A 143,810-nucleotide genomic window follows, 5' to 3' on the forward strand; every position below is an offset into this window, starting at 1 on the left:
AGCTGTGTGACCTTGGGCCATCACTTAACCTCTCTGAGCCTCTATTTTATCATCTGAAAAACAGACATGAAAGGCCTTTTGTGAGGATCAAATGGGATCATGGATGTGAACACTCTGGTGAGGAGGGATACTGCTGCTGCTGTGTGTGTGTGATGTGGGTGCAGCATTTCAATGAAGACACAAAATGCCGACTTTTTTGTGGGAACAGACAAAATTTACCATTGATTCTCCTCTGAAGTACTCAAGGACTTTGCTCGAACAAGTGTCCCCTCCTCTTCCTGTATCATTAACCACCCCCCCAAAGAAGCACTGCTATATTCAAGCGTACTGTAATGTTTCCTCTCTGAAAACACCACAACCTTCTTGACCCAATATCTGCATCTACCCACCACCCCATTTCTGGAAATCAAGTTGTCTTTTCTGGCAGTCTACTTCCTCACCTCCTGTTGTCTCTTGAACACATTCCATTAAGGTTCACTCCCCACCAAGCCTCAGAATCCACATTTGCAGGGCTCAGTGCAAAGTGAAAATGTGAGGCCCCTTGTTCAAAAACGTGTTTGTTTCCTGGAGTTATCGTAACAAATTATCACAAACTGGGTGGCTTAAAATAACAGGAATTTAGTTTTTCACAGTTCTGGAGCCTAGAAGTCCAAAATCAAGGGGTCAGCAGTGGGGGTTCCTTCTGGAGGCTCTGAAAGAGAATCGGTCCTGTGCCTCTCTCCTAGCTTGCATCACTCCAATCCCTGTCTCCATTTTCACATCACCTTCTTTGTGTGTCTTTTCCCCTTCTTCTCTTAGTAGGACACCTGTCATTGGATTTAGGGCTCACCCTAATCCAATATGATCTCATCTCAAGATCTTTACCTTAATTACACCCGCAACAACCATTTTTCCAAATAAGGTCACATTTCAGGTGGACATATCTTTTGGGAGAGGGGCTATCATTCAACTCGCTACAAAAAGTTATGTAAGAATTTCAGGATAGTCACACAAGAGCGTTAGATCAGCGCAGGACCCAACTGAGAACAGGGCCCTGTCCGACTGCACAGGTTGCATGCCCATGAAATGGCAGCGTGCCAACGTCATCTGTGGCCCTCCCTTCCTGCTGTCAAATCCAAAACTGGTGAGTTTTGAGTCATCTTACTGGGCCTTTCAGGAACATATGTTGTAGTCAATCACTCCATCCTCCTGGCAACCCTTGCTTCCCTTGGCTTCTGGGACACCAAGCTCTCCTGGTTTTCCTTTGACCTCACTCACCAGTCAGTCAATCCTCAGTGCCTTTTACTGGCTTCTCCTCCCTCCATCCTCTAGAGTCTGGAGGTTGCAGAGCCATAGGGCTCAGGCCTTGGACTGCCTCTCTGTGCATTCACTCCTTGGAGGATCTCATCTAGTCTCAGGTCTTTAAATGCCCGCTCTGCACAGGCACTTGCTGCTCTGAACCCCACTCTGGGTTCCAGACAGACAGATCGAGCTGCCTCCTCCATAGTTCCCCTTAGAGGTCTAATAGGCCTCTCAAACTTAGCACGTGCAAACTGAAGTCTCCCTGAGCTTCCCCCCAGTCTCCTCCACATTTCTTGCTGGCATCTCCATCCTTCCAGTTGCTTGGGGGAAACCTTCTCGTCATCCCAATGCCTCACTTTCCTCTCACACCCCAACATCCAACATGTAGTCTCAGCAAACACTTCCTATCCCACTTAGAATGAAATTTCCACTCCTGCAGTGGCCCACGAGGCCCTATGTGATCGGGTCCTCCTTTACCTCACCCACCCCATCTCCTACTTCACCCCCCACCCCCTCGTGCTGCTCCTCTCCTCCCCCACCTGGCCTCCTTGTTCCTTGATCATGCCAAGCATGCTCCCACCTCAGGGCCTTTGCACCTGCAGTTCCTTCTGCCTGGCATGCTTTAATTGTGTTCCTTTGTTCTGTGTCGATCTCTCCAACTAGAGTGTAAGCTCCACGGGTTTAGGGACTTGGTTTTTTCACTGCCATCATCCCCACCACCTAGCTCAGTGTGTGGCACATATATATTAAGTCATAGAATGAATCAAACTGATCATGTTGCTCTCCCAGCTTAAAATCCTACAGTGCTCCATCACATCTCCGTGCCTTTGCCCACACTGTTCTCTCTACTTGAAAGGTACTTCCTCCTCCTAGTCAGCCTGGAAAACTCTTACATCCCTCAAGACCCGACCCAACTGTCATCACCTTTGTGAAGCTCCCATGTCCCAGGCAGAGTTAGCCAGTTGTTCCTCAGTGACCTGCAGCATCCTGTACACGCCTCAATTAATGCCTGACTTGCATGCAATTTGTCCATCTGTCTTCTCCAGTAAACTGTGAGCTTCGGAGGGCAGGCACTGTGTCTTCTTGTCTTGTATCCCCAGAGCCTAGTCTGGTGCCTGCACAGCCTTAAGTAAGTATTTGGTAGAGTCTGCTGACTGAATGAATAAAGGAACCGACAGATGAGGGAGGAAGGGAGTAGAAAGGAGGGAATGAGGGAACCATCTCTTTCCCTGTAGGTGTCCTCAGTGTGTCTGGGAGCCCCTTACTGGGAGAGTTCTCCTGCTCGCCAGACTAATCCTGACTCTCTGCCCACTCATCCAAACTTTCTAGAAGCAGGTGCTAAGCTCTCTTCCACAATAACTTAGTTTCCAAACCCCCAAATTAGGATCCACAATCTAACAAGTTTGATCATGTGTTTTAGAGACACAAGACTGAATTTTTGAAATCTATCACATGCAAGACCTATGGCTGCTCAGGTTTCTGTTCGGGTGAATGCAACCGGGAATCAGGGCTTATGGATCTAATACATATTTACTAGAGAATATTTAGAAAATATGCGTAAGTGCACAGAAAACCCATCCACAATCCTACATCTTAGATGCTAAAAATTGTTAATATTTTGACATAATTTTGTCTGGTGTGTATGTAGGCATCAATACACATGCACGTGTGTACATGAAGCATAATATATATCTGTAACTGCATATGTAAAATACATGAATCAAATCACTCTGTGCCTTTCATTTCATACCAGTGGCATCTTCATGTTGTAGCAAGCACCTACCCACTGTCTTAATTCCATGAGCGGCTGACAGTTGGCTGTCCACACCAGACACCCCAGGAGACCTGGCTCTGCCTAGGTCCCCCATGCTACCCCTATCCTCAAGCAGGACCTCTAGAAGTGCTAGGTGCCTGGAGGGCCAGGGCCAGGTGTGGGTAAATAGAGCCATGGTGGGCAGAACCAGGAGCTGGGGCAGCCCTCCCACCTATCCCCAGAGCCCTTCCTGTGAGGGCTGGGAGCAGACAGAGGACCAGTACTAGCTTTCCTGGGAGCTGAGACATGGGGATGGAGGGAGAAGACATTTTCACAGGGATGGAAACCGGGAGTCCTGCTTGGAGAATTCCAGCAGTGGGGGCTCTGCAGCCTGCACTGACTGTCGGAACCCTCCCCTTCAGCAGGGTCAGCTCTGTGTGGCTTTTTTCCTGAGGGAAAGATATGCCTGGCACACCACCCTCGTTGGTGTAAGAGACACCCTTATTTTCTCCTCTATATTAAAAAAGGCAAAAAACCAATAGCAAAAGTCAACCCCAATCATCCGTTTTCCTTGCCTTTCCCAAGGCAACACCTTTCCTAGAGAAAAATTACAGTAGTCCCCCCTTATCTGAGGTTCCAGTTTCTGCAGTTTCTATTACCTGCAGTCAACCATGGTCTGAAAATATTAAATGGAAAATTCCAGAAATAAACAATTCATAAGTTTTAAATTGTGCACTGTTCTGAGTAGCGTGATGAAATCTCCTGCAGTCTTGCTCCATCCCATCCTTTTTGTGTCATCCCTTTGTCCAGCTTGTCCACGCTGTGTACACTACCCGCACTGTAGTCACGTAGTAGTCGTCTGGGTTATCAGATCGACTGTCGTGGTATCGCAGTGCTGTGTTCAAGTCACCCTTACTTTACTTAATAAAGACCCCAAAGCACAAGGGGAGTGATGCTGCCAATTCGGATATGCCAAAGAGAAGCCGTAAGTGCTTTCTTTCAGTGAAAAGGTGAACGTTATCAACTTAATAAGGAAAGAAAACAAAAATCCTATGCTGAAGTTGCTAAGATCTACAGTAAGAACAAATCTTGTATCCATGAAATTGTGAAGACGGAAAAAGAAATTTGTGCTAGTTTTGCTGTCGCACCTCAAATATGCATGTATAGGAAAAAACATAGTATATATATATAGGGTTCAGTACTATCCGCGGTGTCAGTCGTCCACCGGGGGTCTTGGGACATATCCCCTGCAGGTAAGGGGGGACTACTGTATTGTAATAGAAAAGACGGTCAGTTTTTGTTTTATTTTGTTTTAATAAAGCGGAACCTGGAGGTAAGCACTTGGTGGGTCACAAGGGGGCAGCAAAGTGTTCCTACTCTTAGATGAAGGCAAGAAAGCCTTTCTAAAGATTTTATTTATTTTATTTTTCCCCCCAAAGCCCCAGTGGATAGTTGTGTGTCGTAGCTGCACATCCTTCTAGTTGCTGTATGTGGGACTCGGCCCCAGGATGAACGGAGAAGTGGTGCCTCGATGCGCACCCGGGATCCGAACCCGGGCCACCAGCATCGCAGCACGCGCACTTAACCACCAAGCCACAGGGCCGGCCCAAGAAAGCCTTTCAACACTGGCCAGTAAGGAGAATCAGTCTGAAGCCATATAGCAATAAAGGATCAGCCACTGAATTTGCAAACGACTGGCCATCATCCACTCCAGAGTCAATATTTGAAAAAGAAATAGAAGTTTAAATCTCAGCCCAGCCACTTAGTATATGCCCTTGTGCCAGCTGCAGTCTACTTGACCCTCAAATTCCTCATCCATAAACTAGGGATTCCTGCTTCCCAATATCACACCTTCCTTGTATGGTTGTCCTGATAATTGGGTGGGATAATTAAGGTAATAGGTAAAATGCTTGGCATGTGGTAAGTGTTCATATGTTAAATATTATTATTACTATATAAAGAATTGAGGGAACTGTTATTGAAGACCCGTAATGTGTCAGGCACTTTGAATCCTTCGAGCAATCAAGTGAGAAGTGATGAGAAGTAAAAGAGAGGTTGAATGACAGATGAGAGGTTGAATGACACGGCCAAGGCCACACGGCCAGTAGCAGGAATAGCAGCTACCGAGCAGCAAACTCTATGTGCCGGGCACTCGCTGTCCTAAGCACTTCATATGAATTATCTCACCTTTTAGAACAATCCTATGGAGTGGGTGCTGGTACTACTCCCAAATGACAGAAATGGAAACTGAGGCACAACAAGTAACTGGCCCAAAATAATACTGTGGAGTCTAAGCGTGGAGCTGAGATTAGAGCTGAGGCCGTCTAGCTCCTGAGCTTGAACTCTGACCTTCACGCCATCTGACATTGATGGGATTTAAGCTGAGGTCAAACCCCAGCTCTTTCCACAACACCCTCTGCTGCTTCTAAGCCAGCTTGTAGTCACCCCCTCTACTCAACCCACCACCAAGTTCTATTGCCATGGAACCTCTTCAGGTCTTCAAAATTTGTCCACTTCCCTCCGTCCCCACTGTCACCACTGTGCTCTTCTTTCTGATTGGAATCCTAGATGGTCGCCTAACTGGTTTCCCTGCTTCCACTGACCCTTGTCTAAAATACTTCAGTGGTTCCCTTCCTCTGAAAATCAAGGTCATAATTCTTGGCACAGCCTCTGAGGCCTGTGTAGTCTGGCTCTGCTTCCTCTCCAGCCCCATCACCTCTAAGCTCCTCCTTGTTTTTAGGACTCTAGTTTCCCCTGCATGCTTTCAGTTCCTCATGGAATACCCAGCTCCCTCCCACGACTGGGCCTTTTCACATCCTGTCCCCTTTTCTTGCAACAAGTCTTCCCTCCACTCTTTGCCTAGTGAACACCCACTCATGCCTTTGATCTCAGCTCAATGATCATTGCCTCAGAAAAGACCTGAGCATTCCTCATATTTTGTGTTGTCAGCTAATTCTCCTTCCTGGATCTGACTCTGGCTATAATTTTACATGTCTGTATGTGATTCTTGACTGTTGACCTCTCCTGGACTGTGAGCCCCATGAGGGCTGGGGTCGTGTCAGCTCTTCCCTCTGCTGTGACCCCAGTTCCGAGCACAGCTTTTGGATGAATATTTGTGGTATGAAAGAATGAAAATAAATCTTTTTCTTTTTTCTGAACCTCTACCATTGCGTCTACCACCTAGGATCCGGTGAACTATCCTGGCTACTTTGAGCTGTTTCTATCAAGAGGAAGAATTGAGTTGGTAAATAGAGTCACGTATGGGGTCAAGGACTAGATACCAGTTAAATGTGTGACCTCTCCCAGGATGTTTGCACTGGAGAAGTGGAAACAGGCACACTTTAGCCATGTTGGGAGATGAGAGCTATGCTGGAGATGGGGGAATCTTTCAGGTGTCATTCAAGTCGTACCCCAAGTCCCCAGTCTACCTTAACTAGGCGTAAGGCCAGAAGAGCCAGACTCATATTGACAACGAGTGGCTGGCGTGTCAAAGTAAATCCACCCGTGCTTTCAGGGACTCAGGCTGCTTCACGTTCCCTAGGTTATTTCTGTTTACTGAATGTTTATTGAGCACACACCGTGGGCCAGCCCCTGTGCTGGCTCTGGGGACACAGTGGTGACTAGGACTGACACGACCCCTGCCTTCTAGCAAGGGAGACAGATAAGCAGGGAATTATAGGGGAAAACGATGAGTCCCTGAGAGGTGTAAGCAGTGGGGCCCATGGGATCGCAGAGGAGGGACCCCTGACACAGCCTGGGGGTGAGGGAAGGTGCACTTGAACCTAGTCTTAAAGAACGAGGAGAATTTAACCAGGTAATTGGCAGTAGGGGACCATGAAGGAAGGGTTTTCAAAGCAGAAGGCACCACATGAGCAGAGGCACGGATGTGCGACCTACATGGAGTGTGGCGAAGCTGTGGGGAGTTCTGCTCTGCTGGCCGAGGTTGGCGGTGCCCGGAGAAGGCGCCGGCAGGTGAGGCGTGGGCCTATCACACAGGGGCTGGGGCGCCGTGGCAAGGCAGTGAGGAGGGTGGTGTGGGGTTTCCACAGAGGAGCGGCACCTTTGTGGTTTGGAAAGGTCTCTCGGCTGCTGTGTTGAGGATGGACTGCAGCTGGACATGCCCAGGGAGGGGCACCTCACTCAGACGTTGGGGACGGGGACAGATCGGAGGGTAGCAGTCACATGTCTGCGAGATTTTTGTCCTGGCTATAAAGCACAGTCACATACCCTGGCAATAAGGTCTATATTGATTACTATTGGATTTTTCTAGAAACTTACAGTATGCCGGGGAGATTAACTCAGAGCAATAAAGAAAACTCAGGCTTCGCCTGCCCCCAAGGAGCACCCCTACCTATCTGTCACAGGGCTGCCCTCTCCTTCCTGGCCAGAAATGCCCACAAGGAGGGAAGGAGTCTCCAGAAAGCAATTATTTGTTTTACATTGAATTTTTTTTTATTTTGGAAATGATTTCAAGCATACAGAAAAGCTGCAGGATTTGTATGTAGAATCCCCATATCACTCCAGTTTAAAAAGTCTCTGTTTCTCGGGGGCGCCCCTGGCCCTTTCTGAGCATGTCAGGCTGCATTCCTCTCAGCCGCATGGCCCTTGAGCGGTCAAGATAACATGCTAGACGAGGTGGACAGCAGCCAGCCCCACGTGATCGGTAAGGCAGTGTAAAGATGGAGGGCCTCAAGGGCAGGCCTAGGCCAGAAGGTGCAGCCCAGGGCTGAGGTGGCCCAAGATCCAACTGCGTTCCTTAGTTCGGAAACAGCCTGGTTGATGTCTCACCTGATGCACTGAGACACCTCCTCGGGGTTGATGGATACTCTCAGCCCGGCAGGGAGTCAGCCAGAGGCACCTCACAGAGATACCCAAGGGTCAGAGAGGGGTCACGTGTCCTCTAGAGGCCTCAGAGCCTGTCAGCTGAAATGCACGCCCTCCAGGCCTGGAACAGAGAAGGGGCGCCAATCCTCCCTGGCCCCCTATAGGGGTTAATGTAGGGTTTCAGAAACATCCTTGAATATGACCTGCACTAAGAAATACATTTTTCTTTACAGCCCAGTGCACACACACTCATACACACAGACACACGACGTTACGGTAAAAGTTTCAAGATGATACCCTGCTACATATAATATACTCTGATATTTTCTCTTCTCTTCTGTTTTATTAAAAAGAAAATGTTTGATTTCAAAAGCCTCTAGTGGGTTGCAACTTACAGTCTGAAACACACTGAATTAAGGCTCTCAGGTTGCAGGCAAGAGAAACTCACATGAGCTAGTGAAAAACACACGTTTGTTTATGGTGCTAGAGAGGTGAGAGGAGCAGTCACCTTTGGGAGAGATTGACTGAAGAGGTCAGGAGGCAGGCTTCTAGGGTGCCAGAAACGTCCTACGTCATGAATTGGATACATATACACGGGTGTATTGGTATATACATGTAAAAATATGTAAAGATTCATTGATCTATATGCTTAGGATGTGTGTACTTTATTGTAATGCCACAGGGATGTGCCCTGGAATTCAAGGACAAGAATGTATCTGGGTCTCAGGATGGGACTAGAGCCAGGGCAGCAATCTAGAATGAGCACTAGGAATACAGGACTGCGAATCCAGGGAGATTTGAAACTTTGCTCCGCTACTTAATAGCTGGGTGCTTTTGGGCAAGCAACTTAACCTTTCTGAACCTCACCTTTCTCACTTCACGATGGGGGTAATATATGTTAAGATGATGTGATGAGCTAATGGATAGAAAGCAGCTGCCTGGCACCTTGCACGTCATCCGTAGTAAGTAAATGGGGATTGCATAGACTATCAGTACTTTCCTCCTCTATTTCTCTACGTGCATCTGCCTCAGTATTCCCTCTGCAGACTGGCTATCTCTGAAAAACAGCACTCTTCAGCTCACAGTTCACATGGTACAGTTCCAGCCACTCTTGGGATGGACATTATATCTGACTGGGGAATGCTTCCCCTACTCTTGTGAAAGAGAAGGCATGTAAATCCGCCCTTCAATCAATATTAATTGGACATGCTAAATGAGAACCAGTAAGATTGCCTGAGCCCACACGGTGTAGAACAGAAGTTGGAGTGCTGGTAGGGACAAATTGTCTGTGCGATAGCCCTGTGTGGAGCTTAGACTGGCATTTATGGCAAGAGCCTGTGAGCGCCTCCTAGCGACGACTACTGGGACTTTGGAATGGAGAATTTCCATTTGAGGGGCGTTTATTGCCTTGCTTTTGGACATTAATTAAAGTTACCCAAAGGGGCCGGCCCTGTGGCGTAGTGGTTAAGTGCGTGCGCTCTGCTGCTGGTGGCCTGGGTTCGGATCCCGGGTGCGCACCGACACACCGCTTGTCAGGCCATGCTGTGGCAGCGTCCCATATAAAGTAGAGGAAGATGGGCACGGATGTTAGCCCAGGGCCAGTCTTCCTCAGCAAAAAGAGGAGGATTGGCATGGTTGTTAGCTCAGAGCTAATCTTCCCCCCCCACACAAAAAAAGCTACCCAAGTGACTGAAGGACTTAAAATGATCCTGAAGCCTGAAATACCCACAATGTCTTGAGTGGTGTCTGAGAGACGCTCTAATGTGCTGCCCAGAAGAATTCCATAATAAAATGGAAATGGTTTATCTAGGATCATGCTGCCTGGGGAATTCAAGGAGGAGATATTTTCTTTCCCTAAGACTGACTTTGGTACTGCATGAGGAGCTGCTGGGTCCTATTGTTACTTGGACAGTGTCCTACAAGCAGCTCTCAACAGACTGACAAAGAGCTGCTTGGCTTGTGGACTGCAGTGCCATGGTAAATGGACAACATCCTGCTTGGATGACCACCACTCTGAACGAAGATGGTAAAAACAAATCAGCTCAGTGGGCTGAATTGCATGCTTTTTTCCTAGCAGTGATGGAATAACCGAACAGTGGAAAAAGCCCCTGTGTTTGGCTTTTTACTGATTCATGGGCAGTGGCCAATGGCCTGGTCATATGGTCAGGCAGGAGGACAATGAAAATCTGGCCTATTAAAGGGATGCCCATATGGGGCATGGCCCTATGGAAATTTGAGGGATGCATTACAGTAGGGCATGTCAGTGCCCATCAGAAGAACCCCCTTTCAGGTTCAGAAGGTGATTGGATCCCCATGTGCTCGCTTGAAGGTGGTCATGTGGGCCCATGAGATGAGTGGCCATGGAGGGGTCTGCAGCAATGCAGAGATGGGCTGAATCTAGTCATCTACCCTCTGAGGCACAAAATGCTAATAAGAACTGTTCTGTCTGCCAGCGAGAGACAGAGACCACAGATGGCTATGTGGCAGATTCCCTGGTGGGAAGGCCCTGAACATAGCTGATAAGTAAGACTGGTGCTGGCAGCCCTGGGGGACTACAAATGGGTCTTGACAGGTATAGACACTGATTCTAGACTGGGCTTTGCTTACCTGGTGGTAGATGCAAATGCTCTGACTGCTATAAAAGAACTGGAACAGAAGATATTGCACCAATTTGGATGACTGACCGTCATTCCTTCAGACCACAAGACTCGCTTTGCAGCCTATAATGTCCAACAATGGGCAGAAAGTTATCCTCCTTAGACAGCCTGATAGAGAATTGGAATGGGCAATTAAAATAGTGGTTGTCTAAAATGGGAGATAAAAGCATGAAGGGCTGGCTTACATGTTTTCACGAGTGTGTGCTCGCACTCAACATGAACATGAGTGGGGCTAAAGGAGTGTCCCCACTGGATAGATTTCTTTGGTTTTCTGGTAGATCTCAGGAAGAGGAGGTGGGGAAGGATGCTGGTATGACTATGCAATTCCTGCCAAGGGAGGACGCTGGTATAATGACTATACTTTGTTTTCTTCTTCCCCACATCACCTCAACTTTTTCTTTTCCTACTTGATGCAGTGGTCCCAGGACCATGGCAGCAACTACAAGGGCTGGAAGCAGGGATGATTCCTAAGCAAGAAATTAACTACTTTTTTAACCTTTATGTCAGACAGAATTCCTAAGGGCCTGATAAGGCAGGATGTGCCTTCACTCCATCTGGCAAAATTGGGATTAACAGCAAATGCGGCTATGTTGCCTGGTGGTAAGGATAGCCCACTAGTTCTGCACCTGTGTCACCTCACCCTGTGTGAATAGGAGTGGACTGAGGGGAGGCATTTGCTAGACTAGTATTGCCACCTACAGTCTAGACCAGCACAGTGGCCAAACCTAATGTCCCTTCCAAAGCTGGAAGAGTTTGGCCATAAATCGACAGAAGGAAAAATAATAGCTGAGGGTAGGGGAATGAATAAATGGGTTATATAATGAGGGAAATCCAATATTACATTAACACCTCGAAAGAGGCGCAGAGCAAGAGATGATATTGTCTCTTAGCTCAGTTATACCAGATGCTTGAATGGATGAAGCCATATGTTTGCCGAGACCACCCCTGCTTTTGGAAGCTGACAGCATTGAATGGAAGCCTGCAAATCTGAGTGGCCTCGCCCTGGGAGACATTTTCACACAATATGATGATGGACTGGATAGTTATGAATGACTACATGAGGTTCTAGTAATGTGCCAGTATCCTTTGACTTGTGCATCGTTTTGCTGTAAGGAGTCCGTGGCCAGAGACCAGGGCGTGGGCTCTGAGGTAATAGAAAATATATATACTAGCCTTTGCCGCCGGTTCCTGGCACAGAGCTCCTGAAACCCTTGCAATTTCCTAAGTGATAAGAGCACGAGGAGCATCTTTTCTTCTAATATTTGGTCTTTGACCCTGTTCCTGACACAGGGCTCCCCAAACCCTTGTAATTACCTGGGTGATAGGAGTTTCTCTTGTTCTAATTGGGAGACTCTAGGTTGGCTCCTGGATGGCTGCTGGATGGGGACTGGTCACCAGAAAGACCAAGCCATGATTAGAAGCTTGACATTTTCAGCCCCACCTCCTATTCTCTTGAGAAGGGAGGACAGGGAATGGAGCTAATGATCAAAAATGCCTATGTGATGAAGCCTCCATAAAATCCCAAAAGCATGGGATTCAGAGAGCTTCCAGGTTGGTAAACAGTTGGAGGTGCAGAGAGAGTGGTGTGCCCGGAGAGAGCATGGAAGCTCTGTGCCCCTTCCCACATACCTTGCCCTGTACATCTCTTCCATCTGGATGTTCATCTGTATCCTTATCATATCCTTTAATAAACTGGTAAACGTTAAGTAAGTGTTTCTCGGAGTTCTATGAGCCGCTCTAGCAAATTAATTGAACCTGAGGTGGGGGTCGTGGGAATCTCTGAATTATAGACGATGGATCAGAAGCACAGGTGGCAACTTGGACTTGCGATTGGCATCTGAAGTGGAGGAGGGGGCAGTCTTGTGAGATTGAGTCCTTGACCTGTGAGATCTGACACTATCAGTGTCAGAATTGAGTTTAATTCTCAGTCACCCTGCTGGTGTCCGAGGATTGCTTGTTGCTGTGGGGAAGCCCCCGTCCCGCCACACACATTGGAATTGCTTCCAGAACCAAAATAATAGTTAATGAGGGTTTAAAGAAAACATACGTGGTGCCAGACTGTAAATACTGTTTTGCAGTATTTTTTCATTTAACAATATATCTTCGAGTTCACTCTGTGTCAATGCACATATAGACCTACATATAGAGAAAAGGCTTTAGAAGGACATATATCAAACAATGGTTACCTTTAGGGAGGAGATTAGGAGATGGCTAATGAAAGGGAATTTTTACTTTATTCTTGTTTTTGTTTTCTTTTTTGTAAGAATGGATTTGTGTATTATTTGTGCAATTAATAATAAATTTATATTTTAAGACTTGAACTCTAAAAGACTGACTTATTCAATGTTCCCGCTCTGTTGTCCATATATCATTTGCACTTGCTTTCATTCAATTAATTCTTCCACTCAGCTATCATTGAGCACCTACTATATGCATGGCATTGTGTTAGACGCTGAGGGTATATGAGAAATTTAAAGTATGATTCGGTTTCTGTTGATCGGGAGCTTTAAATCTGTGTAGGAGAATTGCAGGACAATCCCTCCCTCAAAGTAATAAAACTAGAACATGATGGATAAGATCAGACATTTAAAAAAAATACCTTAGGGACAAAATATTTTCCAGGCCCAAAGCAGGAAGAGTAAGAAATTGATTGTAGCTTAACAGAGAGTTATAAGCTAAAGAAAGGACGTGTCTGTTGGAAGGAGAGCAGTCAACATTAGACACCGAGAAACAGGAATTAGAGAGAAAAAGAGTTGGCAGGGCCCACCCCAGTGCTATGGAGTCTGAGAGCTTCCCTCAGCTTATTGAAACATCTGGGCCACTTGTCAGGTGTATGTCTGAGTCATCACGCCCCGCCCCCACCCCAGGAGTGGGACAGGGAGAGGGAGGGCCCCTACTGGGGTTCTGCAGCTAGAGAAGCCCAGCAAGAAGAGTCAAGGAGCAAGTCCAAACTGAAATCCATTAGGGAGAGGCTGCAAATTAAGCCTCAAGGAGACCAGGGGCAAATGCAAAAACAGAGGGTCAGATACCAGACCTCAAACGGATATGACTGCGGAGCTGAAAGTTACTATCAGCCAGAGACACGGTCCGGTGAGGCTGAGTGCACAAGCAGGGAGGGTCCAGCACAATGGGATCAAACAATCTTGGGCTGGATTCTTGGGGCGCTAGGTGTGTCAGGCTGTTTTAAAGGCAGTTTATTCAGGGAAGGAAGTTTATTACTGCAGCGGAGATGAATGTATCAGGCAATCATTGCTTGTAGTCTTTGTTTTTTTTTTTTTTTTTAAAGATTTTATTTATTTTATTTTTTCCCCCCAAAGCCCCAGTGGGTAGTTGTACGTCGTAGCTGCACATCCTTCTAGTTGCTGTATGTGGGACTCGGCCCCAGGATGAACGGAGAAGTGGTGCCTCGATGCACACCCGGGATCCGAACCCGGGCCACCAGCATCGCAGCGCGCGCACTTAACCATCAAGCCACGGGGCCGGCCCGCTTGTAGTCTTTGGACATTAAATCTATCCAGCTAAGTCCTTTGCTCTGGTTCTATGGTCACTAACCAACCTTCTGATTAAAACGTGGCCCCCCACATAGATCTGCCTACCGGGAGATAATGAGCTGGCTAGCCAGCATGACTCGTCCTTCTCTCTTGACCTCTATTTCTCATTGTAATGTTTTTTCAAAATGAAATCTATTTCATAATGTTCTCTTGTTACAAAAGTAATAGAAGCTAATTATAGAAAATATAAACAAGCAAAAAGAGAGTGTAAAGGTCACCCATAATCCCACAACCCAGAACAACTACTGCTAATACTTTCGTATTATTAGTTCAGATCCTTTTTATATGTATATTTATCTACAACACATATACATATGGTCATATGTGCATATTTACCTTGGTAATCTATCTTTATTTTTCTTTTTTTGATTTGAAACTTCTTCAATTATGCGAGTGATACATGAGTGCATTTTCATAAAAGATTTTAACACAACATAGAACTATATGGGGTAAACTTTGAAGCAACTCATAGTAAATAGCTTCATATTTATCCTTGCAGTTATTTTTCTATGCATTTAGATATCTATATTACATACTATTAAAATAGAAAACTTTGAGGCCAGCGCTGGTGGCCTAGTGGTTAATTTCAGTGCACTCCGCTTCAGTGGCCTAGGTTCAGTTCCTGGGCTCAGACCTATACTACTCATTGGCAGCCATGCTGTGGCAGTGACCCAAATACAAAATAGAGGAAGACTGGCATAGATGTCAGCTCAGGGTGAATCTTTCTGAGCAAAAAATTAAAATAAAATAAAAAATAAAAATAAAATAGAAAACCTAGGATCCTTCCACCATACTTTTTAGTAACTGCTTATTTTTACTAAAGAGTCTATTGTGAACATCTTATCATGTCAATAAACACAATTTACGTGATCTTTTTCTTAACTTTATTTTATTTTACTTTTTTCGTGAGGAAGATCAGCCCTGAGCTAACATCCAATGTCAATCTTCTTTTTTTTTTTTTTTTGCTGAGGAAGATTGGCCCTGGGGTAACATCCGTGCCCATCTTCTTCTACTTTATATGGGATGCTGCCACAGCATAGCTTGACAAGCAGTGCATCGGTGCGTGCCTGGGATCCAAATCCACAAACCCCGGGCCATCGCAGTGGAGCGCACGCACTTGACCGCTTGCACCACCGGGCCATCCCCTACGTGATCATTTTTAATGGCCATATGGTATTCCATTGTATGACTGCACCATGGTTTATTTGACTAATACCCTATTGTTGAACATTTAGGTTGTTTTCAACCTTCTCCTATTACAAACAGTACTTCCATAAACTTTTTCCTGTGTATACCATTATGCACATGAATGATTATTTTCTTGGAATAAGTTTTCATGGGTAGAATTGTGGGGTCCAACAGTGTGAACATTTGAAGGTCCAATTGCCCTCCACAAAGGACATAGCAATCTACACACCCAACACCCGGAGTATGAGAGTGCTCATTTTCCTCAACCCTTGCCCACGCTGGGTGTTTTCAATCTTTTTAACCTTTGCCAATCTATAGGCATAATAGGGTAGATCACTGTTGCTTTAATTAGCATTTAAAATTGTTCCTGAGGTTTATTAATTTATTTAACAAATATAATTCAGGACCTACTATGTGCCAAACACTGTACTAGGCACCAGATATGATGGTGAACAAAAATGGCCACAGACGTTGATCTTATGGAGCTTACAATCTAACGAAAGAGACATTAATCAAATGATACTATAAATAAAGATAAAACTGCAACTGTGATAAGGGTCATGAAGGAGAAGTACAAAGAGCTCTGAGAGCATAAAATAGGGGGCTTGGGAAGGCTTCCTGAGGAAGTGATGATTAAGCTGGTAACTGTAGGGAAAGTTGGAGTCACCAGGTGAAGCAGGGAAGGAAGCATTCTATAGAGGAAACAGCATGTGCAAAGATCCTGTGGTAGAAGGGAGCTTGGTGAGGCACTTGAAAGCAGTTCAGTGGACTCAGAACACAAAGAGTGAGGGACAGGTCAGAGGCAGGATATTCAGGCTGGTCAAGTGGGTTAAGGATTTTGGTCTTTATCCTCAGTGCAAAACGAAATCATTGAAGAGTTTAAAGCAGGAGGATGACATGAGGAGATATGCAGTAGGAAAAGATGACTGTGGCTCCAGGGTAAAGAGTAGATTGGCATGGAACATGAGTGGATGCAGGTAGACCATCCAAGAGGGCAATAGTTGAGATGAGTGATGATGGTGGCTTAGAGCAGTGGGGTAGTTTTGTAGATGGAGAGCAATGCACGGATACAAACTCTCGTAGTATCAGGACAGATACCAAAAATGAATCATCACCAAGTCCTGGCCTATCTCCATCTGGACTCTCTCTCTTTTTTTTTTAAGATTTTATTTATTTATTTTTCCCCCCCAAAGCCCCAGTAGATAGTTGTATGTCATAGCTGCACATCTTTCTAGTTGCTGTACATGGGACCCGGCCTCAGCATGGCTGGAGAAGCGGCACGTCGGTGCGCACCCGGGATCCGGATCCGAACCCGGGCCGCCAGTAGCAGAGCTCGCGCACTTAACCACTAGGCCACGGGGCCGGTCCCTGGACTCTCTCTTGAATCTGTTCCATAAACCCTGTTCCAGCTCAGGCCTCACCCTCTCCTGCCTGGACCATGTACCAGTCACTTCTGTGGCCTCCAGTCTTGCTGCCTCCAATTTCTTTTCTGCACCTGTAACCACAGAGACTTTTCTTAATAACGGCTTTATTGAACTATAATTCACATACCATACAATTCACCTTTTTAGAAGGTACAATTCAATGGCTTTTAGTATTTCATGGATATGTGCAACCATCATCACTATCTAATTTTGGAACATTTTCATCACCTCAAAAACAAGCCCCATAGAGCCAGCCCTGATGGCCTAGTGGTTCAAGTTTGGCACTCTCACAGCTTCAGCAGCCCAGGTTTGGTTCCTGGTCGTGGAACCACACCACCCGTCTGTCAGTTGCCGTGCTGTGGAGGCAGCTCACATAGAAGAACTAGAAGAACTTAACGACTGTGATATACAACCATGCGCTGGGGCTTTGGGGAGGAAAAAAAACAGGAAGATTGGCAACAGATGTTAGCTCAGGGCGAATCTTGCCCTGCAAAAAAAACCCAAACCTAACAAACAAACCCCATAGCTATTAGCAGTCACTTCCCATTCCCTCCCAACCTTCCCAGCTCTAGGCAAATACTAATCTACTCTCTGTCTCTATAGATTTCCCTATTCTGGACACTCCATAAAATTAGGATCATAAATATACAGTCTTTGGTGACTGACTTCTTTCACTTAACATCATGTTTTCAAGGTTAACCCATGTTGTAGCATGTATCAGAACTTTATTCCTTTTTATTGCAGAATAATATTCCGTTGTATGAATATATCACATTTTATTTATCCATTCATCCATTGATGGACATTTGGGTTGTTTCCACTTTTTGGCTGTTATGATTAATTCTGCTATGAGCATTCATGTATAAGTTTTTGGGTGGACACACACTTTCATTTCTCTTGGGTATATATCTAGGAATGGAATTGCTGGGTCATATTGGTAACTCTATGTTTAACATTTGAGGAACTACCAGACTGTTCCCCAAAGTGGCTGCACCCTTATACAGTACCACCAGCTGTGAACGAGGGTTTCAATTTCTCCACTTTCTTGCCAACACTTGTTATCATATGTCTTTTTGATTGTAGCCATCCTTGTAAGCGTGAAGTTGTATCTTGTGGTTTTAATTTGCATTTCTCTGAAGGCTGATGATGCTGAGCATCTTTTCATAGACTTATTGGCCACTTGTTATCTTCTTTGGAGTAATATCTATTCATATCTTTTGCCAATTTTAAAAATATTTTATTTATTTTGTTATTGAGACATAATTGACATATAACATTATATTAGTTTCAGGTACGCAATACAATAATTTGATATTTGTATATATGGTAGTCCCCCCTTATCCACGGTTTCACTTTCTTTGGTTTCAGTTACCCGTGGTCAACCATGGTCTGAAAATATTAAATAGAAAATTTTAGAAATAAACACTTCGTAAGCTTTATTTATTTATTTATTTTTAAATTTTATTTATTTATTTATTTTTCCCCCAAAGCCCCAGTGGATAGTTGTATGTCGTAGCTGCACATCCTTCCAGTTGCTGTATGTGGGACTTGGCCTCAGCATGGCCAGAGAAGCAGTGTGTTGGTGTGCGCCCGGGATCCGAACCGGGGCGCCAGCAGCAGAGCGCGCGCACTTAACCACTAAGCCACGGGGCCGGCCCACTTCATAAGTTTTAAATTGTGCTCCATTCTGAGTAGCGATGAAATCTTCCACTGTCCCACTCCTTCCCACCCGGGACATGAATCATCCCTTTGTCCAGCGTAGCCATGCTACATATGTCAGCCTCCTGTTAGTCACTTAGTAGCCGTCTTGGTTATTGGATCGACTGTCTCAGAATGGCAGTGCTTGTGTTCAAGTAACCCTTATTTTACTTAATAATCGCCCCAAAGTGCCATTAATTTCTTACTATGCTTAATTTATAAATTAAACTTTATCATAGGTATGTATGTATAGGAAAAAATGTAGTATATATAGGTTCGGTACTATCCGTGGTTTCAGGCATCCACTGGGCATCTTGGAATATATCCCTGGTAGATAAGGGGGGACTACTGTATAGTATGTGGTAGGGGTCCAACTACATTCCTTTGCATGTGATATCCAGTTATTCCAGCATAATTTGTTTTTTTATTTTTCCCCAGTTTTACTGAGATATAATTGACATACATCACTGTATAAGTTTTTTTTTTTTTTAAAGATTTTATTTATTTATTTTTCCCCCAAAGCCCCAGTACATAGTTGTCTGTCATAGCTGCACATCCTTCTAGTTGCTGTATGTGGGACGCGGCCTCAGCATGGCTGGAGGAGTGGTGCCTCGGTGCGCACCCGGGATCCGAACCCGGGCCGCCAGCAGCGAAGCGCACGCACTTAACGGCTAAGCCACGGGGCCGGCCACATCATTGTATAAGTTTAAGAGGTACAGCATAATGGTTTGACTTACATATATTGTGAAATGATTACCATAATAAGTTTAGTTAGCATCCATCATCTCGTATAGATAAAATGAAATGAAAAAGCAAAAAAAAAAGAAAAAAAATTTTTCCTTGTGATGAAAACTCTTAGAATTTACTCTCAACTTTCATATATATCATATAGCAGTGTTAACTGTAGTCATCATGTTGTACATTACATCCCTCGTACTTATTTATCTTATAACTGGAAGTTTTTTACCTTTTGACTACCTTCCTCCAATTCCCCTCCTGCCACACCCCACTTCTACTAACCGAGATACGTGGTTGATCTCTTTTTCTATGATTTTGGTTTTTTTTGGATTCCACATATAAGTGAGATCAAAAAGTATTTGTCTTTCTCCGTCTGACTTATTTCACTTAGCATAATGCCCTCAAGGTCCATCCATATTGTTGCAAATAGCAAGATTTCCTTGTTTTTTTACCAGCATCATTTGTTGAAAAGACTATTCTTTCCCCATTAAATTGTCTTGACACCCTTGCTGAAAATCAATTGACTGTAAATGAGACGATTTATTTCTGGACTCTCAAATCTATTCCATTGATCTATATTTCTATCCTTATACCAGGATCACACTGTCTTGATTACCGCAGCTTTGTACTAAGTTTTGAAATGTAGAAGTGTGAGTCTTCCAACTCTGCTTTCCTTTTCAAGACTATCCTGGCTATTCTGGGTCCTTTGAATTTTCATATGAATTTTAGGATCAGCTTATGGATTTCTGCAAAAAAAAAAAGGCAGCTGGGATTTTCATAGAGATTTTGTTGAATTTGTAGCTTAGTTTGGGGAGTATTGCCAACTTAACAATATTGTCTTCCAATCCATAAACATGGGATGTCTTTACATTTATTTAGGTCTTTTTAAATTTCTTACAACACTGTTTTGTAGTTTTCAGTGTATGTGTCCTGAATTTCTTTTGTTAATTTTATTTCTAATTCAAAGAACCAACTTTTTGTTTTTTTATTTTTCTCTATTGTTTTTCTGTTCTCTATTTCATTAATTTCCACTCTAATCTTTATTAATCCTTCCTTTGATGGCTTTGGGTTTAATTTGCTCTTCTTTTTATAGTTTCTTAAGGTGGAAGTTTACGTTATTGATTTGAGAGCTTTCTTCTCATTTAATGTAGATGTTTACAGCTATATGTTTCTCTCTAAGCACAGTTTTAGCTTTATCCCATAAGTTTTGGTATATTGTGCCATCATTTTTATTCATCTTAAAGCATTTTATAATTTCTCTTGTTACTACTTCTTTGACTAATGGTTATATATGAATGTGTTTTTTAATTTCTACATGTTTGTTTATTTCCCAAATATTTTCTGTTAATTATTTCTAATTTCACTCCATTGTGGTCAGAGAACATATTTTGTAATATTTCAATCCTTTAAAATTTATTGAGGTTTGTTTTATGGCCTAGCTTACGGGCTGCGCTGTAGAATGTTCCATGGTGACTTGAGAAGAATGTGTATTCTGCTATTGTTGGGTGGAATGTTCTACAGATATCTGTTAGGTCTAGTGAGTTTATAATGTTGTTCAAGCCTTATACTTCCTTTTTAAAATCTTTTCCCTATTCATTCTATCCATTTTAGGGGTTTGTTATTAGGTACACACAGAGACCCTTTTAATACCCAAATCTGATTTTGTCCTTCCTCTTTTTGGATCCTTTGACTTCTCAGCTACCACAGGCTAGAGAGAGCTCCTCAATATGGTACTCAAGGCAAAGATCTGGCAACTGGCAATTCCCAGTCTCCTCAAATTCTGACTTCCAGTCACAATGAATACCTTAGAGTTCCTTGAATACACAATGTTCTTTCTTCTTTCTGGTCTTTGCATGCACTAATTTTTTTGCCAAGACTGTCTCTAATTCAACTCCCCCATCCCCAGCTAACTCTTACTCATTCTTCCAGGCCTAGGAAGTCTTTCTAAACCCACGTCCAATTAACTTGTTGCTTTTCTGTGGTCTCTTAGTATCCTGTGCTTACTGACCCATGCTTACTACACAGCACTTCTCCTCTAAATAACAATTGGAAATTTGTCTGTCTCCCTCACCAGACTGGAAGCTCTCTGAGGGCAGGAAGAGATCTAGGTCATCTCTATTTCTCCAGCACCCATCATAGAGCTGGGCAAAAAGGAGAATGTCAAGTTTTATTGAGTAAAAAAACCAAACAAACATCCAGGCTCCACTAATCCACAAGCCAGTGAGTTTGTGACACTATTAAGTGAAAAGGCAAGAGAGGAGTTTGTATACACTGGTCATAGCTTTATAAAAACAGATGTGCAGGCTTCGAATATTTGAGAGATATTTACGAGGTGAAACGGATTGGTTTTGGCAACGGATTGACATGAGGGTTGAGGGAGAAGGACATGGCAAGGATGACTCTCATGATTCTGACCTGTGCGACAGGGTAAATGGTGGTGCCATTCTCTGAAAGGTGAAACGCCAGATAAAAATCAGGTTGAGGGTCAAGAGGGAGGAGGAGATGATGTGTTTGTTCTTAGATTTGTTGAGTTTGTTTTTTTTGAAATATCCAGGTGGAGATGCCAGATGAGCAGCTGGATACATGAGGCTGGAGCTCAGAGAAGGACTTTGGGCTGGAGATGCAAATATGTACTCTATTGGATATGATCCTCAACATTTTTTTGATAGCCAGCAGAATAGAATTTCATATGACTCTTTATTGTTGTGATCTTTGAAAAAAATTGAAGGCATAGGATTTAGAACTAAAACTCAGGGAAGGTGATCTTGCAAAGGTGACCAAATACACAGATTTCCAGTGGTCTAATTTGACTGAAGAATAGAACTTAGAGTACCTAGGAGAGTGAATGGACTGTATGTCCCTTATCCATTCAAGCGCGTCCTGGGAAAGGGGAAGGGGCTGTTTCTGCCTGCCTGACATTTTTAGCAAAAATAACCTAATTTCCTTAAAAACTAATACTTACAGCGTTTTCTATATACTAGTACTGTTCTAAGCATTTTACAAATTTAAACATATTTAATCTTTGTAACAACCCCATAACATAGGTACTCTTATTATCATTATCTGTATTTTACAGGGAAAGAAGACACTGAGGCACAAAGAGGTTTAGCATTTTGTCTAAGATCACATAGCTAGCAAGAAGCATAGTGAGATTTAAACCTAAGGAGTCTGGCTCCAGAGTCCATGCTTTTTTATGCCAACCCACATGAATTAGGAGGTTCCAACCAGCTCAAAGTGAGGACTTGGAAAAGTTCTAACCATGGAACAGTTCACTTGCTATACATGCAGCATCTGCTTTGAAAAGCAAGAAAGATTTAGACAATGTATTCAAGCCAAGAGAAATTTGGTGAGCCCAGCTGTCATTGCCTCATGCTTCATGCCATGAATTTTGCAAGTCCGGTTCACCACATGATATGATGGAGGAAGCAACAAAGATTATGAATTTTCTCTGTGCTCATGCCTGTAATCACAAGCAGTTTCTGAGCTATTTAGAAGAGATTGATTCCAAGTATGGAGATTTACTGAGCTGCCATCTCCAATCTTTTATTCTTTTTGGAATAAAAGAGTCCCCAAATCCAATTTTTTGGACCTCCAGTGATTCACAAGATTATATTTTCTTATGGATGTGACAAGACATCTGAGCACAATTGAACTTGAAATTGCAAGGGACAAACAAAAGCTCTGTTGATTTGTTCAAAGAAATGCAGACTCCAACTGGACATGTGGACTGGGCAGATGGTGACTGGAAACCACTCATTTTTCATTGCTGAGCTGTCTTGAGTTCAATGCATTCACAGATTTTGAAGAATGCTGCACTATATTCGGTGGAAAATAAGAATTCCCTTCCCTGGATGCAGGGGGAGGGGTGCAGAGGAGAGTTTAGATCACAGGTTCCTGAGAGCCCAGGACTGAAGGAGAGAGTCTCTTACGTTAGGCTCAACATGCAGAGTCAGGAATCTGCAAGCCAAAAAGGCCAGAGCAATAACAGCAGGGTCAGAGCCAACTTCCAGGCCTGGGCCATGCTTGGCAGGTGCCAGGCATGGCTGATTGTCCTGCATTTCATGTACCAGCCTTAATAGGGTGCAGAGAGCCCAGCCGAGGTTAAGACATGGTGATGGGATGGTCAGAAGAGGTTGATAGGTCTTGTTTTTTTCTGATATAACAGTTTCATTGAGATATAATTCACATACCACACAATTGTTCTGGTTCGTAGGTTTTGACGAGTACAGACAGTCCTTTATTTTCATAAACAAACAAAATATAATTTAAAAGACATTTTTATGATTTCCTTGGGAATACAGATATTAGGTTGTCATTTATTTATTTATACACTGCCTACGACTAAATTATCAAACCCACTTCTAGTGTGTGTCAACATTCAGCTCAGTGAACTGGATCCACCAAGAATTTTTCAGGTAAACAGTATTTCATCCTCTCAAGTTGGATGGCTAAGCTCTAGACAAGGTTAGGTCTTCCTGATGAAGCTGAAAGTGTGTTCTCTTTTTTAAAACCGCCAAATTTGAAGCCCCCATTGGGAGTCTGTCTCTGGAGTTAGCATGAGACAGGCCCAGACTGAATAGCTCCCACTGTTCCAGTTCATTTTGCTGAATGTCAGTATTCTACTTGGTGGCGCTCAAGGCGGACCACCCCAAAATACGCCAAAGTGGCATATTGATTATTTTGAATTAAAGCTATTTAAGAAACAACTGGTGCGAGAAGGACACTCTGACCCTTCTCTCTGTCACCCTGAAAGCAGGAACTAAATCTCCCGTGTAAAAGGTGCCCTCCCTGCACCAGGAGGTAGAGAGACATCCTTATCACCAGAAATAGGGAATTCAGGGCCGAGAAGGCTGTGTAAACTGACTCTGCTTAGTTTCTTCACTAATTAGTACCCAAGCCTAAGTATTTTTTGTCTTGTCGGTTCTTCACAAATTTATTGTTTCTTTGTCTAAAAGGTATATAAACAGCCTGCTTTGGTCACTTTTTGGGTCCCATATCTATGAGACCTCTGTATGTATGAAATTATATTTGTTTTTTTTTTCTCCTGTTACTCTGTCTTGTGTCCGTTTAATCATTAGACCAGCCAAAAGAAGCAAGAAGAGTAGAAGGAAATTTTCCCCTCCCTGACATACTCTTTTTATTGAATCAATCAAAATTGACCAATTACCAGTAATAGGCCTATAAACGTGCACTTTTGAGTGAATACAGTTGATTAAACTTTTTTTGGATGTTTTTGTATTACTGTCCCTAATATCCATATTGTTGAATAGCCAACAAGCCATATTTCAGTATTAGTATCAATTTATTCTGCCTGTATATATCTGCATCTTTTATCACGTGACCTACAATGGAAGAAATGTGAATGACCCGTCTTAAACAACATTTCCTAAAATTTCAGTTCTCTTGTCTAGATTTGTGATCAGAACTACCTGGCAGGTCATTTAAACCTGTAATCTCTGATAAGGGCTTAGAGAGCTAGTATTTTATCTCTATTGTTTATTGAGGGCTAATCCATTTATTCTGGAAACCAATAGAGGAGGTAGTTGGTAGATATTCAGTTAAAAAAGTTGAGGCTGGCCCGGTGGCATAGTGGTTAAGTCCTGCGTGCTCCACTTCAGCAGCCCAGGTTCAGATCCTGGTCAGGGACCTACACCACTTGTCAAGCCATGTTGTTGCGGTGACCCACAGACAAAATAAAGGAAGACTGGCATAGATGTTAGCTTAGGGCTAATCTTCCTCAAGCAAAAAGAGGAAGATTGGCAAAAGATGTTAGCTCAGAGCAAATCTTCCTCACCAAAAAAAAAAAAAGTTGAAAAGCTTGACCTCTGGTCTCACCTAAATGGAAGGTCATAAGACCTCTGGAAGTGAGCCATGAAACTACTTACAATGAAGCCCAGATCTTCCTCAGAAAGCAGCTTTGGCTATTTGCCAACATGTCAAAAAGCACTCCATGGAGTCCCTGAGTTCCACAATATGGAGCATGGCATTAACCAACAACCTGCCATGGTCATAGAAAAACCACAATACTATTCCAGCTCCACAAAGGCCATGTAGGCCCGCTTCAAAAAGTGGATGCGGGGCATATATCATATGAAAGCAAGCTTCAATAAAGGGTGTTTGTCCTTTCTGACAAGACCCCACCTGCACTTGAGGCATGGTTATTTCAGCCTTGCTTTTTTAGAAATCTCTTCAAAGTCCCCATACCCCATGTTTCTGCAGGAAGAACTAAAGGATCTTAATTCTGGAACCTATCCCCGCATATACACATACATGCTCACCCTCAGTTTTTGACTCCAGCTCAGGATGATGGACTCACGCCATTGGAATCCACCTCTGAGCCTTTATTGGCCATCTGGAATTTCTCAACCCATTTCTGGTTACTAGTGTTTTATTCTTAGACCTCATTCTGATAAGATGATCATTTCTTTTGTTGTGTTCACCCAACCAACTCCTACTTCCGTTCAGGACTCAACTTAGTTATTGCCACCTCTGGAAAGCCTTATTTAATTACCTGAATCTGCATTAGGTACTCATCCCCCGAGGATCCCAGAGCATCGCATTTTTCTCTTTATCACTCTGTATTGTAATATCTTGTATGTCTTTCCCTCCCTCCACTCCCACCTAGAATGTAAGTTTCATAATAGCACTTGTTCACTGCTGTATCCTTAGTGTTACATACAGTGCCCAGCAGTGCTCTGTAAACCTTTACCCACCCCTTTAAACCATGGCTGTATCCTTGACTTGATCCCTTAGCTGGAGATTGGCACTACGGAATGTGATCTTAGGTAACAAGACTTCCCCATGAGTTGGCTTGGTTGAATTAGCTACAAGTCAATATGCCCCCAGGTGACTGAACCTACTTTATAAAGTTATTTAATATTGATCGATTGAGTACAGAAAATAATTGCTAAAGTCAATGGTTACAATTTTATCTTAATTACTTCTAATAGGAGCAAAATATCACAACTGATTATCTTTTGAGGTCCTCTTGGCAGACTATGCTAAAGGTCCCTGAATGACTATTTGCCATGGTAGGGAGAACATCTGTCCAGGTAATTGAAATGTAGATTCAAATCATTGGAGTAAAAATTTAAAAAGAGGGGGACAGGCTCTTGGCAAGTGCCTTCTGTCCTACTATGATATTTGAAATAATTAATTGAAAAGATGAGGTTAGAGGTGTCACCTGGCCACTGAGAGGACCCACAAGATGGTAGTATCTTGGTGAATTTAATAAGATCCACAGTCTGTTCTTCACCTTTGCAATTTAAAACACCTCAGCCTCAGGAAAGCTAATACATGATGGCCAGATTCATGTTAATCACAGCAGAGTGCCAATTTACTAACTTACAAAGAAATGCAGAACACCAAGGGAAAAATCATAAAGGGAAATATTGATAGTTTTTTTTTTTTTGTGAGGAAGATCGGCCCTGAGCTAACATCCATGCTAATCCTCCTCTTTTTGCTGAGGAAGACCGGCTCTGAGCTAACATCTATTGCCAATCCTCCTCCTTTTTTCTCCCCAAAGCCCCAGTAGATAGTTGTATGTCATAGTTGCACATCCTTCTAGTTGCTGTATGTGGGATGCGGCCTCAGCATGGCCAGAGAAGCGGTGCGTCGGTGCGTGCCCGGGATCCGAACCCGGGCCACCAGTAGCGGAGCCAGTGCACTTAACTGCTAAGCCTCGGGCCTGGCCAACAATTCATGTTTTAAATTGCACACCATTCTGAGCAGCATGATGAAATCTTGCGCTGTCTCACTCTGTCTCACCCGGGATGTGAATCATCCCTTTGTCCAGCGTATCCACGCTGTATATGCTATCCGCCCATTTGACACTTAGCCATCTCAGTTATCAGTTCGACTGTCTCTGTATGGCAGTGCTTGTGTTCGAGTAACCCTATTTTACTTAATAATGGCCCCAAAACGCCATTAATCTCTTACTGTGCCTAATTTATAAATTAAACTTTATCATAGGTTATGATATCCAAGAAAAAAACAACAACCCTGATATGCAGCATTTGCTGATTTATTTCTGTGGTGTAAATATTCTTACCATGACTGATTTCAAGCTATGAATTTGAGGTCTCAAGCCCTGCAAATTGGTTCCGGCATACCACTGGCAGGAGAAAGAAGGATTGAAATGTTCAGTTATCAGCCAACTGTATTTTTTCTTTTATGAATTTCCTGTACATGTCCTTTGCCCTCTTTTATATTGAAACACTTTCCTTTTTCTTGTTAATTCATATGAGTTCTTTATATAGTGTGGATATTAATCCTTTGTCACTGATTTTATTTATGGACGATTTTTGTGTAAAGAAGTTAAAAATATTTGTACAATCAAAATCTATCAAGGGGCCGGCCCGGTGGCGCAAGCAGTTAAGTGCATGTGCTCCACTGCGGTGGCCCAGGGTTTTTTTCCTCACAAAAAAAAAAAACTTATGAATTGTTTATTTCTGGAATTTTCCATTTAATATTTTCAGACCACAGTTGACGGCAGGTAACTGAAACCACGGAAAGCAAAACCTTGGATAAAGGGGGACTACTGTACTCATTTCCCAATCATTCTTCAACACATTTAAGCCATTTTTTTCAGCACCATTACCCTGAAACAGCTCTTGCTGAGCTAAATGACCTCTGTGAACCCTAAATTCTATGGACAGTTCTCAAGTTCTTCTTCTTATTTCCCACCTCTAAATGTTGGTGTTTTCCAGGGATTAGCCTTGAGTCCTCTTCTCTTCTCTACTCTCTCCCTAAGTAATTTCATCCATTCCCATGGCTTTAAACACTACCTATACACTAATGACTTCTAGATTTATATCTCCAGTCCTGGCCTTTCCTCTGACCTCCAATTGTCTACTTGACATCTTCCCCTTCAATGTCTCAAAAACATCTCAAACTCAACATATTCCAAACTGGATCCAAGCACTTTCTCTCCCTTCCTCAAACCAGGGGTTCTCCAGTGTTCCTCATCTCAATAAAATGTACCACCATATAAGCCAGAAACTTAGGAGTCAACTTTGGCATCTCTGTCTTCCTCATCTCCCGCATCATCAAGTCTGGGCTGTCTTTACCTTCTAAATATCTCCCAAACAAGTTCTCTTCTCTCCGTCTCCACTTCCACCATCCTAGTGCAAGCCTCCATGATCTTTCACCTGGACTACTGCAATAGCCTCCTAACTGGTCTTCCTGCCTCCACTTTCTTCCCTTCACCCTTACACTCTCCACACTGAAGTCAAAGGAACTTTTCAAAACACTCTCCTATCTTAAGCCCCTCAGTGGCTTCCCATTGCTTAGGATTAAAAAAAACTCCTTACAATGGCCTAGGGCCCTGAATTATCTGGCTCTATGCCCATGTCTCCAGTCTCATTTCATACCACTCCCATCCCGCTCTGCTCCAGGCACACCAACTTTCTTTCTGTTTCTTGAACAGAGCCTTCACTTCAAATATCACTTCCTCCATGAAGCATCCTATACTGACATGCTAAACTAGGCCAAATCTGCATCCCTCCTCTGCGCCCCACCCCCGGGCCATTATAGGTTCTCAGGGCATGATAAATCTCTTGTTAATTGCTCTTATTACAGTTTTATTTTTGCATTTATGTGTGTGATTATTTGATCATTGTCTGTCACCCCTACTAGACCATAATCTCCATGAAGGCAAAGACCAAGTCTGTTTTTGCTCACCATTGATCTCCAGAACCTAGTCTAAGACTTGGCACACGGTAAGTACTCAATTAATATTTGTGGGATTAATGAATCACTTAGGGATCCTTTTTTTTTAATAATTTTATTTATTTATTTATTTTTCCCCCCAAAGCCCCAGTAGATAGTCCTATGTCATAGCTGCACATCCTTCTAGTTGCTGTATGTGGGACGTGGCCTCAGCACGGCTGGAGAAGTGGTGCGTCGGTGCGCGCCCAGGATCCGAACCCGGGCCGCCAGGAGCAGAGTGCGCACTTAACCGCTAAGCCACGGGGCAGGCCCCACTTAGTGATCCTTGTGTACAGAAAGTATATAAAATGAGACCAGCCAGTATTTCTCCTTTTGTTATGGCTTCCAGGATGCTAAGATTCCTATTGAAAGCTTAATCACAGCAATTATATCAAGCCACTAGAAATAGCATATTTGAATTCTTTCTTTTGATCTTGATGTTCTATTCCTAGTTCACTGACCCAGAAAATCTGCTTTGAAATAAGATGCTGGGTGTGTGTGTGTGTGTATATGCATGCACGTGAGCACACACGTACATGTGCACATGTGTATGGATACAAAGATAAATCAGTACCTAAAGGCAAGGTGTTGAGAGATACAAATGAAGACCTCGTCTTAATCAATGACTAATGGTGGTGAGGGTGAAGCCAGTATCTCACCAAGGTGTCATTATCATCGTTTTCCATCTCTGTCTTATTTCAATCCTTTCACAGCGCTTGTGGTTCATCTGTGGAGGACTGCAAGGTTACTGGGTAGAGACCTTGTTTCCCCAGATTCTGTACCACGTCTATGGGCTGTTGATTAACGTCATTCAACTCACAGAACTTATTGTGTTCTTTAAACTTTTTTATCTTGTGAAATGTCACACACATCCAGAAGAGTTCCGAAAGCATAAAGATACAGCAAAAATCAATGTTTATAAACTAAACTCCCATATGACCACCACCAGGTTAAGAAATAGAGCATGGGTATTTCTTGTCTATACTGCATGTTGGACACTGCCTTATGACACATTGATATATATATATTTTTTTTGTGTGAGGAAGATCAGCCCTGAGCCAACATACGTGCTAATCCTCCTCTTTTTGCTGAGGAAGACCGGCTCTGAGCTAACATCTATTGCCAATCCTCCTCCTTTCTTTTTTTTCCCCAAAGCCCCAGTAGATAGTTGTATGTCATAGTTGCACATCCTTCTAGTTGCTGTATGTGGGACGCGGCCTCAGCATGGCCGGAGAAGCGGTGCGTCAGTGCACGCCCAGGATCCGAACCCAGGCTGCCAGTAGCGGAGCGCGTGCATTTAACCGTTAAGCCACGGGGCCGGCCCGACACATTGATATTTACTACTTGACTTTTAGCGCATATATATCTAGTCTCCCGGGTGAGACAGTAACTTCTTTGAGAAGAGAAGCCATACCTTATATTTCTTTCTACCTCCCACAGCGCCAAGTACAGTGCCCTAGATATAGTAGGTGGGCGATGCATTTTACATGATTGTACATCTTAGATTAACTCTGTGACTGGGAAGACCACTGAGGACTAATTTTGGCAAACAAGAATTGTTTGAGGAAATACAAAATTGTATCATTTGTCTAAATCACAGTATACAAATCAGGGTATAAGGATAACTAGTATATCATGATGTGAGCAGTAAGCCGAGCTTTCTGCTGAGTTCTGGCTCTTGCCCAGTGTACAAAGCCAGTGTAGGACTATTGCAGTATGGTATATACTATATACCATATACACTATATACCATAATATACATATATATAATACATATATACTATACATATATACTATCACAGTCTAGTATATATGGTATCCCTGTCTCTAGTCTCTAGTCAATTGAATTATTGAACTCATTCAATCAGTTCTTCGTGTGGTGACTCAAGTGATCTGTGTAAACGTAGATGTCACTGTGTTGGGCCACTGCTCAATTACCATTCATGCAGTGGTTCTCCAGCTGTGATGTACCTCGGAACCACCTGGAAAGCCTGTTACAAACCCATACCTCTCCCATTCAAAGATTCTGATTCAGCAGGTCCGAGGTGCCTCTGCAGCTGTAAGAAGCACTACGGGTGATTTTGATGCAGCTGGTTCAGGTACCATCAACGAAGAAACACACCTTCAAAGACTCTTTATTCCCTACGGGTTGAAACTTCAGCACCCTTAGCATGGCATACAAGGCCCTTAATGAGTGGCCCCTTTTAATGCTGACTCTGTTCCCTCCATGCCGCTCTACTCCCATGTCACTGTCACCATCATTTCTCGCCTGAATTGCTACAACAGTGTTCTGACTTCCAAGTCTTAACTGCTTTAATGGCTCTCTGCTCCAATCTTTTCCCAAAGTTGGAGCCAGAGTGACCTTTCAAAATTGCAAATATATTCATATCACTCCCCTGCTCAAAACCCTTCAGTGGCTCCTCACCATCTAAGGGATGGTTTCTCCCACTGGTTCAGGTGGCCCAGCATCTGGATGTCATGGTGTTCTTTCCAGAATGCCGTGAAATAATTGATACATTAAATCGCACCATATGAAATAAAACACTTTTCAAAAGAACACTTCTGCTAGCAGAAAATATGTCTACATTATGTGTGTGCAATATAAAATCATAGCCACAAGCACAGATGTCCATGAAAAAATAAACTGTTGAATTAAGCATGATCAGTACTGGGATTGTCTGTTTAATATTCATTTGCTACTTGTTCATTCATTTTGTTGCTTGCTAGCAGATAAGCAGGAGCATCTGTCCAAGATTTAGGAAAAATTTATGGTTACAAAAAGTTAAAATAGATAAATTTCTATCTATTACCTGATTTTTTTCTTTCACTGTGAGCATCCTTCTTATTTGCACCTGGCATGGTTCCAGACTGAGCAGGCATTGTCCCTGGAGAGCACAGCTTGAGAACCCCTACTCTGGAGCAAAAAGTTCAAGCTCTTGGGCGACCTCATCTTCCAGCCTCATTTACAGCCACTGTCCCCTCCTCTACCACGCCCTCTGGCCAAGACTTGGAATTCCCTAAATGTTCTCTGTCCTTTTTTTATGTGATTTTACACATGCTGTTTTTCTACTGCCTGCCCGCTGCCCCCTTTGAGATGTCTTCTCTCACCTCTCTGGGTCTCTACCTCCCCAGTGTCTTGCTCCTGACTAATTATATCACTTATTACATTACTGGTTGTTTGTGGAGCTATCTGGCAACTGGCCTGGGATCACTCTCAGGTCATAGCATGGGTTCTTGTCATCCATTTTTTCTTGAGTCCTCTGGCACTTAGCACAGTGAGGGCTCAGCGCGTATTTGTGGAATGAATGAGCAAAATTGCAAAGGAGGCAAAGTTTATCTTTAAAATCTTCCAGCTCCCTACAGGGGTCCCCTCTCCACCTTTTTTGGCACTCCTTCTCAACGCTAGGCACTCCGTACCCTCATGCTGCCCACCGTAGAAAGGCACCAGGATCTGCCACTATTGCTAGAGCCCAGACTTCAAACATTTCCCTCCACATCCTACCAAACCTTATCAGTCCTGTGTCCCATCCCTCCAGGGCTAGATTTCAGATAAATAAGTGGTTCTCAAACTTTAGCATAATAGAATCCCCTGGAGGACTTGTTCAAACACAGATTGCTGGGCCCCAGTCCTCAGGGTTCTGATTCAGTCTGTCTGGGGTGGGTCCTCAGAATTTCCGTTCCCTTTTTTTTTGGGGGGGGGGGGAAGATCAGCCCTGAGCTAACATACATGTTAATCCTCCTCTTTTTGCTGAGGAAGACCGGCTCTGAGCTAACATCTATTGCCAATCCTCCTCCTTTTTTTTCCCCAAAGCCCCAGTAGATAGTTGTATGTCATAGCTGCACATCCTTCTAGGTGCTGTATGTGGGACGCGGCCTCAGCATGGCGGGAGAAGCAGTGCGTTGGTGCGCGCCCGGGATCCGAACCCAAACCGCCAGTAGCGGAGTGCACGAACTTAACCGCTAAGCCACAGGGCCGGCCCTTTTTTTTTTTTTTTTAATTTTATTTATTTATTTATTTATTTATTTGGTGAGGAAGAGCTGCCCTGAGCTAATATCCATGCCAATCCTCCTCTTTTTGCTGAGGAAGACTGGCCCTGGGCTAACATCCATGCCCATCTTCCTCCACTTTATATGGGGCGCTGCCACAGCATGGCCTGACAAGCAGTGCATCGGTGCTCGACTGGGATCCCAACCCAGGTCGCCAGCAGCGGAGCACGCCACTTAACCACTACGCCACTTAACCACTACGCCACGGGGCTGGCCCCTGAATTTGCGTTTCTAATAACTTCCCAGGTGATGCTGATGCTGCTAGACAAAGCCCACATTTTGAGAACCACGGGAACAAACTAATGTAAAACCAGGGCCAGCAGGTAATAATGCATAAAGGAATCCTTATTTATCTTGATTCAGCCCCTTACCTGAGTCTCTGAGTCTACCAGCACCGTCTGGATTTGGTCAATCTCACATCATTTTCCCTCCGCTTCTCCTTGTCCTCCTCTAACTTTCTGATTTTACTTTTCAGACTGTTCTCAGAGCTTCTCTACTTTAGACCAACTCTACCAGCCTTCTCTTTCTCCTTTCATGAAGCCGCGGTTTTAGGACAAAGCCCTTTCCTGAGCTCTTAGCTCCATTTCGCTGCCCTCTTCCCCCTCGCTGTCCCCCCTGCTCCCCCATCCAGTCTTAGCACCCCGTACCCCAGCAGTCAGAGTGACCTTTCTAAAGCTTGGCTCCAATGAGGGCCCACTCCTATCTAACAGGGGGAGCCATTTCCCTTCCCTGGGGAGTCTGGTTCCACAAAGAACATTAGCATGCTAATGACAGTCACCTGCTGGCCCTGGGAAGTCGCTGCTTGCTCCAGCTTCCTTAAGGACAGTGGAAACATTGACAACACCACATTTACGTGCTTCCGTTCATTCATTCACTCAACAAACATTGATTGAGCACCTGCCAGACACTGTACTGGGCCCAAGGAACCCTACCAGGACACATCAAAAATGAACACATGTTCACGGCAGTACCTGAGAGTCCACAACGCCTCTTCATGAAGGGGGTGTTTTTGCCCCACTCATCAACATGGGACAGACATTGAAGGAGAAACTGACCCCTTATGAAGCCTCTTGCCTCAACCCTCCCATCTGCCTTGTGCCGGGGCAGGTGACCCAGGACCAAAGGCTGGAAGACGCGAACCCAGTGAGTTTCCAAACCTGTTTGTTGAAATAAGCATTATAATCCACACCTCTCAGTTACTGGCCCGCTGCATTGAGTGAGGTAAGGTATGTAAAGCCCAGAACGTAGTGAGCTAAAACCTCTCTACACACACACAGACACACACACACAAACACAATGACACAATTACCAACACTCACACATTGACATGCACATACTGACACACACCCCAGCACACAATACTGGCATGCACACCTTTACATACATACCAACACACACCAAAAATACACACTGACACACACATTGACACAGATACGGACACACACTGAAACACACACATACTGGCAGACACACACCAGCAAATACAAATATAGGAGTAAACACATGCCAATACACAAACACATTGACACATACTGAAACACAGACACACACACTGACACATACAAATACACACCTACTCACACATCAACACCAACCCACACCCCGCGGAAACAGGGAGGCCCAGGCCTCAGGAGGGGCTGCAGCCGCAGGCGGCAGGTCTTGGAGGGACCCAGGGGTTGCAGGAGACTTGAATTACACACTTGGTTTCAGTCGGCGAGGTCCAGCGTGTTGGAGAGGGAGGCCTCTGCGAGGTTCTGAGGGTCCCTAGGGACAGGCGGGCCGAGTAGGGCACACTGGGTGGGGCCCCAAGGATTCTGCGCTCAAGTACCCCAGGCTCCAGGCGGAAATGTACAGAGCTTTGGTCAGTGCGGAGCGCTAAGCCGGGAGGGCAGCGCGCCGAGAGGCAGGCAGGATTCCCAGGGAGCCTCATAGTCTGCCAGCCCAGCTCCGCCAAGCCCTCCCCCGGCTCACCGACGCTCCGGGTATCTCAGCTCTGGCTTCTAAACGCGCGCCTCTGCTCCCGCCACAACACAAGCCCCATTTTCGGGTCAGAGCTAGTGACCTCCAGCCCTTCCCGGTCCACCAGCCCCAGGCTTTGCCAGGGAAGACTTGTCTCCCTCCCAGACACTCAGCCTGGAAGCGGCCAGTCACCTCTGACTCCCCGCCCCCATCCGGTCTGGGCCCAGCCTTACAGCGGTTCCTCATATACAGCCCTGGTCCCGCATGTTGCTGCCACCCCAATCCAGGGCCTGGCAACTCCCCCAGGCCCTGCGCCAGCGCCCTGGCGGGCCTCGGAGACAACAGCCGCCTCTCTTCCCTACCACCACCATCTGCCCTGCGGGCCTGAGCTGTCTGTCTACAGAACTCCACTATACTGGTTCCTGATTGTACCAGGCTCTTCCCTTTCAGCGCCTCCTGGGTCTCCAGCACAATGATGGACACACAGTGGGCACCCAGTACTTGGCTCTTCATGACGGTCCCTACTGCTACCCCCTCATTGTGTCTCTTCTTTCTTCTACCCGCCCCCCATCCAAATCCTCTGCCCTCTTGTACAGGAAACGCTTGATTGGGCGCTTCCCCGAACTAGGCACTGGGGATGCATTTTGCAGAGTCCTTGTTCTCAAGGTCCACACCACACATAAAGAGCTCCCTGAGACAGTAGAACATACATTGTGTCCACCCCATTTCTCTGCCCTCCCTCCTCCTCCCCAGGCCTGGGCCTCTGGGTTGAGTCCCTTCTCCCTCTCGCTCCCTGGTTCCTGTTTTTCTTCTTTCCTCTTTCCAGCCTCCCCCTCAGCCTCTCCCGCCTTGCGCTGCTGCAGGGCGTCTCCGACACCCCATCTCAGCCCTGTCGCGGGCCCAGCTTTCGCCCATAGGCCTGCCTCCCCCCGTGGTCCCGGGTTCCACTAGATGGTCTGGGGTCCCTCTCCAAGACCAGGGCACCTGCCCTTTTGAGGTGTGGAGTGGAGTATCCCGCCAGGTTTTGCCAGGGTTCACCAGTCACAGGGAGCCAGCAAGGGGCCACTCCTGGGAGAAGGGATGGGAGGCGTCTGGGCTGGAGAGGGGGAGAGGTGTCGAGGGCAAGGGAGAAGACCCGCGGCGGCACTTGGCCAGGAGGAAAAGGAAAGCAGGCGGACATAGGCGCTGCCTTCGGAGGTTCTCCCCTCTGCGCACCGCCAGCCGCCTAGTCCCCGGCTGACTGAAGGTTAAGGGGAAATCAGGGGGCGGGACAGAGCCACGGGAGAACGCTCCCCGTCACTCCCCACTGTCCCGCTCGACAGAGCTGGGGGCCTTCACCCCCAAGCCTCTACTCTGAGACTCCCCGGAGGTCCAGGCACTGGAAGGGGGTGGGTCGTCTGAGCCTCCACTCACACGCTGAGTATGTAGGGCTTGGTGGGGAGAGGAGGCATGGGGTTTGCCTGTACTAAGTACCCAACGGCAGTGAGCCGGGCCCCACCAAATTACAGCCCACAGCACTCGAGGATTGGAAATCCCAGGGCAGAAGGGGCGTCTTGTCTCAGGACCGCTGGCCTCGGACTCCCCGTGTCGCAGCTCAGTTGCGGGGCCGCAGTGCGGCTCCCCCCAACTGCCTCCTTTCTAAGCTCCACTGTGGAGCGGCAGGTGCTGCAGCTCCTCCCCTCCGGCCTCGGCCGCACTCCCGGGTCATGGGGGCGGGGGAGAGGTGTGGTGGAGCATTGAGACTCCAGCGGCGGGCGCTCCCATCCAAGCACCCTGAGATCTCGGTGGAGAGGAAGAGGGGGTACAGGAGGCGAGGAGGAGGGTGAGGAGGATTGCAGAGCTCAGCCGCCGAGCAGTGCGCGGGAGGGGGGACGGGTAGGGGCTCCCTTCCAGCCTCCAGGGTCTGGGGACTCAGGGATGTAAGGCGAGAGCAGGGGGGTGTGACAATTCAGCAGAGGTCGGGACGTACCACGGAGCCCAGTGGCGGGGGGGGGCAGAGGACGTGGTCATCAAGGGGAGCCCCCGCCCCCCTCCGCAAAGGCCTACGGCTGAGGTTGCAGGGAGAACTGGAACTGGGCTCACGGTAGGGGGAAGCGGTGCATTAAATCCTCCACCTCCCCATACCCCACTTCCGAGGGGGTGGGCAATAGAGGGGAGATTGGGGTTGGAGCAGCAGCGAGGGGGCCCCTCCCTTGCACCTCCCCCCACCGGACTTGGTCGCGCCCGAAGTGTAACACTTTCTCTTTGTCGGAGGAGCTCCGCTGTTTCCTGTGCTGTAGCTCCCGTTGCAGTGGCGCCCGTGGCAGCCCTGGCGGACGCAGGAGCGATGGCAGCGACCGATATAGCTCGCCAGGTGGTGAGTGCGGGGCTTGGGTGCCAGCGCCGGGGCCGGGGGCATGGGAAGGACCGAGGGGACCTGGCCGCCGCCACCGCCACTGCGAGGAGGGCAGTGGGCAGCATCCAGGAGCCAAGGCACAGGGAGACTTCTGTTCCCGGGGTCAGCAGCACAGTCCTCCAGACTGTCTCCGAGAACGGCGGTGGCGGGGGTGGGTGGGGGGCCTGGCGCAGGCAGCGGGCCGGCGGCTGAACTTGCATTGCCCAAGAGCTGCAGTAAGCGCCGCCGCCTCCCTCGCTGCAGCTGCGGTCCCGTCGCTGGGGCGTTGCCGAATGAATGGCCGCACGAGCCGCCGAGCCCTTCGGGTCCCCGGCACCCTGGCCTTGCTTCCTCAGACCGCGGGGCCGCGCCCCTGCGCACAGCTGCCCACCAGGACCCAGGCCTCCTCAGGAAGAGGGGCGCGGGGCTGGGGTTAGCCTGGGGCAGGAGGCGGGGAGGGGGGGCGGGGAGGTGGTTGGCTGGGATAGGGTTTCTCCATATGCATTACATATGTGACTGCGTCTGTGTGTGTATCACTGTGTGCGTGTGAGTGCACGCGCGCGCACTCGTGCCTCTCCGGGCTGGCGGCGGCGCCCGGCTTGTCTGTGACCCTAGATGAGCCCGCCTGTTTCTCTGAGTGTGCTCACCTCCACGGTGTGTGTCCATGTGTCCGGGCTCCTCTCTGTCTGCTTGTGCTGTGTGACTCTGGGTCCCATTTGTGCGTCTGTGTGGGGTGCAGTTAGCTGGCCTGTCGGTGGCTGGTTGCGTATTTTGGCATGTTTCTGAGCACCTGACCCGGGTTTTGCGGGCCTCTGGGGGTCCGTTTTGGGTGCGTGTTCAGTGTAGCTGGGCTTGTGTGCCAAACCTGTGGAGCTGGCTTCTTTCTATAAGGACTCAGGAAAATAAGTGTGAGGCTTGCAAAAGCGGTACCGTCTCTCTTTTTGTTGGCCACTGACTCTGGAAAAGAAAAATCTTCACTGAAAGAACTGAAGTTTTCCAGCCTGGGATGTGCAGGGAAATCGTATTGAAGTGACCTGAGGCTCCATGTTTGTTTTTTTAGATCAGAAGTTTGGTTGCAAAGGGAGGGGATGATTCCATTTGGGGGAACAACCTAGCCTTTCTATTCATCCATGACTATCTGGGATTTTAAGAAGCACACAATTACCAGCACTCTGAGATTAGGCGGGATAGTAAAGCAGAGGTAGGTCAAATCCCACGACATCAAATACCACTTGATGAAAATCTCTGAGCACCCCCCCCCCCGCCCCGCCCCACACACAATGTTTTTAAACCTTGTGGCTTACTTATTTAGGGAAATAGCCCGTGAAATGCAATTCCAGTGCAAAAAAAAAAAATAGCCCCTAGGTATATGGTGTAATTGAAATTGATTTGTTTTCAAAATCTGAATCCAGAATCTGGCAATATTTTCTCTACAGGATATGTATGAATTTATTCCACCCTCTTGTCCCTGTTTGGAAGGGCAGGGTGATTTCTTTGGAACCTCCCCCACCCCTGCAGACCCCAGCACGGAGCTCTTTATGCAGTCATGATGTGGAAGGGCCAAGAGTAGATAGGAGACAATGCTCTGATAATGGAATTTGAGAGAATTCTCTTCTCTCCAAGATTGACACTGTAATATTTATTGCTTTAGTGTTTTGAGGGTTCCCAGAGTGCTTTTCTGCTCCTCGTTACCTGCATTTTAGAGATGGCACGGCTTAAGTAGAGGAATTAGTCTCCTGATTACACTTGCTCCATCCTTAGTGACCAAAAAGGACGCTAATGATTTTTTTGTCAGCTAATTAATTTACATCGACCTGTCCATACTCTCTCACCAGTCCCCCTAGCCTGGATTAGGATTGCAACGTGAATATTGCAAAGGGGAACATTCCAGAAGGTTATCTTTCACCTCAGGCACAACTCTGGCAACCCAGAGATCCCCTTTGTTCTGCAGATGGAGGGGTGGGGGTGGTTTAGGGCCACTTGGTCTGCTTTGCATGGTTCTAGTTTGCTCTGGCTGGCCTTACCACACTCTATGATGAAGAACGTAATTGTACACCAGATTCTGAAGCTCAAAGAGCAGCCCAAGCTTGAGACCTTGTTATCGTGATAAATGGGTTTCTGGGAAAACTGACGTCACTCTCCATGCCCCCCCTTCCTCAGCCAGTGAAGCTCTTGTTTATGTGTCATTTGTCTCTCTGCTCTCCTTTGTGTCTGCAAGAAGTTGTAATTCACCAGAGGAAGATGGAATTAACTCAGGAGACCTTGGACGTCTGGTTGCTGTTTGTTTCTTCCAAGGAATGTGTATCCAGGGTTTGGGAGAGTACACCTAAGTGCGCCTAGCTTAGTTCTTTTTAATGAGCTCTGAGAGGTGCCATGGTGCAAGTAGTGCTCTGGTGTGTGTGTGTGTGGGGGGGTGTCCTTTTCAGAGTCAGCTGAGGGTCACTCTGGCTAGTAAGGTAACATCATTAGTGACTAAAACAGGCTTTAGAGTTGCTGGTTAGGACCCTTACTTGGGCATGCATGCAACTTGGAAGTTCAGCTCTTGTGTACATAATAAGATCCCATCCCATTTGAATGAACACCACAAAGATTCTGCAGGACAAAACTATTTCTCCATTGTGTCCATAGTGTTTATTTGGTTGATGGATAAGCATCTGGCACTATGGCTAGCCCTGGTCAACTATACAAAAAAAAAGTAGTAGACATAGTTTCTGGCTTTTAAGCTTACAGTCTAGTTGGAGAGACAAATTGTGGACACCAAAATAATTAGAGAACTGTAGAAGATTCTTGGTATGTTCTCACTCCCAACCCCTGCTTGTGAGGTGGCTTGGGTTGCTATTTATATATACTCTTAGAGGTTACATGACTTGTCCAAGTCAACCTAACAAGGCACAGTGCAGGCCCCAGAGGCTGCATCTCCTGGCTCTTGCATTGAGCTGTTTCTTGCATTTTGGGGTCCAGACTCTAAGAGCCGGCCCATGGTAAGAACTTCTCATTGATTCTGGCTTGAACCAACCCCATAATGTGGACAATGATGCTTTCCTCCAGTGGCAGCCAGGTCTTTCTCCCTAATGAAAGAGCTTGCAGGGGCTCACATTGTCCTAGCTGGGGTTGGCCTGGAGCAATTGTCCCAGGGCAACTGGCCACAGGTGGCTGCACTCTGGTATTGCTACCAAATGGCACTCACCCTTGATTATCCTTGAAGCTCCCTGCCTCAGCCATCTCCACCACCTCACACTAAAAGTAATATTATACCCTAAGCAGGGAGAGCAAAACCCCAATATTCACCCATACCTCTACTGGGATACAGCACTGAAGAAAACTTACAAGGGCCCAAATATTAAAAATTCTTGAATCAAAATCGAGGGTATATGGATCATCATTGTACTATTTTCCAACTTTTCTGTGTGTTGGAGACTTTTCCAAATAAAAAGTTGGAGGAAAAATGACAATGCCCCCCTTCAATTGCACACAGCCCCTTCCCTCAGGGAGTTCATAGTCTAGCAGTGGAGGCAGACACAAATAATGAGATAATTATCGTGTTAAGTGCTGCACCGGAGAGCTACTGCCTACTGTGAGAATTCATTATAAGGGGACCTAATCCAGCGGTGGATGGGGGCAGTGGGTGACAGGAAAGGCTTCCTGAGGGCTTCAAGGAGGAAAACGGTAGGTGTGAAGATGGGTGAGACCTCACTTCTGCTACTGGTCTGGGAACATTTCATTTGTTAATTCATGCACTTTTATTTTCATTCATTCCTTCAACATGTGTTTATTGGGCACCGGCTCTACCAGGCCCTGTGCCAGGTGCTGGGGATATAGTGGTGACCAAGGCACACAGACTCTACCCTCTCAGAGCTTCCACAGGAGAGGCAGGAATAAGCCTCTTCACATCCTAAATGTGAGTGTTAGCAGTGTTCTTGTTACAGAACTGCATTACAGCTGAGCAATTTGTCTGTAGGACATAATGAGATTTTGGTCTGTCCTAGTGTGCATAGCATTTACTTTGTGGAGTCTCTGCTGTAAATTTCCTATTAATTGCTGGCTTTGCTACCCAGCATGGCCCCTCCCTTCGTGTGCTGTGAGGGAGCGAACCCCGCGCATTTGCCTGAGCAAAACTAATTAGAAAGATAAGTCCCCTGGAAAAAGGTATTCCAAAACAAAATAAGGCTGATTCCTGGACTTGCCTGGGTTTCTGGATGATCAGAGCTGTGGCTTCACATTAGCGTGAACAATTGAGAAGGGCTTTTAGTTGCATGTACATTAAAACCACATTCAGGAAAGAAAGAGAGAGAGAAAAGAAAACGAAAGAAAAAGAATACCATGGATAAGTTTAACATGTTTCTTTCAATGATCTCAAAATGCTTCCATCTGTATGATTTCATTTTCCCCAACAGCTTCCTGGACACGTGTTATTGTTCTCTTCATTTTATGGGTACAGGGAGACCAAGTGACTTAGTCCAAAGTGTTATTGCTGGTCAGTGAATGAAACAATGAAACACCTACCACATGACACAGATTCATATTTTAAAAAAACTTTGGACCTTTCATGATGTTTCTAAGAAATATAAATGCTGCCCTGTCCCATCTCCCCCCCTTCCCACTGTCCCCCCCACAGCACACTCATGGGGGTCAGAGAAGAATATCCTTGGGTGCTTTGAAGACTCTGATATTAGAAAGATTCTCAGTTTAAATCCCAGATAGCACAGTCATGGGTTATGTGTGGGTTTTCTTTCTTTTTTTTTCCCATATTGCTTTAAATAAAAATCTTGGAGCCACCAGCCATGTAATGATGGATTATTTTAAGTAACAACTGGAGGAGGGGGCAGAATAAATTAGAAACACAGACCCTTCCTCCTCGGTTTGGCAGGAGGAGGCTTCTGCTGCCAGGATTTGGGATTTGAAACCGTGGGTTTCTCTGCTGCCTGCACAGAGGAAGGAGGCCACAGGCTCGGGAGAGTGAGAAATAATGTTGTCTTCTTCTTCAGTGTCTTCTCATTAGAGGCAGCCATCTGCTGAATTATGCAGCATGCTCTCGGCTGGCCCTGGAGTTGGGTCTTCCGTTGGCTGGCCCTGGAGTTGGGTCTTCCGTTCCACTCGCTTAAAGGTGACTGGGGAAAGGATTTGCAGGCCTTCTCAGGGACAGGGCTGGGGCTCAAGTATTTCCTGCCAGGGCCCTCTCTGACCCCTGATGAAGGCCCTGGGGTAACAGGAGCAGAACTCTGCTTTCACGGCCCTGATGAGGTGTGAGGTAGTGTTCCCTTTCCTTTCACAGCAGAGGCCCCCAGCTCTGAACACTGGCGCTGAGGCAGGAACTGGGTTTTTTCAGATCCCCTTTAAACGAGACCAGATGGAGGCAGAGGCAAATTCTGGCTCCCCAGAGGACAGTTGGGCATTCATCCAGAGGCCTGTGAGTAAACCTTTTTTCTTTTTTTAACAGATTGGAGATAACAATGGCCAGAACACCGAGAAAACTCTGTTTAAAGAGCCTGGCTTGAAGGGAAGCTGTCTGGCTTTTGTGGGAAAGTTGACCCATCTTGAGCAGGGGTCACCCCTGGCCTGAGGTGCAGATATTTTATCTAGAATCTGGCTTATTGGGTTAGGTAGCCCTGGGGCTCTTGAGCAGAGCTAGGCAGCTGACCAGGCTGAGGCTCAGACTGGAGTCAGAAAAGAGGGAAATGGGAGAGAGAAGCCCCTCCATGCCATCCACTGCCTCAGTTGCCTTCCATGGGCCAGAGCCCCCTTGGTGAGCCCACAGGCTTCTGGATGATGTTCTGTGACCCTTCTCCCTCCGACTAGCATCAAGGCACAAGCCTGATGTCCTGGAATTTTAGCAGCATAAAGAAATATATCTGCCACTTGAGTCAGCATTTCCATTTGTGAATGGCAGTCTACTTGACAGGGCCCAGGATGGGAGCACCCCTCTCGGCCACTAAATCACTCTGTGACTCGGGACAAGTCACTTCCTCTCTCTGAGTCTCTGTTTCCCCTTTTGTAAAATGAGCAGGTTAGATTAAGTGACCCCTAATGGCGTTTCCAGATCTTACTTTGTACGGGTCTTCTGTTTCCTTGTTCTCCAGCCTAATTTCTTTTAGGTCCTTGCCTGCTTCTGCTTCCGAATGAGGCAGCAGACTTGAACTCCACCCCTTCCCTGCTTTGAGTCCTCGAGCTGGGTGGGGAGAGTTGTAAAGAAGGCAAGTGTGTGCTTTTAGCTCAGCAGGTTCTCTGTGAGTAGAATAGAAACAACCCTTCAGATAGTGTCTGTCCGTGTAGGTGTATACAGCTATTGTCTTCCTATAAAAGTACATGACAGGGGCCGGCTCCGTGGCTTAGCGGTTAAGTGTGCGCGCTCTGATGCTGGCGGCCCGGGTTCGGATCCCGGGAGCGCCCCGAGGCACCACTTCTCCATCCAGCGTGAGGCCGAGTCCCACGTACAGCAACTAGAGGGATGTGAACCTATGACATACAACTATCTACTGGGGCTTTGGGGGGAAAAAACTGAATAAATAAAATCTTTAAAAAAAAAAAAAAAAAGTACATGACAGCTGAATTTTTGTCTACTGAATCTCATTTTAAATGCACTAGGAGAGCTGGCTATTTAATGGAATCCTGCTGTGAATCCTTTTATAGAATGAAAAGCCACTCTGGAATTGATCTGGTGTATTAAAATCCAGAGTTTCAGGTATTGGATTTGCCAAAAATGGGCATTCTCCCTGTATGGTGAGGATGGCGTCCTTTGTGCTTCCTTGGGGTTCCCTAAGCTGCTCCCCCACTGAAGGGCATTCCTGGGACCCCTTAGGGGTGCTGCCAGCTTTTGCAGGCTTTCTTTCTCCTTGGAAAGGCCCCCAAATTTCTCTCTCCCAGCTCAGGTCATTGCCGCTGCTATCAGTCTCCTCTTAGCCTGGCTTGATCTGCTCGAGGGAAAGCCCGATATTTGAAGTGTTCGGCACATTGGAGGTTTTTTTTTTTTTTTTAACCTCTGGGATCTAACTTATCAGTGCTTATGTGGTTCTTATGGCTGATAATACAGTGGCATCCACTCCCTTGACAACACTGGAAGCAGCAGATAGGGCCATCAGCCACCTGCTTCTTCCATCAAGACTCTGCTACATGTTTCAAGATATGTGATTTGAGTTCTGGTTCACATGAATCTTTATAGTAATAAGTTACACTGTATAATAATAAGTTATGTATATATAACAATAATAGTAATGTTATCAGGAGAATAATAGGGTTTAATTGTATTATCGGTAAAATAAATGTTTTATATATAGTAAAACTGCCTGAACGCTGAATACTTAACCGAATTTTCTGGTTATCTGTATGTAAAGCACCTTTTTGATTGTAGTTGAAGATTTTTCTAAAATATCTGAGGCCACTTTTCTGCCTAGGAGAGCATCATCACAGAATCTTTTTAAAAAATAACATTTTTATTCTGATTATAAAAGTGAAATATGCCTATTGTAGAAAATTTGGAAAACACAGAAAAGCAACAACACCTACAGCCCCTCCACCCAAAAGTAACCATTGTCACCATTTTGGTGTATATTCTTCCAAGCTTTTAAAAATGTATATATACTTTTTCCCGTGATTGGGATGATCCTGTATACACAGGGTTTTGTTTTGTTTCATTTTTTGCCGAACAGTTTTTGGTCATCATTTTCCTATGCCATTAAATATTCTTAGAAAATATTTTTATTAGCTGCTTACTATACCATCACGCATCATGGAACTATTGCTTGATTTTGATCGTCCTGAAGATGTGCAGCGTCTAGCAGAGATTGGTGCCTAGGGTTGAGGACGCAGATGGAGAGAGGGGAGGTGTGAGAGATCAGGCCCACCAGTAGGTGACCCATGAGGCTGCTGGAGAGACTCCTGTTTCAGTGTTTCTGCCCTTTCCCAGCTTCTACGTGAAAGGCCGGAGGAGAAAGTTTAGGGGAAGCCCAGTCATCAGTGACGAGTTCCAAACTTTTTGCTTTGGTCTCATCCTTCAGAATGACAGCTAACTTGGCCGCCCCAGTTTTAAACGGAGGCAGGAAATTCTGCATTGACACAATGCACCCTCAGTCCCTGGAGGCCTCAAATGCTGCTTGCTTAGTATACCACAAAGTTTGGAAGAGGGGCGGGAGGGAGCAGGGCACAGGAGTTGCCTACTTGGGTGCTTACGGGACTCTTTATTTTCAGAATAACAGCAATGGGAGAAAGATGCACAGCTGGAACCGCCATAACTGCGTTCTTCATAACATGAACCTTCGAATATTCAATTAAAAAACAAAACTGGTGTGTCCTCAGGGGAGGAGGCGGAAGAGAAAGAGAGTGGCGTTTCTGCCTGTGATATGAAATGTGGTATAACGTATTTCAAAACCGCAGGTGACTGCAGATGAGGAGAAAACAGGAAATGTAATTGGGGAGGAGAGTGGGGGCTCTCCCAATTCTCAGGAGTACTCTTTCGTTTTGCCTTCCTTTTAGCTCCTCTCAGACTCTCTGCATCCTAATTACCTCTGCTGCAAAGCTGAGCGAACACTCTCTTTTCTTGTATTAAAAATGTTTTTAAATTACACAGGTAATGAGTGAATACATTCATGTTGTAAAAGGATCAAACAATACATAAACATACTGACTACCCCCTGAGTAAGCCCCTATTTCCATTCCCTTCCCTTGAGGTCACCACAGTTCCTGGTTTGCTGGGTGTCTTTTCAGGCCCCTTTCTATGTGCTCACATGCATTTGTGTGCAAATACACATATAGAGGGCTTTTTTGCATATATGAGCTTATACCGTACTTATTGTTCTACAACTTCTTTTTTCTACATTATAGTAGGTCTTGGAAATATTCACTTCAGTACATATAGACCTACCACATTCTTCTGAATGGCTGCAGAATATTCCAGAATATGCATGTACCATAATTTAGTTAATATTTTCCTATTGTTGGACATATAGGTTTTTTCTAGTTTTTCAGTATTATAAACAATGCTGTAATGAATTTCCTGTACATAGTTCTTTGTACAGACAAGCAAGTTTCTGTAGAATAGAATCCAAGGGGAGGTTGCAGGGTTACGGGAGATGGGCTATTTAACATTTTAGTGACTGTGGTCTTTCTAGCATCTCAGTTCAAGCCTTGAATATGGCACCACCTGCTACTCAAGATGATAACTTGAGTTTTTAGTGTCAGATGTGCTGGGCACATTGTGAACATCCAAGGAATGTTTGATTAACTGCAATCAGAGTAATCAGGACTTCAATTAATCAGGCCACCTTAAAGAGAAAGAGGAAAGAGATAAGATATCAGAGGTTTAGTGAGGGAGGGGGGAAGAAACTTCCAGAGATTGTCCTGGGGTCAGTGTACATTCAGTCCAATGTCCTATACTTTTTACCTCCACAAAATTAGCTCTGAACAATGAGGACTGATATTCATAATAATGACCTTGACATCTTATAAAATTCATCAAAGCAAGAGTGAATGATGCTCCCTAGACAGGATTTCCTAAAGCAGGAACTATATATACAAATACATTTTTGAAGCTGTCTCAGGTACAAGCCTTAAGACAAAAACTTTGCTGCTTAAATCTTGGTTAGCAAGAAAAACACATTAACCAGATCCCATGTCCCCTGTCCCCAAACCCTCCAGTTAATTTAGGTGTATTGGACACTGGGTGAAAAGATACAGAAGAAGTAAGGATTCTGAAAGTCCAGTTCATCTAGATCAATGATTATTTCTCTGTAATTCTTCTTAATTTCAACCTTGGCTTCTGGTGATAGAAAACTATTGAGCCATCTCTTATTTTTGTGATTATTTCCCCCTCTTAGAAGAATCCTTTTCATCTTCCCATTCCTTACTTGTGGGCATTTCCTATATTCAATCTTTAGCTCTTTTCTCCCTGTACTGTCTCTTGGAGAACACATCCAGTTTCATACTTCTCACTCCTAGATATATATCCCAGTCCTGAATTCTCCTTGAGCCTACAATCCCATTTCGCTAAGTACTTATTGGATTTCTTCTCCTGGATATCTCACCATAAAATCAAAACTATCTTATTTTCCTTAACATATAAAATGCTTTTACAAATCCAGAAGAGAAAGACAAACACCTATTATGGGCAAAGACATGAATAGGCAACTCACATATATGTATGCATATACACAATACACATATATAGTTGAACAATAAAAAAATGTTCACCTTCAGTAACAAAATGCAGACTCAATAACGCAATGCTGTTTTCCAATGATTCAATTCACAATGGTTAAAAAGCCTCAGAAACTCAGTGTTGTTCTAAGTATGGAAAAACAGACACTCTTGCATAGTGGTGGTGGAAATAGACATCTGTACTGTTCTCTGTTGAATGATTTCTCAGTGTATACCAAAACCTTTCAAATGTGTGTGCCCTTGGACTTAGTGGGCTTCAATTTTAGGAATTCAACTTAAGGAAATAATCGGAGATACATGCAAACCTGTAAGAACAAGAATTATTGTTTATATTGTTGAAAACTTGGAAACACGCTAAATGTCTAGCAGTGGAAGATTGATTAAGAAACTATGGTAAATTCCTACAATGGAATGCTATGTGGCTAGTAAAAATAATGTTTTAGAAGTATACTTAATTACTCAAGAAAACATCCATGTTATATTAAACGTCATGTTATTGATTCAAATTATGAAAAGGAATATACAGGATTATCCCTATTTTGTAAGAAAAAAGGTATACAGACTGGAGGGAAATACATATAAATATTAACAGTGATTATCACTAATATTTTTCATTTTCTCCTTTATAATTTTCTGTATGTTATATCTACAGTGAACATTGATTACCTTTATAAAATAAAAAGTCTAATAAATGTAATTTCTTTTAGTAATAGTTGTTTAAAACCAGACTCCTCGACTTCTCCACTAAACAAGCACCCTTTCCCGGCTTCCCTCTTTCTGTCCATAGTGCCATCAGTCCAAGCTCCCAGGCTTAGAATCTCGCAGCCTTAGAGCTTTGATTGCTCCATCACTCCCTCTGCCCAATCACTCACTGAGCCTCGTCCCTTCTTTAGGAAGTCTCTCCAATTTGTTCCTCACTCCTGAGTCCCAAAACAGATCAGTTCACTTCAACCAGCATTTATTGTCACAGTGCCTGGATGTCACTCTGCGGGTTCAACGTTATTGGAGTCATCTCCTAATATGTCTTCCTGCCCCTACTCTCTCTTTCCTCCAGTCAATCAAGCACCCTACTTGTCTCATGGCCTTCCTTCCTGAAACACTCAAAATCCTCTCAAACCCCATTGCCTAGGGAATAAAGTCCATACTCTTTCTTCTGCTATTTAGGGCTCTTTACAGCACTGTGCTAGGTGGGAGGTAACAGTGGGCATATGGGAAATGCTTGGTAAGCCTTTGACAATGAAGTAGATCTTTAAGAATAAGGTGCAGAGTTCTCCCCACTGCCCTTCACTGTCTTCAGTTTGAAAATTTCCCTTCCTCTCCTCTAGGCACTTGGACCAGAGGCTTTGGAGCACTTGAAGTTTCATGGTGCTGAATTTGGAGACAGGAAGAGGCAGCCAGGGGAGATAAAATATGGCTCAGGAAACCTCAACTCTGTGTCCCTCCCAATTTCCGACGCCTGCTACGTAGGAGGCTCCACTGAGAAAGCATATTGGCTCTTAAATATCTGTCTCCTCTGCAGTGTTGAGGAACAGGAATGAACAGTGGGACACTTAATCTTTCTTTATTTGCTTTAATAAAAAGAAGGAGAAAGGGGGAAGGGGAAGCAGAAAGGGGTGAATGTAGAACAAGCCCTGGGTGATGTGGGTCATTCATGAAACCAAGCTGTCTTCAGGTGTCCCTCTGGGGCCCAGAATACGCCACCCCAGACTGAATGATGGCATATGGTTGTGTGTCAAGAATACTTCACTGGGAGTGTGTGGGGTGAGATGTGTGAGGGTAATGAACTTGCCAGACGGCAGTCACCAACATTAGCCCTGTCTCTCACCCTTGTAGGATCTGATGATACCAATGGGAGTGAGATTGCAAGCTGGGTGAAGTGGCTATCTGGGAACAGTTCTGACAGTGTCAGCCACTGAGATGCCCCCTCACCAACACAGTGCATCCCTCTCAGTGTGGAAGTATACCCTTATTATGGACCTAGTCTAAGAGTAGGTCCAGTCCAGCCTAAGAACTGTCTGGTAGCATAGCCTGGGGTGCTGGCGCAGGCCTCCTGGCACTAACCAGGCCCTTTTTAGATTGTTCTTGGCACCCTTCTGGTTACAGAAATCTTGGTGTAGTCCCATCCAACAGAAACTCTGACTGCTTACCTAGCCCATCCCTCTTGTCTAGCTTGGCTGTCTCCAGCTTTCCTGCTCCTCCCTTCTCCCCTCCCCCGTGGCCATTGGCTGTTAGCACGTTTCTTGAGTACGTGCAGGTCCCCTTTGTCCTTCCCCCTGGCTCCTTGGAACCCTGCCTCAGTTTGAGGTTCTCCCTGCTTTGTAAAACCATTAACAATAAGAAGCTTTGGGACTTGCAGGCGAAGCAAAGGTCCTCTGCTTTCCAGAGCTGTGAGTGGCTTGGCTGACCCCGGTGGAGACAAGGGAACCAGAGGAAGCATGCAGGGAGCTCTCTCTAGCTGGAGGGAGCCACAAGTGTTCCACGGCCTCATGTGTTCGTTTGGGGGTCTGTGTGGAAGGATAACCGCCAGTGCAGTAAGAACAGCAGCTAGTATTTGTGGAATGCTTGCCACATGCTAGGCACTGTGCTTGGTGCTTGGGGAGCATTATCCCATCTAATCCTCACACCAGTCCTACGAGGCAGTAACCAGTTCCCGATTTTACAGATGGGGAAATTTTGAGAAGTTAAGGAATTTTTCCGAGGTCAGAAGGTGGAGGAGGTGGGTCTCTAACTCAGAGCTGCTTGATTTCAAGGCCTAATCTCTTAACCTTTGTGCTGTGCCACCTTTGTAGGTCCCCAAAATGTCCTAGAGAGAGGAGTAATTGCTTTTCAAAGTTCCTTCATAATATTTACTGAACCCTTATGAATGTACCAGGCATTGTGCTAAGCTCGTTACATGTGTTAGCACATTTGAGCCTCCTGAGCACCTCTAAGATAGGTAATATTATCTCATATGACAGATGTGGGAGGAGACTAAGTCTCTGAGAGGTTACCCAGTGTGTAAGTGATTGAGTCAAGAGTTAACTCAAGTCTGTGAACCTCCGGTGCCAGCGTTCTCATCCCCTGACCCCGCCCGACCACCCCTCGTAAGCCCCCTGTGTGGTTTGCTCTGTCTGGAACCATGATGACATTCATTACGGAACTCTGAGCAAGAATCCATGATTTCTAAGCTGACGGGCCATTTTTGCTTTGGAGCATAGAGTAGCCAAGGGAAGAAATGACACACTGGGCCTGGGCGGGTGTTACTTCCTAGCATGGACAGCATTTGGATGGAGAAGTGAGACTCAGATTGCTTTTAAGCACATTTTCATTTTCTTCCCTGCCTCCCCCTCCAAATTAGGGTGAAGGTTGCCGAACTGTCCCCCTGGCTGGACATGTGGGGTTTGACAGCTTGCCCGACCAGCTGGTGAACAAGTCAGTCAGCCAGGGCTTCTGCTTCAACATCCTGTGCGTGGGTGAGTATTTCCATAGCAGGAAATTCTGTTACAGAATATGGATCCTTAATGACTGGATGTGGCTTTGCAGGTAATTAGGTTAAATAGTGTGTCATTCTGATCTATTTGCAAGAGTGTCCCCCCACCTCCCTTTTATCTCTCTGCTTGTTTTGTAAGCTGTGATTACATTTTTCCCTGGCCAGTCCAGAATATGGGGCCATACCTTGGGGGAAACTGAGCTGTATGACACCCAGTGGAAATTTTATAAGGGAGCTGGCTGGCTCAGCTACTGCTGTCGAGTTCCTTTTGACTGCAGAAAATAGGAGCCAGGACAGAATTGGGAGGGAGGTGATGGCTGGAGAAAGATGCCTGCCCACCAGCTGTGGGCAGTGGGTTGGGTCTGTCTGTTTCTTCTGCAGCTCTGCTATACTTGGTACAGTTTGAGCTCAAGTGCAGGGACCACACAGCTGTGTGCGAAGTTCTTTTATTCCTCTTAAGTATATCTCTGCCTGGACCTGTAGTCTCAAGTGTGAGAACCACATCTTAGTCACCTCTAATGTGATAATTATAGCAAAGTTCAATAATGTTTGTGAAATGAATGAATGAATTAACCCCACAGGAACCACTTATCATACATCTCAAACACTTCCCCAAATTAGCAATTTGGGTCCTTACTAGGCCTCTGTGAAGTGAGCACAGCAAGTAGCATTTGTAGCCTCATGGAACAGACGGAGACCCAGAGACTTGGGAGAATAAGGAACTTAGCTGAGGCAACACAGAGTGGCAGAGCCATGACGAGGACCCAGGTCTGGGTGACCCTTTGTCCCTGCCACTGCTTTTCTAACTGCTGCCAGCAACATCTCTTGAGAACACAAAAGCACTTTGGAAACTGTCAAGCACCAACCAAACAAATATGAGCAACAACAGTTCCTTGACATTCTTTAAGAATCTCTCCTTAGACCTTAAAGAAAAATCCAAAATTTGTCAACACGATCATAGCATATAATTTTCACTATGCAGTGAAGCCTACCTGCATATTTTCAGTGGCCTACTTCTAAAATTTAATGATTGTATAAATACCATTATTATGACCTTATTAAGTCAGTTTCATGCTGGCTGGAACACTCAAACACTTTTGCTAATTGCCTTTTCTTATTTTTGTATAGAGTGTATGGGGAACTCATTCATGTTGAGGATCTGAACCATGACTGAATTGGATATTTTTCTCTGGTCTAAAGTTCTGTCTTCTAAGAAAAGTCATTCGTTTTCTTGGAGTCTTTATTTTTTCTTCTCCTCCATCCCTAGCACTCTTTTCTAGATCATTTTCTGTAGGAGAAAAACTACACACTCAAGGCCAAGTAGAGAATAACAGAGCCACTTCTAAATATGGACTACAGGCAGTCAACTAGGCTCACTCACCAGCTAAATGACTCACTCCCACACACCAGCTTTGGAACCTATGAATTGAAAATATGTGCTTCACAGAACTACACATCATGGACCTTACAGTCCAGATCTAGGCTGTTAATTCTTCAAATGCCGAAAGTTTACTCATGGTCATGATGAGGTGCTATGAGGAGAGGGAGACAAAATAAATAGAAGCCATGGTGAGCGACATCAAGATCAAATGCTATCACATCCAATATTAGCACTGCCAAATCTCTCCAATCTTTGGCTGATGGCCAACTTATTTCACATAATATTTGATTACTGAAAAATTTCCACACAAACATGTTGGATTCCCTTGGCATTCTTCCCAGAGCTCCGTATGACCTGTACTGGCGTTGAGGAGATGAGAAATGAAATGACAGACCCATTCTAAGCAACCTTTCAACTAATAGGGTGGGCTAGTAAAGCTTTAGGAGGGAGGCCATGTAAATCAGATTGGCTCTGTGAGGGCGGAAGTGTAGGGTAATTGGATACGCAGACCACAGGCTCCGCTAGGGCCCAGAGGAAGAGGCAGCCAAGCTCAAGGCAAAGTGAGTGGGAGAAACAGTAAACTCTTATCTTTGAATTCCGACCCAGACCCAGGCATTGTATAACTAGGACTGCTTCAGCCTGCTTCAGCATGCACCTGCCAGGCTGGAATTGCTCAGAGCCCCGGGACAGACCTCTCAAGAGGGGAGGGGTAGGAAGGAAGGAGAACCTCTCACCCCCAAGGCGTCACCCCCTCTCTTTCTTCCCCCACTTGTCAAGTTTCAGGAAATGGCTGTCGTAATATCTCCTCTTTTAGCCCTGTTGGTGCAACCATTGGATGTACCAGCCCAGAGCAGTTTAGTTACACTCTCCATCCTTGATCCAAAAAAGCTTACAACTCATGCATCCTGCTCTCTGGCTGTGCTCACAACCTTGTCATTGCTCAGAGAACCCACAATTTGGGCCAAGGTCACGAGTGGCTTAGAGTGGCTCTAAGGCTGCAATCTCAGCCCAGCCATGGGGCTGGGTCCTCTCGCTGACTTAGAGAAGGGTCCATAGCTTGGCCGCTGGAGGTGATCTTCTCTCTCACAGGACTCTCAGTGACCACACTTTCATGCCTACCGCCTGTGCATAACTGTCAGGTTTGCTCCCTCAATGACTGTTATATAGCAATTCTGTTTGGGCATGGAATATGTTCTTTTCCGATAGGGCATTTTAAGTGTAAATTTATGGTAGCACTAACTTTGATTATTAACAGAGACCTAGGATATTTTTATCACAGTATTGTTTATCTTGGTGCTGGGCTGCTGATCACGGGCCCAGGCCCAGCAGAGTGAATACTCTATATGCATATGCGCATGTGTGCGTGTGTGCATGTGTTATGTTGGGATTAGGAGAGAGAATTTTTATGAATCCAGAGTCCAATTTGTATGTAAGAGTACCAATAAACAGCACCTACAATGATTATTTTTAGATGGCTAGGCACATGGGTGTGAGCATATTATGACTCCTCTCCAACAGATTCTCTAGGGTTGACAAGAATTACTGACTGGGATGAGGTTCCCCTCCCCCCATAAAAAACATCTACTAGTCCCTTAGCTTTGGAAATCACTAGGATCCCATGATCCTAGATATAGTACAGGAGACCTCAGAGGAACCACCAGAGCCAACAGTACAAATGTTCTGCTGGGAAAGAGCCCCAAAGAGACTCAGCCCTCTGAATGTGCCAGCAACAGTAATGCCTGTGAAGAGCACAAAGGGTCATAATGATAATATTTACTTTGAAGCTGCTCGGGATTCCAGGCTCAACTGGGCTCTGTTGAACTTGGAAAAAAAAACATACAAGAGAAGCTGGATTGAGGCTCGCTGAAGCAAGAGGGGCAGGGCAGCTAGCGTTCTATCAAGGTCAAGGGTCGATTGTTTCATCCTTCCATCTCTGGGAAAGGCAGCTGTCCACCTGTCTTAAGACAGGCTGCCAGCAGTGGTGTGCTGATCAGTGGCTCACAGTCCGCTCCCAGGAGAAAACTTGCCATGGTTTGTAGCATTTGCCGATTTCCATGGTGTCCTTACTTCCACCATAGCTGGTTTTCAGCTGCCAGCATGACGTCACTGCATGTGGGCTTGGGAAGAGCTGCAGGAAGCAGGGCGAGCCGGCTCCAGCACGCCACTGCTGGCCAGGCCTCTACAAGATCAGGAAGGAGAAGAGGGCAAGGTCAGAGAGCCAGACATGACCTTGTCCCTGTCCACAGGGTCCCTTGGTCAACTGGAGTTCCTGGCGAGTTTCCTTTCGGACACTTCCCTGTTGAACTCAGAGACGTTTCTCTTGGTTTATTCCAACATTTGGAGCTGGAAGAGACTTTAGCTCCATGTGAACAGAGATAGTGGCTGTCTTGTTCATTGTTGTATCCCTGGCCCCTAGAACTGTGCCTGGTTCCTATCAGAGGCTTTGTAAATAGTTGTTGAATGACTGAATGAACCAACAGATCACACCTATGGGATGCACAAGAGCATATTGGCTACAAGCATGGGCTCCAGTGTCAGACTGCCTGGATTCAAATGCTGGCTCTGCCACTTACTACTTTGTGACCCTGGATCAGTTACTTTGTCCACATTTGGTAGATGAGGAGGGTAAGGTGCAGAGAGGCTGAAGAGCTGGGGCAAATTCACACAGCTAGGAAGTGGCTTGGTTAACCCATCTGTAAATTAAGGACTAATAGTAGTTTCTACCTCATAGGCTTATTGTAGGGAAAAAAATAAAGAAATATGTATAGGGCTGGCCCCGTGGCTTGGCGGTTAAGTGCGTGCGCTCCGCTGCTGGCGGCCCGGGTTCGGATCCTGGGCGCGCACCGACGCACCGCTTCTCCGGCCATGCTGAGGCCGCATCCCACATACAGCAACTAGAAGGATGTGCAACTATGACATACAACTATCTACTGGGGCTTTGGGGAAAAAAAGGAGGAGGATTGGCAATAGATGTTAGCTCAGCGCCGGTCTTCCTCAGCAAAAAGAGGAGGATTAGCATGGATGTTAGCTCAGGGCTGATCTTCCTCATACACACACACAAAAATCTTCTTTAAAAAAAAAACAAAAAGAAAGAAATATGTATAAAGTATTTACAGTGGTGCCTGGCACATCATAAGTGCTCCAGAAGCGATAGCTATTATTGTTGCTCTAACCTTTTCTTTTTATGGAAAAGGAGACTGAGGCTCAGAGAGGGGAGAGGGCTCGCCTCAGGTCACACAGTCATTTAGTGATAACCTGGCTGAGACTCTGCATTTCATCACTTGCAAGGACTTAATTGTACAAGGTGCTAGAGGATGCTAATATTAACAGCATATGGGGAAAAGGACTAAGCTTTTCTTTATTACAGTGGTTTTTAACTCAGAGTAGAGAGGTCAACATCGGACTATCCCAGGGAGTGTAGTTTGAAAAAGTATATTTCATATTACGTGTTTTAAAATGAAATTCTTTTTTAAAAAACCTGGTGTTTCCAGAATACTATTTACATTAAGCAAAGTGAGATGAAATCCTCTTGGCTGATGGAGCTGACTTTAAAAGGGTTAAGAAACCCTGCTGTCCACTATGAGGAGGGAGGAGGAGAGAGAAATTGACCCCTCGGGACTCCTCAGGTTTCCTTCTGGAATCTAATTGCCGAGTCCCCCCCTTCCTGCAGGGGTGTGGAATCTGCTGACCTGATTCGAGTTAGGCCACATGTGTCCCCCCACCGCATAAATACTGGGCCCAAGGCAGCATGAGAGGAGACAGCATCCTAGGCTCAGGCTGGGTCTGTGCCAGCCATTGAGAGAGGGCCCCCCCAACTCCCAGGCTCCACATTGATGGAAAACTGGAACGGGAGCCCTCGATAGCCATGGGAGGAGCCCACTTGATTTTCTGCCCTCTTCTCATGTTGCATTTATCACGATTCCCTAGACACCCACGGGTTCTTTCCTTCCAGACGTTCATCATTGGGCATCTAATTTCCACAGCCCTTTTGTGCTGGCAGGCATGCATGTGGTCATTTTCCCTGCTGCTCCTCTCTGCTGCCCTGCCCTGCCCAGCCCTGCTGCCGGGCCTCCATTTCTCCAGCTGTGCAAACAGGGTGGGGCCCCTCAATCTGTAGTATTGCTCCTGAGCCCTCCGTGTGAGCCTCGTGCTAGGCCCTCTGGGGAGTACAGGAAGATGCCCCATCCCCTGATCTCTGAGGATTCTTAGGATCAGGGAGGCAGGGAGCTAGTTCTGGGTGCTGGGGAGACATGGCCTACCATACTCTAGGAGCTGTGGGGCATTCAACAAGGAGCTCATGGAATGGAAGAGGGGGCGGAGGTGGGAATGTACGCGGAAAATTCATTAGGCACATACAAAGACAGGCTAAAATGTAGCTCGAACCTCAGGGCCCAGTGGGAAGGCAAGTGAGGGTGAGGGAGCCACCCTTGTGTTCCCGCCTCAGAGGTGCTGGCCCTGTTTGCAGTCGAGCTGCACCCCCACCTTGGGCGAGGAGAGGGTGATACATTCCGTTGCTTGGCCAAGTCTGCCACCTCCCACGGCAAAGGCCCCACCTCACCAAATTTTTCTTGGCACCCAAATACTTCCTGTTCCTTTAGGGAGGAAAAAAGGGCCTCTTCTGGGAGAATCTTTGCTGCTAATTGGTACAGCAGACCCTGGCTGGAAACATGATCCATGTGAGGAACCATTTCTCTGCACCCTGGCAATCAAGCCCGTTAGTCAGACCTGGCTATGAAATTGGGCAGGGGGAGGAGTAGCCAGGCTGAGTTGAATGTTTTCCTTGTTCTCTCTCTCTCTCTCAGCAATCTCTCCATGCACAGAAAGTTCTCATCATAGACAGATATTTTAAAAATCACCTTCTGCATTCATAGCTCATTATTCAGGATAAAAGATGCATGGAAGATGCAAAGCCAGACACACCCAGAGGGTGGAGGGGAGACAGACCATTTGTAGTAATGTGTTCCGCAGCTCTAACCTTAGTCCTGGACGCCTTGCCTGATGTGTGCTGTCGGTCACAAAGGAGGGTTTGCCAGTCCAGGATTTGCCTAGTGCCAACCCACTCCCAACTGGGAAGACTTCTCAATGCTCACATCTCAAGGGTTGGGGGTGGGGAAGAAGAGGGGTGATGATAACGGAATAGCAGGGTAGCCTAGGTATTCAAAGGGCAGTCCAGGGTAATTAGCTACTGAATCTTCTATTCCTGGTATTTCTGAATCACTTGCGGTGGGGTGGGGACCGAATACAGTCTGGATCCATGGAGATTATAAGTGGCTATAGTGCCCAGCCCAGCTTGTGACCTCATATCAGATTCTTGCCTAACTCCCATGCCACCAATTTCCCTCCAATGTCCTCATTCCCTGAAGACTCCTTGGCTCCTGGCAGTGGCTTGCCATCCCTTGGGTGTCCCGAGAATAACCTCCAAAAACCTTCACCAGTCCACCACAGCCCTTCCCCCACTGCCTCCCTGGTGTCAAGGTCAAGACTTTTGAAATTCCTGTGGTTTAATTTATTAGTATCCTGCAGCCTGTTAGTTAAACAAACAAATGACTGGTTTGTTTGAAATTGAAGGGGAAGAATAATAATTTGTGGCCTGATAAATTCCCTCCTCATTAGCTAAAAATGGTCTCCCCACGGGGATACACATCCGGGCATCTGCAGAGCACTTTCTGGCAGGGAGTGAGGTGGGGACTGAAAGGAGAGGATATTTATTTGACAGAGGGCCTGCTGTCCCTTTCTTTTAAAATTTAAAATAGCCCTTTAGTTTTTATTACAAAAGCTATACATGTTCCTCATAGAAAACTTGGAAAACACAGGAAAGCATAAAGAAATAAATGAAAACCACACATAACCCCACCACCTAGCGATAACCAGAGATATTATATTTCCTCCCAGTCTTTTTCTAGGCATAACTCTACCTCTCCATCACCGCCTATAACATAGTTTCTTTTTCTGACTATAAAAGCAATGCATACTCAAGTAACACAAAAAATATGAAGAATTAAAGGAAAATTACCCCGACTCCACTATTCTGAGATGCCTACTGCTAATACATTGGTGCAGTTCCTTTCAGTCTTCTTCACTTAACTGAGATCAAACAGTCCATGGAGTTCTATATGCTCTTCACTTAGTGTTTTATCGTGTACATTTTCCCATGTCAATAAATATGCATCTGAAACATGATGTGTAATGGCTGCATGGTCATTGTATGAATGGACCATAATTTATCCTTGTACTTTTCAGGAGAGACAGGTTTGGGCAAGTCTACCCTCATGGACACCCTGTTCAACACCAAGTTCGAGGGGGAGCCAGCCACCCACACACAGCCGGGTGTCCAGCTCCGGTCCAGTACTTATGACCTCCAAGAGAGCAACGTGGGGCTGAAACTCACAATCGTTAGCACGGTGGGCTTTGGGGACCAGATCAACAAGGAGGACAGGTAAGAAAGGCAGTTGGGAGGGGAGGCTGGTGGGAGGCTACAGGGAGGAGCTCACCATGTGGGTCCTGCCTGGACCTCTTAGAATGGCTTGGGCAGGCAGCACGTACCTCACAAGCCCCGCCTCCACCCAGGGTCCCTGTCTACAGCAACTGTTCTGCTCCACATCCTTTGCCAAAAGAAGGGTGTCTTTCTGGTATACAAGGGTGAGGTCTCCTTTCCATTGAGCTCCTACCTTGTGCCAGGTACAGCTGTGCTCTGACAATCTGAAAAGGAATGACTTTATCTCTGCCCTTGAAGACCGGTTTTAAGCAAATAAGTTCCATCGAGTATGATATGCCCTGTAAAGGATAGGGCACAAGAGGTAAAGGACGAGTTACAATGAGAACATGAAGGAGAGAACAATCGGTTCCATGTGGGGAGGTCAGGGAGGCCTTGACAGTGGAGGTGCCCCCTGAGCAGCCCCTCGCAGGATGAACTATTTTGCCAGACAGACAAGGGAAGGGAGGGAAGGACATTCCAGGCAGGAGTAACTGCTGTCCAAAGGCAAAGAGATGTGGACAGTTATGGCATGTTCTAGGTAACTGCAGAGTGCTCTGTCTGGCTAGCCCAGAGGCAGAGTTACTGTGAAGCTAACAAAGCTTAAGCTTCAGGGCTCTCACTTGCACAGGCCCCTTCCAAGGCTGTGTAACTAATTTTTAGTTATAATATTGAATTATCTTTCTTGGAGGGCCTTCAAGTTGTATAAGCTTAAGGCCTCACAATACCTGGGTCTGCCCCTAGGCTAGTGCTTGGTGTGAGCTAGGGGAAAAGTAGGGAAGATGAGCCTGAAGAGGTAAGCAGGAGCCAGATCATGGAGGGATTGATAGAACATGCAGATGTGGAGTCACTGACAGGTTTTAAGAAGTAGACTGATGTAGTCAGATTGGCCTTTGAAGAAGGTACTTTGAGATAGTATGGAGGTAGGCTGGAGGATGGGAAGACCAATTAGGAGACTATAGGACAATTAGATTGAGGCCAGGTGTGGAGATAGGGAAGAGGAGACAGATTTGATAAATATTGAGCAGGTAGAATCAACAGGACTTGGTAGAGACTTGGTGTGGGGTTGTGAAGGCAAAAGAATACTCTAGAATGAGGCCCAGATTTCTGGCTTTGGAGAGTGGACAAATGGTGGTGGCATTCAGTAAGAGAGGTAATATAATAGAACCAGCTTTTAAAGGAATCAGCTCTGTTTTGGACATGTTGAGTTTGAGCTGTCTGTGGACCATTGAGAGAAATGATGAACTTCAGTGGTAGGCAGCTGAATATACAGGGTTACAGTCAGGAGAGGGTCTGGGCTGGAAATATAGATTTGGGTTACCAAGGTATAGGTGATATGTTCCCACTGTTGATATGTGTAAGATTACCCAGGGATCAGAGTCGAGCGAGATAAACACTGGGCTAAAGACAAAAACCTTGGGATGTTAAGTCAGCAGATGGAGGAAAGTCATCCTGAAAAGCAACTGAGCGGGACTAAGCAGAGAGGTAGGAGGAGAGACTGGGGGTTAGAGAATGGTATGTGAGTGGGGGGTAGGATGAGGCTCGGAGATGAGGATATAATGAGGGCTAGGGTTAGGGAGGGGGTGGGGTCAGGCGCCATCTGCATTTAACTAGAAGTCACATGGTTGTCACATGTGTGTGCTCATCTCAGAAAAGGCCATTCATCATTTTGAGCAGTGTCTGCTCATCCTTCGAGGATTCTCTTGCTTCTTAGATGAACTCCCATATTCTCCTATTTCTCCCTTGAAGTTACAACAGCCATTCTCATTTCCTTATAATGAATAAATATATTTAACTTCTTAATAATTGAACTGAATTCTGTTTTCCATTTGGAATTCCAGATGAAAGACACCTCTGCTTTTTAGTGGCTTGCTTATTGTGCTAATCTTGTTTGGTTGAGAATAAATTAGACCCTGGGGCAGGGGGTGTTTGGGTCACAATATGAGGGCTTAATCTCAGCTGCAGATTGCTTGGGATCTCCTCAATTAAATTTCTCCCAGTTCTTAGTAACATCCATTTAACATATCTAACATTGGAAAATGCCTTGGTAGTGATGGTTTGGGAGGACTGAACTGATACGGCCCCTTAGAGGCTAATCTACTTCCATTATATTTTTAATATCCTTACTGTTTTTCCTGATTATAAATATGATACATACTCATACAAAATCAAATAATACCAAGTCAAATAAGTAGAAATGAAAAGCCTCCCTGAAATTGGGCTGGGGAGCAGGGGTGGAGTAAGCTCCAGGGATCTGTAATAACAAGCAGTGTTTTCTCCATAGTGACAGGGCCATTTGGGCCCAGATATGTCAGTGCAGCTGCATTGAAACAGAGCATCAGAATGCCCTGCTCTACCCAGGGTGCATGTAAACTGGGAAGCGCGGCGACTAAGGCCAATTCCTGGGGAAAGCCACAATTTAAAAGATGCTGGAGCAAAAGTAACCCAAGAAGGAGACTGAGAAGGACGGGCTAGAAAGGGCCGTGCTTAGGAACGCAGGCTTCGGTCTCAGACAGACCTGGGTTCAGATCCCATCTTGCCACTTATTAGCCCAGGGATCTTGGATAAGTTGTTTTGTGTTGGTCTCAGCCTACCGATAACCCATGTTACGGCTGGACCTAACCAATGTTGCGGCTGGACCGGCCCTTGTGGTTCTTATTATGATTGCAAGATGCCCTCAGCAATAAACATTAGGGAACTTTGGGGAACAAAAGGTTTATTACTCACAGGTCCTGGAAAGCACATGGCTCACCTAGGGCCACGCAGTGAGGTCACGAATAAAGAAACAGAGAGAGCACATGGACCTGGGTTTCTGCTTTTATTGGGGTCAGGGTGATGGCCTAGAGGGAGATGGCCTAGGGTCTTGTGGGATCACTCTTTATTGGTGAATTTAAAACATAAGAGAGGGAATTTAAAGCACGGAAGGGAAAAAACTAGGGCCCAAAGGGTCAGTTATGGAAATCAACCAAGATTTCTAAAACAAAGGAGCCTGAGGGGAGGATGTGGCCAAGCTCTTTCTCTTTATGTGGCTGGCAATCGGTTTATTGGAGTTAGCCATCTTTGAAGTGGATGCCTCTGCAATCAAAGCTCAAATCCAGCACTTGGGTTTTGAAAAAGAAAAACCAAGTGCCAGGGCTTACACTACAACAAGACACTTAAATTCTCTATGCTTCAGTTTTCTTACCTGTAAAGTGAGGATGATGATAATACTAATATCTACCTGAGAGGGTTGTGGTGAGGCATACTTGACATGAGTGGCATATGAAATGCTTCAACAGTGCCTGGCTCAGAGTAACTAAGGAACAGAAAATATTATTATGATCATGACTTTTATTGGTAGAAGAATCAAGGGAGAGTTGTCTCATGTAGCATATGGGAGGGAATAAGTGGTGTCCAGGGAGATAAGAATTGAAAAATATCCATTGAGTTTGGCAACATGAGGTCATTAATAATGCACTTAGAAATAATAATTCCAGAGAAATTGTGGGTAGAAGCTGGACTGCCATGAGGGAGTGGGAGGTAAGTAAAGGCATCAGAATGGCAAAAAGAGCAATAGAACAGAAAATGAATTCAAGATCAAATTCATGTTTATATGGGAATTTAGCATATGTAAGTCAGCAAGGGAAAGAATGGACTATTCAAGAAAATGTGCTGGGAAAATAGGCCACCCATTAGGAAAAAATAAAATGAGACCCTCCCACACAAACATCATTCACAAAAATAGATTCCAGTTGGACTAAAAACAAATTCTAAAAATATAAGGAGAAAATATAGGAGAATATTTTTATAACTTGGGGGATAGAGAAGGCTTTTCTAGTCATGACACAAAATCCAAAAGTCATAGAAGAAAAGACTGGCAGATTTAACTTCATTAAAATAAAAAAAAACACTTTGTATATTGAAAGATACCATAAACAAAAACAAAAACAAACTACTGATGAGGAGAAAATATTTGCAACCTATATAACAGACAAAGGATTTTTCTAAAATGTAAAAAGAGCTTCTACAATTCAGTGAGAAATAGACAATTGACAGAAGAGGAAATATAAATGACCAATCAACATATGAAATGATGCTCATTCAACTTCACCAGTGATTAGGGAAATGCAAAATGAAACAATGAAATATATTTTTATCCATCAGATTCACAAAATAAAAGATAAAAAATATAATATCCACTAACACCAGGTAATTTCATTCATGTTGCTGGGAGTGTAAATTGATACAGATCTTTTAGAGGGCAAATTTGGCGGTATCTATTAAAATTTAAAATGTGGATACCTTATGATCCAGCAGTTCCACTTTTAGGTATATAGCCTAGAGAAACAATTACACATGTTCATGAAAAGCATACAGAAAGGATGTTCATTGCAACATTGGTTATGGAACAAAAACATTTTTTAAACAGCCTAAATTTCCACCACTAGAGCAACTAAATGAGCTATGGTATGGAATTGTATTTGGCAGCCTAAAAGAATGAGGTAGATCCACATGTATTTACATGGACATGTTGTTAAGTGCAAAAAAGTTGTAGAATGATACACAGATCACGATGCCATCTGTGTAAATCCGCCCCTTCCCAATCAAACAACAAACATTTCTTTTCCTGTCTATTTATGTATATAAATGCATAGAAAGAGGTCTGCGAGGAAAATCAACAGACTGAAAATTGTAGTTCCCGCTGAGAAGGGGAGAATAAGTACATGTATTGCTCGTGTAATTAAAAATAAATTTTTAAAAAGGGATGAAGTTTTAAAAAAGGAAGCAGATAAGGTGGGTCTAGACTGCTCACTTATAAAGCTTTTCTGAGCTGAGAAAAAAGATAAAACAGTGTCCAGAGGGAGGCAAGGAGGTCAGGTCAGGGGTGACTTTTTTTTTTTTTGGTGAAGAAGATCAGCCCTGAGCTAACATCTGTTGCCAATCCTCCTCTTTTTGCTTAGGAAGATTGGCTCTGAGCTAACATCTGTACCCATCTTCCTCTAATTTGTATGTGAGATGCCACCACAGCATGGCTTGATGAGTGGTGTGTTGGTCCACGCCCGGGATTCGAACCTGCAAACCCTGGGCCACCGAAGCGGAGCACGTGAACTTAACCACTATGCCACCAGGCTGTCCCCCATGGGTGACTTTTTTGAGGATGGGAGAGATGATGAGGGCTTGAACAGGAGTAGAAGGTTCAAGGACAGAGAGGAGAGGGCAGATTGAGAGAAAAAATCCACAAGTCTTAGTAATCAAATTGGTCTGGGGGATCTAGTTCAGTTTATAAAATACTAAATGTCTACTGTGTGCCAGGTACAGTGTGAAGTGCCAGGGATACTAAGAAATGAGGCACAGTCTTTATTTCAGGAGCCACAGTTTAGTGGAGGGGACAAATCCATATACAAATTCTACATAATGTGGTGAGTACAATAACAGAGGCATGTGGAGGGGGACTGTGGGAACAGGAAGAGTAGCAAGTGGCCAAGCTTGGTGGTGGGAGTATAGGGTGGAGGTTGCTGAAAGGGGAGAGGAGGTGATCAGGAATGGCTGAGCTAAGTCTTGAAGTCTTATAGGATGAGTACAAGTTAGCCAACTGGCATATAGTGGGTATTCAGTACACATTCGTTGAATGAATGAATGAATGAATGAATGATATATACATTGATGAGAAAAATAAAATAAAGAAAATACCTCTAAGTTTTCATTCTAAACGAAGAGTATCCATTGCACGTATTAACTAGGATGCTGGTGAGGGTAGAAAACAGTCTACAATGTGTTGAGGAGTGAATGAGAAGTAAAAAATAAATAGATAAGCGAGAAGATTATTCTTTCAACAAAATCTCCATGTACCCATTAAATATTTATTGAGCACCTATTTTATGCCAGGCCCTGTGGTAGGTGCAGAAGACAAACTTGACTGCTAAGGGAAGAAACGACATAGGGCAGTAGTTTGGGAGAAATGTGTGGTTGAGGAGGATTGGGTTGAGGAAAGTTCTTTTTTTGGGATGGAGGAAGACTTACACACATTTATAGGTTGAGGGGAAGGAGTCAGTAGGAGGTGAGAAGCTGATAGAAGAAGCAAGATTCTCAAAGAGCCTGAAAGGAATGAGATCAAGTGCCCAAGGGGTGATGGGCCTTGAACAGAATGGGGGACCCTTCATCCTCAGAGACTAGAGGGAAACAGAGAAGGGTTGGATCACTTTTAGAGCAGAGGGAGTGAGGCAGGAAGTTGGGATAGTGTGAGCCTGGTGGCCTCAATTTTGTTGGTAAAGTGGGAGGTAAGACAATCTTGTGAGAGTGAAGGGGTCATGAATAAGTTTTGGAGCCTGAGGAAAGTGGTGAAAGTTTCGAATGGTCAATGAAGGCAATGGGAAGGGAGGCAATCGAGGCCGATTAAAGGGATTGTCGTGCTGCTCTAAAGGCCCATATGAGGTTGGAGGCCATGAATTTGTAGTGGTGCCAAGACCCATAGTTTTGTGATTGCTTCTACCCAACTTCAGCAGCAGTGGTGTGTGAGCAGAGAAAGCAGATCTTGACATTTATTCAGCACAGCAGTTTTGCCAGGCAAGTAGGGTGGAAGGCAGGGGTGCAATGGAGATGAGCATATTGATGAAAGAGTAGTTCAGGTAGTCAATTATGGGGTTCAGCCTGGGCCAAGAAGATGAGGCCAGGAAGGGGCTGATATCCTGTGAGACAATAGAGAGGTCAAGGTACCAGAGGACTCTGTGAAGTGAAAGATTGGGTTTAGGAGGATTGAAGGCATAAGAGAGCTGGAAAGATGAGAGGTTGTGGTTGGATAGTGGGGTGTTAGAGTGAGGATGTCTTGGGTGAAGGTGGTCTGGCTAATGGTAAGATGTGTAGGGTGGTTGAAGTAGAGGGAGCTGAAGGTTGTGAGGTTGAGGCAATCAAAGAATCAAGAGGATGAAGGGTGATGGATTGTCCACAAGCACATTGTAGTCACTCAGAATGGGGAGAAAGATTGTGGGTCAGGTGCCACCAGAAGAGGATGGAATAGGTCTCAAATGAAGAAAGGGTTTTACATGGAGGTAGAGGAGTAATGTCTAGAAGTGGCACTGAGGAGCTACGTGAATTCCCACCCCACTGGTGCCAAGGTACACAGGGTGTGGGAGAATGAGAAGCCCACACTGGAGAGAGCTGCCAGGTAATGGTGTCCTCAGGGTTGTGGTGTCCTCAAGGGAGAATTAGGTTTCCATTAGGGTGAAGAGGTAGGCAAGTTCTACGAAGAGGAAGATGATATAGGCCAGCACCTCTCAAACTTTAATGCTGCGTACAAACCACTGAGGCTCTTGATAAAATGCAGATTCTGATCCTGTAGGTCTGGGTTGGAGACTGGAGATTCCGCATTTCTAAGAAGCTCTCAGGTGATGCTAGTGCTGCTCGTCAAAGGACTACACTCTGAGTGGCAAAGATGTAAGCAATTTTATCATGGTTCAGGGGTTTCCAAGGGCGTAGTGGAAATGTTTTTGAAGGAGGAGAGCTACAGGAGGATGAGCCCATGGAGGAGAGACCAGAATAGGGGTGAATGTAGAAGGAAGAAGAGGTGACTGTAAGGATGAGGAGGGAGTAAATTAGCTGTTGTCACTTTGGGTATTGTTCCAGTAGACCTGACCTTGTGGTATCTTGGCTTTAGTGCCTGAGATGGCTGTGTTCAAGTACAGTGTCTGTGATCAGGCCTTGTGGGCTTCCAGCAGGAGAGCCTCTGATGGCCGTGTTTGCACAGAGGACTGGCACATGGGAGAATAAGGAGACTAGGATGACCTCCAGGTGTCTAGGAAGTGTGATAGGAAGATGGTAATAACTGAGGCCATGGGAGTGAGTGAGGCGTAATGTGCACGGAATGTGTAGAATGACAAGAGAAGATGGTCCAGGATGGAACCTCAGAGACAAGCCAAGAATTTAAGGTAAGGCCAGTGAGAAAAAAGAGTTACAGAGGCAGGAGATAATGGTGGTAGTGAAGCCAGAGGACAGTGTTTCAAGAAGGCACTGGTTAACATTATCAAGAAAGAAGACAACTGAAAAGTGCTCATTGAGAGGTAAAATAATTATTTTTCTATAACATGACTGTTTAGGAAACCCAAGGTAATCAACTGGAAAACAATTCTAATGAATAATACTTCAGTAAGGTGGCCAGTTGCAAAATAAACATGCCAAAAGCCATAGACTTCTTATCAACCCACAATAACCAATTAGAAATCATTATGGGACAGAGGAGGCCATTCACAGTAGAAACCCCTTACTGTACCCTGCCCACAAGACTCTATGTGATCTATCCCCTGCTACTTCGCTTGCTTCATCTCTCTTTTTTTTTTTTTGTGAGGAAGATCAGCCCTGAGCTAACATCCATGCTAATCCTCCTCTTTTTGCTGAGGAAGACCAGCTCTGAGCTAATATCTATTGCCAATCTTCCTCCTTTTTTTTTCCCCCAAAGCCCCAGTAGATAGTTGTATGTCATAGTTGCACATCCTTCTAGTTGCTGTATGTGGGACGCGGCCTCAGCATGGCTGGAGAAGCGGTGCGTTGGTGCGCGCCTGGGATCTGAACCCAGGCTGCCGGCAGCGGAGTGCGTGCACTTAACCGCTAAGCCACGGGGCCGGCCCTGCTTGCTTCATCTCTTATTCTTGTTTTTATTGAGGTGAAATTAACATAACATAAAATTAATTATTTTAAAGTGAACAATTCAGCGGCATTTAATACACTCACAATGTTGTGCAAGCACCACCTCTGTCTAGTTCCAAAACATTCTCATCACCCCAAAAGGAAACACATTAAACAGTAACTTCCCATTCCCCTCTCCCTTCAGCCCCTGGTAAGCACTATGCTATTTTCTTTTGCTGTGACTTGACTATTCCAGGTACCTCACATAAGTGGAATCACACAATATTTGTCCTTTTGCGTTTGGTTTCACTTAGGGTGTTTTCAAGGTTCATCCACGTGGCAGTATGTATCCGACTTTTCTTCCTTTTAATGGCTGAGTAATATTCCACATTTTGTTTATCCAGTCATCAGTTGATGGACATTTGGGTTGTTGCCACCTTTTGGCAATTGTGAATAGTTCACTGTTCTTCCTTGATTCACTAACTCCCAGCTCCCCTGCCTTCCTCCTAGTTCTCAAACTTGTCAAGCTCATTTCTGCTTCAGGACCATTACATTTATTATTCCTCTGTCTGGAATTCTCTTCTCCCAGGTTCTTCATGACTATCATTCTCATCCTTGCAGCTCAAATGTCACATCTTTCGAGAAGCCTTCCCTGAGCACTGTATTTAAAGTAGCTGAACCCTCAGTCACTTTTTATCCCATTATCCTATTTTATTGTCTTCATAGTACATATCACTCTCTGAAATGAATAAGAAGTAGTATCTAGACCAGGGGTTGTATGTGCCTTTGGCCCCCTTAGAAATCTATTGAGGCCTACGGACTCATTCTCAGAATAACATTTTTAAATGCCTAAAATACACCAGTTAGACTAAAAATACAGTTACCGAAATATTTTAAAATTGTGATTTAGTAATCCATATCCTTCTCTATTAATTCCTAAAATAGTAACGTTTATATGCAGGTCTAATAACTATCATAATTTGGAAGTAGTGATAAGTATAAATGCTATTTTGAGATCTTTGCAACAACTGTAATAGGAAACAAAAATATTGGGGATTTCTGTTGGTTATGAAATCACAGGTACTGCTAAAACTACTGTAGATTGTTACCTCCATTTGTACCTGAAGAAACTGCTAAACTTCAGTTTAAGCTTAGTGAAAATGATGTGTTTTTTTCCTATCCAAGTTCATGGGTCCTATGAGTTCTATCCATAGATGCGTTGGAGGTCCATGGACCCCAGGTTAAGAACTCTTGCCCAGGAAAGTAAAATATAAACAGTAGTGACGAGGAGGGGGAGAGTATGCTGGAGCTGGGTTTTGTAGGAGATGGAATAGATCATAGCAAGTCAAGGAGTAATGAGCTAAGAAGAAAGCTGCCCTCTCTACCTCTCCATGGAACTTGGGTGTGAGAGATGTAGAAATTTCCAGTTGAGAAGGATATGAGGGAAACAGTGTCTTTGAGGGAGAATCAGGCATCACTTAGAGGAAGGTGGCATTTTGTGAGGAGGTTACCATGGGGGTACAGGATTTTGTTTACCATAGACTGGAATCCAGTGAACACAACAGAGTCGGGTGGGGGAGATGGCCACTGTGGGAAGATGAGCCATTGGGAGCAGGGGTGGAACCCTTACCATATTCCAGACACCATGCTGGATACTGAGGACACAGAGATGAAATAAGACAGAGATGACTCACCCATTTAGGATTAGTCTACACCAAATCCTGTAGGTTGATTGGCTGGTTTGGTTGTTCTGATGCATGCACCTCTTCAGAGACCCTAAGAGCCAGAGGCAGCAGCAGAAAGATAGGCCCAGGGTATCACTAGAGATTCAGGGGGGAAAAAAGAAGTAAAAATGCACTCTTTTCTTTTCTCCTTTGATTTCTTTGCAGAATAGAAAATAAAGTAAAAAAAGTTGGGGCTGGCCTGGTGGTGTAGTGGTTGAGTTTGTGCCCTCCACTTTGGCATCCCGGGGTTTGCAGGTTTGGATCCCAGGTGCAGACCTACACATCACTCGTCAAGCCATGCTGTGGCAGTGTCTCACATACAAAATAGAGGAAGATGGGCACAGACGTTAGCTCAGTGACAGTCTTCCTCACCAATAAAAAGAGGAAGATTGGCAACAGATGTTAGCTCAGGGCCAATGTTCCTCACCAAAAAAAAAAAAAAAAAGTTATGTAATGGAGGAAAAAATGAAGCAGTGCCTTGATTAGATAATTCAAATGAGCCAGTCATCCAAAAATTAATTAAATAAACCTAAGGGATGCATCGCCCTCCCTCACTCCTAATACTTCAGGAACCTTCTAAGGATCTGTGCAACCAAGAGATTATTTAACACTATTACCCTTCAGAACAATGTTTGGCTCAGAGGGATCAAGGAAGGACTATATTTTTAGATTTTTCTCTGGGGCTCCAGAGATACCCGGCACCTGGATCTCTCCTCTGTATGTAGCTCTCAGAATCTAGGATTCTGCGATTCTTTTTTATAAAGCTAGTCTCCCTTCTCTACTAGGGGGATCCTTCAAAAAGGGTCAGGTTGGGGGCTGCTGCAGGTGGGAGGCATTGGCTGGGCCCCGCTCCTCGTTTGATTGTGTTCCCTTCTGGTGGTGGTATCTGCAAACTCACTGCCCCTGGGCTGGATAATAAACCTCTTCTAGCTTGAAGGGAGGAAGCCCCGGATGGAGAGGCAGCAAACAGACAGGGAGATGAGAACAGAGGCAGGACTGAAGCTAAACTGACCTAGTTAGAGCAGAAAGAAGCTGCAGGGGTGGCAAGAATGGCCCGGAAGAAGTTTCCCAGGACAGGGAGGAGCAGAGGACTGACTCTTGTTTAAGACGCCCTGGCAAGACTTGGGGCTGCAAAGGGGAGCTGTGCCTGGAGACTCAGTGAACTGGGCTGTGTGTGTACATGTTTGGAGGGTGTGGGGGGAGTATTTTTTATCAAATTTTGCCTGAATACTTAGATTTTAAAGTTACAATCTTGGAGGAAATGAGAATGAGAAAAATATCTGGACCTTAGAGGAACCAACTGGGGAGCACCACTGAACCCAGCAAGACTGAGCAGAACCTGGAGTGTTCTGACGAGATTCCCCAGCGGTGGGTCAAGGAGAGATCTTGGCTACTACTGGGTTCCCAGCTCCCATAATAGGCACTGGAGGGAGACACAGGAAGCAAAGACATAGGCCCAGCCTGGAGGATAATCAGCCCATCCACAGGTGTTGCCAGTGGGCTCCACACTGCATTGGGACCCTATGGGGGATAAAGAAGTGCCCTTCATGGTCCCTGCCCTGCAGAAGGATGCAGTCTATTTGAGGGAACATTAATCCTTGTGAAGCAACAGTAAGCAATCCAATAGCATAACTATTTTTTATGCTCCTGGGGCACAGAAGAGATTTCTGGCATAATTGGAGAAGGCTATATGGAGGAGGTGGGCATTCCACTGGGCTCTGAGGTCTGGGAAGGCAGGATTGGGATGAGAAGAGAGAAATGGACATTCCAGAGTGAAGGTGCACTGATGGGCATAAGTTTGGCTCATGTGGGGACCAATGAGCGGAGACCTGAGGACCATGAGGTGGCCAGCCTGATGAGATTGGAGGCCCACTGACGGGAGATGGAGAAATCCAGCTGGATGGGGGAGAGTCAGATTACTGAGGGCATTTTAAACTTCGGAAAGGGACTGTATCAAAACCCCGGTTTTTGAAGCAGTCTGGCCCTTTCCCTACTCTCCCCTTTAGCTACAAGCCCATTGTGGAATTCATTGATGCCCAGTTCGAGGCCTACCTGCAGGAGGAGCTGAAGATCCGCAGGGTCCTGCACACCTACCATGACTCCCGCATCCACGCCTGTTTGTATTTCATCGCCCCCACGGGTCATTCCCTGAAGTCTCTGGACCTAGTGACGATGAAGAAGCTAGACAGTAAGGTACAGAGGCGAGGCGAGGGCGAGTGGGAGGCGGGCAGGCTGCTCTCACTCTTTCTGGTCTCGTGTGCAAAGCGGATGTCAGATTCCAGGAGAGGTTTCGTGGTATCCTCATCCTCTCCTTCATTCACTGTCGCTCCATAAAGATGTTGTTATTGATCTAGCACCTGCGTCGAATGCTTTGTTTTTCCAGCACTGGGCAGGGTTTTGCCCTGAGCTGTCTTTCTGCCCCGATCTCTCTTGGGAATAAGGGTGGATGCCAGCAAGATGGTGCCCAGGTCTAGGCACTCTGGCCCTGGCAAGGGAAAGGTGTCTTTTATTTGTTCCAGTATTGACTGGCCTGTACTAGAGTCAAACACATAAACTTGACTTTGAAAGTTCTTATTCTTATTATCAATAATAATTTTTATAATAGTAGCTAACATTTATTAAACTCTCATTATATGCCACCACTGTGCTAAGCACTTCATGGAGTATCTCATTGAATCCTCACAGCAACCCTGTAAGGCAAACACTGTCATTATCTCCCACTTTACAGATCAGAAAACTGAGGCTCTGAGAGGTTAAGTGACTTGCCCATTGTCATGTGGCTAGCTACTGGCAGAGGCTAGATTCGAGCTCAGATCTGTGGCACCATGTTGTATTGTTTCCATACCTGAGAAAGATGCCTGTGGGAATCAGGCATGTCCTGCTTTAAGAGAAACTGAAAAATGCAAGTCCAGATATAAATTAGACAATGATTCTTCACGTTAAAGGATTATTTGCTGTACCAAAGAATAGGCCACAGAATTCTTTTAAAAGCCCAATTACTAGTACATTTTTTCCCTAACATTACGTATGTGCCTGGCACTGTGATGAATACTTTCTATGCATTATTTTATTTCATCCTTCCAATAATCCAGTGTGGTGGACACTATCATTATTCCCATTTTACACATGAGGAAACTGAGGTACAGTCAAGTAGCTAGCTCAAGGTCAGGCAACTTGTCATGGATCTGGGATTTGGACTGAACTCTCTGTGACTCCAAGGTAGTTTATTTTACAAAAATCTAATTTATATGCAGTTATTTAGCAGCACATCCACTATAAACACTGAATTTCAGCTATAGTCAAAGTAGAAGCAGGTTTTCATTTTTCACAGCCCATGAGTGATGGGCTATTCTGGAAATGTCACCGTGCCCTGCGTGCCCTGTATAAGACAACAGGGAGCCATGCGGCTGGCAGCCTGGTGGGTGGGCTGAGTGGAGCAAGCAGGCTTTGGCATATGTTTTTAGTGTGCCGATGGGGACGTGGTGAAAAGTGACAAGGAGAATGGCCTCTGCCTGCTGTTCCACCTTGGCAAGGGCTTTGACCTCCACCTCCCAAAGACTTCAACAGAGGTGCCTCCAAGGTCCAGGCTTGATCTTTCTTTGACCTAGCACCTGAAGCTGAGACGTCTGCCTTTAGAGGCACTCTTAAGGCAAAGTGTGAAGGAGGCAGAATCTGTCTTCCAAGTCTGGAGCTCCTCTCAGGGCCCGAGCACCATCCCCGCCGCCCCTTGGAGTCTGCTGGCAGGAACGACTGTTCTCCGGGTGAACCTGAGCTTGGGTGTGCTCTGTCTCACTAAGGCCTGTGCCTTTCAAGTTTCTTTACCTTCCGGCAGTAAAAGCTTTGTCCCTTCTTGGAGGAATTTCAAGGATCAGGGTTCAGGTGGGTTGAACTTTGGGGTGGCCTTAGGCCTTTCTCCTGCTGTCTGAAATTGGGCATTCATGCCTGCTTTCTTTACGCAGAAATTAATCATGAGACTCAGGCAGTATAACTCTTTTTGCATAAGTCTCAGATCAAACTGGTAACTGAGAGGGTCTTATGCACCTAACTGGGTTGGTTCATCAGTGTTTGCTGCCAGAAAGGGGGCCAGGTATGCGTCTTCACTGAGCTCTGCCCTGTCTCCCCTCCCTGCCATCGCCCATGTGGGTCCTTGTCACACTGGCTGGGGCTAGCCGCCACTGGGGGGGGTTTGGACTGTGTACTGTTAGCAAGGAATGGCTGCCTCTCCCCTTGTCAAGCACAGATTCCCAACTGTCATCTTTCTGCTTTGAATCACCCGAGCAGTGACCTTGATATTAACATATCACACAGCTCATCAATTTGGATTTGAGCTGGTAGACAGCTCATGGTTAAGACTATGGATTTAGGAATAAGGCTAAACTTGGATCCAATTCTGCTACTGACCTGCTCTGTGGCCTTGGACAAGTTACTTAACCTCTCTATGCCCCAATTTCTCATTGGTAAAATAGTGGTAATAATACCTTCTGGGAGGGTTGTTGTCAGGATTAATTGTGTTAATCCAAGTAAAGCACCTTAGTTCAGTGCCAAGCACATAGTAAGCACTCATTGTTGTTTATTATATTGTTACTTAGTCACAGAGGTGGCCAGTCCTAGACCACTGGGTCGAGCTGCTCCCTCTGGCAGCTGGGGGAAGTCCTAGCTCGTGCTGCTGTCGGTTGCAGATTACCAATAATGATCGCACTTTGCTCTTCCCTCCCCTAGGTGAACATCATCCCCATCATTGCCAAATCCGATGCCATTTCTAAGAGTGAGCTAACAAAGTTTAAAATCAAAATCACCAGCGAGCTTGTCAGCAACGGGGTCCAGATTTACCAATTCCCTACAGATGATGAGTCGGTGGCAGAGATCAATGGAACCATGAATGTGAGTGGGAGCACAGGGGTTCAACTTTCTCACAATTTGCTCTTTATTATAATTATATTACAAAATAGCAGTCAAACATCACCATCCATCTTAGCATAGTCAACTCTTGATTATCTGAGTCTCATCTATTTGTGAGAAAGAATCCAGAACCAAAACAGCCCCTCTCTCTTAGCAGTGGCTGCTCCGAAGCCTCAGAGATGCAGAGATGAGTAGCCAGAGACTGAGGGAAGGAAAGGCTGACTCCAGGAAGAGTCTGGAGGAGGGGATTCAGACCTCTCCTTCCACCCTTCTCTTTGATGTTGCTCTCGTCTAGGCCAGGCAGCCCTGTGGGACTGCTGGAAAGGCAAACAGTCTGTCTCTGACCAAAACAGTCCTGTGACAATTGCAGAGAAAAAGTTGGCTGGCTTTGGAGCCTCAAGGATAATCTGTACTCCGATAATCAAGCCCTCTGCCCCTTGGAGGAGAAATGACATATAGCCTCCAATTTTTCTGGTGACTAGAGAAATGTTATTTTTACGTTTAAGGTTATACTTTGCTTTATTAAGTGTGAATGAATCAAAAAAACCAAAAAACCAACTTGCCGTCTTTCCTCTCCTCCCCCACATCCCCCTACTAGAGAAATGAGTAATGGAGAAGGCAGACAGTCAAACAACTCCTCATGCTTCTTTACAACGTGTTGATGCTGTTGCTGTGAAATCTTCAATGTTGTGATTTCAAGGAGACAGCTAATAGCTTTCAGAAAGCCTCTGCTTTGGGAACAGATTTCTTTTTTTTCTATTGAGAGACATCAGTTTTTCCTAATGACATAATGCCTGGGTATAGCCAAATTCAGGAAAGCCTTGTAATAAAAGCCGTTTTTAGAAACCTTTCCTGTTGCCGCTGCCCCCTAAGTTATCATTATAGCATCAGCTGCCACCTCCTATGAATTGGCCAACAAATTAGCATAGCGGGGCAGCAGGTATCGTCTCGCCTGACTTCCTGCCCATCAGTACACCCGAGATATGTTTGTTATTAGAAGTCCCTCATCATCTTTGACAAATCTGGCCCAAGAGTAAGGCTATGTGGATTGTGGTAGGTGGAGTTATATCCTCTGACTCGTTGTAAGCATGAAAAAAAAGATTAGTGCTTATCCTCTCCAGCAGTCAGGGCGTTTTGATGGAAACCAGGCTTAGTCATGATGAGAAAACCTGAAAGGGTGCCTAGCCTGCAGAAAAATGGGAGCCGAGAGAGGAGCGTTGTCTGGCCTCACTGGCACTGGTGTCTGGAAGCGCCTAGTCACCTCAGAACATTGGGCCCCATAGATACCTTCCCAACTCGATTCCCAAGTCACCAGGCAGCTTTCAGGCCTATGGTTTGCTTTGCTAAGAGTAAATATGGGCTTAGAGTTCTCAGCAATCCCAGGGTGTCACACAAAACTACATCCCACTACCTTGTGGATCAGGAGTGACAATCATCCTGGCCTCCTGCTCGAGCCTAGGACAGGCTCAGCCTCGAGGTTGGAAACTTCCTGTGCTATGAAGCAGCAGTTCTGAACCACGCCATTTTGGCTGTGAAGGGGTTCTGGGTCCTTTCTTACAAGAGTCCAAAGTTTGCCAGTGTTTCACTTTGAAAAACAAAATTTGAGTGGATTCGGGGTTATACCTATAAAACATCACTCGGTACTCATTCCCTGGCATTCCATCATGCGTTTTTGTTTTTTTTTTTTTTTTGGTGAGGAGATCAGCCCTGAGCTAACATCTGCCAATCCTCCTCTTTTTTTTGCTGAGGAAGACTGGCCCTGGGCTAACATCCGTGCCCATCTTCCTCCATTTTATATGGGATGCTGCCACAGCATGGCTTGCCAAGCAGTGCGTCGGTGCGCGCCCGGGATCAGAACCGGCGAACCCTGGGCCGCCGCAGTGGAGCGCGCGCACTTAACCACTTGCGCCACCGGCCTGGCCCCCATCATGCGTTTTTGAGTGGGAAAGAGGGAGGTGGCCTCACAGCTGTTGTGCCTGGAATTGGGCGTGCCAAGGGGAGGGAGGCATGCATGTGAATGCTATGTGATATGTATTGTGATGGGGGAAAAAGTGGGGAGTCGCTGCTATAAAATATACACACAGGATAGCTTTGCCTGCCTGCCACTGGGGCAACTGTGTCGAAAGTCCCCAGGGTCTTTGGACAAGCCGTGGTATACGAAGCTGCATCATCAGAGACCCAGGCTTGGGTGGTAGGAGGAATGGGTGCTGGCCTTTCAATTCTGGATTTGACTCCAGCCCCACAGCCTCAGCCACCCCAGCCGATTATCATGGGAACTGGATTGGAAGAAGTGGAAGAAGCCTCTTGCCTAAATGGAGAACACTGTACAGCCCTCCTGCTGCTCCCCACTAGGGATTTTCATGGTAGAAGATGATAGTATGAGGTTTCAGCCTCCCCCTTGGCTTATGGGTGGCTCTGAGAAACCTTATTTCAGATTGAGGGGGCAAGAGAAGGGAGGGAGAGGTCTTGTTGCATGCTCCCTCCAACCCATGCTCTGATAGCTCTCAGGGTTGTAGACTTTAATACTAAAAATTGCTCTGTTGTTCAAATTGAATGTTGGTCTTTGAATGGCTCAAACCATGGTCAGGGACTAGGGAATAGACCCAGTTACTTGACTCGGCTCACTTGGTTGGCCATCTTCGATGTCTTAAGTTTGGCTCCCACAAAGGCACTTGGGCCCAGTGACAGCACATGGTGACCAGTAGGGTCATAGGGAGACCCACAGGCACAGGCCCATCCCTTCTCCTGAGGCAGCAGTGCCATTTCCATTGTTTGCACATGCTTTTGTGGGAATCACCAAGGGTGGACTTGAGAGAGGATCAGGCAATTCTCTTTCCCAGTCTCCAGTAGGAGCCTGAAATGTGAGGAAGCCACGCCCAATCGAGATACTGTCAGACGAGGAATAAAGGGTCCTGACAGCCTCTATGTCACTGGGCTGAGGGGAACAGTTATCTAACCTCCCTAGTACAATGGATGTAGTGGAACCAGAACAGAATCATTCATGACAATTGGATTATCAAACACTTTAAAATGTACCAAGAGGAATTTAAGGTACACACTAGACTGTCAAGGTAGTGAATCTGGGAACAGACTCCCAAGAGGAAGCTTGAGACGATCTCTTGGAGTTTTCTGAGACTGCGACACCTGGCATCCATGAGCACCTCATCAGAGCTCTCCTGGGTGGGAAGTTCCACAGAATCCCCTTGGGAACCTGTCCATGTGTCAGCAGCAGCAGCACTGTCTTGCATTCATCACAGTCTCCTCCCTGGGCCACATATACAAAGTGTTACCCCTGGGAGTGTGGTTGGTTGGAGGGTTTACCTTCTCCCTGCTCTGCTCAACTCCATTCTGGTTGTCATAGCCATCAGTCTCTCAAGAGCAGCAGGAAGAGGGCCAGAGCCTGGCCCCATGATTTCCTGCCCTTCATGGTTGGCTTACTTCCAGCAGACGCCATTTACCCAGGAGGCAGAGCGCAGGCTGCCCTGGGGGGCTGGCAGCTACAGCGCTGCGTCCTCACTGCTCCCTGGGAAGATTTGGGCATGGAGTTAGAGACCTGGGCGACTCGTTCAACCTTTCTGTATGTCAATTTCCCCAAATCACGAATGGGGTTTATAATAACCGCCCTGTAAGGCTGTTGTGAGAATCAAATGAAACCCACCTGGGAGCACTGGGAAATGTTAGCCTTGCATATACTTATCAGAACAGACTTTGATGCCGGTTGCAAAGGAGTGTGCCGTGGGAGATCGCGGGAGCCCTCTGAAGCTGGCTTGGTGGGGCCTGTGTGTTTTAGAGCAGGGAGGGATAAAATGACAGCAGTTTAAGGAAGAGGGGAAGCAAGTGACCCTGTCATTCTAACTAACACTGTCTTTTGGAGATAAAAATAACAGACCCACGGGAATACTGATATTTTTTATGCCTTTATTCTCTTCTTGGGTTTTTTCCTCCTTTCCTCTTGAGTCCAGAGAAGTACTTCCCACTTCACACACCCTCCTCCTCCATCACTTTCAGCTGAGAGCCCAAGATGCGCGAGAAGGATATCACACGCTTTCTCTTTCTCACCTCCTCCCTCGGTCTAGCCCTCTGCCGTCGCTGCCCCTTGGCTCTTTCGTGTCATGGGGCCAAACTTTGGGATCTCTGTAGGAGGGGCAGCATCTTCCCAGAAAGTGTTTGGGGGTGGATTTGAGGCTCCCAACATGTCTTGAGTTCCTGAGTGGGAATGAATTGTGCCCAGATGACCTCCCTACAAAGCTGGCTGGCAGAGGTCAGAGATGCTCCAGCCCTTAGGCAGGATTCTCAGGACTTCAGTGCCCCACTAATGTCCCATGTGGCATATGCCCAATGACCCTCTTGATCGTTCTCCCAATAGGACCGATAAAACATTTCCCACCTCCACCCCTCGCCCCCTTCCATATCCATAATCTGCTCTTTCTCTCTTTCCTATGTCGCTATTTCAGGGATAGTCAGCGGAGTGGGAAGGAGTGGAGGGAATACGTGAGATGATACTCGGAGAGCAGCTGAGAGAGGGGGAAGAGAGAGCCACTTCAGCTGGATGGCCAAGCGCCTCGGGGGCTTAGTGGACCTCCTGGAGCTGAGCTCCTGATTAAGTCTTGTGTCTTTCCACTCTGAAGAACATTCTTGGGGTGCAGAGCTGGAAGGGAATGGAGAGGAAGGACTGGCTATGAGATCAGTGTGCAGATTAAACAAACAAAAAGCATTTGCAGTGGGTCTCCCAGACTTGAACTGCCTCCTATAATCTGGCCTTGCACAACCAGTTCACTCCAGGGTGTAGAGTGCTCACCTCATCTGCTGCTCAAACCTCCTAAATGGGAGTGGCAGGCCAGCAGGGGTGGGCTTTGAAGTCAGAGAGACCTGGATTCTACCCCTAGCTATGCCCCCTTACTACTGTGTGCCTGCTGGCAAGTCACTTGGTCCTTCTGGACCTCAGTGTCCTCTTCTATAAAATGGGGATGATGAGAATATCTACCTCATAGCATTGCTGTAAAGATTCAATGAGATGATGCAATGTCAAGCACCTGGTACATAGTACATAGAGCTGAACAAGCTGCTGCTGCTAATACCAGTTCTCCAGTTTCCAATACTGTTAGTACGATTGCTGCTACCTACTCTGTGAAGCCTGCTTTGACTTCCCACGAAGGTAGCTACTCCCTCCTCTGTGTTCCTCCAGCTCTCGAGTCTGTTCATAGCCTCGACCTTACTGTATTATTATTGTGGGCACGTCTTTCCTCTACCAGACTATGCACTCTCCACGAGCAGGCTCTGAGCTTCTTCAGCGTTGTATTCTTCTTTTTTTTTTTTGTGAGGAAGATCAGCCCTGAGCTAACATCCATGCTAATCCTCCTCTTTTTGCTGAGGAAGACCGGCTCTGAGCTAACATCTATTGCCAATCCTCCTCCTTTTTTCTCCCCAAAGCCCCAGTAGGTAGTTGTATGTCATAGCTGCACATCCTTCTAGCTGCTGTATGTGGGACGCGGCCTCAGCATGGCCGGAGAAGCGGTGCGTTGGTGCGCACCCAGGATCCGAACCCGGGCTGCAAGTAGCAGAGCGCGTGCGCTTAACCGCTAAGCCATGGGGCCGGCCCCATGTTGTATTCTTCTTAATGCCTAGCACAGAGTGGGAGCTCGGTAAATACCTACAGAATGGATGAATGAACAAATGGGTCAAAACATCTGCAATCAAGGCCTGTTTCTCCAAGCAGGCCAGTGGACTTTTTACTTGTCTGTGTAAAGCCCCCCCCCAGGATCACCTGGTTTGTCAACAATATTTCTTCAGTGGTTCCATTTGGTCAGTGGTCATCCAGCACTTATCACCTGGCCAGCTCCCTGCAGAACGGGGCACTGTGAGTGTTTCCCACGCCCCGCATTACCAACCAGGGGCAGCTGCTGCTTCTCTGACCCACAAAGCCTCCCTTGGCAGGCCTTGCTCCTCATCTTCCCTGCAAGCACCAGGCTCACACCTCCGTTTGCACTTTGCCTTTCTTTCCTCTACTATTCCCATGGCCCTGCCACTGCCATTCAAGGAGTGTTTATTAAGCACCTACTATATGCGGGACACTGGACCATGCGTTTGAGCCCTTGGCCATATCCTGCCTTTTATGGTTTCAGGTATGTAATTCAGCCTTTCTCCACAAGAGTAAGCTCCTAGAGGGTGAGGGAGTGTGTCTTCTGCTTCTTTTGTCTCCTTTACAGCACCTAAAATAGAACCCAGCACAGTAATGGGCATGTGGGTCAGTACTTGTGGACTTGACTTCTGGGCTCGAGAGTTCAGTGTGAGCTCTCTCTCCAGGGAAGGATGAGAACAAGGAGCGTACAGCTCAGTCAGCAGTGTGGTTTCAGCATGTACCCATCCTTGGGGCTCTCATACTCTGGGGCGGGGGAGGGCCAGTCATCCCAGCCTGCTCGGTTCTCCTTTACCCTCTCTATCCACACGTAGCACCCCCCATCCCACTCACCCACCTTCCAAAGGCTCCTCCCTCATCAACTGTGACTACTGAATAGCTGGCTAACCTGTGGATCTGCTTCTTATTCTGCTGAGTTTCTGCTTAGTCTGTTCCCTATGCATTCAGCCATGGCATTGTTACCTTCTATTGTGAATTTCTGAACAGCAGAAGCATGGACCAGGCGTCCTATCCCCACACAGCTCGGGAGCATAAGAAATGCCTCTTTCTTTTTTCCTCCTCAAAGCCCTAGTGCATGGTTGTATATCCTAGTTGTAAGTCATTCTAGTTCTTCTAAGTGAGCCACTGCCACAGCATGACAACTGACAGATGGGTGGTGTCATTCCACGACCAGGAACCGAACCCGGGCCGCTGAAGTGGTAAGCACCGATCTTTAACCACTAGGCCATCAGGGCTGGCTCAAGAAATGCCTCTTGGTGATGACGATAGTGAGGGACACTGTGGCGTGAGGGACCGAGGCCCCAGAGCTGAGCAGCAGTTGTATCATGGGACGCTCAGTGCCTTTCCCTGGAGTTCTGAGCTTTTGTTTGCCTTTGGTTTCAGGCCCACCTGCCGTTTGCTGTCATTGGCAGCACAGAAGAACTGAAGATAGGCAACAAGATGATGAAGGCACGACAGTATCCTTGGGGCACGGTGCAGGGTGAGTGAATCTCCAGGAGACAGGGAGAAGGGAGCCCCTTCTGCTCGTCTCTTTGCTTGGCTCCAGCCACTGTGTGACCAGTCCCTAACTTGTGCCCAGTCTACTCATTTGGCTTGGGCCTTGAACAGCCATAGGCATCGCCAGCAGGCAGACTCTGGCTCCATCCTGGGTTCTCTGCCATGAGCAGGCTCTTTGTCTCTAATGGAGAAAGCATTCCCAAAACAAAGCAAATGCACCCAGAGCAAGGTAGGAAGGAGTGTGCAAGAAAGCACGTGTACTTGCCCAAGTGCACCAGGAGACATACAAGAATGTTCACAGCAGTGTCGTTCATGGTAGCAAATAAGTGGAAACAACCCAGATATCCATTAAAAACAGATTGGATGAATTGCATAATGTCCATATAGTAGAATATTATGCAGTAGTGAAAATGAGTAGACTATAGTTACACCTCCATGAATGCATCTCAGAAACATAATGTTGGGCTAAATAAGTCATAGAAGAATGTATGCTGTATGATTCCATTTATACGAATCCCAAAAGTAGACAAAATTAAACAAGATATATATTTTTAAAAATTCATACCTAAGTGGTAAAACTATAAAGAAAAACAAAGGAGTGATAAACCCAAAAGTCAGGATAGTAGTGAAGTCTCATTGCAGGGAAGGAGGGGAATGAGATCAGGAAGGGACACAAAGGGACTTCTAAGGTATGGTAGTGTTTCACCTGGGTTGTGGATACATTGGTATTCTTTTTTTTTTTTAGTTCTTCAACTTGCGCGTATACATTTCATGCACTCTTTTGTATGTATGATTATTTTGCAATTTAAAAGCGTATTTAAAGATGTATATACACTCAGGAAAGTTCCTTTTGTGGTCTGCCTGACGGTGTTAAGTTACCCTCCATCTTGTCAGTTCAGTGGCTAAAACAAGGTGTAGGATGCTGCCATGGTTGGAAGAGGTGTCTGGTCCTCCGAGTCTCCAGCTATAAGCTAGGTCTCAGATTGCAGGGGTGCCGTGTGTGAGAGGGTGGCTGGTTCCCTGTAAACTCATTCCTGCCCCTGAGCAAACAACTGAAAGTGGGGGTGAAGTTGTCTACATCGCATCCAAAGGCCAGCATGTTTTAGAGCAGACCAGAGACCTTCCAGCAAGAGCTGGATTTTCCATAGGTAGGACAAGACTGTTATTAGAGCTGTGCTAGGTTTTGGTCTTCTCTGCCATTTGGGGCAGGGGATGCTCCACCAGGAACATTTGCAAGTAGTTTCTGGACCAACAGTCCCACCCGGGGAATGAATTTGTGGTCTGAGAGACAGCAACCTGAGGTGAAATGAGAAGCCAGAAGATATAGTTCCAATGACTTCCTCCAATATAGATCGCCCTGCACCTAACCAACAGAGGTGTTTTTGAACATTTTTCTTGTAAGTCGGGTTCACTGTTCTTTTAGGGTGAGGAAGAAGCTGCGTATTTTCTGGGCAGCCTGCAGGGGACTTGGAGTCACTCCTTCTGACTGACCACCAGGGATCACTGTCTGCAGATGGAGGAGGAGATGGTCCTGAGAAGCTGCCTGACTGATTTGATTTTTTTTTTTTTTTGCTGAGGAAAATTTGCCCTGAACTAACATCTGTGCCAATCTTCCTCTATTTTTTGGTATGTGAGCCGCCAGCACAGCATGGCTGCTAACACAGCAGTGTAGGTCCACGCCCGGGAGCCAAACCCAGGCCACTGAAGTGGAGCATGCTGAACTTAACCCACTAGGCCACTGGGGCTGCCCCTGACTGATTTGATTTTTAAAATCAGCTTATGTTCTATGACAGCAAGGAGCTTTATCCCAAAGGCAATGAGTCTTAAGCAGAGGGGTCATGTGAGCTGATTTGGGCTTCGGAAAGATTAGTCTGATGATCACAAGGCAGCCTGCTGCAACTGTGCCCCAGCTTGTCATTACAGGCCCCCTCCTTGCCCCAACTCCCATCTCCCAGACCCTGCAAGACAGAATCTGGGGTGACTGTGCCTATTCATCATCTCATACACCACTGTCCCCACATGGTCAGGCCAGACACACTCATTCCGACACAGTGGCGCCATGCCTGGAGACATGCGCCAGGGCACTGCTCACAGCCTTATGTTCCAACCAGAAGTCCACTTGGCTATGGTTTGGTCCACATCTCTGTCCTTCTTGGCCAGTGCCCCAAATGCAGACCTTTGCTGCACTCTTTTGAGGAGGGGGCTTGTTCACTCAGGCCAGAAAGTGGGGTCTACTTTGTCCTGGTCACCATTGCTGCTGTCAGGCCATTATCCACCTTCTAAAAAACACCTCCTTGGAAGCTTCTACCATCCAGATGGCCACACCTGTGGTCCATACCCCTCCTTGGACCACTGGATCTATTGATGTCCTGGTTCTTCCCCCTTATTCTTCGGAGACTTTGGCACCTGGCCATAGCCTTTGCCTCTCCTCTCTTTAGATTGCCTGGATTTGAATCCTAACTCTGCAACTTACTAACTACGTAACCTTGCCTCCCCTCATTGAGACCTTGCAAGGACTATTCCCTTATCTGTCTGATAAATTCCTATTCTTCCTTCAAGAGTCACCTAGGGGTTGCCTCTTTGGTGAAGCCTTCACTCTCCCAGGAGTTCTCAGGCCCCCTCTTCTGGGCTTTCATTGCACCTTGTCTATCTACCTCCATTTTGGTATTTTTTGCATTGTATTATATTTGTCTATTTGCATCTCTTCTTCCACTATACTGTAATCTCCTAAGGGCAAGACTCCATGACTTCGTTTCTAAATTCCCAATGCCTCATACAATACTGGGAACAGAGATTCTGCAAATATTTATTGGACAGGTGGCTGAATGTGATTTGCCGTTGTCCTAAATGTGGTGCAGAGCAAACATTCCCGTGAGTGTTTGATTGGTGAATTGAGGTTGAGGTGCTACTGAATGTCTTTCTAGATATTTTTTATGGTATTGCAGTTTTCCATTACTGTCATTCTTGTAACTTTTCATTTGCCTTTTCAGTAGAAAAGTGAATTAGGAGGCAAATTCGCAGGCTCTGTATACACAGATTGAAAGGCGATGTGGCTGTTAGACATTTCGTCTCTAATTTCATCCATTTCTACTTCTTCTGGCCTTCCTTTCAATATCCTTTCAATACCCCCAACCCCTGCTGTGCAGTTGAAAACGAGGCCCACTGTGACTTTGTGAAGCTGCGGGAGATGCTGATTCGGGTCAACATGGAGGATCTCCGGGAGCAGACCCACAGCCGGCACTATGAGCTGTACCGTCGCTGTAAGCTGGAGGAGATGGGCTTCAAGGACACCGACCCCGACAGCAAACCCTTCAGGTACCTCTCCCGCCAGCCCAGCCCAGCTCAGCTCAGTGCCCCCAAGGAGTGTGCAAGCCTTGCCCTGGAGAATTCACAGGGGAAGCGAGACATAGGTGCTGAGACCCAGAGCGGCAGGTCTAAGACACTTGCCAGTTCCGCCTGCCTGTCCCCTCTCTGCCTCTGCACACCTGCCAGTGGAGCTGTGGCAGGGCAGGCTTGGTAAGCACTGGGCCAGGGAGGAGGCCCAGAGGCCCAGTAAGGCCGATGGTCTCACGGCCACAAGCACACACATGGCAGCTGCCGTCAGCGGTGGCCCCTGAGCTGGGGCTGTGTTCCTCCCTGTGGCAGTTTGTGCCTGTCCTCTGCCCTCCTGGCTTCATCAGGCTCCTGCTGCTCTGGCAGGTTTCCAATCTGTTCTTTACCCTCCTCATTATCAAAACCAGGCAGGACCAGGTAGCAGTCATTGTACAGAGATTGATGAACTTGAGCCTCCTCGTCCACCGGCCTTAGTGCTTGCATTCAAGTGCATGGTTTGTTTTGACTACGATGTTAATAATCATTGACATACTTCTCAAATCAGAATCTAAGATGCTTTCAGAGAAGAAGAAGGTTTTTTTTTTTTAATTGATGTTTTAATAGTTTATAACATTGTGAAATTTTGGGTTGTACATTTTTGTTTGTCCATCACCATATACATGTTTCCCTTCACCCCTTGTGCCCAGCCCCTGCCCCCACTGCTCCTGGTAACCACAATACAGTTTTCTCTGTCCATGTGTTGGGTTATATTCCACATATGAGTGAGATCATACAGTGTTTGTCTTTCTCTTTCTGGCTTATTTCACTTAACATAGTACACTCCAGGCCCATGAATGTTGTTGCAAATGGGACGATTTTGTCTTTTTTATGGCTGAGTAGTATTCCATTGTATGTATATACCACATCTTCTTTATCCAATCATCAGTCGAGGGACACTTAGGTTGCTTCCACTTCTTGGCTATAGTGAATAATGCTGCAATGAACATAGGGGTGCATAAGCCTCTTTGGATTGTTGATTTCAGGTTCGTTGGATAGATTCCCAGTAGTGGGATAGCTGGATCATAGGGTATTTCTATTTTTAATTCTTTGAGGAATCTCCATACTGTTTTCCATAGAGGTTGCACCAGTTTGCATTCCCACTAGCTGTGTATGAGGGTTCCTGTTTCTCCACATCCTCTCCAAAATTTGTTGTTTCTTGTCTTGGTGATTATAGCCATTCTAACAGGCGTGAGGTGATATCTTAGTGTAGTTTTGATTTGCATTTCCCTGATGATTAGTGATGTTGAACATCTTTTCATGTGCCTATTGGCCATCTGTATATCTTCTTTGGAGAAGTGTCTGTTCATTTCTTCTGCCCATTTTTTGATCGGGTTGTTTGTTTTTTTGTTGTTCAGTTGTGTGAGTTCTTTATATATTATGGAGATTAACCCCTTGTCAGATATATGTTTTGCAAATATTTTCTCCCAGCTGGTGGGTTGTCTGTTCATCTTGATTCTGGTTTCGTTTGTCTTCTTGAAGCTCTTTAATCTGATAAAGTCCCACTTGCTTATTTTTTAGAAGAAGAAGGTTTTTGAAAGCAGTTTACTATACTGATAGGAGCGATATGCCAAGTATAAGTGTCTGATCTGTATGCATGATGTGTGACATAAGCCCACATTTTAAATCACCCTGTGGCGCCCTTTATTGCGGCTCCGTCTCCTTTCAGGAAATGTCAGGGCTCAATAAGCAAGTGAGGGGGATGCTTGTGGGCTAAGAAGGCTTTCAAATGGCCTCTGAGATCCCACAGCAACTGTTCATAGCAGAAAGCCAGCCTGTGGGCAGAGTTGACCAGTCCTTTGTGGATGCCAGGTTCCAGAGGGGCAGGCTCACTCCCCTTCACAGGCAGGCAGGGACAGGGGCCACTGGAGCTCCTGAGGCTGGAGGAGGGCGTGCTTGTCTTTCTGGTGGGCACTCCTTTAGCTTTCTCCTTCCCCTCCGACAGCTTTAATCTGCATCTGTGGAGGAAGAGGTCTGCCTCTACCTGTTCATCTAGTCCCCTCCCCTCCTCCTGCTCCATCCTGAAAACCTTGGTCCCGCGTCTTCACCCTCTGCACTCCTTCTCTGCTGGCTCCTTTACATGTTGCATGCAAACATTCTCATCCTCAAGAAACTCTCCCTTAACTGCTCCTCCTCGCCAGCCTCTGCCCTGTCCAGAAGTTTCGCTCTGATGGGAAGGAAAAAGAGTTGTTCTATATTTGCTGGCTTCTGCCACCACCACTCCAATGAAATGCCTCTCTCCAAGGTCAGCACTCACATACTCCTGGCCAATTGCCGTGTGGCCTCGGAGTCCTGTCCTTGTTGATCTCAATGTTTGATACTCCTCCCCGCTGCCTCCTTCCTGAAGTCTCTCTGCCTTTGGCTTTTCTGGCACTGGTCTGGCTGGTTTTAGTCCTCTCTCTCTTGCTACTCCTTCTCAGCCTCATTGGCAGGCTCATTTCCTTCAGCATACTCCTTTCAGTGTTGGTATGCCCCAGAGCTCCTTCCTAGGCCTCTGCTCCTTTTGCTCTCTATTCTCTTTGCGGCTGGTTCTTTCTACTCTCACAGCCCTAATACCACCTAGACATAGATGACTCCCAAGCTAAAATCTTACCTTTGACCTCCAAACCCATTGATCCAACTGCATACTGGATACTTGCACTCAGACCTCCCTAGAGGACGTACCTGAAACTCAAGCTGTCTAAGATTTAAGTCATCTTCTTCTCTCTTAAACACACTCTTTCTCCAGCGTTCCCTGTCACGGTTCATGGTACCACCATCTACCTGCTTACCCACGGCAAAAACTTGGCATCCTCTTCGATTCCTCCCACGTCCTGGGAGTTCTGCCTCCTTTTCTGTTCTCCCATTCCCCCCGGCCCCTCATGCCCTTAACATTAAGATTAAGACCGTGTCATTTCTTACTTGGCTTGTCTGTCCTTCATGCAAAAGCTAGAGTGGTCTTTCTCATTTTCAAACTGGATCAAGTCAGTCCTTCTGCTTAAAACCCTGCAGTGGATAAACGTCCAATCTAATTTGGCCTCCAACACCTACTGTCTCCTCCCAGACTCAGGCCCCTCATCTCCCACTGCTCCACAGCTTACACGACACTCTCCAGCCACGTCGGACTGTGCCTGCCTCCCCCAGCATGCTGTTCTTTCTCCACACATGCCTTTCCACCTGCTGCCCTCTTTGGAGCACAATTCCTCCTCCTCTTCACCAGGCTAACTCCTATTTCTTTAAAATTAAGTCCAGGCTGGGGGGAGGGAGACTTAGCCCAGGCATGTCCCAGTAGACTGTGACTTCCTTGATGGCCGGCACAGTGGCTGTTGGCTCTAGATGTTGAGTGACAAGCACAGCATCACTTAGTCCTGTGTCTAGCCCACGGTGGAGTCTAATCAAGTGTTTGTTGACATAGTTCATTGATGTGGTCAGTTTCAGAGCCAGGACCTGGCAGCATAGCGCAGTGGGAGGACCCAGATTAAGAGACAAGGGACCCAGCTTCTGGTCCCAGCTCTGCTGTAACTAGCCGGGTGGTCTTGAGCAAGTCACCTCACCTCTCTGGGCCTGTTTCTTCATCTGTAAAAAGAGGGTATAGAGGCAGATATTCTAAGCCACTCCCAGTTCCAAATATTTCTCCAGTTCACCAGGGCTGCCCCATCCCCTTCAAGCAGCCCTCACAGGGGTCACATGCCCTGCTGTCACATGCCAAGCCAGTTGCCCACAGCTTTGTGGTTCTGTTTTTGCATCTCTCCCAGAATTGGGGAAGTGGGGATGGGGGAACCCAGGGAGGATCACTGGGGCCAGTTTTCATCAAATAGGAGCCATTCTGGAGGCAGGGGAAGTAACCCGACCATGTTCGCAGTTTACAGGAAACATATGAGGCCAAAAGGAATGAGTTCCTAGGAGAGCTCCAGAAAAAAGAAGAGGAGATGAGACAGATGTTTGTCCAGAGAGTCAAAGAGAAAGAAGCTGAACTCAAAGAGGCAGAGAAAGAGGTAAATGTGAGCCTGGGTGCCAGGTGGGAAGGAAAAGGAGGCTGAACTTGGGCATGGCAGGGGCTTCCACCCCGAGAGCGCAGCCAGCCAGAGTCTTGCAGCCTCAAGGCAGGAATGGGGCACTGCATGTGAAGCCCTGCCTTGGCTGGCACAGAGAGGGCTTCCAGATCTGGGTCTTCTTGATCTCTCATTCCCCATGACCAAGATGTTTTCTCATTCTGTTACTTAATTCTCTAGATCTGCGCTGTCCCATTTGAAAGCCACTAGCCCATGTGATTATTTAAATTTAAATTAATTAAATTTAAATAAAATTTAAAACTCAGTTCCTCAGTTGCACTAGCCACATTTCATATACTCAATCCTCATGCGACTAGCGGCTTTCGCACACAGTGCATATTGGACAGCACAGATATAGAACATTTCCATCACCGAAGAAAGCTCTATTGGGCAGCACTGCTCAAGAGTCAAGACCTGACATACCCCCTCGAGGTCAGTTGCAGGCTGATTCTTTTCCATCTTCCTGGGAGATCAGGGGGACAGTTGATCACTTTCTTGGCTGTCCTATCCCATCCTACCTTCTGTGATGGTCACGGGGAAAGATGGTCCCAGGCAGTCCTGGGTACCTTGCTGAAACCTAAGCCAGTGACAGCTGGGGCATTTCCCCATTCACTTGGTTATTCTGTTCCATTTCATTTTATTCTTAAAGAAACATCCATGTGGCTCTAGCAAGTTTTTAAACTAAGGTTGGATGGTCTATCTGGGATTTTCATTACTTAAGCCAAGCCTAATTCAGTGCAGTTAGTCCTCTAACCATCGTCTTGGCTCCAAGGTACCCCTACCAATTCACCTACCGCTGCCCAATTAAGTGGCCTCAGCTATGGTTTGGTCATGTCAGCAACTGCTTCACCTCTCTGGGCTTTGAAACCCATAAGGAAGGGAAGCCCTTAATTACTTCCCCAGTCTCTTCCTCCTTCAGTCTGCTCTGACTCTCTAGGGTTTTCACCAAAGCCCGTAGCAAGGGTATTGATTTCACATCAGTTTTACTTCTCAAAAGAAAAGTGTCACCCAGGACTTTTAGGAGAGGTGAGGAGATCTCAAAGATGAATGAATGGAGAGCCAATGAAGCGAAGCCAGCTTAAAGCAACTGACCGGCAGAGCTCCCACCGCCTGCCCCAAGAGACTAGTGAAAGCTGGTTTACGCAGCCAGTCTGTCACCCACCACCCCTTACTAAGTGACAGTTCCACATACCTATAGGACCCGGAGATGTGACCTCCTTTATGGTGTGCCGCAAGGGCTGCAGAATCCTACATTCTCTCCTGAGTCCTCAAAAGAAAGTGAAATTATGCTTGGTCTGCTCTTACTATTCGGGCTAGTTTATCGAATTCTAGTTTGTCACCACCTACACCCCCTGCTCACTGATCCCTTATCACAATGGCATGCCAGAATATTCTTGCTGTTCTCCTTTGGGTCTCTGGCTCTATGCAGGGCTAGCTAAGCCTCCCCTTGGTCAAGGCTGAGGTCTCTGCACTCATTCCATTTTGTAGAATTCTTTTACTTCCTTACTTGTCCAATGACAAATATTTTCTCTGACCAGCTTTGGCATTGCTGCAGTTTGCTCTGTGATCCATGGTGAGCCTTCCTGATTGGAGGGGATAAGAAAAGGCAGGGGCTCCTTTCATATTGAGAAATTTCATTACAGAATCCTCTAAAGAATGGATTGACCTTGGGCAAATTCCATAACTTCTCTGACCTTCTGTTTCCTCAAAAAATGTGGATAATAATGGAACCTACCTCATAGGATTGTTGTGATGATTAAATGAGTTAATACCTATAAAGTGCTTATAAAAGTCAGTGCCTGGCCTATAATGAGGGCTCAATAAATGTTATACTATTATCTTTGATATTATTATGAACCATGTATAGTACCTCTTTTAAATAAAATGTTTGATGAAGCAGAATACGCGGTGCCCTGACCATATTCAGGAACAAAAATTTGGAAGTAAAATGGCAGGAGAAGAGAACTATCCAGAACATGGTCCCCATTGGTGCCATCATAGCCATCCCTGGCAGGAATGTCCCCTAAGGTCCTAGGGTCCTGCAGCATTGCAACTCTGGCAGTCGCCACTTGCCCTGGGAGCTGCTCACGGGGACATCTCCTAAACTCCTTGTGCTTCCCTGCCAGCTGCATGAGAAGTTTGACCGTCTGAAGAAACTACACCAGGACGAGAAGAAGAAGCTGGAGGATAAGAAGAAATCTCTAGATGATGAAGTGAACGCTTTCAAACAGAGAAAGACGGCGGCTGAGCTGCTCCAGTCCCAGGGCTCCCAGGCTGGAGGCTCACAGACTCTGAAAAGAGACAAAGAGAAGAAAAAGTAAGTGGTAGGCTGCTCTGGGGTGGCGGCTTCTTCTTCCTCCTGCTCATCTCCTCAGGGCGGGGCCTAGAGGCTGAGGGGGCTGAGGGCTGGTGACCAGAGGAGAGCTGTGGGCTGACAGACTCGTTTGGGTACCTATAACTGGTCTCAGCGTCCCTGTGGGACTTTGGATTCCCTGATTTGGGGGAGCCGAGAGTAGGGGAGGGGTGTGGTTCCAGAGGTCCAGCCCCTCTGTTCTGCTGCTTAGGAAAGTCCTGCAACCTCCAGGTAGGAGGAGAGGGAGGGAAAGGAGAGGGAAAGCAAAAGGAGTGTAAGAGGGTAGGAAGAAGAAGGGAGGAAACAACGAGAAGCTGCAGTTACAAGAAAGAGATTTGCCCTACAAAAAGAAGGGCAGATAGAGTAGTGGGACGAAGAGAGAGCCTTAGCGGAAGCCTCTGGGCACCCTCTTTCTCCTGGAGAGGCTGGAGCTGATCTGGATCACAGGCCTGCTTACTTGTCCGATATCTGGGGTGTTCACCTCTCTGTGCCTGTAGGCAAACCCTCACCCTGCCTCAGTTCTCCCTAGCTGCAGCCAACAGAGTTTAACTGCTGCTGCTGCAGGCTGCAGCCCAGTCCTGACCTCCTGCCCCTTTGCTGTCCCTCGCTCTTGGCTGCATAGTTGTTCCAGGCCTGGAGTGCTGTGAACTTGGTGGGCAGCCCTCAGATGCTAAAACAGTCAGCCCTCTGTATCCGCGGGTTCCGCATCTGCGGATTCAACAAACTGCGCATTCAATGAACTGTGGATCATGCGCAGTGGGTCGAATCCAAGGACGCCAGACCCCCGGATACGGAGTTCCGACTAAGGGACTTGAGCATCCCGGGATTTTGGATTTTGGTATCCGAAGGGGTAGGGGGTGGGACCTGAAACCAGTCCCTCTGCGGATGTGAAAGGACAACTGTATACTCCGTGTGCCCCATTCTCAACCTGGGGTTTACAATCCCTCTGTCTCCTCTGGTATTTGGTGAGGCACGATAGTGTGGCTCCTGGTTACCATGTGGGTCAATAACCCCGAACCAACCCCAGGCTTGCTTGTTGAAGTTACCCATTCCTCACCCCAGAACCAGAGCAGAGAAGAGCATTTCCGATGGGACCACACAATACCAGGAAAGCATCCCGTGGTCCCTTGTGCTCTCTAGTGGTTTGAGCAGCGTGACCCCAGGAGGCCTCAGACAGAGTGTTAGGCAATGTCCTTATTCAAGGGGCCTGAGGATCCAAAAGATGCCCATGGTCAATGCCTTCTGTTCTTAGCCACTTGTTCCTGGACTCAATTATTGGATATTTGTCGGAAGGAGGAAGCATCTTCCTTTCCTCTGTGCCTGGGTTATCACTTAGGAATAAAATAGTGACTTTTGTACAATATTTAAATATTTTATATTTGAAGGCACTCAGTTTTGCAATCCTATTATTCTTTATTCAAAAGTATAATTTGAACATTTTCACCAATTGGTCCAGAGATTGTTGTTACTGAATCATAACACTATAGTATGTCAAATTCATTGACTAATTAACTTTTTGGGGGATTACTTGATGGATAAAGTTCAACTAGCCAGAAAAAATGCCCGTTTGGACACACTGTATGCTAGCCAATCTGTCATGGTGTGTTAGTTGCACCAGCAGGAATGGATTCCTATTTTTAAGATCAGAAAAATCTAAATTTGTCTTCTAGCTCTAACCTGCTGCCTTCAGAGTCCTGTGGTATTTGTTAACTCAATCCCTGGGGTAGTTTCACAGCCTGCTTGAGATTCATTTGTTCAGAGCCCGCTGACACCAAACTATAAATATTCCCTATTCAGATGTTCAGTGGAATTTCCTCTCAGACCAGGCTTTCTCCTAGTTGCCTCAAATTAACTGATCCCCACTCCACCCCAGGCAGAAGACTCCATGTAAGGAGACACCTCTCTCCAGTCTCCAGGAATATTTGGGGTTGGCGATGGCACCCTTTTCCAGTTCTGAGATGGGTGAAGACCTTGCTGGACTATTATTGGCAATAAGGGCCTGACAAAATAGACTGTCCTCTTCCATACTTCCAGACGTATAAGTGGCCCTGGGCCTGGGCTTCTTATGTAATTCCATGAACGGTTGGCTAACTTCTGGAAAACCCGCCATTAGATCTGTGCCCCTCTGCTCCCATAGTGATGATGATGGTGGTGGGTTTTGAGGGTAGAAGTGGTGATAGTGGCATTTCATCTTAAGAGATGGTGATTGGATCTAATAGAGTCACATATTCAGAATTTCAATGGACTGACCTTAAAGAGGTTAGGGAGGAGTACCAGTGTTTTAGGGGTCCCTACCAGTCCACCTCCCCCTTTTCCCTCCCCATTCCTCCTAATCTCCTATGACCTCTAACTCTTCATTGTTTGTGTCAACTCATAATATTTGGTTTCTCCTCAAGCTCACTCCATCTTCATTAGCTCTTACTGTTTTACAGTTAACTCTGCTGTTTGCTGCATGCTGCATGAGACCCAGGGTCCTGGTAAGCTTTATTAACTCTAAATAGAACTGGCAGTGGCTTCTAGAACATAGCTCCCCAAATCCAGCCCCCCCCCAACACACATATCTAATCATAAAGAAGCTGCTTCATGGTCCCAGCTGGTTTCCTCTTGTGACTTACAATATTAAGAAATAGTCTGGTGTGATTTCAAGTGTACATGTGGAATGTTTGGCTGCCTGATTAAAAGGGGGGTGATTTTAGACTTTTGCTGCTAGAACAGCTGGGTAGCATAGGTAGGTCCTCTGATCAATAAATATTTGAGGTTTCAACTTTGGCCGTTTTTTTCTTAAAGAGCCTTTAGCATTACTTTCAAAATTAACTAAACTGTAGCAATGAGGGAAACTGTTGGGTTCACAAACCCTGTCCTGCAATGTCATGGTGAACATTGACCCCCAGGTTTGAGAATGTTCTGAGCCAATGGAAACTTGCTGCCCTGTTTCCCTCTGGTGGCTGTTTCTTATCCGACGGATTCAAGTCTCAAATTTCCTTTGGCTATGTAACCCCCTAAAACTGTAATAAAAGTGGGAGAAAACAAAGAGCTCTCAGATATAGAGAATTCCTTACATTTAATTCTACAAGTACCAGCTTCATGAATACCTTCGATAAGGAGGTAAGCAGGCAACCTTTGGTGAGATGGATTCCTGAGGGCTAGGCATTGTGTCTACAGAAGTGAATAAAGCAGCCCCTGGCATCACATAGTTTATAGGTTGATTACAGCAATAATTAAGCACCTTCTATTTATTCTGCTAGACTCAGGTGGTAAGTGGGAAAGGAACATAAATATTTTCAATTTAACATAATTAGGCTGATTAGTATTTTAAAAACTTTACCATAGAAACTTTCAAACAGGAACAAAAGGAGAGAGAGGATAACACAATGCAGCCCCGTGGACCCACAACCCAGCCCCCAAACAACTATCAACATATGGCCAACCCTGTTTCATCCATTACCCCAAACCTGCTGGATTATTGTAAAGCAAAACCCATATCATTTCATCAGTAAACACTTTAGCATGTATCTCGAGGAGATAATGACTGTTAAAAAAAATCCTAATCACGATGCCACCATTATCACACCTACAAAATTAACAATTCATTAACATAAAATTTCTAGTCAGTGTTCAGAATACCCCGGTTGTCTCATAAATGCCTTTTACATTTGGTTTATTTGGATCAGGGACTATAAAATATTGAGAAGACTTCTCCCCACTCACCAATGTAGTTTCTGATTTAAATGGAGAGCCTGCTGTTAGTCACCGAATTGATTGCTCCAGCTATCACACTGGGGACTTCGGGCAGCTGGCAAAACATCCTACTTTCAAGCAAATCCCAAAGAGAAAGTCTGCAGGGGCTCCTGAAACATAAGGCCCATGAAATTGGGCCAAAGGAAACAACCCTAAAAGAATAATGAAGTGATTTATTGTCTGGCTTAAAGGCAAGTCTTGGAGCCCCTGTTCGTTGAGTTGAATTAAACAGCAGATTTCCATTTAGGAAGACTGTGAATTCTGAGTGTCTGCCCACTGCTGTAGTCCCAGTGCCTGGCAAAGTGTCTGACACCTGTCAGAGCTCAGTTCATGTGCATTTTCTTTGTTCTCCCATTTTCAATGAGGAGAGCAAGAAAGATGTATCCTGGAAAGTTAGATTTCAGTTAATTCGGGTTTCAGTGCACGTGGGTTGGCACAATTTGGTTCAGGTTTCCCTGAGTAAATCATTGTTAGTGGCCGTTACTAAAATGAATTCTGGCAAAACTGCAATTAAAGCCGTACTTTACAAGTGAGAGGCAATTGGCAAACAGCGGGAACAGCCAACCTCAACCCTAAGTAGGTTGGGTTTTCCTGGCAGGCTTCTCCCCAGCAGACCACAAAAGCAGTTCCAAACCAAACAGAGGAGGGAGGCCTTGGCTCCCTGGGATCTGAAAGCAGCAAAGGCAGCCCATCCCCTCCCCAAAGCCCTCATTCCAGGGGTGGATCACAAAGGCCACCCCTCATTAACTAGAGTGCAGGCAGAGCCAGGCTTACTTCCTCACTGGTTTTGAAATTGCTCGAGGCACTACTGGCAGCTGTCTGCAGTTGGAGGAGAAATTCCTCTGTGACCCATACATAGTTGCAGATACTATATCTCAATGATTACTGGTCCCTTGACCCTTGGAGGGTGCACAGTATATGGCCAGTATACACATATCAAAATATATCAGCCTTCCCGTGAAGCCCAGAACATAGACCGGTACACTGTTGTTCAAGTCTCTTCCCCTAGGATGTAGACAAAGAATTAAATAAGAGGTGAGCATTTGTGTAACATTTTAATACGTTTCAAAGTATTTTTCCATACGATATCTCATTTTCACCTAACAACAGTCCTGTGAGGTAGACAAGGAAGGAATAATCTTCAGTTTACATGATGAGTAAATGGAAAAGGGGGTATTTAAGAGACTTACCAAGGATCACCCAGTGAGATGGCAGAACTGGGGCAAGAACGCAGAACTCCTAATTCCTGGTATAAATTGTTATTCACATGCTTGTGTGTATGTGTGTAGGTGTGTGGATGTATTCACTCGGAGGAAGTGGCTGTACAAACATACTCACATATGCATGTGCTTTTAATTATCCCTCCCAAATACCTAATGGTCTTTAATGAGATAAATATATTCTTCAGGTGAAAAGCGGGGGCTTAGATCCACAGGCAAGGAGTTCTCAGGGACACAGTGGCGTAATGGAAAGAGTCTTGATTAAACAGCCAAGGGATTCAGGTTCTGATCCTGGCTGTGACTCTTTCTTTGTGACCAGGGGCAAGTCAGCTGGCTTCTCCGCATTTCTTAGCCAAATGGGGATCGATAACTACTTGCCCTGTTCATGTCACAGGGATGAAGTTTCAGTGGGAGGAAGCTGAAAGTGCCATGTGTGCACAAACCAATAGTGGATTTCCATAGTTCAGGTTTTCAGGTAGCTGTGGCCTGGACCCTAGTGCAGAGCCCCGCAACCATCCCCAGACACTTCTCAAACAGACCTTGCTCCGGGGTACCAGTTAGCTGACTGGGACTGCTCCAAGGCTACCTGGGGTGAAACCTCAGCCTCCTCTGCTTTCCCTGTGGGACAAGGCAATCAGTGGCTGAGAGCCTAGTGCTCTATCCGGTGGCCTGAGGCTGCTTGAAGATTTACTGAAGGTATTCCTCCACAAGGTATCTGGGTTGGGGGCTGTTAGGAAGGATCTAGTAAGTACGAAAAGAGAAAAAGTGTTCTTGTGGCTGGTGATAATTATTTTGCTAGCTGATGCCACAACTGCTGCCACTCAGAGGTGTGTGTGGGCGAATGAGCGAGAAAGCATGTTCCCAGCAGCCAAAGCGATAAGACCTTAGACCATCTAACATAGCTATATTCGAATTTATCCATTAGTCATCACTACTTCAACAATTTTCTTCTAACATTTTTTTTTTTGGTACATTAATCCATCCATTCATTAACCCAACTTCTCTTTTCATTTTCAGTTTGGGCTTCCTGTAGACGCCCTTTTCCTGCGCAACAGAGCTGGGCCTCCCTTTCTCTAATTCCCCCTTAACACATGTGGGGGCACACAACCCGTGCCCTCCCATCTCTTCCTGCCAAGGTTTATAGAAGCCCGAGAGTCTGAGGATGGTGTCTGGCCTCTGCTCAAGAAGCCAGCAGCCACGTGGTTTGGAGATGCCTCGTGCATCCCAGTCCCCCTCCCAGCGGCCCCAGCCACCCCCGATCTTTGCCAGACTGTAACATGTTCAGGGCTCCCATCTGCTACTCGCCACCGCCAGCTACCCTGTTGGAGCCCTATTGCTGCTTGTTTCCCTGAGGCATTTGCATCCGCCCTGGCTGGGTCAGCGCCAGTCAGCAGGGCTTTCCCCGTTAGTCTCCTGCACCCCGGTCACTGGGCTTCCCTGCCCACACTCCCCCCGACAGGAGCCACAGCCTCTTCTCAGGGGGCTCCAAAACGAGACCTGTTGGTAACTTTTCTTCTGGCCTCTCAGCCCAGCCTTTTCCAGTTTTGATTCGCTCAAAGTAACTGCACTCAAGCTGTGTTAAAAATCCGGAATGAATTTATTTACACCAAGCCCTTCCCAGAAAACATGACGGCTGAAGAAAATAGCATAAATTTCCCCTTTTTATAATTCTGGGTACCCCACAGATGGGGAAGGGAGAATAAACCTGAATATTATTACCAGCCTAGTGTCTTGAATGATAGACTTATAGAAATCTGCGGTGTCTCAGCATCTCCTCTGTCATTTCCCTTTGGGCTCCACACCATCCCAGTAAGGCAGGGCCAACAGCAGGTATAATAACCCCATGTCGTAAACGGCCCCACTGAGCAGTCAAAGAATCCGTGCTTTGAGTTGTGCTCCGATGAGCCTTCCAGTCTATTTATTTGGTGAATGTGATGATGAGTTGTAATCTGTATTTTGCACGTGTCCCCCAATAAGAGGAGGTGAGACTATCAGCAGGAGAGGAGAAAAGAGGTCTTGTATCTTGAAAGGTCCCTACTTTTACCCCCAGTCTAAGGATTTGATATTTTAAAACTATTCCAGCCCTAATTTCTATAATGGGGCCCATCCAATAGTGGCTTTGGGAACCCCTTTGAAGTCGAGAGCTCTCCATTGTCAGGGCCACCAGGTGGGGTGGCCTTTGGTGTTTGGCCAGTGAGAGAGGGAGAGCTGGAGGTGACCTGGCAATGATCTGTGGCTAACACGCCGTTTCTCTGCCCTTCCTTTGCAGTAATCCATGGCTGTGTACTGAATAGTATTCCCCGCTACAGCTGGACTGGACTCCATTTAGCCTTTTAAGCCAAGGTTCTTATTTTAACTGACAGCTTTCCTTTGGGGGGCCTGGCCGCCGGGCCCCCGGCCCCCGCCACGTACTTCCACTTCAAGCCCCACTTCTTCTTTTGAGTTCTGCCTCCCAGTCCCACTGGCACTGACCATGACCTTCTTTTTTATTTTTTTGAGGGTTTTTTTGGTCACTTTCTTTCAAAACACACAAACAAGTCTATGCCAAATTTTCAGGCCTTTTTGAAGTATTGAGAATGGGGAGGGGGTTTCTCTCTTCAATAATAGATAATGATAGGAAGTGACAAGTAGCAAAAATGAAGAGCAGACATCTGCACACACTTGATCTTTTCTTGTTGGCAAAGCAAGAGCGCAGTTTGGCTGATCGGGATTGTTTGGGGAGTCGCTGACTGGTTAATGGCCAGAAGCGAGGATGGAGGTGATGCCGCCAAAGCATAAGCTAGTTTCTTGAGAAAATCCAAGTCTCAGAGTGGAGCATTTTAGGAGACCCTACCCTCGGAGCTTTCAAAAACAAACATGGCTACTCAGCCAGTAGCTCAGAAAGATGCTAAGTTGCGGCTGTCAAGTCTCCTTGAGGAAGGCATCTTATTTGCAGCTTTGACGCTTCTATGACCAGTTTCTCTGCTGCTTCCCAAGAATCCCCAACTTCGACAACCAACTGGTCTCCATCCCCACCCCCCAGTAATTATTTGCGTTACAAATAGGGCCCCCTCATTTGCATTTGTTTACAGATGAACTACTTGAGGCTTGAGGAGCTGTGAAAACTTCAAAAGAATGAGAGCCACCCAGCCTCTGAGAGACCTTCAGAGACCAGGCAGGAATTTTGTATTATGGGAGAAATTTGGTCTGTAAAACAGATATGACTCACTTTTTTCAGAAGAGGAAATTGAAGTCCAGAGAAATGAAGGGGCTTGCCAGAGCTCCCAGCGCTGTTTCATGGCAGAAGCCAGGCTAGATTCAGTGTCACCTACTCCCGATCCATTTCACAAATGGGTTCAGTCTGTTGATATATGTTCCTGGAGACAAGGTCTTTTGATGTTCGGAGGCAGTGAATAGTTAGTATTAGAGGGCCTTTGAGGATTTTTTTTCCCATAGAAAAATATCTGAGGATGGAGTGGGGAGGAGGGGGAAGCAGAAGACTCCAGGCCAGCTCCTGAACCGAGTGCTTCTGCTGACGCCAGGAGTCACCAGGCACCTGTTAGCTGGTCAGCTTTCCTGGAAGTCTGGAATGAGGCCCAGGCATACATCTGTGTAACAGTGTCCTAGAGGAGCCTTGTAATCAAGGAAGTTTGGTAAACAAAAATCTAAGCTGCGAGTGAACATGAGACCTTTCGAAAGTCCACCAAGGCTGTTAAAAGAATTAAGATGCTTATTCTATTGGGTAGCTTTTCTCACTGTAGACAGAAAGGTTTTTTCCTTCTTCAGTGAAAAGGCTTTTTAGTTAGTACAATTGTTACTATTTTTTAAAAATACTCTAAGTACTCTGTTTACTTCTGGTGAAACAAAACCAGTCATTAGAAATGGTCTGTGGTTTTATTTTCCCAGACTGGAATGGAATGGCTTTCCTGAGAAATCCCCACATGTACACACACACACACACACACACACACCCTCATTTCTCTTAAGCCAAGAAGTTTGCTTTTTCCAGCTGCAGTGCAGATCACTTTTGTTTTTGTTTTTTTGTCTTAATCATTTGGCATTCACATGTGGCTGTTAATATGTGCTTGTTTTTAATTAAAACAAGAAGCTTTAAACCAGTGTGTGGTGTTCTTAAAACCTTCTCCGCAGATTTCCCAGTGGTGATGGTTCGTCAGTGACCCTGTTTCTAACCTGTCTTCTCCAAGTATAGTCTGTGCTACCTCACACTGGCCACTCCCCTCACCCTGTCTTCCTTTGAATGTTCTTTTTCTTTGGCTAATTTCATGTTTTCTTTCTCTTTCTCTCTCCCTCTCCAGCTTTTTTTAATCTTGTCTTCAGCAGCTGCACTAAGTCTAAAGGAGAAGACTGCCATTATAGAAGAGTTAGGGTTCCATATTGTCTCAAACCAGAAACCAATCAATCCCCTCTCCCCCCAAACTGCGTGCACACACACACACACACACCCCACATACTCCACAAGTGTTCATGTGTCCCTGTGTCCAGGCAAGCAGCTCTCTCCCGACTTACATGGTATTTTAAATGGAAGTGTCTTGTCCTAACCTAACAAAGCAGGAAAAGAACCGTCAGAGCCGGAGAATGGACCAAATGTAACCTCAGAGAGACACTGCAGGACGACTCACCCAAGTGTAAGTGACTGGGGCAGGAGACCTCAGCTGTGGGTGTGGAAGTGCTGTTCACAAGTTTTCGTTTGAGTTTTCTGTTTTTCTTTTTAAACACCAATTCTCCGGTTCACTGGGTTGACCGTCTACAGCCACTATTCAACATTTCTGAATATGGAAGAGAAAGTCAAGCAACATTTGTATCTTCTTCAGCATTCACAGCCCTCCTGCAGAACCCCAGCAAGGGGGAAAATGGATCCACTAACACTCAGGTGGAGAAGGGAGAGACAGGAGGGAGTTTAACCTTAGTGAGAGCAAAATTACTCCATTCAAACTTCTGAGGCCAGTTGAGGTTTTGAGAGAGGTTTCTGCTCAACCTGGGATCTGGAGGGAGAGCTTTGATGTTGATAAATCTGCCTTGAATTCATTGGTTTAACTTGTGTCAAAATACCATGTGAGTGTGCCCATTCCCATATACCCCCACAACCATCACCATTCCACTGTCCAGTCTCTTGAGAGAGCCTCTTTGCATGTTTTCCAGAATCTGTATTTGTTTTTCCTTTCTTCTCCTTTGTTCTTTTTGCTCAAAGGTGTGACCAGTCATTGGCCCTCTGGGGCTTTCATTCTCCAGGAGAAACATCCCGAAACCAGCACTGTTTAGCTTGATACCTTTCTAATGTCCATGTCAATTTTCAATAAAATTCAAAGAAATGCTCAATGGCTGTGTGATCTGATCTTACATCATTTGGTGATGCCCACGGTTTGCCTTAGGAGGAGTGGGTGGCTGCCTTCCAAGTGGGTGACTTGAGGGGCTCGAGGAGGCACCATCAGCCCATATGCAATCTTCCTAGGTGGGCTACGGTGCCCTCCCCCTTCCTCCATCTGGGCCTGGAATTCCCACGGGGCTGGGTGGTGGGTGGACAGGAAGTCCTCTACTATTCCTCCATTAGCATGGATTTAACTGATCCGTTGAGCTCATTATCATCTAGGATAATAGTTGGAGGAACAGGAGTGCCAGATCCTACAGAACAAGATTTGGGTGAGTTTTAAATTCCGGAAGGAAAAGAACTCTGCTCTGCATCTCTTCTCTCATTTAATCCTGTGGTGTGAGCATCCCGAAAATTCATAGATATGACTGTTCTTTATGACTCGAAAATCATTCTATAGATAGCAAGTAGTATTTTGTGTCCTGGGTCTACCAGAAAGGGAAGTCTCCTGCCCCGTCCCCTCCTCCCCCCGCCCCTCCAGCATTAAAGTGGACAAGAGGGAGTGTGATCAGTTTTCATAATTATAGTTGTGGTCAAGGTGGGGTTTCCTTTCCTGGGTTTCATTTCCCGAATGGCCTGTTGCTGGAGACAGGCGAGTGGTCCGTATCCTCTAGGTACCGAGGCCTGAAGGCCTCTCAACAAGTCCCAGAGCAACAACACTGGCCTGCATCTGCGCAGCTCGCACACTAGGGGGCAGCCGAGAGACAAGCATCGCCTGTGACGTCACTGAGCAGCGGCAAGGGTGTGGAAAAGTACAGGCTGGGAAGCCAGACAGTCTTGCTAAGCGTGTGTGCTGTGGGGCAAGTTGTGTTAAAAACTTCTCTGTAAAAGGAGAATATCAGTGACTCCCTTGCAGGGTGATTGTGAAGGCTACATGAGCTAATATAAATTAAAGACCTGGGTGTTCAGCAAACGGTATTCCTTGTTAAGGATGGAGCTTCCCCTTTACTAGAAGTATCTTAGATTCCTCTAATCCGCGGTTTCTCAACTTTGGCACTATTGGCATTTGAGGCCAGATAATTCTTTGTTGTGGGGGCTGGCCTGTGCATTGTAGAATGTTTAGCAGCATCCCTACCCACTAGATGTCAGTAGCACACCGCCCTCGCAGTTGTGACAACCAAAAATGACTCGAGGCAGTGCCAAATGTCTCCTGAAGGGCAAAACGCCCCATGTTGAAAACCATTGCTCTAGGCCAGGGGTCAGCAAATTTTTTCTATAAAGGGACAGCTGGTAAATATTTTAGGCTTTGCGGGCCATATGGTCTCTGGAAACATTCAACTGTTACTATAGCACAAAAGAAGCCATACATAATATGTAAAAGGATGAGAGTGGTTGTGTGCCAATAAAACTTTATTTATGGACACTGAAATTTTAAATTCACATGTGAATTTCATTTTCACGTGTCTTGAATGATTATTCTTTTGATTTTTTTCAACCATTAAAAAAAGTAAAAACCATTCTTAGCATGAGGGTCATACAAATACAGGCTGTAGGACCAGATTTGGGCTGTGGGCCAAAGTTTGCTGACCCCACCGATGCATTTTGGTGCTGGTTGATTCATCATCGAGACTAAAGGTGTTAGAAGTGATTGGTGGATCAAAAGAAATCAGAAATGAAGACACGTGTCTGAAGTTTTAATGCAAGTTAGTGGGGCAAATGGGTTTGATTAAAATTTGAATACAGTTTTGCTAGAGCATAGATGGGGGCAGGGGCTGGCTGTGACTGGGGCATTGCTGAGCAGGTGAGAATGCCAACTGCTTCCAGGGAGAGAACTGGGCCTCTAATACCCTCAAAAATGCCAAACAGGGGCCGGCCTGGTGGCATAGTGGTTAGGTTCGGCACACTCCGCTTTGGCAGCCCAGGTTCACGGGTTCAGATCCCAGGCGCAGACCTATACCACCCGTCAAGCCATGCTGTGGCTGTGACCCACATACAAAATAGAGGAACACTGGCACAGATGTTAGCTCAGGGCCACTCTTCTTCAAGCAAAAAGAGGAAGATTGGCAACAGATGTTAGCTCAGGGCCAATCTTCCTCACCAAAAATTTTAAAAAAAGGGTAAGCAACCGGGGCTCCCATTGTAAGCACTGAGGTTAAGTGGTGTCCTCTCCTGTCTGAAATGTCCCCACTTGGGGAGATTCATCTTTTTGCTATGAGGACAGCTTTTTTGCAAGGACATTCTTTTAAAATGTGGGCACGCCTTGAAAGAGTTACACATTAGAACAGTAATACTTCACAGTGGTTTTGCCACCTGGACCTACCTTCCATCAGGGTCCATCCAGGTTGCGCACCACCTCTCAGCTTGTTTGGCTTGGGCTTTAGGAAGTCCCTGCCCTGGGCTCAATACCTATAAATAATTACATGCATATCTGTTATGTATAGGATTGCTAACAAACTCCTTATCTTGGTTTGGGGCTTAATTATGTTTCCTTAGTCAAATGATAAGGGTGTATTTAACACCTCTTGTGGGTTTGGCCCAGTGCCCTATGCTATGGGGGATACTACTGCATGAGATCTAGTTAGACACTGCTCTTGAGGAACTTACAGACTCGCCCTACCTTATCTACTCAACCATATCCTCCAATACTTCCTAATACCCCGTCTCCATTCCAGTCCATTCAGTCTCTGTGCAGGCCTCCCCGAGTTACACAAACTACTTGTTGACTTTGTCCGAAATATCCTCTACTGATTTAAGTCCTGCCTTCGAGGCTCACGCCCTACCTTCTCCTTGAAGCCTTTCTTGACCCCATCCACCTATCCTGACCTCTTCTCCACTTTTGAACTTCCTAGTTGAACTTTTATATTATTTTCTGCTTCCCATTTGAGGGACTTCCCTCCTCAAGAGATATAAAGCTTCCCAAAGGTAGTAACATCATTTACAGCCCTCCAGAGGGCCCAGGAAAGTGCTGGACACACAAGAAAAAGTGATTAAGAGGTAGCCAGATTGAGATTCTTCACCAGTGTAGGGAGCTATTGCACTTTTCAAACATTTAATTTTGAAATTGTTACAAGAATAGTACAAAGTATACCCACATACACTTGACCCAGATTCACCAATTGATAACATTTTGCCCCATTTGGGCCCTTTCTCTCTCTCTCTCTATATATATATGTATACATGTATATCTATATATACACATATATATACACACATATATACACGTCTATATACATGTATAATATATATCTAGATAGATATACATATATTTTCTAAACCATTTGATGGTAATTTACATGTATCATGGCCCTTTACCCCTAAATATTCCAGCGGGTATTTCCTAATAATAAGCATATTCCCTTACATAGCCACAGACAGTTGTCAACTTCTGTAAATTTAATATTGTTAGACTACTTTAATCTATTGGACAGTATGCTTTATAGCATTTTTTTCTTGCCATTTAAGATTTCGTCTAGGATCACCCATCGTGTCCTGTCTCTTTAGTCTCCTTTAATCTGGAATAGCCTTTCTTTGTCTTTTATGACTGATATTTTTGAAGTCCCATTTAAAAAACAGACTGTTTTCATTTTAGGTCAAGGTGTTACTCAATTTCTCCGCTACATAATTGCTGGGGTTTTTCTCTTCTTTGCTACTGGTAAACAATCTGTGGGGAGAAACTATAAGTCATGCAAATATCCTACTCCTCATCAAAAATTTCTCCCTAGATTTAACATCTATTTGTAATTCTTGCATGAACCAATCTACAAAATGATGATTTTCCAACTCCAGCAATCCCTTCATATTTGCCAGTCAGCACATGGTATTCTATTGTAAGCAAAGGCTATCCTTTCTCCCTCATTATTTCTTTATCTACTTAGTGTCCCTGTGGACTTATGGCTTCCTATTTTTTCTATGGTTCATTACTGTCCTTAATAATTTTGGTGCTCAAATTACCAATATTTGGCCACTGGGAGCTCCTAGCTATTGCTTTTAATCCATTAGTAAGGGCCGGCCCCATGGCTTAGCGGTTAAGTGCACGCGCTCCGCTGCTGGCTGCCCAGGTTCGGATCCCAGGCGCGCACCGACGCACCGCTTCTCCGGCCATGCTGAGGCCGTGTCCCACATACAGCAACTAGAAGGATGTGCAACTATGACATACAACTATCTACTGGGGCTTTGGGGGAAAAATTTTTTTTAATCCATTAGTAAACATTCCTCAAGAGGATGTTGTAGTGCAGACTAATCTGGTCAAGAACTTTCGGTGATCTAATTTCTGGGATAGTTTATGGGGGTGGTGCTTAGGCAGGCTCCAGGTTTTCCTCCTTTTATCACTCACTGACTCCCCATAAGAAAGGGCAGGGAAGGAAGATCAGAGCTGCCAGTGTGTGTGCGTGTGCGCGTGTGTGCGCATGCGCGTATGTAGTGTAAAGGCAGCGGCAGGAGCCTGTGTTAGAACAGAGAAAGATGATGGAGAGGAGGAGGATGGAGACTATAGGTTTCTGGATTGTTTTAGGATTACAATGGCTGCCTTGATCATCACTCCCTCCTAAACCTCTCTCCAACCATTATTCAGATAATCTACTTCTGCTTAGGGGTTTCAGTTCTCACTCACTGAGAAATCCTCTGTGGCTTGTGAGAAGGGAATGGGCTGAGATAGGTTGGCTGAAGGATTTTTCAATCAGAAGGATTACCAGGGAAAGAAGGTCATGGAGAATCATACAAATTTTAGTTTTGTTTTCTAGAGGTGAAACTCTTTATTCCATAGTGGGAATTACAAATGGAATCCAGTTATGGCTGTTACAGAGCAAATAGCCTCTAACATCAGTTTCATTGGCTTCCGTTTTGTAACCCAAGTTCAAAAGTCAGGTTGCAATTATTTGTTCCTATATGATGGGAAAGTTTTCATCCAAGCTGAGAGGAAGTAGTTTTTATTTTCTCAAATATTTTTCTAGGAAAGATGTGTATTGATTACAATGCTGATTTTCATGAAGGTTTGCAGCTTAGGCTGAAATCAATCCAACAGTAAAATAACAAATTAGCTTAAAATGTAGGCTCCAAGAAAATGAATTGCACAAGGTTGGGACAATGGGAAGAGACTTCATTGATTCAATCATTCGTTTAATTCAACAAACCTCTATGGAGTGCCTACAGGAGCCAGGTGTAGGTGCTAAAAGCAAGACAGATGTGTTCCTTGTTCTCATGGAGCTGACACTGGAGGGGTGGACAGTCAAACTGTAAAAAATGTTCAAAAGGTGATACATGCTGTGAAGAAAATAAATAAAACAGGGCAATACAATGGCTAATGACTGGGGGAGCACTGGATGAGGATTCAGGTGACCTAGATTCTAATCTCAGCTTTGCCAGGAACAGTCTCTACAGCCTTCAGCAAGTCACTTCACCTCTCCGGCCTTATTTTTCTCATTCATACATGATGACTTTATGATCTCTAAGCTTCCTTCCTAGTATCATGTTCTTTGATGTGATAGTTCAAAGACTGCCATTACTTCAATAAACATGAATGCCTAACACCTATAAAGTCAAAGACCAAGCACCCCCAGTGTCATGGGAGAGGCAGACATGGAAATAAATCATTACCAAACGGTGCAAAAAGTGCTGTAAACTTCTGATCTTCTCAGTCCAGTACACCCCTACACGTAAGATGTGTCATATAAAGAGAAATACATCATGAAAGAGTGAAATTACGGCAATTGGTCAAAGTCACCTCATGCAATGGTCCTGCTGCCAATGGGACATTGAGTTCTATGCAGAACTATTTCTACCCACCAAGATTGTAATCAGTTCTGGGACAACAGAGAAGACCCAGTTTCTTTTTCCTTTGTATTCCTACTATATTGAGCACATAGTAGGTGCCGTGGAAATTCCCGCTGACAGACACTCATTGATTAGCTACTTTTAATAGCACAGGTCGGCAGACAGGGATTGAGGGAACTGGCTGGAGCAGACCCACGGGTGGAGTGATACATTTGACTAAAGAGTGATTTAGCCATTTGCTGCTGTGCAGCTTTTAATCCTCTTTTGGGGGCCCCTTTTGTATTTTGTAATATTTTGCATGTTTCAAATTGATCGGCAAGAAATACAGAATTATTTGCAATCGTGATCAGAACTGTGTAAGCATGGTGTCTGTATTTGTCAGCAATCGGAATGGAGTATGGACGATAAAAGTGGTTGACTTGAGAAGTGGTGCTGTGGATGATGCCGTGGATGATTTTCTTTGCAAGTAATTCATTTTTCCTATGTTTTCACAATAAAATACAAAGCTAATGATGCACGACACACAGAGCTTTTGAAGCTATCCTCTGAAGAAAAGGCGCCTTGGAGAGCTGACATTTTTTTAAAAAGTGTAAAATCCATTCCAAACCTAAGTCCCTCCCAAAGGACACGGTCCCACCGTCGCACCGCTCAGAAACCCAGGGAAAAGCGTCAGGCGAGCCATTGCTGCCATCAATCATCTGAAGGCGCCTTCCAGGGATTTAAGGGACTCATGTTCCCGAACCTCAGAGAACCTTCCAAAATTCCCTTCCCGGAGTCCCCGCCCTCCGTTTGTCACCATAGTGCGTCAAAAGCCCAGAGTCGGCATTGGAGAGAAAAATGTAGGTCGCGCGAGATTCGGCGACGAGATTTCGAAGTTAGGAACAGCCGCGGCGCACGCGCACTGGCCTCACAACCCCGGGGCCGCACGCGGGTAGGTAGGCTAGAACCCAGAGGAGGGGGAGCAGAGCGTGCCGGTGGTGTCTTTTTTTTTTTCTCTCCCAGCGCAGTGTGTGGGTCTGCAGGTCGCTGGAGGTGCGGAGTGCGGGACCCGGCCTGGCCTCCCCGGCGCGCGTGTGACTGCGGCGGGCGCCCTCCTCCTGCTCCTCCACGAGTTGGAGGAGTGCAGCGGGCGTGCGCCCCGGCGTCGGGACCTGAGCTGGTGCTCGCCTTTGCCTTTTCACCGCTCGCCCCTCACGCACACACTCCCGTCCCCTGAGAGTTGGTCTCTGTGCCTTGGCGCGCCCCTCCTCACCCGGCCCCTCCCACCGACCCCGTTCCCGCTCGCTCCTGGTCGGTAGTTGGCTTCATCCCTGGGGTCCCTGCTTGGGGGCGGAGAAGATGGCTGGCGGACGTCTGCTGTTGGGGGGCGACTTCCTGTCGCCGCCGCCGCTGCCCCCCCTCCCGCCGCCGCCGCTGCCCCCCCTCCCGCCGCCCCCGCCCGAGCCAGTGCTGGAGCAGTGGCGCTATAGCCACGAAAGTGACTGGCAGTGGGCTCTGCGGCGCAGCTTCATCTGTCGGCACCTGCACAGCTATCCCGGGGCTGCCCTCGACCAGCTCCTCGCGCTCTCCGCCGCCTGGACCAACCACGTTTTCCTGGGCTGCAGGTGAGGAAGGCGTAAGGGTCGGGTTAGGGACCGGGGTAGGGGGTCGGTGATGGGGATAAGGATGGGGGCAGGATACGGGTGAGCGCTCAGAGGCTGGTGATGTGGAGATGTTGGAGGACACCAGAGGGCTCACTGTTGGCCTGGGGGGGCTCGCCGAGCGAGGTGGCAAGGGATGACATAACCGCAGGAAGGGTGCGGGGATCGCGGGAGCGGCCCCTCCAGCACCAGGGATGGAGATAAAGCAGCGCCTGGAAGAGGATTGTTGAGAGGTGGTCATTGTGGTGATGGTTTTGGAAGGCGTGGGAAATGACGAATAGCAGAACCTCGGACCTGCGTAGGACCTTACAAGGATGCGGTATCCGCAGAGAATATTCGACAGTCGGCGCTTCAAGAGTCTGCGAGGGGAGGGGAGGGGACCCTGTGGTTCTAATCCTAGTCTCCTCTTGACCACTCTCTCTTTCTATCCCCGTTAAATAAAACACCACCAGACTCCCCCAGCTGGGTTTTACTGTTTTCTCCTGGGGAGGCGGTTTGTATGAGGTCTCTTGGCAGCACGTTCCGCCTTGCATGTAGATTTGCGCATAATAGTGTCTGGACGCAAACAAAGAAATGGATATATCTACTGTAAAAGTGGATTGCTCTCTTCTCACCTTAAATGCGATCAGAAGGGTTAACATTTGGCCTCTGAGTGAGGTTTTAGGGGTGTGTGTGTATGTTTTTCCCCTCTTTCCTAGAACCTGGTGCACGTTCTGAACAGGCCTCTTTGAAAGCTTTTTCCATTCAATGGAGACTGCAGTATGGTTCCAACGCATTTTTTTTTAAACTGACTACTTGGCCTTCTGTCCTTCAGATCCCCCAAATTGGTCCTCTACTAGACTAATCATTCCTTTGATAGACTGAGAGGCTTCTTTTTTTGACACTCCTGCCTCACGGTGGATTTTTTATCAGGAAGAATGAGAAATTCTGGAAAATGATCAGATCAAATTCAGCCACTTCAGTTCCAGGAATGACTGTAACAGATACAGAAAAATAAGATTGTCCACTCCTACCCATAATTGTTGAACATAGCATCCAGTCTGATACTTTGCTTTGCTCTCATCACAAAATTTTTTCCTGTCTTCTCTAGATTAGTGTAATTTCTGCCTCCAGAGATAATGACTATTTCACTGGAGGAACTGGTTACAACTGGGGAAGCCTCAGTTATTAATCAAGTCAGAAAAATCTTATTGACCTTCACTTAACAATATTGTTCTTGCAGTTGAAAAGGTACCTTTACTATAATCATAAGTCTCCTTAATATCACAGAAGGCCATGGGGAATCTGAATCCTGAAGACAAGTCTTACTTGGGGGAGGAGAAGAACCATCTTTTGTGTTAATAAATCTTACCTTCCCACTAGAATGTAAGCTCCTTTGGGAAAAGGGTTCTTGCTTTCTTGTTCACACCTTTATCCTTAGTGCCTAGAAGAGAGCCCTCTGCATAATAGCCACTCAGTAAATATGTGTGGAGTGAACGCCTGAATATAGCTTTATAATGCACAACATATTTGTGTATCGCACTTAATACGACAAGCTTGGGAATTAGGTGGTATCTCATTTTTACAGCTAAATCAATGGAGGCCAAGAAGTTAAGCGGCTTTTCCAAGGTTCCACAGTTGGGGCTAGGACCCTGGTCTTCTGATGCTCTTTCCACTGACACACAGCTGCTATATTTGGGAAGGATGGACCAGGAATGAAAGCAAGTAACCGACACAAGCCACGTCATTATTGTATCTCAGGATTTCATTCCAAAACAGCAGCCTTGTACGTAACTAGGGCATTAAAAAACACAAAGCAATGGTGGTCATTGTTAAAAGCTCAAGCATCTAGGGCCTTTTGTGTGTGTGTGCACTCGTCCAAGCACATCTGGGTACAGTGTGTATATATATAGTCATCATGTTACGTTCTAGTTGTCAGTTCAGTCAGTACAAGAATTGCTGTAACGTTATCAAATAGTATAACTGAAAAGTAGTGTCTGCATTATATCTGAGAACTTAGATGCAGGAGAAAGAGAAGAGTCAATAAAGAATCTTGGAAGCTAGGGACCAAGTGCAGTCTTCCACTTTAGGCTGACTTTATGTTAGCTGTCATCTTCAGGTGGGTAAAATCTATTATTCCAGCACTTGTTAACATTGATGTTGGCAGAGCTGTTGTTCTCTGGTCTATTCTTCTGTGACAAAAGACCCTTCTTTTCTCTCATGGGAACTGCAGAATACATGGTGAAACAGGCCATTCTAAACTTAAATTGTTAATTTGTTGTTCAGGGTTCATTCCTTGACTTTTGGAACAGATCGTAAACAGTAGCAAGAAGGGAACTCTTTGCACTTGTTTCCACGCTAGCAGGACTTTCTGTGCTCTCTTTTAGTTGGGGCTGAGATAACAACTAGGTCAAGGACCTCTTTGAAAACTTCTTGATCATAAGACCAAGCCAGGAGGAGCTCAGATGTGCAGGGAGGCGAACCACGTCTCACTCCTTGTGGTGATATAGTGGTGATTTTCGCAGAACAAGTTTGAATATCTTCTTGACTCTGTAACAGTGGTTCTCAAACTTAAGTATCAGAATCACCTGTTAGGTTTGTTAAAACACAGATCGCTGGGCCCCACCCCCAGGATTTCTGATTCAGTAGGTCTGAGGTAGGACCCCAGAATTTGCATTTCTTTTTCTTTTTCTTTTTTGCTGAGGAAGATTGGCCCTGGGCTAACATCTGTGCCCATCTCCCTCTACTTTATATGCGGGACGCCTGCCACAGCATGGCTTGATAAATGGTGCATAGGTCCACTCCCGGGATCTGAACCTGCGAACCCTGGGCCGCTGAAGCGGAGTGCGTGAACTTAACCACTACACCACTTGGCCAGCCCCCAGAATTTGCATTTCTAACAAGTTCCCAAGTGGTACTGATGATCAGGTGATGCTGATCCAGGGACTACACTGTGAGAACCATTGCTTTATAGGATAAAATAAAGCAATGTTTTCCAGTCTGCTTTCTGATCATTTTTTCCCTCATAGTCTAGGCAACCAGGAAGCTCAAATAGCTGAAATTATTTCTCTTCACTTTTTATTTGTCTGTTTCTTAAAAGTAAACTACCTGTGAAGAATTTTTTTTCTACAGGCAATTTCCAAGATCTATCTTGTGGCTAGTGAAAAGTTAGTACAGTCTTCTAATCAACTGCATTCACAGCACTTACATAATTGTTCACATGAATGCCTAGGGAACTGTGCGATTTTTACTTAAAAATTGCAGCTAATGTATATATATTTAATAAAGCAGAATGTTTGGTTAACTGGAGCATTGAGTTTTCCAGTCATTCTTCATCAATAGGATTAGAAGCAGAATCCTGGCCCGTTGATCTTTGATGATAGTAATTAATTGGGAAAATATATCTAAAATGAAACCAGCTTTGCCACCATGATTATTCGCCTCTTCTCTTCGTTGTTGACGTGAGACTGGTGTTTGGAAGGTAGATGCCAGCTGGGCTCGCGTTGTGCAGCTACCTTTGCACACAGTGGGTAGAAAGCATCAGTCATCAGCTCCTGAAGTGGGAGTGGGAGCTTTTGGGAGATTTGTCAATAATCTGGTTGTATTTTATTCACTTACGATGTTAGGAGTCTTATGAATAGTTTTAAATAAATAATTTTATGCTTAGAAATCCTATCTTTGCTTAGTTTTCAAACCTCAGCTTTTTTATTTGGACCTAGTAGAGCAGTTTAATATATTTAAAAATTTTTTGAAAGCATCTATTACTGAATATTTATTAAATTTCAGGTGCCATTGTATATCATAAGTATGCACCTATTCGCACCTGTCTTTGTTCAAGAATGTGAGATTCATGAAGTCAGATGTCTTTGTCTATTAGAAATCATCTTTTTATATGCTGGGTATGGTGAGACAGTTGAATAGCATCCTGATTTCCAAAAGCTTGGTACATAACAGGCTACCTTTGAAAACCCTAAAGACCTGCTGGAGTTTTCTGGGTGTTTTTTTTTTTTTTTTAGTGAGGAAGATTGGCCCTCCAATCTTCCTCTTTTTGCTTGATGAAGATCGTTGCTGGGCTAATATCTGTGCCAATCTTCCTCTATTTTGTATGTGGGATGCTGCCACAGCATGGCTTGATGAGCGGCGTGTAGGTTTGCGCCCAGGATCCAAACCCGCGAACCCTGGGCTGCCGAAGCGGAGCACGCGAACCCAACCACTATGCCACCAGGCCGGCCCCTCTGGTTTTCTTTTTTAAGCATTTGCAACCAAATAGGTAAATTAACAGACTTAAATATATAATATGCATGCATCTTAAAAGTACTGTATTAGACTTGCGTTAATGATACTTTACAGCATGGTCTCTCCATAAGATAGAATACTGTATAGCCATTAAATCTCATGTGGTAATGACATGGAGAAAAAGCTTGTTATACAGTAAATTAGAAACCAAAAAAAAACCCCACCAGATTGCAAATCTACATAGATAATCTGATAGTGATTTTTTTTTTGGGGGGGGTGGTATGGAAAGCATAGAAAAAGGAATAAAAAGTAAACCCCAAAATGTTAAATGAAGTTATCATTGGTTGGGTTTGTGGGTGCTTTTCTTGGTGGATTCTCTCAAATTTCTGGAGTAAATCCACTGTGAAAAAGTACACTGTGGAAGACTGAGTAATGAAAGTTTTACTGCCTTGGCTTATTTCAAATTTGTGGAACCAGTTCTTTATCCCTGGATAGCTACTAGAGATTTTTAGAAATGGGAATGAAATCCTAGTGATCTTATTCAAGATTCTAGATTAATATTTGCATTGTTCTTTGAATAGTCAAGTGTTAGGCCCTATACGGTCTTTTCCATTATTGTTTGAGCTGGTTGGGCTTCTTCAGTATTATGACTTCCTAATAAAGGACTGAGAAGCTGACTGTGCTGGCAGCCTACTCAAATGTTTATTTTTATAGCCTATGGGTGATGTTGAATTTTGTGGCAGATGTAATGAACAGGGAACAGTAAGTAGGTATAATCATGACTAATGCTGGAAGAAACCTGAGAGAAAAGTGAGTATGAATGGAGTGAGCCCCAAATGCATCATTCATGCACACTGTATGTATGACATACATGCCATTTACAGATGTACACTATATTTGGAATCAGGCTGTAATTGAAGGTCTGGAGAATTTTGACTGGAATTTAAGGTGAGTGGCTTGGTTGTAGTACCAATTTTGGTAGCAAGAGTGGCATTACCAGTCTAAGATTTGTAGACTTCATCTCATTTTCATAATCTTTTGTTTTCATCTCATACCTTGGAAATTGGGCACCCAAATCTGAATGGAAGTGATATATAGAATGTATGATGTTTTAGGCTATGCTTTCTGATGTTTAGATAAGAGTAAATGAAAATAAAATTACTCTTGGCATTTAAATACTGGTGTGAGTGGCAGCAGTAGCAATTATCAGTGGGAAGTGCAGGTTACAACCAGGCTAGCTTCTGGTAATCTGGTAGTGAAGGCCACCATGCCTTGACTTCTCTGCTTTGTAAGGAAAGACATCTGATGGGTGTGGAACCTACTGTGCCCCAAAGGGAAAATATTACCCTCCTTCAAGTTCAGAACCTATTCATGTAAAGGTGTGATAGTTACTCATTTTCAGAACTTGCTTTCCATATGCCACCAGGAGTCTCTCTTTTGGTCATAGGCTGGGAACGGCTCTGGAGGTGGGAAGGGGGAGTAGATCCCCATGATAAAAACTTTACTTGTGCCCATATTTTTGGTTCTCTACAGTAAAATGATAGTCTGTCAAGCAGCCAATCTGCTTCATAAGGATCCCTTTTTAAAATTGTGTGTTTTAAAGCTTTTTATTATGGAAAAATCAAACACAAACAAAAGTAGACAAGTTTAATGAACACTCATGTACCCATCACTTGACTTCAGCAATTATCAACAGTGTGTTATGCTACCCTTCCCGTTTCATCTATGCTGCCCCCAGTCTTCTGTGGGAGATAGTTGGGAGTGTGTTAAAGAAGGTCTTGACTTCATTTCACCTGCGAATACTTCATTGTGTACCTGTGCCAGATAAAAAATTTTTAAAAACAGAGTCATAATACCTTTATTCACGTTCAACAAAATTAATAATTCCTTAAAACCATCCAGTGCCTAGTCCATGTTCCGTTTTCTCCATTTGTCTCAAAATGTCTTTTTACAGTTGATTTGTTTGATTCATTATGCAAACAAGGTCCACACGTATTTGATTGGTCTGTCTCCTTTAACCTATAACTGTTCCCCTCTCCTTTTATTTCCATGCTATTTATTCGATGAAGACATTGGGTTGTCACATAGTGCTTCCTTCGTTCTGGATTTGGCTGGCCGTATTCTTGTGGTGGTGGTGAACATGTTTCTGGGAGTTAGGGACTCGATTAGGTTCAGGTTCAATTATTTGGAGGGCAAGGATACTTGATAGATAGTGCTTTGTATCTCCTGTATGACATCAGGGTGCGCATGTCTACTCGTCCCATTTTTAGTGATAATAAGATTATAAAGTTCTCAGTCAACTTTTTTTAAGAGAAATTTTTATTGAGATAATTGTAGATTCACATGCAGTTGTAGGAAATAATACAAAGAGATGCCCTGTGCTCTTTACCCAGTTCCCCCATGATAACATTTTGCAAAATTATTGTATAATGTCACAGCCAGGATAATGACATTGTTACAATCCACTGGTTATTTTCAGATTCCCCTCGGTTTTACTAGCAGTCACTAGTTGTGTGTATGTGTATTTAGTTCTGTACAATTTATCACATGTGTAGGTTTGTGTATCCACTACTACAGTCAAGATATTGAACAGTTTCAATACCACAAGGATCCTTCATGTTGTCTTTTTAAAACCACATCCATTTCCCTCCCACTCATACACAATATTGCACGTATCAATAGTTTATTCTTTTTTGTTGCTGAGTAGTGTTCCGTGGTGTGTGTGTACCAGGGTTTACCCATTCACCTGTTGAAGGACATCTGGGCTGATTGCAGTTTGGGGCTGTTACAAAGAAAGCTTCTGTGAACATTCATATACAGGTTTTTGTGTGAACGTAAGTTTTCATTTTTCTGAGATAAATGTCCAAAAGTACAGTTGCCTAGTCATGTGGTAACTGCATGTTTAATTTTATAAGAAACTTCCAAGTTGTTTTCCAGAGTGGCCATACCATTTTACATTCCCATGAGCAGTGTATGAGTGATCCAGTTTCTTCACATCCTCGCCAGTATTTGGTGGTGTCACTGTCTTGTACTTTAGCCATTCTGAGAGTGTGTAGTGATATCTCATTGTGGTTTTAAATTGCATTTCTCTGGTGGCTAGTGACGTTGAACATCTTTTCATGTGCTTATTTGCAATCTGTGTGTCTTCTTTGGTGAAATGTTCTGTTCATGTCTTTTGTTCATTTCTTAATATATTTTTTTACTATTGTGTTTTGGGAGATCTTTATACTAGATACTAGTTTTTTGTCAAGTGTGTGGTTTGTGAATATTTCTCCCAGTTCGTAGCTTATCTTTTCATCCTCTTCACAGAGTCTTTTGAGAGCAAAAGTTTTTAATTTTGATGAAGTCCATTTTATCATTTTTTTTTCATAGATCATGCTTTTGGTGTCAAAGTATAAAAATTGTCTGCCTAGCCCTAGATCCTGAAGATTTTCTCCTGTGTTTTTTGTAAAAGTTTTATAGTTTTACATTTTACATTTATGTCCGTCTTGCATTTCGAATAAAGTTTTGTATGAGGTAAGAGGTTTAGGTTAAGGTTTTGTTTGTTGCCTATGGATGCCCACTTGCTCCTCAACAAATGCACCATTTGTTGAAAAAGGCTGTCCTTCCTCCATTGAATTGCTTTTGCAGCTCTGTCAACAATCAGTTGAGCATGTTTGTGTGGGTCTATTTCTGGGTTCTTCCCCATCGACTTTTCACCTGATAGGCTTAGCAGCCATTGATGCTCATATATTATTTTATTATGGGTTGCAGAATGGTCGTAGTCTATCATTCCTTCATTTATTAGCTGGAATGCTTCTGTAAAAGAGATTTTCCTCATCAGCTTTTTAGTTGCTCTCAGGTACAATCTGTACAGGAAAATACCAGATAAATGCTTGCTTTCTTCTTTTACTATTACCTGTTTTTGGAATAATGTCTCCCTACCATCCTCCAAAGGTGACCAATAATGAGTTTGTAAGTATCGTTATAAACTAATGGATTTTTAACGTATCTGATGTGTCTCAATCAACTGTGGTTATTGTTCTTATTGGTACTCAAGTTGGCTTACTTTGCTGGTAGGAGTCTATTCACATTGGCTTCTGAGTCCATTTGACACAACCCCTGAAGTCTTTGACAGCTTCCTTGTTTCCAGGCACAAGAAGATCTCCCAGGTTCATCTTATACATTTCCTGCCCCAGACTTGGAATCAGCCATTTCTCTAAGGACTCTGATTGCTTTTCGCAGGAAATGATGGAGACCACAGTCTGGTTGTTAACAACCCAGCAGCTCTTAACACTCTTAGTATTTCTATAAATATATAAATGTAATTATTTACATATAATATACATATGTAATAGAGGAAAGTATATCATGAGTTTATACAGATACTTTCAATTCAAATTAAAGTCTTCACTTAAATTTCTTGATTTTGTGTTTTTATGTCTTCTAATGACAGTAACATAATTACTCATTTGATAGGTAAGTATCTTAGGGCAGATTCTTCAGTTTTATAGCCAACATACTCTGTTGATAAAGTCCTATGGGAGCAATTATAAGATTGGCTCATTTAGAAGCTTTTTTAAAAACTGCATTCTTATCTGTTTTAACTGTAGATTATATTAATTTTAAATAGGTACAGCCCACGCTTGATGGAAAAAATTCTCCAAATGGCTGAAGGTATTGATATTGGGGAAATGCCTTCATATGATCTGATGCTGTCCAAACCTCCCAAAGGTCAGAAACGCCACCTCTCAACATGTGATGGTGAGTATACTTATTTCTGGAAGGTGGGATTGGAAGAAACAATATGGCTTTTTTTTAATGATATGAGTGTGGTATATGATTTTAAATAACATTGGTAATGTTTGGTCTTACCTTTTAGTTATGTACAGTTTTTTTTTTGATAATTTTATTTATTTATGTTCCCCCCCAAAGCCCCAGTAGATAGTTGTATGACACAGCTGTACATCCCTCTAGTTGCTGTATGTGGGACGCGGCCTCAGCATGGCTGGAGAAGCGGTGCGTTGGTGTGTGCCTGGGATCCGAACCCAGGCTGCCAGCAGCGGACCGCGTGCACTTAACCTAACCATGGCTAAGCCATGGGGCCGGCCCTGTACAGTTTGTTTTTTTGAGGATGATAAATAGACCTGAAAACTAAGAATACTGCAGTCACACTATAATGCTATCCTTGAAGTCCATGCCATGGAACCTCCCTCTAAATAGAACAACCTTATACTCTGATCATTTGAGCATCTAAATAACTAAATCCTCTTGGGTGGGTCCAAGATAGACCAGCTTTCTACTGACCAGCGTTATAGGAAGGAAGCTCTAGTGTCTAGTATAGCCTTAACAGAGAGTTCTTCCATAGCTTTAAGTTTGATATCCTCCATAAATCATTAGTTTCCAGGTGTTGTTTGTTCTAGAAATAAAATATAGCAAACACCCTTTTGTGCAGAATAGGTCAGAGCTAACATTTTGAAGTTGAAAACCTTTGGGATCTTTTGGTGATTATTTTTATTTTATTTTTAGTCACAACTATGTATAGCACCGGCACAGAGTCACTCACCTCTGATACAAAAGAGAGCAACTTTGTAAATGCCTCTGGTTATCATCTCTGTTGCATTAGAGCCATCTGTTCCAATTGCAATCCTTAAGAAGGGAGCTTTTCAGCGCCGGTGGTAAGAGATTGTACTGGAACAACCTCGTACTCAGTACGCTTCACCTGTGCTTTATAACTCATTAGATGCAAAAGCATCTACCAGTCATGAGTGGTGGTGACCTGCATACTTGAATCAATGGCATATTTTCTATCAAGTCTCTTTCCTTTCACGTGGAAGGATAGAGAGCATCCTGCCTTATGCTGGAATCTTACATTGATATCGAGTCCCTTCACCTAAATGACCTGAAGTTTTTGTGAGTGGGAAGTATCTTGTACCAACAATGCAGCTCGAAAATAATATGGTTGGTACTATTTTCCTGCCTGGTTCTTTTGAAATATTCCCTTTTTAATGAATTGTAAATTTCACTCATTCTATAGGTCAAAATCCTCCTAAAAAGCAAGCCGGTTCCAAATTCCATGCGAGACCTCGATTTGAGCCTGTACATTTTGTAGCTAGTAGTTCAAAAGATGAAAGACAGGAAGATCCTTATGGCCCTCAAACAAAAGAGGTAAATGAACAAACAAATTTTGCCAGCATGCCAAGAGACATCTACCAAGATTATACTCAAGACTCTTTCAGTGTACAAGATGGGAATTCTCAATATTGTGATTCATCAGGATTTATTTTCACAAAAGACCAGCCTGTAACAGCCAACATGTACTTTGACAGTGGGAACCCTGCCCCAAGCAGCACATCACAGCAGGCAAACTCTCAGTCAGCTCCTGAGCCTCCACCATCACAGACATTTCCTGAATCAGTGGTAGCAGAGAAGCAGTATTTTATTGAAAAATTAACAGCGACTATCTGGAAGAACCTTTCTAATCCAGAGATGACTTCTGGATCTGATAAAATTAATTATACATATATGTTAACTCGTTGTATTCAGGCATGTAAGACAAATCCTGAGTATATATACGCTCCTTTAAAAGAAATTCCTCCTGCTGACATCCCCAAAAATAAAAAACTTCTAACAGATGGTTACGCTTGTGAAGTTAGATGCCAAAATATCTACTTAACTACAGGTTATGCTGGCAGCAAGAATGGGTCCAGGGATCGAGCTACTGAGCTAGCTGTAAAACTCTTGCAGAAACGTATTGAAGTTAGGGTCGTCCGACGGAAATTCAAGCACACAATTGGAGAGGACCTTGTGGTGTGTCAGATTGGCATCCCTTCGTATGAATTTCCTCCAGCTCTGAAGCCACCAGAAGAGCTGGTGGTGCTGGCTAAAGATGCTTCCGGGCAGCCAATTTTCAATGCTTCCGCCAAACACTGGACCAATTTTGTTCTTACGGAAAACGCAAACGATGCAATTGGTATCCTTAACAATTCTGCCTCATACAACAAAATGTCGGTTGAATACAAATATGAGATGATGCCAAATCGCACATGGCGTTGTCGAGTGTTTTTGCAAGATCACTGCTTAGCTGAAGGTTATGGAACCAAAAAAACAAGTAAACATGCAGCTGCTGATGAGGCTTTGAAAATCCTTCAAAAAACACAACCCACTTACCCATCTGTCAAAAGTTCACAATGCCAAACAGGCTCTTCACCCAGGGGATCTGGAAAGAAGAAAGATATAAAGGATCTTGTAGTTTATGAGAATTCTTCAAATCCTGTGTGCACGCTGAACGACACAGCTCAGTTTAACCGAATGACAGTTGAATACGTCTATGAAAGAATGACGGGCCTCCGATGGAAATGCAAGGTGATTCTAGAGAGTGAAGTAATTGCAGAAGCAGTTGGGGTGAAGAAAACTGTCAAATATGAAGCTGCTGGAGAAGCTGTGAAAACCCTCAAAAAGACCCAGCCGACTGTCATTAACAACTTAAAGAAAGGAGCTATTGAAGATGTGATTTCAAGAAATGAAATTCAAGGCCGCTCAGCAGAGGAGGCGTACAAGCAACAAATCAAAGAAGATAACATAGGAAATCAGCTGCTGAGAAAGATGGGTTGGACGGGTGGTGGTTTAGGTAAATCTGGCGAGGGTATTCGGGAGCCAATCTCCGTCAAAGAGCAACATAAGCGGGAAGGGCTTGGTCTTGATGTAGAGAGGGTAAATAAAATTGCCAAGAGAGATATTGAACAGATTATCAGAAACTACGCCCGCTCTGAGAGCCACACGGATTTGACTTTCTCTACAGAGCTGACTAATGATGAGCGGAAACAAATACATCAGATTGCCCAGAAGTATGGTCTTAAGAGTAAGTCTCATGGGGTAGGCCATGATAGGTACCTGGTGGTGGGTAGAAAAAGACGGAAGGAAGACCTACTAGATCAGCTCAAACAGGAAGGCCAAGTGGGGCATTATGAGCTTGTGATGCCTCAAGCAAATTGAGGTCTTACTAATTTATTTTGTAAACACCTAATGAGACCGATTTGTGAATTCATGAAATGCTACATGTTCTGGTTGCAGAGTATATTCATTCTTAAGATGTTTCACCTTGTTCATTTCATATAGTGCTTTATTAGATATTGGAACCTGAAGAATTCTGTCTACTTGTATTAGCTTAATCCAGCAGATGATATTGTGCAGTTACTGTTTGTGTCTTTGATATTGCTGTGTCCTTTGAATTTTAGTGGTTTGTACAAAGCAAGAACACATATCCCAATGGAATTTCACCCTGAGAAAGAAATTCCCATTTTAAAGGGCATAGCACAGCAATCTGCAACAATATATAAAGTTGACATTGACTACAATAAAACTACAGTCTTAATTCTAGACTTACTGAAAATGTCAGATCATTTTGTATTACCTATTTTCATCTTTGTGTGGAGCCAGTTATAGAATGTTTAACAGTAAATTGTGCTGTACGTGTAAATGTCCTTACCAACTAAATGATGTAAAACTTTCTTAAAGTAATTTTAGTGTTCATTTATTTATAACTTCTACCATGTGGTTTCCAGAATATTGGAAGTGATTTACTGTATCTTGTGATATGCGTTTTAACAAATCCTAGTCTTCATGCTGAGAGAGCACTACTTGAGAGAGCAATTGAAAAGTTTCAAAACCTTTGATTTAATCTGAAGAAAGGAAGCTGGACCCATTTGTTCTTGGTGCCTTGCAGAGAGGCTCACAGCAACTCTCCGTTATAACTTTCACACGGTTTGGATGTCCAGCACATCCAAGACGGCCACGGGTGTGGTAGAGCTTGGTAAAAGACTGAAGATACATTGGTGCTTTGATGAAAAGGTCAGTTTGCTGGTCCCTCTCTCAAAAAGCTTATTAGGCCCCAAAAGCCAACTTTGTAACATATTTAAAACTGCTATTTTCGCTTATTTCTGGAATGTAAAAAAAAAATGTATAAAAAGAATTAGTGTATGCTTCCTGAATAAAAAGGAGCCAAAGTTGATCAAAATTGTGGTGTGCTTATTTATGGGCACCAGCCTAGTAGTGACACTTTGGGTCTCTGGAGAGGGGAACTTAGTGTTTGCACAAAATATTTCAACACCAGAGCACACATGGGTGAGCATAATGACTTAGCAGATAGGAACAGCTGATCAGTCACCCATCTCGTTTTTCCCATGGACCAACATACTGGCTGCAATGAAATCTCAGGCTGTTTACTTTTACATGATTTTGGTTTTTTTGCTCAGATAAATCAAGTATTAATATTCACAGTATTAATATTCAGAGATTAATATTAATAGTTAAACACCTCTAATGAAATCTTTAGAATTAGGTTGTTTACAGTGTCTTAAACCATTTAGCACCACACTTCATGTAATTGGCCCACAATGAACTGTAATTTCCTTTCCCCTCTTTTTTATATTTTACCTTAAGAAGCTGTCCATTGTAGTGAAATTTTAAAAATTTAAAGGGATTAACTTTTATACCTTGGTCTCTGTGACTTTTAGTCACCTACAGTGATTAACACAATGTATGGTATTTGCTTTCCGCTAACCATCTTTCTTCCTAGAGTGTATGGCCTTTCCTAATGTTGGTTGGAAGAGAAACGAGGTGTGCATTTTATTTTGGTACTTAATGTTTTAACAGTGGCAAAGAGAACTAAGCCAAAATGTTTCTAGATTTTATAGGATTGATTTTTTTTGGCCTACAAGGCTCATGCCAACCTTGAGAAGCTATGGTTCAATTAGTGAGTTAGAAAAGCCAGCCTTTGATTCTCTTGAGTAAAAGTGGCTTTGGGGATTCAGGAGTACGAAAACTCACTTCTCCCTTTACATTTCTTTCCTCTTCCCCAAATGCTTTTTTTGGGGGGAAAATGTAGGGGAATGTTACATATAAATCTTGTTCAGATAAGTTCAACAGAACAGAATATTAATGTAGTTATAGTGAAGGCTCCCAGATAATTGGGCCAAGTATATACCAATTTGGTTCCTGGATTTGAGCGTCCCGATTTCCTGACTTTTTAGATCAGCTTTGGTATTGATGTGGAATTAGGGTGAAGTGACTTAAGTCTGCTCAGTAATAAAATATGTTGAGAAATGGGTTTGGCAAGAATGAGCTGCTGACCACCTTGCTGTTTTATTTTGTCCTCTTTTTGTTCCTGTATTTTCCCTTTCTTTGAAATAGTCATTTTTGACTCAGTAACCTTGCTATAAAAGCTGCACAGGTACATGAGCAGTCTCAAGTTTTATTTGAATTACTTAAACACGTTAGACTGAGGAACTGACTCTGCTTTCAGTTACATATGTAGCATTGAGTCTCACAGATCTACTTTTTAGATTTTTTCCCTCCCCTTTGGTTGCAAAATGAATGGAAATTTCATGCATTCTCTTGGGATTCTTTTTTTAGTAGTGTACAATGCATTCACTTTGATGTGAGTAACCTCTGAAGCTGGAGATGGGTCCTAAATAAAGGACTCTAATTGCAACTTTGGTTCTTCATCATGCCCCCTTCCCCACATCAGCAGGTGCAGAACTGAAGACTCAAGTTCAAATCTGACTGCCATTTGAAAAGGGACCTCGCAAATCTGTTTTAGTTAACTTTATAATTATTATTGTTATTATATGCAGGCAGCCTGTGCCATTTGTAAAGAAAAAAAACTAAAGAAAAGGCAAATTAGCATTAAACATTTGAATGAATGGTTTGTGGTGCCTTTGACGTGGGTGTGATGCTTTGGGAGGTCAGCCTGTTGACTGTTGTAAGGTTTTAAAAGGATTATCCCATGAAAGAGATTGGGAATAGTGTTTCTCAGGAGGTGTACAAAAGAAAAAATTATTAAATCACATTCCTGATCTCACCTTAAACTTTTTCAAGTATGATTAGTAGTGTCAATATTTAAGGAACTCAGCCACAGTAGGATGAAAAAGTTAATGTAAAACTCATCTACCAGATAAAGACCAATTGAATGTGGTTCTACTTTGAAGCAGAAATGGACTTGAGGGAAAATATTAAGCACGTGCGTTGAAGGATGTTGCTCCTAGGTCAAACAAACCAATTAATGTGGTCAGTGTCGAATGAACTCCCCCACACTGAGACTCCTTTAAGTGCCATGTCTTAAAGGATGGCAGGTACATACACCATAAGGACTTAGTTTAATTTCACTTAGCCCCCAAACAAGTAAAGAGATGCGAGTTTCCACAAAGTCACTGTCCTTGTCTCTTTAAAGTGAGATAGGTTGCTCCTCAGAAAAAAGCAGAGTATTGTTTAAACAAGATAAGATTGAGGATACCTAGACTCCCAAACTTTACATGGGACTTAAAATACCATCTTTCAGTAGTTTGGTGCTGTCTGTTTTTAAGCTAGGGCTTTAAGAGATGGAATTTCTGGATCAACAAGTTAGATCTTGGTCTCTGAGGGTGCTGGTAAATATGCAGGTTTCTCTATTCTCCCTCCTTACCACAATTTCATTCCCTTGACTGACCATAATATATGCTGAAGTAACTTTGTTTTACTTAATAGTTTTACATTCTGTTAAAATGTTTTAAAAAAAAAGCATTAACTCTTATGACTGAAGAGGAAAAAAAGGTCTTCTCCAACAGTATCTACTCTTCTCTTTTCCCTCTCCCAGAATCTGTATTTTTGCTTTTACCACAATGTTTAAGGGGGAAAACAAGTAGATATGAAATTCTAGTAAGTTAATACTAAAAGTTCATACTGAGCTAAAATATAATTATACCTTGACTACAAAATTTTAAGGTTATTTTTATTTACAAGTTTTGAAAAATGTACATTTTTTTACATGGGTTACTTGTGCAAAGTTAGATTTAGAAGAGTGATAAATGCACAAAAGGTGACAATGGAACATTAGACAAAACATTTACAAGCCTTGTCCCACACTGCTACTTAAAGGTACTGTCTATCTAACAGTATAAATATCCAAAGAAAGATTGCAAACGTTGACTGTAAGGTTCTTATAATACTGCAAGTGAAGAAGAAACTAAAGCATGCAGCAGTAACTCAGGATTTGAGTGGAAAATAGTTTACCACAGATATGCTCCCTTTTTTGGGTTAATTAAAACTCTAAAAAACAATGGGGGTTATAAGGTTGTTTATCTAGGGTAGCACTGTTCCCTTAAAAAGATTAAAGGATCTCCAACCTTCCCTAGCTTAAAAACTAATGATTGTTTCCATTCCTCTGCTCCCACACCTCTTTAAAAAGTAAAAACCCAGAAGACTTCAGTATTCTGAAACAGCCTGGGTGTGTCCAGTGACTCTTGCAAGGAGAGGAGGTGTCAGTTACTACAACTGCTGCCCTCCTTTGGCTGAGTCCTGTAACAGTCTCCTTCCTACCAGTAAAAACCGTCTTGTAATTCATATTGGTTAGATCTTAGTATCATTAGCATTTTTAGCTTCCATTGCTCTTCCAAAATGTTTATATGGATTTGTTTCCCTCTTTTCTATAGGCGATATTCCAAACATTCACTTCTCAATCCAACACAAGTGAAGGACCAGCCAGGATAAAACACTTCAGCAATCATTTTGTTAAAAATAACATCCTGGTCATCAAGCTATGCATAAGCACCACTTGCATAACAATTCATTTTAAAAGCTCAGTGTGAAGTACAGTAACACAATACTGCCCTAAAACTGGAGATGAGATACAACAGAAAAGGAATTAAGCATTAGTAATTTTTGCACGTAACCCAGGTACAGTACATTTGATCTCATAGAGGGTGTCCTCTGATGTTCAAGGAGAGGGGAGAAGGGGTAGGAAAAGCTTGGCAAGGGAAGATGGAAACAGCACAACAGCTATTTTGCTTTTAATAAAGTAAATGTAATGACACTGAGGAATAGGAAGGAGACAAACACATCAGTATATATTTTTCTTATGATCAGCCTCTTCGTTTGCTGCACCCGGGTCAACAATCTCGCCAGCTCTGTTCTACTATCGCAGAAACACGTTTTTCATATTCCCGCTTGTTCTCCTGGTACAGCTGAGCAGCCTGGCTGTTTGCTGGACTATTGGGATTGGGTTCATCCAATAGAGACTATAGAAACAATTTGTAAAAGGTCAGTTCCTCAAGGCAAAAAATATTTATATTCAAAACACTCAATTGAATTGTCCTAAGTACCAGCTAAATTTGCTCTCTTGGCATACTAAGCTAGAGTTTCTTTAATCTGCTAGTGGCTAGGCAAATACATATGTTTTCTGGTGGCTTGGGTCTTAATAACCTACCTTTTACCTTAAGTTATGACTTTCAAAAACAATTCAATTGCTAATGTAAACATATCAATGGCCATAGTTAGTCACATTAAGGAAAATTCACCTGTATGGATGTTAAAATGGAAGACACATCATAGGTTGGACTCCAACGGTTCTGAAGTATGTCCAGACATATACTACCATCTGCATAGACTAAGAGCAAAGAAGTAGGCATGTTAAACATGATATAACCAGTAAGATGTTAACATCATAGTCAAGAATACCTTGCTTTTGAGGTTTAAGAAGATTCCTAAGCTGCTTCTCAGTTACCTCCCTAAAAAGAAGAGTCATAATCATTACTAGTGAAATAATCAAGATGATCAGAGAATGTCAAATGTAATTGGTATAAAACTGGAAGATACTTAGTGCTCGTTCTTCTGAAAAGACTGACCTATTATCCAGGAAATTATACACATTTTCTTTCTTTTTTTAAAAGATTTTTTATTTATTTGTTTTATTTCCCCCCAAAGCCCCAGTAGATAGTTGTATGTCATAGCTGCACATCCTTCTAGTTGCTGTATGTGAGACGCGGCCTCAGCATCGCTGGAGAAGTGGTGCGTCGGTGCGCGCCCGGGATCCGAACCCCGGCCGCCAGCAGCGGAGCACACGCACTTAGCTGCTAAGCCACGGGGCCGGCCCAATATACACATTTTCTAACAGAGTCCCTAGCCATCCATAGACTTGTGGGAAATTCATTCCACCAAATTTGTAAACTATATCTCCTATCTGAAATAACAAAAGATAGCTCAGAGCTCACAGGTTTCATTTTGACATGAAGATAAAAATATTCAATACACTGGAAAATGCTTTATTAACCTGAATAAAAGGCAAGCTGTTCTAGGCTTACTATTAGAAAATAAGGCAAAATGTAAGTTAGAATCACCTGTGGCGCTTTTCCAATACACTGTATACTTGGCCCTCAACCACAGAATCTGACATTCAGTAGGTCTGGAGTGGGGCCAGGGCATCTATATTTTTTAAATGTTCCATAGTAATTCTGATCTGCCTCCAAAGTTGAAAACTATTGTTCTAAACGCTAGTGAAAGTAATTACAACACAAGACTACCCCAATCTGGCCTAACATTAAAAGGAAAGAAACTTCAAGAGCATCCTTATTTTTGTTTAATAAGTAAATGATAAAAATCATCAAAAGCAGGAGGCTCTCAGACTCCAAGCAAAGGGCTACCTTCACTGCTTCAGTTCCAGGACTAAAGATCAAGACAGCAATAGACTACCAAGAACAAGTTCAGTTTTCAGGAAACAACAAATACTCAGGTACTGCAGACAAATAGGAAATGTGGAATACCTCTGTAATACAAAGTGTAGTCGTTTAAAATACTGTATTAAAAGTGATACTTGCCATTTGGATGAAACATCTTGGAGACAAATCTAACCGTAGGTGGTTTATTTGGATATTCTTCAGTGAATTCTATTGTCAGCTTAAATGTTCCTGTAGTTAGAAAGAAAGGTTTAAGAAAATGTATTTATCACTTGTTCAGTAGTACTTTGTTTTGAATGCTACGTGACTTTTTTCGAGTATTAAATGAAATAATGTAAAGATATAAGGTAGAGAGACCAGGTAAGAGATACATCTCCAGGAACTGCTCTAAAAATGGACAGAATTGTAAGAACCACCACCCAAAGGTGATTTGTTTTTTGTTTTACCATTATTCTGCCTCAAACTTAAACACAGCCATCTTAAACTCAAAATTACTGCCTGCAGGATAACTTTAGCCACTGTACATTTTGAAGACATTCTTAAAATGACAAGAAACTAGAGCCAAAATTTGGCCTTCTTCCTTTAGAAGACTGAAAGACCTTAAAGGCCTATTTTAACCAGCTGCCATCTTAAACTCTCCAGTGCTTTTTAAATGGACTAGAAAAATGAGAGTACAAAGGTTCAAAAATCAACGCCAGAAATACAAATCAATAATCAAATTATTTTTAAAATAGAAGGGAATAAGTATAAAAGTGTTCAATGGTTCCTTTTCATGTAAAAGTGACTCCGTAATGAAAACATAATTGAATATAAGCCAGAAAAAATTTCATAGTCCCTCTCAAAAACCCTTAAGTATGACTCACAAGGTACTTCACTATAAAATCAACTCAATTATTCACACTAATGGAAGGAATTAATGCCAGAAATAATTTAAAAATCACATTAGATTGCATTCATGTCTCCAGCAAATTTATCTTTTTAATTGATGTTTGTTTAGACTACTATTGAAATGAATTTATTTTTCTTGAATATGTGTCAACTAAGGTACTGGGAGACTGTAAAGCATGCTAGGTTATAGACTTAGCTATAAGGAATGGACAAACTGGATCTTATTCAAGAATGGTAGGATGATGTGATTTGGGGAGATTATTTCCTTCAAAATGTTATTTTTAATTGAGTTTCATAAATTCAAGAAAACAATTGGGCAACTGTTTTTTTCCTGACTGAAATCTCCTCAAGTAAACTTAAGGAATCAGTTACTAACTGGTATAAGGGGATGCATGTTCCACTACATTACTCTCGTCCATTTAAACTACTTATTCTAATACAATAGACCACCCTTCAGACAGAGTATAATTTGTTACTGATTCCTTCAGAGTTAACAATTTATTTCCCCCTTGCTTCCATTAATAGGTTTATCACCGCTTAAGACAAACAGAGAAGACTACAATCATTCTACAGCTAGATCTGTTACATCTAACAATACCAAAAAGTGTGTTTCCTACCAGTGAGCTCACAGGAAACAATTTGCTAACAAAGTTGCCCTTGGTATTAACATGTGTCCCAAAGTTTCAGAATAATTTAAAATGCAACATATAGAGACATATTCCCCAAACTATTGTTACTCCCTAAACTCCGAAAGCCAGATCTGAAGATACCAGGTATTATAACTAAGGAGAAAAAGTAAACTGTTTGGGAATGGACAAACATGCTCGAGTCCATCAAAACACACTCCACCTTCATCACCACCTGGTCATAAATCTCCCTCTTTTTGAGGAAGAAAGCACAGTTCTTCCTTTTCAGTACTACTGATATTATAATATGCCAGAAAAAGTGGGAATGAGTGTTAGTTCAAAACTTTGAGCTTCCTCAGCTATCTCAAGTGTAAACACACTTGGCTCAATGTTGAAATCTGATTAAATTATAGGGAAGAGATTTATCATCAAGGAACTGTGCTAAAATTGGGCAGACGTAATAGCACACAGAGATTCTAGGTACTTTAAATTAAAACCGTCATTAAATATGATCCCTAAAGGGGGTAAAGCCACACATAAGGCAGGCCTAAGTGGGGGCAGGGGAGCACAGCGGGGGCGAGCACGGGCTCTGCAGTCAGATCGAGCTGGGCTCACATCCTTGCTTTGCTCTTTACTAGTTGTGAAACCTCAGGGAAGCTGCTCCACTTGACTAAACCTCAAGTTCCTTATCTGTAAAATGGGGTTAACAATAGTACCCATCGCATAACAATGTTGTGAGGTTGTGACACAAAATAAGTCCTCCATAAATATTTTAGCTACAATAATTCTAAAGTTTCACATCTCTAGACCCAGCTGATGGAGGCAAAACCAAAAATCCAAACTCCACTATCAGTAAGAAACATGCAATTAATGAATTCAAATATTAAATAGTACTTTCAGATCTACATCAAACACTCACAGTCAAATGCAAGTTGGGTACACATGTTGGTGGCTCACAAAACCCTTGATTGAGCTTTCTGCCTAATACTTGCCCAGAAGTTCAACAAGGTGGTTACCTAGCTACCAAAGAAGTTAATCAAGTCTTTTAAAACAGCTCATTTAATGTCTTGAGAAGTGAAACAACCTGCCTATGTCTACATGAATGTAAATTAGGACTTACCCAAATCTTATTCAAAGTACACATTTAAGAGGGGGTATTTCATACTTTTAGCTACATTCAACAATCAGAACCTCTTTAGTATAACCCTCAATGCACTTTCTGAGATCCAAAACAAATGTTAAGGAAATTTAAAATCCTAGAATTAATATTACGCAATTGAGACTAGAGCTTATCCTCTGAATATTTAAAAGACTAGGCTTTAAGATAACTGAAAACTTAAGGCTCCCCAGTGTTGTGCACAACCTGTACTGATTTTGTTCATCTTCCTGAGGTGGCCAAAACATTGTAAAGAAAGTGTCAATTAATCTGTCTATATATAGGGACCAGGAAAATTACACAAATGTGTTCAATGGCTGGTGTATGGCAATAGGGAGTGATATGGTTGAACCACAGAGTCTATGTTCTGCTTAAAGACATTCACAAATTCAAATTTTTGAAAATATGTTGGCAAAGAAAACATCTGTAGGTGTTTTCTTCCATTTGGTCACCAGTTTGTGACCCCTGAGGAGAAAGCAAAGTACATGTACTTAAAAATTTTTTTTGGATGCTGAAAATTCTGATTTTTAAGACAATACCCAAATACTCTTCATCATAGGATTTATTTACCTTAAGAACACCTTGAGTGGATTTTAAGGGATTTATTTTTAAAAAGACACCAAATTCTTAAGAATACACCTATTATGAAAGCAAATACTAGTATCTTACTGTGTCTATTAACAATTTTTAGATGATGTGCTGGAGAATACTTTATTCCATAGCCTTTGTATTCAACATACATACCAATCCCCCCAATGGTAGTGTAAGCTCTTGGGAACAGATTCCTCTTACTTCAAGTGTGTGAAGTTAAAATACCTTTAAGAGTTCCTTTTCTTAAGATTTCATCTTTTTAACTAGGGCCTGGCTGTTCCAGAAGCTTTCATGACAAATGGTTTACAAGGAAGCAGCCAAAGTACTTTTGAGGCTGTTGATATATATAATACACTGGAAACAGCAAAATTAACTATGCCACTTATCCCTAAATCAGTGTTTTCCAGTAAATTCCCTAACTGTAAATAAGAGGTATTTTCAAATGGTCAAAAATATTATTTTTTAGCCACGGTGAGTGTTCTAGACACCCGAGGAAGCATCTATGGATAGCAGACTGCTCAACTGTGAAGCAGAAAAGGGTACTCTCATTTAGCCTGAATAATTCCCTTTCAGTAATGCCAGGATGGAGATACACATCATCAGAAATAGAGCCAGTAATGTCAAGGGGGAAGGTCCAGGTAGATAACGGATTCCATAAGTACCTTTTCAATTCATACCACTTAAAACAACAGAAGCACTCTTCAAATATTTAGGTAGCCAACCCCCAGCAACGTGATGTACTATTAATAAAGCTGTGTCCAGCATAAGGCAGTCTAAGAAAAATCAGGAGGAGAAAAAGAAGCCAATGAAAACAAAGCCTGCTAAAGCTAAAGCAAATACACAGTTAATCTGCACAGAAAGCTCAGGTATGAAGAACTAGCACCAATCTAGGCAGAGAAAATTAAGTCTAGCTAGCTCTTGCTATGGATCAGTTCAAATGATTTACTGCACCAAAGTGGTATGTCTTTAGAATCACTCTCTCCTGCTGTCATTTCTTTGTATGGCAGCACTGAAGAGCGGTGATATTTACTCAGGGGCTGAAGGTAGAGAGAAAGCTAAAAGTATTTAGGTGACTGTCTACAGTCTCCCAAGGAAATCTGAGTATTTGAGACAAATTGCAGAATTGGCTGATATTAACCTACCTCACAACATCTTGTGGACTGGTAGCATCAAAAAGCAATCCGACTCAGCAACATATGTACTTGGTAGTTTGCAGAAATGTTTTTGTTCCCTCCTTCAAACTGAGTTATGTGTGTGTGTGTGTGTGTGTGTGTGTATCAAGTATTATGTGACCAAAGGAAGATAAGTCATTGAGAAAAAAAATAACAGAAAGATCCTTTTCTTTTTTTAAATACTTCAGATATTAAAGATGTCAATCAGTAGTTCAAATACTTTTAATCATCTTTTAAATGTATTAAACTTTCAAAGCCAATTAACTATACACACACACACACAAAACTGAATGCACATAGACTATATCAGTGTCAATTTCCTGGTTGTGATATTGTAGTACAGTCATTCAAGATGTTACCAAAGGAGGGGGGAGTGGGTGAAGGGTATACAGGGTTTCTCTGCATTATTATTATTATTTATTATAAGTGCACATGAATCTATAATTACCTCAAAATAGAAAGTTTTAAAAAATCCTTAAAAATCAATGAACATGTGTGTTTTTAAAAGTTAAATCTAAATTCATTAAAAATCACATACTGAGGTACATGTAGTAGCTTCAAGTAGGTTGGACACTGGTCAAGAGAGTACATTAAGGCTATCCTCAATTCTGAAGCTTCTTTGAGACTACTGACCGTAAAGTCTTGATAAACACACCCACCAAATCATTTAAAAACAAGAAACAATATTATACTCAAACTGGGCAGTAAAGGTGCCATTAAAGACCATCTTAGAGCAGCGAGTCTGACAGGCATTCAATGCCACATTGCAGAAACCAGATAGTTGTGCACAAGGGATTCTTGCATCCATTCCACATCCAACAAACACACATTAAGCACCTGCTGAACACAGTCCCTGCCCTTGTGGTAGAATTCTGAACCAGATGGTCTCTGGGGTCTCTAAGTCTATCAGCAAGTGGTTGGGTTGATACTAACTCAGTATCTCGATGGGGGGCTGAATTAAGCAGGATCACAGCTCAAACCCCAAAAACCCTTAACATCGGTGCTATGATGCGCCTTTTAAAACGTGACTGCCTTACCCAGATTTTTTTTTAAAAAGAAGCAAGCAAGAAAAAGGGTGCAGTTCTAGTCAAGCGGACAATCGCCAGAACAACCTGCCATATATTGGATACCACTCAAGCCTTTAGTAGGCTGAGGCTAGCGAGAAGCAGGTTCCTAAGTAGGAGGCACTTCCCGGATGACAAAACCGTTTCCCCAGCTGATAAGGCTCCCCAAAGGTGGGTAAAGAAACTCTCTTACCATCCTCAAACGGGGTCCCTTCAGGCCTGCAACAGAGAAAAAGAGTCAGTGCCCGCTTACGGGGCTCCCATCTCCCCGGTTCATCTTAGGAGATGGCTATTCCAAGCTCTGCCAACTCCACATCTGGTAAACCACCCTCTCTCGGGTCGCAAAACCACTACAAATAGGTGTTTCGGGCTCAGGCACACAGCACAGGCCGCCGCGCCTAACCGCCACCACTCCCCGCCCCGCCCCCCTAAGAACCCCAAACGGTTCCCCTGGCAGCGGGAACTGAGCTAATCGAGGCACAGGCTCCGGGGAGGCGCCTAGGCCCAGCCAGACCCAAACATCTTCCCTCTCCCCCTCCGCCTCCGCCCGGGGCTCGTCCCGGAGGGCACGCTGAGCCAGCCCGCGGCCCCCATCTCTCGCCACCGCCGGGAACGCAGACTCACCCGAAAATGACCGCGTTCCAAACCATGATGTTGTTCTCAGACGGAGCCCCGCTGACTCCAGCCGGAGGATCCTCCTGCAACCTTCAGAGACACAGACAGGGGCCCCGCGATCCGGCACTCGCGGCCGCTCCGGGCCGCCCCCGCCCCACCCGGCCCGCCCCGGCCCCGCCCTGCGCCCCGGCCGGCAGCCCCCGGCCTCGGCGCCGTCCCTGTCAGTTTACCTCTTGAAGTCCCGCATGAGGCGCCGCCGAGCCGGGGTGGACATATCTCTAGCGGGGTCAGGGGTGGGGCATACACCGAGATCTCGGCTCCCCGCGGCGGCTAAGGAGGCCGAGGAGGATGAAGAAGCCGAAGAAGCCGACGAGGAAGCACCCAGAGGAACAGCACTGCCTCTCCGAAGTCGAGGGTCGGTCTGGCGCCGGCTAAGCACCACCCCGGAGTAGACGGGGGCTGAACCAACCTGGAAGGAAAGGGAGGGGGTGAACGCCGAACGCCGGACAGGCCGTACCAAGACGAGGCGGGGGGGGGGGGAAGTTGCTGAGGTCATTAAACCCCAGCGGGAGGCGGGGAGCGCCGGGCGGTCGAGGGGTGAGACGCAAGCGGCGGGGCGAACGAGAAAGTCTGGAATTCACTAGGATTTAGTGGTGGAATGGGTCCATCTCCACCTGCCAATTCTAAGACGAACCCTTGGAAGCTTTTTCTGGTTTCTTTTCCTATCTTTTTTCTTTTCTTTCTTTCTTTTTTTTTTTGAGACCAAATCACTTATTCAAGTGTCCACTGTGGATGGTGGGAGTGGGATGGAAGTCCCAAACTAGAGGAGGAGGGAGTGGGCGGAGGCAAAACCGGTTCTCAAAAAGCGGGAACTCGAGGGTGCACACCCCCTGCGGACACAGGAGACCAGGGAGGGGTGTGTGTGACTGGTTAAAATCACTGAATGTCAAAAGAATAAATCGGCCTCCACTATGAAAGGGGGCTGTGAATCCCTTTTCCAGGGAATGAATATCAACATTTAGGCCTATGATAACCCCAAAGCAGAATAAAATGGTAGTGTGTGTCCTGGGGGAGAGAATGAGAGCTTAAGGCAAGCAGAAGGAGGTTTTAGCTCTGGGCACTCACAATTTGCCTCTGGAACCACATTTCCCCTTGGCGGTTCAACAAGCCAAGCGGCTACAATATGTTCAGAAGAGTCCAAGGGATGAGAATATCCAACTGCGGAGAATCGGAGGGGCAGTGAGTCTGAAGTAAAGGTAACGGTAAGATTCACGTGCAAAAGCTGCAAGTTGCAGGAAGAGTCACAGTTAGTATACGGACCTGCAAAAGCAATAATAGTTTTAAAGAATAATTTTTAAAGGTCAACCCAAAATAACTTAGAACGTAGGCAACATACTCATTTAAGAATTTTTGAAAATATGAGAAAAGTAGCTTTGAGTTAAGTCATGGAGAGTTTTGAATGCTAAGGTAGTGGATTCCTTGGAAGGTGGTTGAGCAGAGAAGCGACATGATTAGAGCTGTGCTAATCAGAGATTGGTCCCAGGAGAGAAGCTAGGAAACTCTTGAAGTATTCTAGGTGAAAGATACTGAACCAAGCAGTGACAATAAAAGCGGAAAAGAGGGGATGAATGGAGAGGACTTGGAAACAGATTGAACGTGGGGGCGAGAGAGACGAAGGAATCAAGGAATCAACAATAGTTGGAGTTTTAAGATAACTGGTTGTTTGAAGGTGCCATTAACAGAATTAGGGAATAGAGGGGGAGGCACAATTTGGGGAGAGGAAATTTTGGGACTTACTAAGTTTATGGGACTGGCAAGACATCCTTGTGAAGATGTCTGGAAAACATCAGATGTGCAGAAATTTGTGTCTAACATGGAAGCAAGAGGCACTCGACGATGGCAGTAATTCTAGCTGCTGCTTAACAACAGGTACCTCCATGGCCAAGGATTTATATCTCCTATTAACTCCAACATGTCTGTTAAGGCAGGTCTCCCTAATAGCATCACATTACGGCCATGGTGGGAAGGACATACAAAAATGAACAAGAAACCTCCTTTTCCTCTCATCTAGGAACTTGCAGTCACTAATACACACATATGAAATCAATAAACCCAAGATCTACCAAAGCAAGTGCGTTAGTTTTCCTTAGCTGCTTAACAAATTGCCACAAGTTGTTGGCCAAGTTCAGTTCCTTGCAGTTGTAGGACTGGGGTCCCCATTTCCTCACTGGCTGCCAGCTGGGAGCCATTCTCATCTCCTAGAGGTCACCCACATTCCTTGCCACATGGCCTACTCCATCTTCAAAGCCAGCAACAGAAAATTTCTCTCCCATCAAATTCCTTTTATGCTTTGAATCTCTTTCTTTAGAAAGAGCCAGGTTCACTTTAAGGGCTTATGTGATTACGTCAGGCCCACTCCGATAATCTCCGTGTCTTAAAATCGTCTGATTTGGGACTTTAATTACATCTGCAAATTTCCTCCACAGTAGAACTTAGGTTAGTGTTTAATTGAGTAACAGGAAGGTGTGTATACATCAGTAGCCAGGAATCTTGAGGAAGAGGGTGGCATCTTAGAATTCTGCCTACCAGAGCAGCAGCAAGATATATAGCAGAAGCATGTGAAGCCACAAATGCTGAGGGACCGCATAGCATGAGGGAATCATCAGTCTGGTGGGGTTAGAACAAGCTTCCTGGAAGGGGGCTATTTCAGTTTTGTTTCCAAAGAGATGAAAGCAGGGCTTGGGGAGAACTCAAGCAGTTTCTATGAGGGCAACAGCACAAACAAGGACAGGGAGCTAAAGCATGTTCTGGGGACAGAGTGAGCAGATTAGCGTGGCTAGTGGAGAATCATGAGACCTCTGCTTAGAAAAGGGAGGGCGACAGAAGTGGATTAAATGCCCTCAAGGGCAAGGATGAGGAATTTAGGCTTGACAGGCAGCTTTTATATGCCTTTGAGCCTGAGAGAAATGTATTGGAAACATCCTACTGAGGAGCAGCATCTACTGTACTGGGGAGTACGAAAGAGACTGCGAAGCTCCTGCCACCGGATAGAAATGTCTGCAATGCATTGAAGGCCAGAAATGTAGATGAGTTTGTTGTGGGCTTGGCTGTTTTCTGAAACTCCTTTGCCCTTCCTTCCTTGGACTACCTAATCAAGAAAACTCAGGAGCATGAACCCAAGCAGTCTGGAAGCCCCATGGCACCAGGGTATGGGGACAGCATTCCCTGACTGCACAGTGGAATTGCATTGCAGGAACACTGTGCCCCCTCATTCCTCATCAGAAGCAGGGTTGTCATAGCAAGAAGCAACACAGAAGATTGTTCTCCAGCACAGATGATTATCAGGCTAGAACATACTAACTATAGCAGAGTTGGCCAAGCACTCCTTCCACCCCCTTCTCACCTTGACATCTTGAAGAAATACCCTCTTCAAAGCCAAGCATCCCCACCCCCACCACCAAGAGCAGGGGTCAAGGAACTAGAAGTCTTTTTCAATTTAAATAAAAGTGTGCTAGCAATGCAGCTGCAGGGAAGATAAAAAATTGCAAATTGTCCACAGGCAAGGATTTGAGAGTTTTCCTAAAAGAGAGGACTGTGAAATGTGGGACTATACGACTAGGGAAACCATGGGATTTCATTCATGAAGATTTCAAAATGCAGAATAGATTATGATTTTCCGGAACTATTTTGGATTGGAAGGAGAGACTGAATAAACTATCCTTTCCTGCCTTATGAGGCTGTGAGTTTGTATTTCTGTTGAAGGCAAAGGAATTTTATTTTCCTATAATTTCCACTTCTATTGATAAAATTTAATACAAACATCGACTAAGAAATAACAGAAAATAAAATCAAAAGGTTTTGCTTGACTCCAATAATCTCAGAAGACAAGTGAAGACAATCACTTATAGGAAACAACAGTTGTCACAGTGCATGCTTTTGGCAATAAAAGTAGTAGTATGCTGTCCATCTATAGCCCCTACAACATAAGGAGAGAAATGGGGGTGGAGAGAGAGAGAGAGAGAGATGAAAAAGAAGAAGGAGGAGGTGGATGAGGAGGAGGAAGAGAGAGGAGGGGAAAATAGTGAAGTTCAGAGAAACGGGGAAATGAGGTCCACAAACATAGGATTTCAGTACTGGCTGAATTGCTGAATCAACGGAAACCAAAGCATGGCATGGCAGGCTGAATAATGCTCCCACCCCGCTTCTCTGCCCGCAAGATCTCCATGTCCTAATCTCTGGAACCTGTGAATATGTTACTTTATATGGCAGAAGGAACTTTGCAGATGTGGTTAAATTAAGAATCTTGAAATGGGGAGATTATCCAGGATTGAATGGGTAGGCCTGATGTCCTTTATAAGAGGGAAGGAGGAGTCCAAGTTCAGAGAGAAGGCCTTGTGATGATGGAAGCAGAGATTGGAATGATACAGTCACCAGCCAAGGAGCCAGGGGATGCTGGCAGTCTCAGAAGCTAAAAGAGGCAAAGAATGGATTCTCCCATGGAGACTCTAGGAGTAGCCAGCCCTGCTGACATCTGGACTTTAGACCAGTGAGATTGATTTTGGACTTCTGATTCGAGAACTGAAAGGTAATAAATTTGTATTTTCTTAAGCCACTAAATTTATGGTGGTTTGTTACAGCAGCAATAGGAAACTAATACACATGGCTACAGTGTTACACATGGAAATTCAATCAAAGCAGCCACATCCACCAGCAAACTACAACCAAATCCAGCCTGCCATCCTTTTTCCTATGGCCTGCAAGCTAAGAATGGTTTTCTATATTTTTAAATAGTTGAAATACTCAAAAGAAGAATAATATTTAATAATATTTCATGACACATGGAGATGATATGAAATTCAAATTTCAGTGTCTATAAATAAAGTTTCATTGGGACACAGCTACACGCTTTCATTTATGTATTGTCTGTGGCTGCTTTTGTGCTACAGTGGCAGAGTTGACAGCTGTGACAGAGACCATATGTGGTGCTCTCATCACTTCACACTGTTGGTCAGTGCACTACAAATAGCAGTGGTACAGTTCTGACTCGACAGTGTTTTGAGTGCCACGTGTATCACCATATTGTGACATTTTGTTTTTTTTTTATTACAAGTGCATAGCTCTTATGTCAAAACAAGAAAATAAAAGTGGATTTTGAATGTCGTACTTTTAAGGCACAGTGGAGTGTAAATCACTTGTTTATCAAATTAGATGTCAAAGCATTGTTTTTATTACACAATGACACTGTAGCATTGCTAAAAGAACACGATATACATTGACATTAACAAACTAAGCGCTCATCACAATGTTCCCAACTCACAGGAAAGCAATGGATAGAAAAATTAGAAAGTTTAAAATGGAACATCTTATCATAGCAGAATTCTTCACAAAAATAAAAAATGCAAATGAGCCTGCAGCCAGAGTTTCTGAGTGGCTCATTTGTTAGCCAAGCAAGGAAAGCCGTTTACTGATGGTGAGTTAATTAAATTGTGTTTGATTGCAGAAGCCAAAGAAATGTGTCCAGGGAAAATAACCTTTTTCAAGACGACTAGCCTTTCAGCAAGAACAGTGGCTCAAAGAGTTGAGAACATTGGAAGCAACATCAATAGTCATTTTAAAAACAGGGCAGGGGCCGGCCTCGTGGCATAGCAGTTAAGTGTGTGCGCTCCGCTGCTGGTGGCCTGGGTTCGGATCCCAGGTGCGCACCGATGCACCACTTATCAGGCCATGCTGTGGCGGCGTCCCATATAAAGTGGTGGAAGATGGGCACAGATCTTAGCCCAGGGCCAGTCTTCCTCAGCAAAAAGAGGAGGATTTGCATGGATGTTAGCTCAGGGCTGATCTTCCTCACTAAATAAATAAATAAATAAACACAGGGCAAATTATTTCAAGTGGTCTTCCCTGGCTCTTGATGAGTTGAAGATGTTACCAATACTGCTGTGTTGTTGTTGTTTACTCAAAGAGTCAATGCTGAGTTTCAAGTGATGGAAGAATTGGTCTGTATGGACGGCTGTGTGGAACAACTGCAGATGAGGATATTTTCAAAGGAGTAAGGGAACACTAACTCAATATAACCTGAAGTAGAATCCACTAAGATGCATTACAAATATGTATGGAGCAGAAAAGGCTTAGTTGAATAAATGTACAAAGCTTGTGAAAATGTAAGTTGTTTAAATCCTACGGTTATTCATTGTATTATTAAACAGCAGGTACTTTGCAGAAAAATATTTGACTCTATCTTGTGTTATTCAACCATTAGTGTCAACAGTGAACTTCATTCACTCTCAATGAAGTGGACTAAAACCATTGTTGGTTTCATGAATTTTTGTCAGAAATAGAAGCTGAATGTTCTAACTTGCCCTACCAACAGCAGTTCAACAGCTTAGCAGCGGTAAAGTATTTTTGAGGGTTTTAATTTTTTTCTTTGAGCTCAGGGCTGAGATTGAAAATTTTCTAAACGATAATAACCACCCTCAACCACTATTGTTGAACTGAATGATTTTTGAAATTAGCTTTTGCTCTAGACTTGATAATGTTGCTTAATGAATTTAACCTAAAATTACAAGGCAAAACACTGCTTACATGTGAAACATACTGCAGTAAACTCATTCTGATGACAACTAACATTGTTTGAATCACAAGTAATGTCAAGTTACTTTAATTGCTTGCTGTGCTGTCAAAAGTTAAGATGAAAATCAAGATTTGCGTTCCCACACAAATTTGCAGTGGATATGTTTTCTGAGCTCAAATTACAGTTCCAGTGGCATTTTTTGAACCTTGATGCAAAGTGCAAAGGAAATTTCTATATTCAAAATCAATTTAACTGTGCAATCGAGGAGCTTCCACCTAGACTTCAATTGAAAGTGATTATTCTGCAATGTAATGAAATGCTAAAAGGCAAATATCAAGAGAAGAATCTTAAAGATTTTTATTTATTTATTTATTTCCCCCCCAAAGCCCCAGTAGATAGTTGTCTGTCATAGCTGCACATCCTTCTAGTTGCTGTATGTGGGACGCGGCCTCAGCATGGCTGGAGAAGCAGCGCGTCAGTGCGCACCTGGGATCCGAACCCCGGCTGCCAGCAGCGGAGCACGCTTATTTAACCGCTAAGCCACGGGGCCGGCCCAAGAGAAGAATCTAATTGAATTCTATAAATGCCTTCTAAGAGATGAATATGCTCAATTAAAATCAGATGTTTGTGGATTGATATCAGTATTTTGCAGTACTTATCTGTGTTAAAATTTTTTTCAGAGATGAAATACATAAAATCTCATTACAGATAAGCATTAACAGATGAATATTTGCAACTGATTTTTTTAATTAAGAGCTTTATTAACAGTTTCTTGCAGTTTGTTGACTCTTTTGAAAAAATCAAGTTGTAAACTTTTATTACAAATTAAAAATGAGGTTCTTAAAAATCTGAACTTGACCAGATATGAAACAATTTAAAAACTTTTAAAGGTGTATTAAGATTGCAGCTGATTTGGATGATACGGAACACTCACACTGAACCCTAATCAAGTGAAATGTCATCCCTCTTCATAAAACAATGCCATTCTTCTCACTAGTAGACCTGCATTACAAAAACTTACACTCAATTATTATTATATTTTGAATTTCATCAATAAAACATTTGTTGAAATTTTTCTCTCTTATTATATAAGTACCTACATAATGTTCTTGATTTTGCCTCTTAGCCCTCCAAGTCTAAAATAGTTACTCTCTGGGCCAGCCCCGTGGCTTAGCGGTTAAGTGCGCGCACTCTGCTACTGGCAGCCCGGGTTCGGATCCCGGGCGCGCACCGATGCACTGCTTCTCCAGCCATGCTGAGGCCACGTCCCACATACAGCAACTAGAAGGATGTGCAACTATGACATACAACTATCTACTGGGGCTTTGGGGGAAAAATAAATAAATAAAATTATTTAAAAAATTAAAAAATAAATAAATAAATAAAATAGTTACTCTCTAGCCCTTTACAGAAAAATTTACCCACTCTTGCATTAGACTAAGCCACTTGGGGGGGAGACTATTTATAATTGATCACTATACAACCACTGTATAGCACAGTGCCTGACACACAGTGGAAGATCAATAAATACTGAATAACATAGACCCATAAAGATGACATTGGACTAAGACCTAAGGAGCAAACTCTGTGATTCTTTTTTTTTGGAAGATCAGCCCTGAGCTAACATCCATGCTAATCCTCCTCTTTTTGCTGAGGAAGACTGGCTCTGAGCTAACATCTATTGCCAATGCTCCTCCTTTTTTTCCCCAAAGCCCCAGTAGATAGTTGTATGTCATAGTTGCACATCCTTCTAGTTGCTGTATGTGGGACGTGGCCTCAGCATGGCCGGAGAAGCGGTGCGTTGGTGTGCGCTCGGCATCCGAACCTGGGCTGCCAGTAGCGGAGCGCGCACACTTAACTGCTAAGCCTCGGGGCCGGCCCTAAACACTATGATTCTTTAAGACTTGAATTGATATTTCTTTTATACCTTATTTAACTCATGTTCATTCAAGGGCTAGCAGATGGCTTTAAATTCTCACTGGTTTACATCTTGTGTATGTTGAACACTACACTTCTTCCAGCCGACCTGTCAATTTTCTAGTTACAAGCTCCTGCTATCTTCAGTAAGTTCTCTGTTAAAAAATCTGCTATTTTGGCGTCATCACTTGGATTATTAAAGTGATCCAATGTAAACTGTCTCATGTTCATACTCTGGATTGCTCCAGGCTCCTGTCCTCCACAAAGAGCATCTGGGAGAGTTTCTGGGTTGGGGAAGGAAGGGTGGAAGATGTTCTCTTATACCTGTGGCAAACAAGATAATTAAGATGCCTCTATTTGCAAATCATTTACGTGATTAGAGTCTAGTATCCAGAATATATAACGAACTGTCTTCTCACAATTCAACAACAAAATGTCAAAAAATCCGATTAAAAATGGGCAAAGGATTTGGATAGACATTTCTCCAAAGAAAATATAGAAATGACCAATAATCATGTGAAAAGGTGCTCAACATCATTAACCATCAGGGAAAGGCAAATCAAAACCACAATGAGATACCACTTCACACTCACCAGGATGGCTAAAATAAAAAAACAGACAATGATAATTATTGGTGAGGATGTGAAGAAATCAGAACCCCCCCATACTTTCCTGGTGGGAATGTAAAATGGTAAACCACTTTGGAAAACACTCTTGGCAGTGCCTCAAAAGGTTAAACATAAAGTTCCCACATGACCCAGCAATTCCAGTCCTAATTTTACACCCAAGAGACCTAAAAACATATGTCCTCACAAAAACCTGTACGCCAACGTTCACAGTAGCATTAGTCATTATATCCAAAAAGTGGATGCAACTCAAATGTCCATCAACTGATGAATGAAGAAACAAAATGTGGTATATCCATACAACAGAATATTATTCAGCCATAAAAGGAATGAAATTCCTTTTTATTGATTCGTTACTACTTTTTACTGATTCACACTACAACATGGATGAACCTTGCAAACATTATACTAAGTGAAAGAAGCCAGACACCAATAGCCACATATCGTATGATTTCGTTCATATGAAATGTCCCAAAGAGGCAAATCCATAGAGACAGAAAGTAGATTAGTGGTTGCCGGAAGCTAGAAAAGAGGTGGGGAGTGACTGCTAATGATATGGAATTTTTGGGGAGGATGATGAAAATGTTCTGGAATTAGATAGTGGTGATGGTTGCACAACTTTGTAAGTATACTAAAAACCACTGAATTATACACTTTAAAAGGGTGAATTTTATGTTATGTGAATTATATCTCAACTTTAAAAAGATGTCTCTACTTCATCAGGTACTCATCCTGAATACAGCCATTAAAATCGAAGTCATATTTAGAGGCATAACTAAAATCTGTATTACACATATATGTGTAATATAGTCTCTTGTTATATCTGGTTTTACATATATGTGTGTATATGTATATGCATATACACATGCATATGTGTATAGAAATATAAATGAATAATTTAAATAATATTAAGAGTGTCCCAGGCAAAGGGGTCCCAGCTAACTCAGGCTAAGGCAAAGCAGAGTCTGGGAGGCTCAGGGCGGCCCCCACGCATCTTAGCCTAATGGGACCGCCCGGAAGTCCACATGACTACTACTGACATGTGACCTGAGAAACGCAGGGGAAAGGCTCTGCGCAGGTCTGTGACGTCATTTCTGCGCGACCCTTGATTTTGGCGTTGAGCTCGCAGGCTGCTCGTCTGAACTATGCCTAAAGTAGTGTCGCGGTCGGTAGTTTGCTCCGACACCCGGGACCGGGAGGAATATGATGATGGCGAGAAGCCCCTCCACGTCTACTACTGTTTGTGCGGCCAAATGGTCCTGGTGCTGGGTGAGTAGTCGGGAACTGCGGGGCGTCTGCGAGGAGCGAAGCTTCGCGTTCTCTTGGGCGAATTTCCTCTGGCTGTGGTCTGGGAGCCACGTTCAGTGAAGATTGGTGGGCTTTCCCTCTCCGTCAAAATCCTCCCTACGCATCTACGCCCGACTCTAGGGCAGCTTTTTTTGTTTTACCTTGTAACTATGTA

At 44.5% G+C, this 143,810-nt stretch overlaps 4 protein-coding genes across 15 annotated transcripts in view; 3 read left to right on the top strand and 1 right to left on the bottom strand.

Moving 5' to 3' along the window:
• Positions 1–36,972: 36,972 nt before the first annotated feature.
• On the top strand, positions 36,973–101,046 carry SEPTIN6 (septin 6). Of its 10 annotated transcripts, none has more exons than XM_087426604.1 (11): positions 36,973–37,184; positions 50,686–50,800; positions 58,439–58,634; positions 70,996–71,182; positions 73,709–73,870; positions 80,907–81,003; positions 84,167–84,335; positions 88,231–88,363; positions 90,547–90,737; positions 93,189–93,250; positions 96,749–97,452. In XM_087426604.1, exons 1-11 carry the CDS (start codon positions 37,155–37,157, stop codon positions 96,817–96,819), a joined length of 1,413 nt encoding a protein of 470 aa, XP_087282730.1. In that variant the 5' UTR covers positions 36,973–37,154; the 3' UTR covers positions 96,820–97,452. The 10 variants fall into 10 exon arrangements, with proteins under 10 accessions (XP_087282730.1, XP_087282725.1, XP_087282728.1 ...); XM_087426599.1 differs by lacking the exon at positions 96,749–97,452 and adding an exon at positions 98,001–99,828 and having other exon boundaries at positions 37,082–37,184; XM_087426602.1 differs by lacking the exon at positions 96,749–97,452 and adding an exon at positions 98,001–99,828 and having other exon boundaries at positions 37,082–37,184; positions 93,206–93,250.
• A 6,674-nt stretch (positions 101,047–107,720) lies between these two features.
• NKRF (NFKB repressing factor) lies at positions 107,721–121,655 on the top strand. Its single transcript, XM_004442263.3, has 3 exons — positions 107,721–108,409; positions 117,273–117,403; positions 118,677–121,655. Exons 1-3 carry the CDS (start codon positions 108,144–108,146, stop codon positions 120,632–120,634), a joined length of 2,355 nt encoding a protein of 784 aa, XP_004442320.1. The 5' UTR covers positions 107,721–108,143; the 3' UTR covers positions 120,635–121,655.
• A 3,792-nt stretch (positions 121,656–125,447) lies between these two features.
• Positions 125,448–133,695, bottom strand: UBE2A (ubiquitin conjugating enzyme E2 A). Its single transcript, XM_004442266.3, has 6 exons — positions 133,468–133,695; positions 133,247–133,327; positions 132,816–132,841; positions 127,267–127,356; positions 125,971–126,059; positions 125,448–125,691 (listed from the first exon to the last, which is right to left on the bottom strand). The coding sequence occupies exons 1-6, from the start codon at positions 133,509–133,511 to the stop codon at positions 125,563–125,565; spliced, it is 459 nt and encodes a 152-aa protein (XP_004442323.1). The 5' UTR covers positions 133,512–133,695; the 3' UTR covers positions 125,448–125,562.
• A 9,750-nt stretch (positions 133,696–143,445) lies between these two features.
• Positions 143,446–143,810, top strand: part of STEEP1 (STING1 ER exit protein 1) — a 22,184-nt gene continuing 21,819 nt past the window's right edge. The window contains exon 1 of one of the 3 annotated variants that reach the window (XM_087427164.1): positions 143,446–143,617. In XM_087427164.1, coding sequence (XP_087283290.1) covers positions 143,494–143,617 — 124 coding nt within the window. In that variant the 5' untranslated portion in view covers positions 143,446–143,493. The remainder of the gene's footprint in view (positions 143,618–143,810) is intronic. The other 2 variants (XM_087427166.1, XM_087427165.1) reach the window with 2 other exon arrangements.

Source organism: Ceratotherium simum, chromosome X (genome assembly GCF_057802395.1).
Source record: "Ceratotherium simum simum isolate JZ-2026a chromosome X, ASM5780239v1, whole genome shotgun sequence".
NCBI classification, from domain to species: Eukaryota; Metazoa; Chordata; class Mammalia; order Perissodactyla; family Rhinocerotidae; genus Ceratotherium; species Ceratotherium simum.

Bases quoted from the DNA above. Each gene is read 5' to 3' on its own strand.
- UBE2A (XM_004442266.3), bottom strand. From the start codon at position 133,511: ATGTCCACCCCGGCTCGGCGGCGCCTCATGCGGGACTTCAAGAG. The intron at 133,328-133,467 runs GTAAACTGACAG...GTGTCTCTGAAG, and splicing joins CTCATGCGGGACTTCAAGAG to GTTGCAGGAGGATCCTCCGG. The intron at 127,357-132,815 runs GTAAGAGAGTTT...TTCTAACTACAG, and splicing joins AGGGACCCCGTTTGAGGATG to GAACATTTAAGCTGACAATA.
- SEPTIN6 (XM_087426600.1), top strand. From the start codon at position 42,550: ATGGAGGCAGAGGCAAATTCTGGCTCCCCAGAGGACAGTTGGGCATTC. The intron at 42,610-50,685 runs GTGAGTAAACCT...CCTCCAAATTAG, and splicing joins GGGCATTCATCCAGAGGCCT to GGTGAAGGTTGCCGAACTGT. The intron at 93,251-96,748 runs GTAAGCTTTATT...TTTCATTTTCAG, and splicing joins GCATGAGACCCAGGGTCCTG to TTTGGGCTTCCTGTAGACGC.
- NKRF (XM_004442263.3), top strand. From the start codon at position 108,144: ATGGCTGGCGGACGTCTGCTGTTGGGGGGCGACTTCCTGTCGCCGCCG. The intron at 108,410-117,272 runs GTGAGGAAGGCG...AATTTTAAATAG, and splicing joins CACGTTTTCCTGGGCTGCAG to GTACAGCCCACGCTTGATGG. The intron at 117,404-118,676 runs GTGAGTATACTT...CTCATTCTATAG, and splicing joins CCACCTCTCAACATGTGATG to GTCAAAATCCTCCTAAAAAG.